This window comes from Bufo bufo, chromosome 5 (genome assembly GCF_905171765.1).
Source record: "Bufo bufo chromosome 5, aBufBuf1.1, whole genome shotgun sequence".
NCBI classification, from domain to species: domain Eukaryota; kingdom Metazoa; phylum Chordata; class Amphibia; order Anura; family Bufonidae; genus Bufo; species Bufo bufo.
The window spans coordinates 85,636,786-85,780,964 of record NC_053393.1 but is presented as its reverse complement, the minus strand read 5'-3'; the positions used below and the strand labels follow the sequence as shown (position 1 = coordinate 85,780,964).

Here is a 144,179-nt window from a genome sequence, read left to right as displayed (position 1 = left end):
CCACTGTGATTTATCGCCCAAGGGCCCACATAAACTTGGTGCCGGCCCCGTGTAGTAACATTGGATCTCTTGAAAATAAGTAAAGCCGTGTACTTTCAAAAATACCTGTTGAATTAGCATCTCTGTAAAATGCAGTTTCCTCTTACTTTATCATGCTGATGAAATGACCATTGTTTATCAGTTTAGAAGTAGCTTCATCAATAATTTTAACTGGGTTTTCTGATCTTTAAATTGTCAATAACTTTTCAAGAAACTATTTATCTCATGTCCTTACCTTGCTGACAGGCACGCTCTGCAGCTAGCAGTGCAGCCGGTATCTGTGTTTTGACCCTACCTTTGCCAGCAGGCACACTCTCCAGCAAGCAGCGCTGCCAGCCTCGGGTTACCAGAGTAACCAAGCCGTGGATCACGTTTGTAGCTGGCTGGCGGGCGTTCTCCACAGCAGGCAGCGCCACGGGGTCTTGTTGCTAAGTAACCTGGCCAGCGTTCCAGCACATGAAAGGAATCCACCAGGAGTGACATCCTGGCACCATGTGACTCGGACATCCCATATGTTCAGTGGGGAGCCCTATTTCAACAGGCAACTGCTGGCCACAGTTGCCTGAGATTAAGGTGTCTTTTCCACAAATCCCCTGCTATTTTTGTATTGACCTCTGGATGTTTGGACCTTGGCTTGTTTCTGTCTCTTACCATTCTGCCTGACGATTTGACGAGACTTTTCTGGCTTGGTATGTTTCTGATTTCTAGTTTCTGATTTAGCATAGTTTGGATTCTCCTGCTAGTCTTCATTTTTAGTACAGTTCTGGTTCTGTCCAACCCAACTAGTCCATTAACTTATCTGTGTATCTGTAATTACATTTATTATTTTGGTCCTTTGTACTGTTCCTTGCAGGCCCCAGCACCTAGTGAGGAAGGGACCACCGACCAGTTGTGGGCCGTCACCTAGGGCAGATTGTGCACGTAGGTAGGGACCGTGGGGTGGGTGAAGTTCAGGGCCTCAGTAATCCCTATTGTGACATATCAAAAGTTTAGATTGGTGGGGGTCTGAGTGCTGAGATGCTATCACACTCTCTCTACTCTGCAGAGGATGGACTCGAGACGGCCCATAGACATCTGTGGAACCCTTCTCGTGGTTCTCTCCTCTCATTCTAGAGATTGGTGGGGGTCTCAGTGCTCAGACCCTGTATTATTGTGAGTAGAGATGAGCGAATCGACTTCCAATGAAACATTCAAAGTCGATTCGCATAAAACTTTGTTAGATGCACAAGATGCTGCCTGAGGCGAGATTCTCATCTCGCCTTATGCCAAAAGTGGGCCCGATGGAGCGGGATCTCTGTACAGTATTAGAATGTATTGGCTCCAATGAGCCGAAAACTTTGGGTAATAACTTAAAGAATTAATTTCTACTGTAAAAAAACTTTTACCGAACTTGGGTTCGGTTCCAAGGTACCACTAAGATGCAGTGCATCTTATAAAGGGAATAATAGTCAGCGCTTCCATTATGGAAGTGTAGCGGTCAGGGGAGGAAGAGATCGCAGGGCAGGGTTCAAATACAGTACAGCAGACTAGGAGGCTAAAGCAGATACCGGCTTTATTAAATAAGATATAACGGCCGGAAAATCGGTTTAACATTATTGTGCCGATGCACCAGGGGCGCAATCGACAAATGACAGGAACAGTGTTAGCAAGTTTACACAGATTTAAAGGAAAGGTAACTGATCCGTGATATACTAAATGCGCTCCAACCAGCAAACACATGAAAATACAGGCTACTCTCCTCTGATATTTTCTTGTCTGACCCCTGCTAACCAGGGCACGTTTCTACAACGCTCTGACTAAAGAATCCTGCTGTATGCCCTATAGCAGATTAGCAACGGTGCACACTCTCAGTTCTGTAGGTAGCTGGCCAGAGATCAGTCATGTCGCATTCTCCCACGAGGTGGCTGCTTGTCTTGGTCTGGTACGTGGTGGCAGGTGTTGTCTGGCTCCTGATACGGTCGCTTGCTTGTCCCAGCTCGTGGTCTTTTCTTCTCTCTCTAGATTGTAGGTGCAGGCATCTCCTCCCCAGTTCAGCACTGCCAGAAGTCCCCGTCCTGTCACTAGTCTTTGAATTGGACGATATCACTCCTCTCAGACACACTTTACAGTCTTTGTTGCTCTGTCCAACAGCAGTCAGTGTTCCAGCTCACATCAACCAGGAAGACACACACCAGCCCAAGCCCGGGAACTTGAAACCCCTCCTACATCCCCTGGGACAAACAACTTAATTTCTTTCTTACTCAAAGACACAGCGGCCTCTTGTGGCTAAAAGAAGTCATCACAGTCTGTGTAAAACATTATCACTAGCAATGCAATGTAGTTTGGTCATTCTAGTATGCAGGAGAGGGGGGGGGTGGAACGCTGTGATCGCTGTACATACCCCTTCTCCTGCTCGCTCTTCTCAGGTCTCACGCCGCTTGTCCTGGCTGCCTGCAGCGTCGGGACGTACAGCGCGCACTCTGACCTGACGCGGCAGGAAGTCAGGTGACTACAGCGCAGGCCCTGAGAAGAAGAGAGAACGGGAGACTGCCGGACCTGGAGAGGAGCAGCGGAGCAGGAAAGGTACAATAATTAGTTTATTTTTAAGTCTGATCTGAGGTCTGATATTGGGGGTCTGAGGCCTGATATTGGGGGTCTGAGGCCTGATATTGGGGGTCTGAGGTCTGATATTGAGGGTCTGATGCCTGATATGGGGGTCTGGAGGTCTGATGATGGGTCTGGACGTCTGATATGGGGGTCTGGAGGTCTGATATAGGGGGGTCTGAAGGTCTGATTAGGGGTCTGAGGTCTGATATGGGGTGTCTGAGGTCTAATATGGGGTGTCTGGTGGTCTGATTGGGGGTCTGAGGCCTGATATGGGGGGTCTGGAGGTCTGATTGGGGGTCTGAGGCCTGATATGGGGGGTCTGGAGGTCTGATTGGGGGTCTGAGGTCTGATTGGGGGTCTGGAGATCTAACTGGGGTCTGATATTAAGCTCTGGAGGTCCTGTCTAAGGTCTGATATGAGGGTCTGGAATTCTAATGGGGGTCTGATATAGGGGTATGGGAGTTTGGAGGTCTGGTCTGAGGTCTGATATGGGGCTCTGGAGTTCTAATGGGGGTCTGGAGGTCTGATATGGGGGACTGGAAGTCTAATGGGGTCTGAAGTCTGATATGGGAGTCTCAGAGGTCTAATGGGGGTCTGATGGGGTCTGGTCTGAGGTCTGATACATTAGGGGGTTTGGTCTGAGATGGGGGGTTTCTGACATGGAGGTATGATCTGAGGTCTGATATTGGGGTCAGACATAGACATCTAAAGATCTAATCTGAGATGGGGGGTCTGATCTGAAAGGAAAGAGGATATTTTTTCTACTGGCGCACTATATGTATGGTACTAGTATTTTCAGGGGAACTGTTTTTGCAGTATAGTATTGGGGAGCCCAGCGGGCACAGTATTAGAGGTGGCAGGATGGGGTGTTCAGAAAGTGAGGAGGATGACGGAAAAGTTGGAAACTAAGATGTCTGTTTGTCAAACTCTGCAGAGAGACGAGATACGATAGCTGAAAGAAATCAGCATAGTGGTCTATTCTGACAGGAGATGATGAGGAAAGAGAATATCTACATCAGAGAGACGACGTCACTGGATGTAAGAGGTACATATCTGGAGCTGTATTACCCTGTATGTTCTGTAGGGCTGTATGTAATGTTTTCTAAGTATGTCTTTAAAGGGGTTGTCTGTAGTGTTGAGCGAACTTGTGTTTTAAGTTCGGCGTCTAAAGTTCGGGTTCGGATTATCGAAGTATCCCGTTATGGATTCCGCTACCATGGACCATAACGGAATTTAGAATCCATAATGGGATACTTTGATAACCTGAACTCGAACTTTAGACGCCGAACTTAAAACACGAGTTCGCTCAACACTAGTTGTCTGCTTTTATTTTCGTACGACCGCTGCTTCTCTGCTCTGTTTACCTGCTCATCACTGCAAATGCTGCAGGTGCAGGTGAACAGAGCAGATAAAGCAGCTTTTATAGCACTGCCTTCTCGTCAAACAACTGATCTGGAGGGAATGGGTTGGGTTGAGAATTTGGCATGTGGGTGACGTTTCAATTTTTACCTCAGACAGCAGAAAGGCTAGGTGCCCCCTGCCCCTGGCCTCAAGGAACTGAGGAAGAGGGAAGGGGGGGAAGCGCCATTTCATTTTTCGCCTCAGGCAGCAGAAAAGCTAGAATCGGCCCTGCGCTATGTACAGTATTCTAACAAAGTATTCTAATTGTGAGATCAGAAGTTCGGGAAAAAAAAAACTTAATACTGTCACAGTGTAGTTCACTTGGTCACGGGTTGCCATATGTACTCGCTTTAGTAGAGCTGGCGTACTGGCTACAGTGGATTCCGTGAATGTTGGTTGCCTTGAGCTAAGTGTAGTTGCGACTTCCTGTGTGTGAACTGTGGCTTGTATCTGTCTCCCTGTGTCCATCACTAGGTAGTACCTTTCACATAGTTGTGCAGGCTGCCTGCATGCACTCTGTGTTCTGGCTATGGCATTTCCCTCTGGCTGGTTGTGTAATGCGTGCTGGCTGCAGAGTATGTGTGACCGTGGGCCTGTGTTTGGATACTGTCTGTCTGTTAACCCATGGACTAACTCTGCATGGTGAACAGGCATCTGCTAATCTGGTTCTATGTCTTGTGATGCAGCTCTGTCTGTTTGCCCATAGACTAACTGTTATTGTTTTTTTGTGTTTGGTTCACGTGGGGTTACTTTCCCTGGTCTCACCCTGTGTGTGGTTTATCAGGTGATCTCATTAACCTGCTATATAATACTGTGAGCTGTGTGTTTGAGGGTAAGTTTGTCTCCCGCCTTGCTGGGTGCAGGATCTATGCACCTGACTTGGAGTTTTGCCATCTGCCCTGTCTGTGTGGTCGCCTAGTGAAACATCAAGGTCATCTTGTCGTTGTCTCCTGCTTGGTCCCTGCTTGATGTTTCCCTCGTATTCGAGTTTTAGTCTGTAGTACTTTGTGTTTGCTTGGCCTTCGTTGAGAGGGCTCCTGGGTTCTCCGGAGTCTAGGCATCTGCCTGTCTTGTTTTTGCAGCTCTGTCTGTGACCGTCATACATCCGTTCCACATGGGGTCCAGGCATCTGCCTGTCTTGTCTTAGCATCTCTGTCTGTGACTGCCATACATCCATTTTGTATGGGGTCCAGGCATCTGTCTTGTTTTTTGGTTCCCGTATGTCCTGTATGAACAGTGTCCTGTGTTTATGTTTGAGTTCCTTTTCATGTGCCTGGGTTCCAGTTTGTCTCATGTTTGTCTGGACCACTGGTGCTTGTACCAATGTCTTTCTTGGCAGGTAAGTGTCCAAGTGCACCAGGACCATCCTGGAGGTGCGACCAGTAAGCCCTCGGCTAAGTTCATCCCCACCATCAGAGGCTCTATGAAAAACGGGGCTCATTGAGTCTGTGCCCTCTGGGTTTGGCCCTAAGTCAAACCGGTGCACTTGGTCCAGTGGTACTACCTGCCACTAGTCCCTTACCTATTAGTCCAGCTTTCCGTCATGTCTGGTTCTCTGTTAATAAAGTACTTTTTGTTCCTTGCCTTGTCTGATTGCTTGCATTGGTGCTGTTTTGCCTGTAAGATGTTCTAGGGGTCCATTTGACCCCCGCTAGAACATGACAAATACAACTTAGATGCATAAAGAATTTACAAAACCACAATAAAATATATTCAATGCAAAGATGTAAGCAGCACAGCATAAATAATAATGTTGGGGTGCCAGCAGTAGTGGAAACGATTCAGCCTCCAAAAATATAAAATAAAAAATTCCACAGCACTTCCCAATTTGTATCAAAAAGTATATTTTATATCACCAGACAGCAACGTTTCGGTCCACTCACTGGGATCTGCTCACTTACTCACTGCTTGAAAAAGGTGCCAGTGAGTGGACCGAAATGTTGCTGTCTGGTCATTTAAAATATACTTTTTGATACACATTGGGAAGTGCTATGATTTTATATATATATAAAGACAAGTAACCGTCACCAAGTGTCATGCGAACAAATGAGTGAGCTCCTATCGACCAGCACCCAACATGGCACTCGACCGATGCCCATACAAAGAAAGTTGATGGTAGGAAGACATTTTACCCTGATGATGTCTTCAATGGAGTTGAGATCTCTGTTCCAAAACTAAGTGTTTTCAACTCTCCTGGCCCCTCCTAGTGCAGTGTCATTTTATGCCGTTTTCTATTTCCTCTGTAATAGCTGCAAACTCCTCACAACAGGCTGGTAACAGCATTACACACAGTCACCACTAGGTGGTGCTATCACATCATTTATATAGAACAGGTCAGTCACAGTAAGTTAGATGAAAGATTGGTGAAGGAGAGGAGAGCATGTAGCTTCTGCTCTGTTCCCCTGGGCACATCCCAGTTGGGCGATATAAGAATGGAGCAGATGAGTAATGCCTGCCGCTAGGGAGACCGCCCTGTTGGTTGCCAAATTCTAGTTCAGAAGATCCAAGTACTGAAATGCTAGGTTATCAGAGCAAGACCAGAACCAAGGAAGGTATCACTCTCTCACTTAAGTCAAGTTGGACCCTGCCTAAAACTGCCTCACCGAGCCTGTTGTCTGGAGTTGCAGCTCATCCTTATTCTGTGAACCAAGTCATTATTTGTGTGGATGCTAACTACCTCAAGGCAAATACTTCAAGTAAAGTTCTAGTTTGTTTAATTCCTGACTCTCTCTTTATTCGGCACTATCTCTCATTGCACCTAACAGTGCTGGTGTCACGAACACCAGGGATCTGGCCTCCAAGGCACCTTAAACACCCACACCACCAAGGTCACCGCACAACAGAGAATGCCCCGAAGGATTTAGTGCTGTCCTTCCAATCACTGCACGCCGGCCCAGTGAGCACTGCTAACCATGAGTAAAACTGCTACTACCCCCATCGGCCCACCATAACACTCACACATATTGCCCCTGCAGCCCGGGGCGCTGCATTAGTCCCACCTAAAGGTTAGTATGCATGTAGAGCTACCTCATACTGCAGAAATGCGGCCAGGTATAGACATCACTAAATAACTGCATGAAATTAAATGGGAAGAACCAATTAAAACCCTCACTTTACAGACCCCCACTGATCTAAACTTTAATATGTCTCTATGACATATCAATTTTTATTTTTTTAAGTGACCCTTTAAAATCGCATGTGAATAGTTAAACTACAGTAAGATTAGTTGCTTACTAAAGTAGTGTCTGTACTGCAGCAGAAAAGCCTCGGTAAGCCAATCTCATGTGCAGTCACATGCCCGGTATCTATCTCCTGTCTGTGTGACCTCTATATCCTGAACATGTGGTTATCTCCCCTTCCCTGAAATATTGGACCTCACACATCCTGTCCTCTTTTCTGCCTGCTATTTCCACACCTGTCACCTGCTGTCCCTGCTCCCTGTCTCTGGAGGGGACAAGTTTCACTTGCTGGGTAGCAGATTATGCCGGGTTTCAGTAGCAGAGAGTGAATTTTCTGTGAACAATGGGAGTAGTTACCACACTATTTCATTTTTTATTTTTTAAAGGAATGTTTATTCAAAGAAAAAGTATGAAAAACATACAGTATACAGGACATGCATAAAGCATAGTCAAGTCAAATATACAATCACAGATAGTGTGACATTTTGCTATCAAAAATATACACACTATGGGGGTCATTTATCAAACTGGTGTAAAGTAGAACTGGCTTAGTTGCCCATAGCAACCAATCAGATTCCACCTTTCATTTTGGACAGCTCCTTTGGAAAATGAAAGGAGCAATCTGATTGGTTGCTATGGGCAACTAAGCCAAATCTACTTTACATCAGTTTGATAAATGACCTCCTATTTCTTTTAATCTGTTTCTCAGCCCAAACATAAATAAATCAACCAACCAACAGTAGCATAAAAAGAAATTCAACAATGAAAATAATATAAAGATAAAACGGGGAGGGGAAGGGGAAGGGGAAGGGGGATGGTTAGCGTGAGCATCTAAAAGGAGGAAGGCTAAGGAGCCAAAGTTCCCAAACCAGTGGGAGAGATCTTAACCAAGGCCCCAAACCTTGTCAAATTAATCAAGGCAACCTCAGGACAAATAGGTAAGCTTATATAGTGGAAGTCCTATATTCATCTCTCCAAGCCAAGCAGTTTTTGTAGGTCTCTTCGGATACGTCTAATTATACAGGATATACACTCACCTAAAGAATTATTAGGAAAACCTGTTCTATTTCAGATTAATGCAATTATTTAGTCAACCAATCACATGGCAGTTGCTTCAATGCATTTAGTCGGTGTGGTCCTGGTCAAGACAATCTCCTGAACTCCAAACTGAATGTCAGAATGGGAAAGAAAGGTGATTTAAGCAATTTTGAGCGTGGCATGGTTGTTGGTGCCAGACGGGTCGGTCTGAGTATTTCACAATCTGCTCAGTTACTGGGATTTTCACGCACAACCATTTCTAGGGTTTACAAAGAATGGTGTGAAAAGGGAAAAACATCCAGTATGCGGCAGTCCTGTGGGCAAAAATGCCTTGTGGATGCTAGAGGTCAGAGGAGAATGGGCCGACTGATTCAAGCTGATAGAAGAGCAACGTTGACTGAAATAACCACTCGTTACAACCGAGGTATGCAGCAAAGCATTTGTGAAGCCACAACACGCACAACCTTGAGGCGGATGGGCTACAACACCAGAAGAACCCGCCAGGTACCACTCATCTCCACTACAAATAGGAAAAAGAGGCTACAATTTGCACAAGCTCACCAAAATTGGACTGTTGAAGACTGGAAAAATGTTGCCTGGTCTGATGATTCTCGATTTCTGTTAAGACATTCAAATGGTAGAGTCCGAATTTGGCGTAAACAGAATGAGAACATGTATCCATCCTCTGATGGCTACTTCCAGCAGGATAATGCACCATGTCACAAAGCTCGAATCATTTCAAATTGGTTTCTTGAACATGACAATGAGTTCACTGTACTAAAATGGCCCCCACAGTCACCAGATCTCAACCCAATAGAGCATCTTTGGGATGTGGTGGAACGGGAGCTTCATGCCCTGGATGTGCATCCCTCAAATCTCCATCAACTGCAAGATGCTATCCTATCAATATGGGCCAACATTTCTAAAGAATGCTATCAGCACCTTGTTGAATCAATGCCACGTAGAATTAAGGCAGTTCTGAAGGCAAAAGGGGGTCCAACACCGTATTAGTATGGTGTTCCTAATAATTCTTTAGGTGAGTGTATATTTTTTGGCATAATAGAGTAATAGTTTAAATAAAATGCGCAAAGCTTCAGTAAGAGGAAGGTCATCAATTAGGAAAATCAAATTTGAGATATAGCTAGATATACAATGAATCACGTAGAAATTCAAGAGTAGAAGTAATCAAAGCTAACATGAAAAAACTAATTATAAAATACCTTTAATATATCACATAATTGGGTAAGGGAACAAATGTGCCCATATTAAAATAGCTGTATACCTGATGTCAAACTCCTACACACAAAAGAAAAACAAAACATGGAAAAAGCGGTTTCTATGAAAAAAAATTATAATAACAAATATGCAAGAGGGAGATAGGCGAATGAGGTTTTTGCAGACCTTTCCCTATGTCACCCTAGATATCCCTCAGCCCAGGGGGACCCCCTGATGGTGGAGGCTCCCTGTCCCTGTTCCCAGGGCCGGACTGGCCTACCGGGAAAATTCCAGTTAGGCCGGTAGCCTTCACTGCCGCACGGCCGGCTGTGCCGACAGCAAGGAGGCTCCTGCCACAAACAATACTGTAACAAGGAGAGAGGCACTTGATACTGGCACATTGGGGGGGAGATGGCACTATGATACTGGCACATGGGGTGGGTTGGAAGGAGATAGGCACTTGACACTGGCACTTTGGGGGGGAGGTGGCACTATGATACTGGCACATGGGGGGAGGAGAGAGGCACTTGATACTGGCACTTTGGGGGGGGGCGAGATGGCACTATGATACTGGGACATGGGGGGGGAGAGAGGCACTTGATACTGGCACATGGGGGGGGTTGGCACTATGATACTGGCACATGGGGGGGGGGTGGGAAGGAGAGAGGCACTTGATACTGGCACATTGGGGGGGGGGGAAGATGTCACCATGATACTGGCACATTGGGGGAGAGATGGCACTATGATACTGGCACTTTCGGGGGGCGAGATGGCACTATGATACTGGGACATGGGGGGAGGAGAGAGGCACTTGATACTGGCACATGATGGGGGGGGGGCATCTATGGGGACACTTACTGGCACATTATTAGGGGGCGTTATGGGGGTCCCTTTTTACTGGTACATTATTGGGAGGCACTATGGGGGCATCTACTGAGGCCACAAAGAAGGGGTATTTTATATGGGGGGCTCTGTGTGGTACTAATATTATCAGGGGGTTTACCTGTTTCTGCAGTACAGTTGGGGAGCACAACGGCACAGTATTGGGGGTGGTAGGATGATTTGTCCAGAAGATGGGAGGATGATGGAAAAGTAGTAAACTAAGATTTTGTTTGTCAAACTGCAGAGACGAAAAATGGTGGTCTGGTCTGAAGGTCTGAAAGGAGAAGATGAGGAAAGAGAACATCTACATCAAAGAGATGTCACTGGATGTAAGAGGTATGTACGCTGTATTAAGGGGAACCTGTCACCAGGATTTTGTGCATAGAGCTGGGGACATGGGCTGCTAAATGGCCGCTAGCACATCTGCAATACCCAGTCCCCACAGCTCTCTGCTCTTTTATTGTGTTAAAAAACCTTTTTGATCAATATGCAAATGACCTAATATAAGTCCTGTGTCCGGAGATGAGTCAAGCGGAAAGGAGCCAGCACAGGGAATGAACATGATGCCGACACTGCGCATGCGCTAGCTCGCGCATCACGAGATTTCGGCGCTACAGCTCTGTGACCGTCGCATGGAACTTCCGGACGCTAAGCAAGTTGCTTCCGGTGGGTGGAACGCAACAGGTTATTTCCAGTGGTTGAGACGCATAATGGAACGCATCCAACCCACAGGAGCACCGAACATGCCGCAATGGCACTAGAGATGAAGCGTCTATTGCGAAGCCATCAGTGCATGCATTTCTTTTATGGAGAAGGTCACATTGGTAATCAGATAGGAATAATAATAAACAAATCATCCCTATTGTGTTATAGTTTATTTTCGTCTATCACCCCCTGATGAACCTCTAGTCAAAGGGGAAACGCATCGGGGTTTACTACACCAGCTTTATTTATATTTGTATAGGAGCACACGCTGCTCTATTATTTTGTAGGGTTGCAACAGGGCTATATCAGTTTTAGGAACAGAGACAGGGAGCCTCCACCATCAGGGGGTCCCCCTGGTCTGAGGGATATCTAGGGTGACACAGGGATAGGTCCCAAAAAACCTCATTCCCCTACCTCCCTCTTGCATATTTGTTTATTATAATTTTTTTTATATAAACCGTTTTTCCATGTTTTGTTTTTCTTTTGTGTGTGGGAGTTTGACATCAGCTATACAGCTATTTTAATATGGGCACATTTGTTCCCTTACCCAATTATGTGATATATTAAAGGTATTTTATAATTCGTATTTTTCACGTTAGCTTTGATTACTTCTATTTGAAGGTCATCAATTAGCCCAAAGAGACAAACTTCAGGGTGTAATATATTCAGCATGCTCAGATTAATCTCCATAAACAAGAAAACTTTTCTCCAAGACTCGACTAGAGGGACGGCCATACTGGACTTAATATTAACCAATAGACCTGACAGAACAACAGATGTGCAGGTTGGGGGACACCTGGGAAATAGTGACCATAAAGTAATAACCTTCTAATTATCATTAAAAACAGTGTTTCTTCAGAGAGGAACAAAAATACCAAAATTCAAAAAAGCGAAATTTAGCCAACTAAGAGAGGCCATAGGACTAACTAACTGGGACAAAGTCCTCAAAAATAAAAATACAGTCACAAAATGGGATATTTTTCAAAGCGTCCTAAAATCTAATTGTGAGAGGTACATAACTTATGGGAATAAAAGGTTAAGGAACAAGAAGAAACCAATGTGGATAAATAGAACTGTAAAGAAAGCAATAAATGACAAAAAGAAAGCATTTAAATCACTAAAACAGGAGAGTAGCAAGGAAGCACTGAAAAAAATAGAATATGTAAAAAACAAATAAAAGCAGCCAAACTAGAGACCGAGAGATTAATTGCCAAAGAGAGTAAAACTAACCCTAAACTGTTCTTCAAATATATAAATGGTAAAAAGTATAAATCTGAAGATGTCGGCCCTCTACAGAGTAATGAGGGGGGAGTTGCAAAGAGCGATGAGGAGAAAGCAAAGCTATTAAATATTTTTTCTCCACTGTTTTCACTGAGGAAAATAAACTGACTCAGATGAAATGCAGAATGTAAAAGTTAATTCCCCAATAAAAGTGCCCTGTCTGACCCAGGAAGAAGTACAGCGGCGTCTTAAAAGATTAAAATAGACAAAACGCCAGGACCAGATGGTTTACACCCCCGTATCCTAAGAGAATTAAGTAAGGTCATAGCCAGACCCTTATTTCTGATATTTAAGGACTCTATACTGACAGGGAGTGTTCCACAGGATTGGCGCATTGTTGAGAGGGTACAGAGGAGAGCAACTAAAGTAATAACTGGAATGGGTGGACTACAGTACTCTGAAAGATTATTGAAATTAGGGTTATTCACTTTAGAAAAAAGATGACTGAGGGGAGATCTAATTACTATGTATAAATATATAAGGGGTCAGTACAACGATCTCTCCCATCCTCTATTTATTCCCAGGACTGTGACTGTGACGAGGGGACATCCTCTGCGTCTGGAGGAAAGAAGGTTTGTACACAAACATAGAAGAGGATTCTTTAACTCCTTAACGCCCCAGGACGAGCATTCTCGTCCTGCGTTCCTTCCTCCCCCCCATGTGCGCTGCTGCGATCAGCAGCACGGATCCGGCTGTTACTGACCCCCACTCATTTTCCTCCTCGTCAATGAAGTCAGAATTGGATATGAATTTTTATCATTCATTCTACAGGGTGGGCCATTTATATGGATACACCTTATGAAATGGGAATGGTTGGTGATATTAACTTCCTCTTTGTGGCACATTAGTATATGTGAGGGGGGAAACTTTTCAGGATGGGTGGTGACCATGGTGGCCATTTTGAAGTCGGCCATTTTGAATCCAACTTTAGTTTTTTCAATAGGAAGAGGGTCATGTGACACATCAAACTTATTGGGAATTTTTTTACAAGAAAAACAATGGTGTGCTTGGTTTTAACGTAACTTTATTCTTTCATGAGTTATTTACAAGTTTCTGACCACTTATAAAATGTGTTCAATGTGCTGCCCATTGTGTTGGATTGTCAATGCAACCCTTTTCTCCCACTCTTCACACACTGATAGCAACACCGCAGGAGAAATGCTAGCACAGGCTTCCAGTATCCGTAGTTTCAGGTGCTGCACATCTCGTATCTTCGCAGCATAGACAATTGCCTTCAGATGACCCCAAAGATAAAAGTCTAAGGGGGTCAGATCGGGAGACCTTGGGGGCCATTCAACTGGCCCACGATGACCAATCCACTTTCCAGGAAACTGTTCATCTAGCTGGCACGTTCCCTGAGTTTTTCCAGCAAGATGGTGCACCACCACATTATGGGTGTCAAGTGCGAAGATACGAGATGTGCAGCACCTGAAACTACGGATACTGGAAGCCTGTGCTAGCATTTCTCCTGCAGTGTTGCTATCAGTGTGTGAAGAGTGGGAGAAGAGGGTTGCATTGACAATCCAACACAATGGGGAGCACATTGAACACATTTTATAAGTGGTCAGAAACTTGTAAATAACTCATGAAAGAATAAAGTTACATTAAAACCAAGCACATCATTGTTTTTCTTGTGAAATTCCCAATAAGTTTGATGTGTCACATGAACCTCTTCCTATTGAAAAAACAAAAGTTGGATTCAAAATGGCTGACTTCAAAATGGCCGCCATGGTCACCACCCATCTTGAAAAGTTTCCCCCCTCACATATACTAATGTGCCACAAACAGGAAGTTAATATCACCAACCATTCCCATTTTATTAAGGTGTATCCATATAAATGGCCCACCCTGTACATCAGTTCTTAATATATGTTTTATCATACATGTTTTATACGTTTTATAATAAATACCAATTGCAAAAGTTATTTTGGAGTTACATTATAAATTTGTGTTATTTATGACTAGATTATTTATGACTAGATTATATAAATTATATAAATATATAAGGCGAATATTGAGGGTATATAGGACTCCAGAAGCTTTCAAAATGCGAAATACATCCATTGATATAAGATGTACATCAGCGTTTTGAAATCTACAATATGTTATCCATATATTTTCTATCTAGAGCAGTGGGGGAAAATAAAACGCATCTTTAGAAAAAAACGCACCTATGGTAGGGAAAAAATCGCATCAATATCGCATATGAAAATTCGTGCAGATTAATGATAGAATTCAACAGTAAATGTTAAAACAATAATGATAAGAATATTGCTGTAGATTACTATATACTATATTATATAATTACAGGTTCTGAATGTCCTCTTTCTTTTACATGTTCTCTATCTTGAAAAATCCATGCCTGATTTTATATTCCACTTGAATCTACTCCGCATTTTATGTTTTATTGGATTGTAAAGGATGCTGGGTATAAAAAGGGACAGATATCTTTTGCGGGTCACCACTGAGGAAGGGGCTAGGAAAAGACCCCGAAACACGTCTGGTTGTTTCAAGACCCGCACATCAGCTGATGGACATACACTTTGGAATTGGATACTTATCCTTGTGGAGCCCTCGACTATACAAGTTTGATTCTCTGGCATAGACTGGACGCCTCGATTTAAATATTCGGTCCTAACAACTGTGAGATCCCACCTGAATAACCTCCATAATTGGAGTAAGTTCGGAAGACCATTGGAGAATGGACTCATGAATATCAGTGACCGCAGAATCATTCAAGCCGTTCCAGCTGACGAATTGTAATCAGGTACCGCCATATCCGACATTGCCAGCCACGTGGGACGCCACTGTGTGCGCAAGTCGTACGGCAATTGAACTATACCATCAGGAGGTGTAATCACAGCATCTCAGTCAGCGAATATATGCCGAATCTGTTATAATATCGAACACAGACTATCGACTGTGACTCTTGTTTAGACAGTCATCCGAAAACTTATTGGGCATTCTATCAGCGAAAATGTATCGAATTTTAAACTATCGATATTATTTAATCGCAAGGGTTTTATATGCCATATACTATGTTATATATTTGAATGATGTTTTTTTCACCCCAGCAATCACTTTTATCTTCTTAAACATATTATAGTGTATTTTATATTAGTCATTATTGTTATCCATTATTTTATTGTCAGTTAGATTGTAATATTATTGGTTTTTTATCATTGTATATTTTAGTTGTCAAATCTGCATTAGGTGTAATAATAAATATTTAATTGACACCACTAACCATACTTGTACTTATCTCTGTTTGGCCCAGGGGGTGAGTGCTCAGCCTTCCAATTATTTATTTCTAACTTAAAATTATACCTGTGAAATCTGCCTTCCAAAAACCATATGGCGTTCCTTTCCTTCTGCGCCCTTCCGTGTGCCCGTACAGCAGTTTACGACCACATATGGGGTGTTTCTGTAAACTACAGAATCAGGAAAATAAATATTGAGTTTAGCTTGGCTGCTAACCCTTGCTTTGTTAGTGGAAAAAATTTATTTAAATGGAAAATCTGCCAAAAAAGTGAAATTCTAAAATTTCATCTCCATTTTCCTTTAATTCTTGAGGAACACGTAAAGGGTTAACAAAGTAAAATCAGTTTTGAGTAACTTGAGAGGTGTAATTTCTAAAATGGGGTCATTTTGGGTGGTTTCTATTATGTAAGCCTCACAAAGTGACTTCAGACCTGAATTGATCCTTAAAAAGTAGGTTTTGGAATTTTTTGGAAACATGTCAAGATTTGCTTCTAAACTTCTAAGCCTTCTAACGTCCCCAAAAAATAAAATGGCATTCACAAAATTTTTGTAAATTTGGTATTTTTTTTTATAAATAAAAATGAAATTTTTTGACTCAGTTTTACCACTGTCATGAAGTACAATATGTGACGAGAAAGCAGTCTCAGAGTGGCCTGGATAAGTAAAAGCATTTTAAAGTTATCACCACATAAAATTACGTGTCAGATTTGCTAAAAAATAGCCTGGTCCTTAAGGTGAAAAATGGCTGGGTCCTTAAGGTGTTAAGGTAATAGCAGTGAGACTATGGAACTCTCTGCCTGAGGAAGTGGTGATGGTGAGTTCACTAAAAAAGTTCAAGAGGGGCCTGGATTTATTTCTGGAGGGTAATAATATTACAGGCTATAGCTACTAGAGATGGGTCGTTGATCCAGGGAGTTACTCTGGTTGTCTGATTGAAGTCGGGAAGGAATTTCTTCCCCATTAAGTGGGGAAAATTTGCTTCTACCGCACAGGTTTTTTGCCTTCCTCTGGATCAACTTGCAGGATAACAGGCCGAACTGGATGGACAAATGTCTTTTTTTGGCCTTATATACAGTCCTGATCAAAAGTTTAAGACCACTTGAAAAATGGCAAAAAAATCATATTTAGCACGAATAAACTGAAACAGGCTGTTTTTCAGCTGATCAAAAGTTTAGGACCACACCTCCAAAAAAAAACTAAACCCCCCCAAAAAAGAAATCCAACTTCCAAACAAGAACTCTGAAAAATTTGTTTCGTCATGCTTGATGCAAGCGTTTCCATGAGGTGAGTGGGAACATTTCTCCAAGTGGTGAAGACGGCCGCACGAAGGCCATCTACTGTCTGGTCTATTTTTGTAAACTTCCCTTGCCATCCATCCCCAAAGGTTCTCAATTGGATTTAGATCAGGGTAACACGCAGGATGGGCCAAAAGAGTGATGTTATTCTCCTGGAAGAAGTCCCTTGTCCTGTGGTCATTGTGTACTGTAGCGTTGTCCTGTTGAAAAACCCAGTCGTTACCACACAGACGAGGGCCCTCAGTCATGAGGAATGCTTTCTGCAACATCTGGACATAGCCAGCGGCCGTTTGATGCCCCTGCACTTCCTGAAGCTCCATTGTTCCACTGAAGGAAAAAGCACTCCAGACCATTATGGCGCCCCCTGCACTGTGGCGCGTAGAAAACATCTCAGGTGGGATCTGCTTGTCATGCCAGTAACGTTGGAAACCATCAGGACCATCAAGGTTAAATTTTTTCTCATCAGAGAATAAAACTTTCTTTCACCTTTGAATGCTCTCTTGCGAAGTCTAAACGAGCAGTTCTGTGGCGTTCAAGGAGACGAGGTCTTTGAAGACGTTTTTAGTTTTTGAAGCCCTTCAGTCTCAGATGCCGTCTGATGGTTATGGGGCTGCAGTCAACACCAGTAAGGGCCTTAATTTGGGTCGAGGATCGTCAAGTGTCTTGACGGACAGCCAATTGGATCCTCTGGATCAGTGCTGATGAAATTTTTTGGGGTCTTCCACTTGACTTTTTTGTTCCATAACCCCCAGGATCATTTAAGAAATTACAAATGACTGTCTTACTGCGTCCCACCTCAGCAGCGATGGCGTGCTGTGAGAGACCCTGCTTATGCAGTTTAACAACCCGACCACGTTCAAAAAGGGAGAGTTTTTTTGCCTTTGCCATCACAAAGTGTGACTACCTGACAGAAAATGACAATGAATCCACATCTTTGCACAGATTTGGCCTTTTAAAGGCATGTGGTCCTAAAATTTGGGTCAGCTGAAAAACAGCCTGTTTCAGTTTAATCGTTATTTTCAATTAATTGAATGCTCAAAAAATGTTTTGTCTCACTCTCATTTCTTCTTGTTGCATGTTGAAGCTCTACTTGGAACCTTGTTAAGATCCAACAATGTAAAATGATTTTTTGCGATTTTTCAAGTGGTCTTAAACTTTTGATTAGGACTGTACTATGTTACTATGTAATATGCCTGCAAGACTCTACACTCCCAGAACATGCACAGTATTGTGCCATCTACCATGAGGCACCTGGGGCGCTCAGCTGAGGGCAACACGCCTATAACATAAAGTCTATGAGGGGTAGCTTGCATGGGATAGGCATAAGGCCATCCTTCATATAAGATAGGGCCAAGGGCTATTCATAGTATTCAGTATATTGGGCAGACTAGATGGGCCAAATGGTTCTTATTTGCCCACACATTCTATATTTCTATGTTTCTATGTTTCTATAATAGATCCTATATGTGAATTTAACTGGTATTAATTTGTCTCTAGCACTAATCAGTGGAGAACCTGAAGCAGTCAAGAGAGCTTTACAATCATCATCATCCAGATCCACGATGTTCCCTCGCCCTTTCTGTAGTATTTTGTCTCTCATGGGTGTAAAACTCAGAGCTATGTATCCGTAAAAGGCAGACAATGGTTTCCTTAGGTCTTTCTTACTCACCATACCCTCTATAAGTGGAGAGATGAGAAACAAATCAAGACACCCAAACTGCGCTTGGGAAGCATGCTTCAATTGATAGGAGTTATAGAGTACATTACTGGGGAAATTATAAGTAGTCTGTAAGTATTGAAAGGAACAAAGGGAGGTTGCTGATCCATGTTCTATAGCAATTGCAAAAAGTGCTGAGGACAGGGGACAACCTTGCCTCATGTGTCTATTCAAAGTAAATGTACCAGATACAGTATATGAGTGCTACTGGAGTAGAATAGAGGCATTGAACCCACATAAGGAATGTCTGACCAAACCAAAAGTTTACCACGCTACTTTTTACTTTGTAATAGAGGGGCATGCATTCAGCTGTAAATAGAGCTAATGTCTCTGAGAAGAGGGAACTATAGTCCTTTACATTGGTAATCCTACCCACAGCAAACCCTGGTAACATGATAACAACTGTGCTGTACAGAGCTGGGCAACATCATAAAATGAAAATAAAATACTTTAGTACTATGGTGGCCATGGTTAACCCACAACTCATGATGTGTGCTTCACCAACTACTTCATCTGGGGTGGTAGGTGAATCATACTGACAGGTATTTAAACACATGCACCAATGAGAAATAGATCTTAAAAGAAACAACCAAATAAAAATGTATAATTGTACTGGAGCTGGGACGGGGATCCAGTTTCCAAAGTATATAGATCAGGGGTCAGCAACCTCCACCACTCCAGCTGTGGTGAAACTACATGTCCCAGCATGCACACATGCTTGGCCGCTCTCTAAACTCCCACACAGGTGGAAAGAGCACGCTGGGAGTTGTAGTTGCACAGCAGCTGGAGTGCCGAAGGTTGCTGATCCCTGATATAGATGATCCGGAAAAAACGGCCCGCAAAACACTGAAAAAGCCATACGGTCGTGTGAAAGAGGCCTAAATGGAACAGATTTTCAGTCGCAGAAGCTTTTCTGCAACAAAGAGGTCTGCACCTCTTAATAAATTATGCACATCTTATTCCAAGCTGACTTCTTATTATGACGGGTGTATGAAACGCCAGTCTTATTTAAAAGGACACTTCTATTAGAAAAGGGTATTTTTCTAAACTTAATCTTAGAAAACTATTTTTATAGAATTAGATGTTTTTTAAATACAAAATACTTTATTTCTACAGCATTCAGCACAATGAGACAAAACTCCAATATAAAATGGGAATCCATTGTCAGCTTACTGCTGCTGTGAGAGTAATACATGTATGTTACCTGAAGGGTAGTCCTCATGATAATGGTATTTGTAAAATTAGGATGACAGTATAAGGCTGGTTTCACACGGGCGTTGCGGGAAAAGGTGCTGGTGCGTTGCGGGAACATGCGCGATTTTTCCGCGCGAGTGCAAAACATTGTAATGCGTTTTGCAATTGCGTGAGAAAAATCGCGCATGTTTGGTACCCAAACCCGAACTTCCTTACAGAAGTTCGGGCTTGGGATCGGTGTTCTGTAGATTGTATTATTTCCCCTTATAACATGGTTATAAGGGGAAATAATAGCATCCTGAATACAGAATGCATAGTACAATAGGGCTGGAGGGGTTAAAAAAAAAAAAAAAAAATGTAACTCGCCTTAATCCATTTGTTCGCGCAGCCGGCATCTCTTCTGTCTTTAACTGTGAGTAATAGGACCTTTGATGACGTCACTACGCTCATCACATGATCCATCACCATGGTGATGGATCATGTGATGAGCGTAGTGACGTCATCAAAGGTCCTATTGCTCACAGTTAAAGACAGAAGAGATGCCTGATGGATCATGTGATGAGCGTAGTGACGTCATCAAAGGTCCTATTACTCACAGTTAAAGACAGAAGAGATGCCGGCTGCGCGAACAAGTGAATTAAGGTGAGTTACATTTTTTTTTTAACCCCTCCAGCCCTATTTTACTTAGCATTCTGTATTCAGAATGCTATTATTTTCCCTTATAACGATGTTATAAGGGGAAATATTAATGATCGGGTCTCCATCCCGATCGTCACCTAGCAACCGTGCAAGAAAATCGCACCGCATCCGCACTTCTATGGGGCCTGCGTTGCGTGAAAAACGCAGAATATAGAACATGCTGCGATTTTCATGCAACGCACAAGTGATGCGTGAAAATCACCACTCGTGTACACAGCCCCATAGAAATGAATAGGTCATGATTCAGTGCGGGTGCAATGCGTTCAACTCACGCATCGCATCCGCGCGAAATAATCGCCCGTGTGAAAGGGGCCTAACAGTTCTATTGTTTTCACGATAGGCCTAGATAAAGATACCCACGGAAGAGCACTGCACTTATCAGTGTATTGTGTGATGCTCTAATTGATACGCTATAGGGGGCTCACCCTGGGGACAGTGAATAATTCACTGAGATAGTTAAAGAGGACCTGTCACCTTTTCTGTAATAACAATTCTGGAGCACCTATTCTTGAGACTCTATGTGCCATTCCTGTATTATTCCTGCTGGAAGTTTACTAATAAATTGCCAGCAGTCTGCAGTAAAGGTGCTGCTGGGTGTTACCAGTAGTGGATATGTCTGACTCTGTCCAATCAGTACTGTTGGAGTCAGACTGTGCAGGGACACCCCCCCAAGTGGTAACACCCATCTGTATCTTTACTGCAAGTGCAATGAGCCGGACCGTGGTACGGTTACACGGATGCCAAATTATGCAGTTGGTCAGGATATGGGTATAAAAGTCTATAGTTTGTTCGTGACGCCAATTGCAGCGTGCGCAGTGTACTAACATAGAGCCCTTTAAGGTGTTGTAACTCACGTACCAGGTTAGGAATGCCAGAGTGGGGTAATGTCTCTGTATGGTAGTGGGTATAGTGTCAACGGTGTCTCCTACCTGGGTACTGCTGGACTCCCGGATCCTGGCTCACTTGCAATAAAATGAGTGTAGTGCTAGTAGGAGTAATAGAGGAATTTGCAGCAGTAATTGAGATCCAGACCTTTGGTAAAGTTCAAACTTGTCTTTACTGGTTGTAGCTTTCATCCAAGCAAGGTACAGCATTAGTCTTTGGTCCCAGCAGGTATTGGCAATGGTTGGCAGGAAATTATCTTCTGCTCTCTCATGTACCTGGAGCTTTTGCAGGAAAGGACTTCTGCTTGTTAGCTCTAAACTGTGGCAGGAATTTGGCTTCTGCGCTTTCTATCTTCTGCTGTCTGGGGACTGACAAGCTGAGGAGGAATATGGCTTCTCCTGGGTCTCTGGACGGTACTTACAGCTATTGTCTCAGGGTATGGTTCTTACTGGAATACTGGAGTGGTCTGCTTGCTTCTACAAGCTGAGGCTGCAAGGCTCAGGCTGGGGATGATGATCAATGTCTCAGCCGAGACAAGATCCTGGCTTTGGGTCCCTATATCTGGGAGCTCCTTCACGCACACCCTACCCCTAGCAGGGGGTGGGTTACAATGACCTCTAACTTCCTTCTCTCCCCATGAGGCAGGATGTGGGAACAAATCACTTTTGCTCACAGAGGGGGGAGCTAAACTGGAATGAACTATTCCAGTCTAGAAACACTAAGCTGAAGCTTAGCTCCATGCTAACACATTGCTGCCACCTGCTGGTGAACATGAAAATGACATGGACTCCCAGGCTATGAGCTGTGCGCTACGATTGGCCAGCGCTGCAGCAAGGGACAACCCTAATACAAAAACTCTGCCCAGTACAACAGAGGGAGCTGCAGACACCGGAGCCTATACCGGGCGAACGGAGCGGCGCCCAGACATACTAGTAAGTGCAGGGGGACCCCTGGGCGCCACTCTGCCCACTGATATAGTTCGTTTTTAGTTTTTAAACTAGTGAAAGGTCCTCTTTAAGGAGGCATTGAGGCAAAGAGCAAGCAGCAAAGCAAGCAAGAGGCATTGGCATTTGGCAGCCAGCCAGCCACAGCCCACAGCCCAGAGCCCAGTCTGACTCTGCCAGCAGCGCCAGGGAAGGCCCGCCGCCCACAGACAGAAGGCAGCCAGAGCCAGCCCACAGCCAAGTTCCAAACTTCCACTGACTGTCTGGTAGGTTCATAATTCATTGGTTTGGTTATATTGTTTTGTTTAAACTGGATCAGATCCATGATCCATCCATCCATTCCCAGTGTTTCCCACTCACTGACTTACTGACTTACTTAGTCCGGCACCATCTCACCCGTCCGGGCCATCCCAGTGTACTACTAGCCCACCCTGCGGGCTGCGGCCCTGGTTCTGTTTGTGTTTGGAGTCAGTTGGACTGGAGAAATGTGCATTTGGGGGAGGGGGCAGTTACTGGTACTACCAGTAAGTGCCCCCCCCCCCCCCCCCAAATGCACATTTTTCCAGTCCAACTGTCCAAACAGAACAAGGGCGGGCTAGTATACTGGCACTGGGACGGGTGAGATGGTGCCTGGGATGGATCCGACCCAGTTTAATCAACCAACCTACCAGTAACTGGCCCCCTCACACCCCCCAAATGCACATTTCTCCAGTCTAACTGTCCAAACAGAACCAGGGCGGGCTAGTAGACTGGCACTGGGACGGATAAGATGGTGCCTGGGATGGATCCGATCCAGTTTAATCAACCAACCTACCAGTAACAATCTCACCCATCCCAGTGCCAGTATACTAGCCCGCCCTGGTTCTGTTTGGACAGTTGGACTGGAGAAATGTGCATTTGGGGGGGGTGATGGGGCCAGTTACTGGTAGGTTGGTTGATTAACCACCTCAGCCCCCAGTGCTTAAACACCCTGAAAGACCAGGCCACTTTTTACACTTCTGACCTACACTACTTTCACCGTTTATTGCTCGGTCATGCAACTTACCACCCAAATGAATTTTACCTCCTTTCCTTCTCACTAATAGAGCTTTCATTTGGTGGTATTTCATTGCTGCTGACATTTTTACTTTTTTTGTTATTAATCGAAATTTAACGATTTTTTTGCAAAAAAATGACATTTTTCACTTTCAGTTGTAAAATTTTGCAAAAAAAACGAGATCCATATATAAATTTTGCTCTAAATTCATTGTTCTACATGTCTTTGATAAAAAAAAAATGTTTGAGTAAAAAAAAAAAATGCTTTGGGTAAAAGTTATAGCGTTTACAAACTATGGTACAAAAATGTGAATTTCCGCTTTTTGAAGCAGCTCTGACTTTCTGAGCACCTGTCATGTTTCCTGAGGTTCTACAATGCCCAGACAGTACAAACACCCCACAAATGACCCCATTTCGGAAAGTACACACCCTAAGGTATTCGCTGATGGGCATAGTGAGTTCATAGAACTTTTTATTTTTTGTCACAAGTTAGCGGAAAATGATGATTTTTTTTTTTTTTTTTTTCTTACAAAGTCTCATATTCCACTAACTTGTGACAAAAAATAAAAACTTCTATGAACTCACTATGCCCATCAGCGAATACCTTAGGGTGTGTACTTTCCGAAATGGGGTCATTTGTGGGGTGTTTATACTGCCCTGGCATTCTAGGGGCCCTAAAGCGTGAGAAGAAGTCTGGAATATAAATGTCTAAAAAATTTTACGCATTTGGATTCCGTGAGGGGTATGGTGAGTTCATGTGAGATTTTATTTTTTGACACAAGTTAGTGGAATATGAGACTTTGTAAGAAAAAAAAATAATAATTCCGCTAACTTGGGCCAAAAAAATGTCTGAATGGAGCCTTACAGAGGGGTGATCAATGACAGGGGGGTGATCAATGACAGCGGGGTGATCAATGACAGGGGGGTGATCAGGGAGTCTATATGGGGTGATCACCACAGTCATTGATCACCCCCCCTGGAAGGCTCCAGGGAGACGCCTGTATGTGTTTTGCGGATCCGATCCATCTATCAGTGGATCCGTAAAAATCATGCGGACATCTGAATGGAGCTTTACAGGGGGTTGATCAATGACAGGGGTGTAATCAATGACAGGGGGGTGATCAGGGAGTCTATATGGGGTGATAACCACAGTCATTGATCACGCCCCTGTAAGGCTTCATTCAGACGTCCGTATGCGTTTTGCGGATCCGATCCATCTATCAGTGGATCCGTAAAAATCATGCGGACATCTGAATGGAGCTTTACAGGGGGTTGATCAATGACAGGGGTGTAATCAATGACAGGGGGGTGATCAGGGAGTCTATATGGGGTTATCAGGGGTGATCAGGGGCTAATAAGGGGTTAATAAGTGACGGGGGGGGGTGTAGTGTAGTGTAGTGTAGTGGTGCTTGGTGCTACTTTACTGAGCTACCTGTGTCCTCTGGTGGTCGATCCAAACAAAGGGGACCACCAGAGGACCAGGTAGCAGGTATATTAGACGCTGGCAGGCTGGAGATCAACTCTCTTACCTTCCGTTCCTGTGAGCGCGCGCGCCTGTGTGCACGCGTTCACAGGAAGTCTCGCGTCTCGCGAGATGACGCATATATGCGTGACTGTGCGCAGCGCTGCCACCTCCGGAACGCGATCCTGCGTTAGGCGGTCCGGAGGTGGTTAAACTGGATCGGATCCATCCCAGGCACCATCTCACCTGTGCCAGTGTACTAGCCCTCCCTGGTTCTGTTTGGAGTCAGTTGGACTGGAGAAATGTGCATGTGGGTGTGGGTGTGGGTGTGGGGGGGGGGGGGGGCGCCTTATTGTTTTCCACCCCAGGGCCCCATTTCACCTAGAACCGGCCCTGCTTATAGGTGGTGACAGAATCCCTTTAATCATATACATAAATATGATAATTTGGGGCAGGGTAATGAGCCCAGTCCTCCACACCATAGAGCAGTGTGCAGATACTGCATATGTTTGGAAAATGTAATAAAAAGTTTGTGAAACAAAAAAAAATTAAAACCTCCCTGAAATGAGTTTTTGCAGGTTGGGATGTCTGATAAAGGAATAGCAAAAGATAGAGTCGTAAGAATAGATGTTCCAGAATTGTTCTTACATGGGGAATGCAAGTAGCTACTAAAACAGACATGTCAGGAGTGGTGAAAATTCCTCTTTAAATTTGTTGTTCTGTGAATCCCAGAGCAGCTGTGCTCATCCAGCAGGCAATGTCTGTGTGTTAGCAAAAGGGAGGTGGAACCAAAGTTCAGAAGATAGTTAGGGAAGGTTTTTCAGCTAACAAAGGAAAAGGTCCTACATTGTAGGAGACGGTCTGTTTTCTGTCCTGGACAGGAAAATAGCAGAAACAGAGGTGTCTACAGACCCGGGTGGCGAAAGCTAACCACTAAGTGTGTCCTGCTCAATTCACATAGAACTGTGCAGAGTGTGAGAACTGTGCAAAAGGCTGCAAGCTGAAGTCCCATTACAGAGCCAGACCACCACCAGTGTACCAGCACCATAACAAGGGAGGAGATCAATGTGATATAAGTGGAAGTACTGGATTGAAACCCAGAGTGAGTCCAAGTCATCAAGCTAAAAGGGCACCTGGTGTGAAGAACTGTCAAACTGTATCCTATAGAAGACGTGTCCCTGACAACTAAATATGGTTTCTAGAGACTGTTCACATATAGAAGTTTAAGAGACATTCAAGTTGTGTGCTGGTTGCTGCTACAAGATGTGTTGAATAATACTGTTATTCAGTAAAGAATTGCAAATTGCATCACCTGCCTTACTGTTGTTGTCACCATCCACCTACAGTGTTACAGCTCTGCAAAAATATTCTATATTTTTCAAACAGTGTCTGGATCTGACTACTTTTGTAATTGTATGTAATTAAAAATGTTATTTAGCCACTGACATATTAAATAAAATCCATCTGTATAGCGCCACCTGCTGTTTGTTATGTTCTTTATTTCTCTGTCCACCTCAGTGACATCGCTGAGTTGCTCAGTTCCATCCTTCAGCTCATTAGACTGCTTTCACACAGTATTTGATCAGTGTTTTATCAGTGATTTCCATCAGGGATAGTGAGCCAAAACCAGGTAGAACTCATAGAAGAAGTGCAAATCTTTCCATTTTACCTTATCTCTGTGTAGCCTCCTCTCCTGGTTTTGGTTTACAATCTCTGATGGAAATCACTGATCAAACACTGACCAAGCAATGACTATGTTAGGCGGCCTTACAGGGAGAGCTGCAACAGAAAGTTGCATATATAATGACCCTGGCAAATGTGAGGTATTCACTGTGCAATTATTTAATATTAGCCATTGGCTACTAATTACCTCGCTTGACATTTGTCATCTCTATTTCATATTCTAAAACTTCACTTTTATTTATTACTTGAAAGGAAAAAGAAGAAAATTGTTTTAAATCCCAGCTTCCTATCACTATAATTGCTTATATAGTTTGCAAAGTAGTGGTGGAGCACACTACCATCTCCTTTTGTATTGCACTTATAATTGCAGTGGTTAGGTTTGGGTAACCCCACCGCTTCACTGGGTCCCCTGACACCATTGAGGTGTCACCATGTGTTGCTGCTCTCCAGATGGGATGGTAAAGTGTGGTGCACCCAAATGGGAAATAAGTCCAGAGAGTAATGGTCTGCAGTAAACCAATGTGCTTCTTTTCTGGAGGAACTCAAGTGCAGAACAATACAGGCAAGGCACTGGGCTGGCTCCTCCAGGCAGAAGAAGGGTTTGGTGCTGAGGAAAGGCCTGAGTTAGCTTTCCTTCTGTCTCTCTCTCTCTCTCTCTCTCTCTCTCTCTCTCTCTCTCTCAGAAGGCTGGTACCCTGGCTAAAGACTGGTGATCCAAGGTCTGTGGCAGAGTATTCCTGTCTTAGCGTTTTCTTCGGGTAGTCTGGCAGAATCTCTTCTTCTATGCTCTAATCCTAACTGCAGAACACTAGGGGCTCTGACTGCGCTCCTTATATACCGTTCCTGGCTGAATTAGGACCTTCTAGTGGGAGGAGTGGAGAAACACAACCCAAACAAATACAATGTTACAATTCTGGTCTCTCATAGACTTGCATTAGAATACTCAATGGCAATGACACAGCAGTTTTTCAAAACAAAAACAAGTCTTCAGACATAATAACAGACATCCAAAAGGTCAGTCTGTCTGATTTTGGTCGTAAACAATTCTGGCTTTTTCCCTTCAAAACAGTAGTCTTCTTTAAACCTTCTGGTAACTGTGAAAAATTACTAGCTTCTCATTATTAACTAGAAAGTTCCAAGTTCGAAAGCTGGTAAGACTGTGTCAATATCCACAGTGAAACGAGTACTGTATCAACATGGGCTGAAAGGCCACTCTGCCAGGGAGAAGCCATTATTCCAAAAGAAACATAAAAAAAGCCAGATTAATGTTTGCAAATGCACACAGGATCAAAGACCTACATTTTTGGAGATATGTCCTGTGGTCTGACGAAACTAAAATTGAACTCTTTGGCTATAATGACTATCGTTACGTTTGGAGGAAAAAGGGAGAAGCTTGGAAGCCTAGGAACACTATCCCAACTGTGAAACACGGGGGTGGCAGCATCATGTTGTGGGGTTGTTTTGCTGCAGGAGGGACTGGTGCACTTCACAAAATAGATGGCATCATGAGGAAAGAAGATTATGCGGAAATACTGAAGCAACATCTCAAGACATCAGCCAGGAAGTTAAAGCTTGGGCGGAAATGGGTCTTCCAAATGGACAATGACCCGAAGCATACTACCAAACTGGTTACACAGTGGCTTAAGGATAACAAAGTCAATGTTTTAGAATGGCCATCACAAAGCCCTGATCTCAGTCCTATTGAAGATTTATGGGCAAAGCTGAAAAGGCAGGTGCGAGCAAGGCGACCAACAAACATGGCTCAGTTACACCAGTTTTGTCAGGAGGATTGGGCCCAAATTCTGACCAACTATTGTGAGAAACTTGTGGAAGGATATCCAAAACGTTTGACCCAAGTCAGTTTAAGGGCAATGGTACCAAATATTAATGAGATGTATGTAAACTTTTGACTTTGCAGAAAGTAATAAAAATGCCTTAAAACATTCTCTCTCACATTTTTCTGGCATTTGTCAAATAATAATAATAATAATTATGGTAATCCTAATTGACCAAAAACAGGAAAGGTTTATTTTGATTTCATGTCAGATATTGAGAAAAGCATGCAAATGTGTCTTTTTATATAGTGTATGTAAACTTCTGGTTTCAACTGTCTATATATATATATATATATATATATATATATATATATATATATATATATATATATAGTTTTATATGGTTGCTATGATATATATATATATATATATATATATATACCTATATATATAGTCCAGAAAAATGAACAGCACTCCAATGTATAGTGAAAAAGTAAGAACTCCTTTAATCACCCATAGCAACCATATAAAATTCAGTTAACCAGCATTAAACAGTATAAGTCAGTGCAAGTTAATCCTACAAAGTAGAATAAAGTGAGGAGTTGATAATTTTGCATAGGGGAAACAGGGGCAAATATCCACAAATGACTTTAAAGTATGCCTGCTTCAAGGCACTACATAATCAGCCCTCTGATAAATGGTAAACTGTCACCGGCTGAAATAGTGAGCTATTAAAAGAATCAACTGTTCACACACTGCCCCCTGACATGTTTTGCCAGATCTCTGGCATCTTCAGGGGTATTAGGCCAGTGAACCGTTTACTTCATTAAATTGAAATGGTTTAGAGCAGTGATCCCCAACCCGTGGCTCGCGAGCCCGTGATGTGTGGCTCCCGACTTACTGCATCCTCCTGCAGCAATCAACTGCAGCGGGACATGGGGCTGATGGCGTTTACTCTCATAGCCTGAAGCCACTAGGCCTGAGGCCTATGAGATGGTAGGCTGACACTGGTGGTTCGCAAGATCATGACATCATCACAACCACCTGCGCCGGATCTCAGGCGGCATTGGGGATGCCATCTTGCACCTGCGCCAAAATATACCTGAGTGCAAAAGGCCAGCAACAATACACAGGCTGGAAGAGGCCTGTGTCTTATATCACAGAACGCTGTGGGGAGTCAGGTGAATACTAGTGATGGGCGGCATAGGCAATATTTGTTTTCGTGATATTTTGTGAATTTTTCGCATAATATTCGCAATAAATTCACGAATTCTAGGATTCGTGATCTCGTCATTATTTTCGCGATTGCGCAAATCGGCACTAATGATGCGCATATTTTTTGCGCAATATATGCAACTTCACATTTTATCAGGTCTGAGTAGATATTACTGATTGGTGCACTAAGTGTTGTTGTGACATCACAGCACTATGTCTGCAGCATGTATGTATGGACAGCAGAGAAACAGTAATTCCTATCACACTACCTAACACCCTGCACTGGAACCTATCAGCTACACTATATCAGGATATAACCTACACTGACTATCTCCCACTAACTATCTGTATTAGGCTACTTTCACACTTGCGGCAGACTGATCCGTCAAACAGTTCCGGCGCCGGAATTGGCCACCGGATCCGACAAAACGCATACCGCCGCACAGTTTTACTGCAACGGATCCGTCCTTCCGTCGACTGTTCGAAAAGCCGGATCCGTCGTTCAGTTTCCTTCAGTCGTCAATTTTGGACGGATCCGTCCGTCGGATCCGTCTAAAAAGCTGATCCGTCTATTCCGTTTGCTTCCGTTTTTAGACGGAAAGACGGATCCGGCGTTTAAATTTAGAGATTAAGGATGCTATCTTTTTAAGCAAATATTAAAACTGTCTATAAAAGATAAGAGAAGGTCACAAAAAGATGCAATCTGTTAAAGCAAATACCACAACTGGCTATAAAAGACCAGCGAAGTTCACTTACCACTCAGAAGTTCCTTCAGCAGAGTGCAAAGATGATGCCGGACCATATTCGTTTTGGATTTCAGGCTTTAATTCTGGTTTCACGATGGAGAAGACGTCTTCAAGCCAGGCGACGTAAAACGCGTCGCTATTGGGTGCATCCAATAACCTCTGCAAGAGTAAGAAGGGGAGTTTTTGAAACTCTATTTCCTGAATTGAGGGATTATCCAGAAAAATTCTTTACCTATTTACGGATGACGGTAGAAAGTTTCGATGATCTTCTACAACGTGTGTCACCTCACATTCAAAGGCAAGACACCACTTTCCGTCGCTGTGTTTCCCCAGCAGAACCCCTATTGTTGACGATAAGGTAAAGTAATACTTTATTACATATTATACCAATATTTGGTCTAAATTTTCAAAAGCTGCTGTTTGGTAGTGTGAAGCCATACATTTTTTAATCCAAATTTACTTTTTCTGGGATCACTGTACTTTCTGGGATCACTGTACAAAGTGTTTTGGGCCCAATTGATGCTCATCTATTTTTTTTGTAATTATACATCTTGTTTTGGAAAAGTTTGAATCAATATACTCGTCATTGAAGATTTATGAACTGTGATGAATATTGTTCGCCATGGAGAACAAACATTTATTGTTGAATTTTTTTTAAAATTACATTGGCCACATAAAAAATCTTGACCAAACTAATATATGTAGGGGTGCAATAAAATTGGGTCCAATTGATATACCTTGTATATTATCTTGTTTATTAATAATTTTTAGACACTTATTTTTTTCTTTTATATTTTAGGTTTTTGGCAAGTGGAGAAAGTTTCAGCTCACTCCATTTTCAATTTCGCCTTGGGATATCAACTGTTTCAATAATTGTAAAGGAGACATGCCGTGTTTTGTGGGAACAACTGCATGATGAATTCATCCCACATCCAACTCGACAGCATTGGAAAGAAATATCTGAAAGATTTTGGGATGTTTGTCAGTTTCCCAACTGCATAGGGGCTGTAGACGGTAAACATATTCGTATTATCAAGCCTCACGGAACCGGATCCGAGTTTTTCAATTATAAGAAATATTTTTCTATAATACTGATGGCCATCGCAGATGCTCAATATCGTTTTGTTGCAGTGGACGTAGGGGCCTATGGACGCGCAAACGATTCAATGGTGTTTAAAAATTCAAATATGGGCCGTAGTCTATATAATGGACAATTCGATTTTCCTCTCCCTCAACCACTGCCAGGTACTGATGGCCCACCCATGCCGTTTGTATTGGTTGGTGATGAGGCATTTCAAATGTGTGGAAATCTAATTAAACCATATTCCAGCCGCGGATTAGATTTAAAAAAACGCACATACAACTACCGCTTGACCAGGGCTCGAAGAATGGTAGAATCCACTTTTGGAATTTTGGTCGCAAAATGGAGGATTTTCACTAAACCAATTCACCTGAAGGTTGAATCAGTAGACGAGGTTGTCAAGTGTGCTGTGGTGTTACATAACTACCTCCTTCATAAAGAACCACTCAATTTGGAACAGGTGCCCGAGGACAGCGAGATCGCGAGCATTCAAAGTTGTCGACATCGGTCAACTGTAGCGGTTGCACGGATGAGAGACTCGTTTGCAGATTATTTTTGTACTGAAGCTGGAAGGGTGGACTGGCAGGACCAATTTTTATAAACTATTTGGGATTAATTTTCAAATAACCGTTAATTTATGTTTGTTGTCCCGTTGGTTGATGGTTACAGTGTGTTGTATTTGATTTCAATAGCATTTTGGGTTAAATAAATATTTTTTATACGTAATTGTGATTTTATTTTAATATATTGATGTGCTCACGCTGGAGTAGCGACACATACTTGTGTCGCTCCAATCAGTCCTGTTAGGAGACTGTCTGCCCACGCTGGAGGAGCGACAATCTGTTTTGTCGCTACGCCAGTGCTGGGAGATTTTAATTGTCTGGCCTATAAGACACCTAGCTTTACAATCTACCAACGCTGGAGGAGCGACAATCTGTTATGTCGCTCAGCCAGTGCTGGAAGATAATGTCTGGCCTATAAGACACCTAGCTTTCTTACAATCTACCAACGCTGGAGGAGCGACAATCTGTTGTGTCGCTCCGCCAGTGCTGGGAGATTATGTCTGGTCTATAAGACACCTAACTTTCTTACAATCTACCAACGCTGGAGGAGCGACAATCTGTTGTGTCGCTCCGCCAGTGCTGGGAGATAATGTCTGGCCTATAAGACACCTAGCTTTCTTACAATCTACCAACGCTGGAGGAGCGACAATCTGTTGTGTCGCTCCGCCAGTGCTGGGAGATTATGTCTGGCCTATAAGACACCTAGCTTTCTTACCAATCTACCAACGCTGGAGGAGCGACAATCTGTTGTGTCGCTCCGCCAGTGCTGGGAGATTATGTCTGGCCTATAAGACACCTAGCTTTCTTACCAATCTACCAACGCTGGTGGAGCGACAATCTGTTGTGTCGCTACACCAGTGCTGGGAGATTTTAATTGTCAAAACATTTAAAATATCTATCTTCGTTTAAAAAAAAAACAAAAACAGTTCTTGGATTTTTTAAACCAAAAAATAACATTTATTATAAATAACAATAAAATAAATAAAAAACAAAGTTACAAATTGAGGAAATGGTGGGGGGTGGAGGGAAGTGATTGGTTTGGGTCCACTCTCTCCTGTTGTTCTTCTGCCACTGTGGACAACAAAGTGCGTGTTGATGCAAGTGGCACAGAGGGAGTGTGAAGACTGGATTGGGCAGGAGAAGGAGTTTCCCGAGCAAGAGTAGAGGGAGTGGTGAAAGAGGAAGGAGCATAGTAAGAAGGAGGAGAAGAAAAGCTTTGAGAAAAGAGCTCGGGGGTTTGGGATGGGGGTGGGTTGTGGGGAGGGGGAGGGGGAGGGTGGGAATGCTGAGCCTGGTGGGGCTGTAAAGTTGGATAGGTGTGGGATGGGGGATAGGTGAAGGATGGGGGATAGGAGTAGGATGGGGGATAGGGCTGGGGTGGGGGAATGGTTGTGGGGCGGTGTGCCAGTTGCCACAAAACGCTGTCCATCTGTCTTCTGGCCTCATACTGCTGGTCGGGTGATAAGCGTTCCAGCGCAGGTAACAACGACACAAGATAGTGATGCATCGGACTCATTTGTGTCGTCAACACCGCCCCCTCCTGAAGACGACGCGAATGATCCTCCACAGATGCAACCCTATTTGTGATCCCCGCCAAGGACTCATACATGAGCCTTGTGAGGTCTTCGTAGTTAGCCTGGCGGCTCCTACCTGACCTCTGGCGACGCATGAGGGCCTCAAAAAGTGGTGCCATGGTTGCCATCGTTACGTCGCCAGAGGGCACAAGTAGGGGAACATGGTGTTCCTGACAAGCAGTAGGAGCAGGGCGAGAGGGACCCGCGGCGGCTTGCTCTTCAGGGACCGCCTCCTGAGGAACTTCGGGCGCAAGAGTGCTGCTTGATGTTCTGTGAAGCAAAGAAAAAAATAAATTTAGAATTTTTAATGGATGGGAGAAACAGTCGGATAGAGGTTTAGCAAAGAGACTTCTGAAACGACATAGGAGGTTACATTCCAAAAAATAGAGAAACATACTGTACATAAATAGAGGCCATGAATTAAATGATTTTTCAAGGAAGTGTCTATGTACAGTATAGCCTTTTTTTTGGAAAACAACTTCTAATGAAAAAATCGGAAGCACACATTGCTACTCTCTACTACACTAAATACAATGTGAATGTCGAAGACAAAGTGCCAAATGACAGTCTGTCTGGGCCATACACCTAGTTTGAAATTTTTTTTTTTTAGAGACACCAAATACCTTACCTTCGCATCTCAAGGGTCCTTCGTAGGAACCCCAAGGCGGCAGAATAGCGGTATACGTGTCTTGAGGCTCCTCCTGACCCACTCGGGCGCCGAAGTTCCTCATTAAAGGCCTTCTTGTAGCGGTCCCTGATTGAGCGCCACCGAACCATGATCGTGTCTCCTAGAAAGAAATAAATCAAATTAGGATGTATAATTAAAATAAGTGATTTAATCAAAGTTGGTTTACAATTGTAAACAGCCACAATAAGAAAACAAATTTTTTTTTAAAAAATTAAGTGGCGCTTATAATAAAATTATACTGTAAACCACTTTTGATAAAAAAAATTTTTTACGTGTATGTCTGCTATCTACAAATATATTTATACTTACGGCATTGGCCCTGTTGCCTTTCTCGGAGGTCATCCCAGTTGGGGACAATGGCCGCACAGATCTCGTTCCAGAGGAGCCGTGTAAGATGATGGTCTGCATGGCGGCGGTCGGTGTGGTCCCACAACGGTGTACGTTCCTCCACCATATGGATGAGGAGGTCATTGTCAATATAAAATCTTTCAACGTCCTCCTCATGCCTTCTGGTGGAGGTTTGGGATCCCTAAAAGAAGAAAAAAAAATAGAATAATTTTTTTTTGGAATATTTGAAAAAAAAAAAATAGAAAAATTAAAATAATTTACAATACTCACACGACCACGACCGCCACGTGCTCCACGGCGTCCTCTGGAAGATCTTTGATGACCTCTCTCACTGGCAACAGGACGAGATGGCTAAAAAAAAATAATAAAAAATAAATAAATAAATATATAAATATATATATATATATATATATATATATATATATACTCAACAAATGACGAGGCAGCAATTCCATCTTTTGTTGCCAGGGTGACGAGCCCAAAACTTTTTTCCCAGCAACGTATCGGCCAACTCAATGAGGCCTTTGTCAAGCTTGACAAAGGCCTCATTGAGTAGGCCGAAACATTGCTGCAAAAATTTTTTTGGGGTCATCAACCTGTCACCAAAAGCTGGAAGTGCTGCCTCGTCATTTGTTGAGTACGTATCGTGGGGGAGAAGCCTACCTCTGTGAGGAATTTCAGCCAGTGCACGTGGTCTGATTGTGCTGCTGCGGTATTTGTGATTATATATATATATAATATACCAGAGTCCACAGAAAATCTACTACTAAACGAGATAGACAAGGCGGCAAATCATAATGAGGTGGTTATTATGGGGGACTTCAACTACCCAGATATAGACTGGGAAACTGAAACTTGTATATCTCATAAAGGAAACAGATTCTTGGCAATAACCAAAGACCATTATCTCTCCCAACTGGTTCAGGACCCGACTAGAGGGACGGCCATACTGGACTTAATATTAACCAATAGACCTGACAGAACAACAGACGTGCAGGTTGGGGGACACCTGGGAAATAGTGACCATAAAGTAATAACCTTCCAATTATCATTCAAAAGAGCGTTTCTACAGGGAGAAACAAAAATACCAAACTTCAAAAAAGCTAAATTTAGCCAACTAAGAGAGGCCATAGGCCTAACTAACTGGGACAAAGTCCTCAAAAATAAAAATACAGCCAAAAAATGGGATATCTTTAAAAACATCCTAAAATCTCATTGTGAGAGGTACATACCGTATGGGAATAAAAGGTTAAGGAACAAAAAGAAACCAATGTGGATAAACAGAACTGTAAAGAAAGCAATAAATGACAAAAAGAAAGCATATAAAACCCTAAAACAGGAGGGTAGCACGGAAGCACTGAAAAACTATAAGGAAAAAAACAGAACATGTAAAAAACAAATAAAATCGGCCAAACTAGAGACCGAGAGATTAATTGCCAAACAGAGTAAAACTAACCCTAAAATGTTCTTCAATTATATAAATGTTAAAAAGTATAAATCTGAAGGTGTCGGCCCTTTAAAGAGTAATGAGGGGGGAGTCGCAGAGAGCGACGAGGAGAAAGCAAAGCTGTTAAATATTTTTTTCTCCAGTGTATTCACTGAGGAAAATAAACTGTCAGATGAAATGCTGAATGCTGAAATTAATTCGCCATTAAAAGTGTCCTGTCTGACCCAGGAAGAAGTACAACAGCGACTTAAAAAAATCAAAATAGACAAATCGCCAGGACCGGATGGCATACACCCCCGTATCCTAAGGGAATTAAGTAATGTCATAGCCAGACCCTTATTTCTGATATTTGCGGACTCTGTACTGACAGGGAATGTCCCACAGGATTGGCGCATGGCAAATGTGGTGCCAATATTCAAAAAGGGTCCAAAAACAGAGCCTGGAAACTATAGGCCGGTAAGTTTAACATCTGTTGTGGGTAAACTGTTTGAAGGTTTTCTGAGAGATGCTATGTTAGAGCATCTTATGGGAAATAAGCAAATAACGCCATATCAGCATGGCTTCGTGAGGGATCGGTCATGTCAAACTAATTTAATCAGTTTCTATGAGGAGGTAAGTACTAGACTTGACAGCGGCGAATCAATGGATGTCGTGTATCTGGACTTCTCCAAAGCATTTGACACTGTACCTCATAAAAGGTTAGTATATAAAATGAGAATGCTCGGACTCGGAGAAAACGTCTGTAAGTGGGTAAGTAACTGGCTCAATGATAGAAAACAGAGGGTGGTTATTAACGGTACACACTCAGATTGGGTCACTGTCACTAGTGGGGTACCTCAGGGGTCAGTATTGGGCCCTATTCTCTTCAATATATTTATTAATGATCTTGTAGAAGGCTTGCATAGTAAAATATCAATTTTCGCAGATGACACTAAACTGTGTAAAGTAATTAACACTGAAGAGGACAGTATACTACTACAGAGGGATCTGGATAGATTGGAGGCTTGGGCAGATAAGTGGCAGATGAGGTTTAACACTGAGAAATGTAAAGTTATGCACATGGGAAGGAATAATGCAAGTCACCCGTACATACTAAATGGTAAAACACTCGGTAACACTGACATGGAAAAGGATCTAGGAATTTTAATAAACAGCAAACTAAGCTGCAAAAAACAGTGTCAGGCAGCGGCTGCCAAGGCCAATAAGATAATGGGTTGCATCAAAAGGGGCATAGATGCCCGTGATGAGAACATATTCCTACTACTTTACAAATCACTGGTCAGACCACACATGGAGTACTGTGTACAGTTCTGGGCTCCTGTAAACAAGGCAGACATAGCAGAGCTGGAGAGGGTCCAGAGGAGGGCAACTAAAGTAATAACTGGAATGGGGCAACTACAGTACCCTGAAAGATTATCAAAATTAGGGTTATTCACGTTAGAAAAAAGACGACTGAGGGGAGATCTAATTACTATGTATAAATATATCAGGGGGCAGTACAGAGATCTATCCCATCATCTATTTATCCCCAGGACTGTGACTGTGACGAGGGGACATCCTCTGCGTTTGGAGGAAAGAAGGTTTGTACACAAACATAGAAAAGGGTTCTTTACGGTAAGAGCAGTGAGACTATGGAACTCTCTGCCTGAGGAGGTGGTGATGGTGAGTACAATAAAGGAATTCAAGAGGGGCCTGGATGTATTTCTGGAGTGTAATAATATTACAGGCTATAGCTACTAGAGAGGGGTCGTTGATCCAGGGAGTTATTCTGATTGCCTGATTGGAGTCGGGAAGGAATTTTTTATTCCCCTAAAGTGAGGAAAATTGGCTTCTACCTCACAGGGTTTTTTTGCCTTCCTCTGGATCAACTTGTAGGATGACAGGCCGAACTGGATGGACAAATGTCTTTTTTCGGCCTTATGTACTATGTTACTATGTTATATATATTTAAAAAAAATACAGGCATAAAAAATTTTGAAAAATATAAACCAAAAATTAACAAACCGTTTCTCCTCCACCCCCAACTTCCTCCTCCCCTCTTCCTCTGGTTCTGGCTTGAGCAGGAGAACTCTCCTCCATAGAGTCTGACTGATAAACAAAGAAAAAAATAATTAATTTAATAATAAAAGAAATATACAGTTTGGAATGCTAAGGAACTTTACATACCACATCCTGGAGGTGTCGTGATCGTGGAGGAGAGCTCCCGGCCTCGCTCGCAGAAGAAGATGTGCCTTTAAAATAAAAAAAAAAAAGGTCAATATTCGAACTTTAATAAACAGACATACCGACGAAAAAAATACTTACTGGTCATATTTTTTTGCTGGCTGGCTATCTGGCTGGCTGGCTGGCAGGCTGCTGGCTGGCTGGCTATCTGGCTGGCTGTCTGGCTGGCTGGCTAATTTTTTTTTTTGATCAGTCAAAAAAAAATATTTGACAGGTTGTCATATTGTTGAACGAAAAAATACTACTCCTATTATATTACCTGCAACCCCTATGCCACAGTACATAGGGGTATGCAGTTAATATAAGTACACAGTGGATGCTAGGAGTAGCAGTAGACAGGACTACTACTCCTAACATGCACTGGGTAGTTATATTACCTGCAACCCCTATGCTACAGTACATAGGGGTATGCAGTTAATATAAGTACACAGTGGATGCTAGGAGTAGCAGCAGACAGGACTACTACTCCTAACATGCACTGGGTAGTTATATTACCTGCAACCCCTATGCCACAGTACATAGGGGTATACAGTTAATATAAGTACACAGTGGATGCTAGGAGTAGCAGTAGACAGGACTACTACTCCTAACATGCACTGGGTAGTTATATTACCTGCAACCCCTATGCTACAGTACATAGGGGTATGCAGTTAATATAAGTACACAGTGGATGCTAGGAGTAGCAGTAGACAGGACTACTACTCCTAACATGCACTGGGTACTGACAGCTCCTATGTACTTATAGCTCCTATGAATAAGTACATAGGAGCTGTTTATATGAGTTATTTCAGTCATAATACAAGATATACTCACCTTCTATGGCTTGCACCCGACTCCCTCGCAGGCTGGATCCAGACAGGATGGCGCGAAACTTGCTCCTCCTCTATCCGACGCAGGCGCAGACAGGATATCCGGATCAGTCGATGCGTCATTCTCCGGAAGATTTAAAGTCGGATCCGTCCTTAATACAAATCAATGGGACTTAAGGACGGATCCGGCGTTGCGGCTAATGATACGGCTTTTGAGACGGAGAAGAAAATTATGCATGCTACGGTTTTTCATTTCGACGGAAACGTCGAAAAGACTGAAGCGGAGCCATCCTGATGCATCCTGAAGGACGGACTCTCCATTCAGAATGCATGGGGATAAAACTGATCAGTTCTTTTCCGGATTTGAGCCCCTAGGACGGAACTCAACGCCGGAAAAGAAAAACGCAAGTGTGAAAGTAGCCTTATATATATGAGCTAACTAACTATCTAATGTAATTGGATAAGGAATAGGATCCAGATGAAAGCACAGAGCACAACAATGGCACTGCTCTCTCAGAACTGTAAAAAAAAAACTGCAGAAAATGGCTGCTGGGGAGGTTCTTATATAGTAAGGGGTAGGCAACTTTCCTATTGGTTGCTAGGGATGTTGCTAAGCTCTGACAAAGGTATTGCAGCCTTCTCATTGGACCACAAGCAAGAAGGGAGGTTACTGATGAAAAAAAATCTTGAATATTTGCGATTACAAATATATAGCACTATATTCTACATCTTCACGAATTCTTGAAGTGCCGATATTCGCGATAAAAATTTGCAATTCGAATATTCACAATGAACACTGAGTGAGTACTGTTTTTGGATATTTTTTCAACTCACATTGAGGGGAAAGTGGTACTGTGGCATTATGTGCTGGGCATTATAACTACTGGGGGCTGTCTAAGTGTACTAGGGGCATTATAAGTACTGGGGCCACTACAGAGGGCTTATTATACCTATTGGAGGTGCTTAAGATGGGCATTAAACCTATTGGGGGTTCTTAAAGAGGGCATTATAGCTACTGGGGGCACTTTAGTGGGGCATTATATATACAAGGGGCACTTAAGGGGAACATTGTTTCTACTGTGAGTACCAAAGGGGGCATTATATCTACTGAGGGCAATTCAGAGGGGTGCATTATACCTACTGGTGACACTTAAGGGGGACATTATATCTACTGAGGGCACTACAGAGGGCATTCTATCTACTAAGGGCACTACAGGGGGCCATTATAACTACTAGGGGCACTACCAGGGGAATCTGGATTTTCAGCCATGAAAATATTGAAGTCCAAATATAGAATCTGCTTCCTTGACAGATGCACACCTTGGTGGCTGCATGCGTATGACTGTCACTAACTATAATCCAGAAAGATTAGCAGAAAGCATGAAGTGCCAGGTCTCTCACTGAACTGATTCATTAATATTTGGAACCGTTCCAAATATGGATTCTACAATTATTTTATCAAGTGTAGCTGGTGACCATCTCTCAGTGTTAAACGTGACTCTCAAGATAAGAAAGGTTGGGGACCACTGGTTCAAAAGATTTGTGAGGTAAATATGGAATAGGCACATTAGCAGGCTTAAAGGGAACCTGTCACATTGTACATGACCTTTGATCTGCAGGCAGCATGTTATAGAGCAAAAGGATCTGAGCAGTTGATATGTAGTTTTATCGGAAAAGATTCAGTATAACTTTTATTTCATTCATTTAACTTCCTGCTCATTCTGGGCTTTGAAGTCAAGATGGCAGTCCTATCAGTGATTGACAACTATCTTTAGATGGGGCTGGGGTCAGCCTCTATATAAATAGAAGGAGGAAGGAACATTCTAATCAGTCTAAACTAGTTAGTCTAATCAGCTAGTCTAGCCAGCTAGGGCCAGGGAGAGGAAGCAGACCCAATGTAAAAGGCGGTGTAGAGGAAGACCAGTAGAGATAACATGTCTAAAAAGGACTTAGGCTCTATGGCACTTGTGTACAGGAGAAGCCTCTGGTGCGTAGATACATCAGTAATAATCTTCACATACCAAGGTGGATATCGTGGACGTGTATAGCAACCTGTTTAAAAAATGAAGCAGAAGAGTTTGCCTGCTATGAGGGAGAACTGCCCTTTTAGTTGCATTATATTACCTAAAATATATACTCTACGTCTGAATGCTTATGACAGTCAGCGAGTGAAGTGCAGATTGAGGAACTACTTTAACCAGACACCCCTTGGCCTATTATCTACCTGTGCAACTCTGAGACCTGTAATATTTTGTGAACCACTGCCAGTCCATGCATAATAAAGAATGATCCTGATCTGTTTGCATATGAATTCTTCAGTAAAGAACTGTTGTGCTGCACTACTGCCTCCTCATTTCTTCCTATTCTACTGCTACACAGAAAAGTGTTGGCGTCACAATAACCAAATTCCTGCCTTGCATCTCAAAACCTTCACCATCAAGGGCAATCAATCATCCATTATCAGTAGACCCCCAGAACCAAAGTGTGAAGGGAAGAAAAGGTGTGCTATTCCCACCACCGCACGCTGGCTTCAGAACCATGACTACAACTACTACTGCACCCATCCGGCCGCCCACACTCATGCACACCCCTGTGGCCTGGTTGCTGCATGAGGAAGAATTTTAATAAATAAATTAAAATTTTTACAGAATATTTTCCCATAAAACTATAATCAATCTTCTTAGCTCCTCCTGAATCTATAACATGCTGCCTGCGGCTTATTTCACATTTTCATGGTGACAGGTTCCCTTTAAATGTGCTATCACACATAGTCGCGAGTACCACAGTTTCCGCAGATTGCTGGGTTCCACCTAAAGATATTATTGGAAGTGGCCTTTTTAGGTGGAGCTTCGCTGTCATGACTCAGGCAAACACATATTATGCGGTAAGTTTCCTATATGCTAATATACAGTATATGTGAAATAGGTAAATGCTGACATTCCTGACGTACTGTATATTAAATATACCCATTGGTCCTGACTTAGCAGGAAAATACAGCAGGTTTTGCTTTGTACTATCTGCAGTAGTGAGGCTTCCACAACCTTTAAGTGTGACTAACCTTTTAATACTGAAAAAACTCAGTCTCTCCTCAATTTGCTGTGCTATTGTATCAGTGAGGCCAATGTAGCAATGTTCTTCAATGTCAGCTGTTTCATCAAGTCAGTAACATTAATCACATAGTTGACTCAGAGGTTAAGAACACTCCCTGCAAAACAATGACGCTGAGATTTATTTTCAGCCAATTTTTAGATTGGACTTGTTATGTTATCTAAAATGTGCACAGTGATCTCTCTGGACATGGGTCTGTGACGTATTAGTGATAACCACCATGATGGTGATACATCTGGGAATCAATGGGTAATGACAGGAAATGACGTTTGTATGACCTCATTTACATGCACCAATCATCGGGTCTATATTGGTATGAACCATCCTTATTATAATCGTTGATACCAACTGCGGTTTTGGAAGCCAAGATCATGTGTGGATTATAAAAATAGGGAACTTATAAAGTACAGATACGACTTCTCCTCTTTTTTTAATTCACTCCTGATTCGGCTTCCAAGAAACCTGACCGTGTGCCCGTACCCATAGAGTTTCACTGTTCGGCAGCACTTGTTTAAACAGGGTGAGGTACAGTTGTTGGCAAGAGCCTAGAGCCTGGACGCAGTGGGACAAATTTACTAAGACTGGTGTTTCCTATGCCAGTGTTATGGGGAATCTATCAAAGCCCTATATCAGTTTTTTGTGCCTCCAGTAATGCCCCCTGTATTAAAAAAATGCCTCTAGTAATGGCATTCTCCCTATAGCACCCCAGTATGAAAAGTTCTGAGTAATACTCCCTACACTGTTCCCAGTATTAAAAAATCCCCCATAGTGCCCCAAGTAATGCCGCCTATGATGCCTAGTAATGCCCTCTATAGTGCTACTAGTAATGCCCCCAAATAGTGCCTCTAGTAACAGCCTCTATAGTGCCCCAGTATTAAAAAGTCCCCCACAGGGCACCCAGTAATGCGGTCTATAGTGCCCCGAGCGACTAATGGCCCTTATATTGCCGACTATATTGCCCCGAATAGTGCACAAATAAGAAAAAAATAAATTATACTCACCAGTCTCGTTGTACACTGCGTCCTCACGTGCAGGCCTCTTCTGGCCTGAGGCCAGAGATGCCTGAGTCAGGGCACAGGTGGTAACAATGTCATCACATAGTGTGCTTTCCGGCGCAGGCGGTTGCAATGACATCATGAAACTGTGTGAGGCCTATCGCAGGCAGTCATGATGATGTCATAATTTCATGACTGCCTGTGTCTTTTTACTTCCATATAAGCTTCAGGCCTAGTGGCCTGAAGCCTATGTGGCTGACTGCGGGACAGGATGTCTTTGGCTCCTGTTCCCTGCCGCAGCTTGGATGGAGATACAGTTGAATCCAGGAGCTCGGCGCTACCATGGTTAATTAATGCTAGGATCATCAGATTGTCATGTACTGAGCTGGCGGCTGTGCGGGTGTCTCAAGCAGCCCACTGGGAAATCATCCTGGTAGGGTCTAGGGCATTCTAGAGCAATACTGGCAGACCAAATAAACCAAGCAAATGCCTTGGGTTCCAGAATCAGAAAAAAAAACCCCACTAAGGGCTCATGTAGACGTCAATTATTCGGCCATGCCCGTATTGCAGCCCGCAAACAGCGGATCTGCAATATGCTGGCACCGGCCGTGTGCACCCGCATCACTGATGCGGACCCATGTACTTGAATGGGTACGCAATCCGGAAATTCGGTGCAGAACGGAAGGCACGAACCCTACAGAAGCACTATGGGGGGCTTCCATAGGGTTTCTGTCCGTGCCTCCGCACTGCAAAAAAGTAGTGCATGCACAACTTTTTTGCGGTGCGAACCATCGGATGCGGATCACGGACCCCACTCAAATGAATGGGTCCACGTCTGCATGCGCCAGCCCTAAGGTCGGTGCCCGTGCATTTCGGACGTCAATTTGCGGTCCATAGCACGGGCCAGGCCAGCACACTGTTGTGTGTATGAGGCCTAAAGGGGAGGACATTCCACCTGTGTATATGATTCAACTTTATAGGGGCCCAGGGGGAGAGTGTGCCCTTCCCATCTGTAGAGCAGTAACAGAAGTGTCCAGGATGCGCTGATAAGCTGATATTGAGGCTTAGTGAGCCAATAAGGTGGAGCTTAGTAGTACAACATGATGGAGCTTAGGGTTGTGATGGAGTGGAGCTTAGTAGTGTGATAGGGTGGAATATAGGGCTGCGATGATGGCCCTCTGACATAATATTGCTTGGGGCCCTAGAAATGCCAAATATGAATAGATATGAATCCAACTGTAAATTGAAGCACTCAAACACTTAAAAGCTAGCAGCAGTCTGTCCCTCTCCAGCTGCTCCTCTCTCCTTAGACTTTCATGTAATCTGATCCTTCAGTGAGTTGGCAGATTTGAGTGGTGAATTGAGAGTGAAAGTTGGGTGAGAGGAGAGAGGGATTATATAGGGCAGGAGAAGAGTCCAATAAGAGGAGAAAGTATTTTTATCTGATACGATATATTACAATGTTTCTTCTATTCATCTGCACTATTACATTATGGAAAAGAAAAAAAAGACAAAAATGTCAGTAAAAAATGGTTTAACTTAAATTTTTCATGGTGTTATTTTTTTTTTTTCACGGATGCCTTTTTGAAAAACGGGGGCATGTCAGGCCAAGATACAGTGGCTCTCATTAGGAACATACCCCCTGATCTAAAGTTACATAATCATGTGAGATAATGCGTTTCATCTTGTACCTTTCAGGCACCTAGTATAAATAGAAATATATTTACATTACGCCAAATTGACGGGTAACACTAGTGCTCCCAAGTGCAGGGCTGTATCTGGGGCTTACACTGGGGAGAGAAACGGCAGGTATGTAGAGGTCGAGAGAATATACCCTGACTGAATATACACTTTACATTCCACATAGACTGGGAACATTTTGAAGATGCGCTGTAGTGCATAGAATTGTACAAAAAAAACATAAAATTATTAAGTGCAATGCTGTGTAATTGGACATAATGTGTGAGGCCTCTGGGAATAACACCTTAAGATTTGTAAATCAGAGTCTTGCAGGTGAACAACTTAATTTAGAATGATCTTTTACACAACAATTGTTTTACTAATTAAATAAAAGGTGCAGATTATTAGTTTAGGGGACTCTCCAGGGGTGTGTAAAACATGGCCCTGTTTCTTCTATGACATGGTAGACTTATGCGGTATTAATTCATTTTAGAGAGATTGCAAGCTTTGAAACCAGGACAAGCACCACGTTATAACATCTATCTTTTATCTGTCTATAATACATGACTTATCTTGCACTCGTCCTCAAAGCTGCATTCTCAATTTTGGAGAAACAGTTGCAACGTGCCGCCCCACAGGGCCGAGCATGTCCCAGGTTTATAGGAATGCCGAGTGGTGTGGTGCAGTACAATAATTTTCTGTGCGTGTCACGGTGCTCCTACCTGGATACCGTCGCTCCCACTTCCCTTTTGAGACTTCTGCTGCAGGAGGCGGAACTTCCCCTTTACTGCTACATCTTTCATGTCTTCTCAGCTCCACTGTCTATACTAGACTGCCCTGAACTAGAACTCCCTTTGGTAGGAAACAGAACTAGCCCACTTCTGCCCAAAAAGGGGGAGAATGGAGTGGTAAGTTCCATTCTATGTAAATATCTCTCTCTGCCAGATATACACCGCCATCTGCTGGAGAACCAGGCACATTACCTGAACATAACAGTTTAAGAGCAATATTATCAATGCACAGTGACAAAAGACCTGGAATAAGTACACAGATGACATTGTGATTAGCAGTTAAAGACAGTAGCAGGGTGAAGAAATGGTAATACCACTCTGGAGTATTACACAGTCAACAAGTGTCGCCAGACAATCTTTAAAGGGGTTGTCCGAGTTATGAGCCTAACCAGTTTAATCTCACACCACTTCCAGTACCACCATTCCAGGGCTCCTAGATGCAGTGATGACATATTCCTCAGCCAATCACTGGCCCCAGCACTATGCTGCAGAAGACCATGAACAGACCTATGGATTCGAAAGGACCTATGGACAGACCTATAGACTATAGATCTATGGATTTACCTATGGTTGGACCTATGATTAAAACTATAGCTAGGTTTATGGATGTATCTATGGATAGACCTATAAATGGGAATAGACCTATGGACGGACCTATGTGTAGACGTATGAATGGTTCTATGAAAGGATCTGTGGTGTATAAAAAAAACTTGCTCTCCCAAGTTTACTATTCAGTGTAGGCAGCTAGAAAGGGAGTCTTTAAATGCACCTGAATTATCACAGGCTGTATGATAAATCTGCCTGTCTGAAAGTTTAAGACATCTTTAATTGTCTTAATTTCTTTCACATTTTTAAGACAAAAATTTGGATGTATTTTGGTGCAAAAAGTCACATTTTAGATCACATCTTTTCTTGTTGAACCAAACCCTTTTCCAACAAAGGCACCACCTTTGTTAAGAGTGCCAAAAAAACACAAGATGCGACATTTTGTGCAAACTGCACAGGAATTTTTGAGAAAATACTGGTACAACACAGATAGTGATCCAGTACAAAAATACCTTTATATATTGTGTGCCAGTACAAAAAAATACCCCCTTACCTTTTAGATCAGACCCCATATAAAACCCCAGATGAGACCCCCCATCTCAGACCAGACCCCATATCAGACCCCAGTTTTAGACCTCAGACCAGACCTTCTTCACAGACCCCTCCCCAATATCAGATCTCAGATAAGTCCCCCCCATTAGACCTCCAGACCCCCATTAGACCACTCAGACCTGACCTTTATTAGACCTCCAGACCCCCATATAAGACCTCCAGACCCCCATATCAGACCACAGATCAGATCTCCAGACTCCATTAGACCTCAGACCAGACCTCCAGACCACCATATCAGACCTCTGACCAGACCTCCAGAACCATATTAGACCTCAGACCAGACCTCCAGACCCCCAATCAGACCCCTATTAGACCTCCAGACCCCAATCAGACCCCCAGGCCCCCGATCAGACCCCCATTAGACCTACATACCCCCACTAGACCTCCAAACCCCCATATGTGTCCCCCATTAGACCTCCAGACCCCCATCAGACTTCCAGACCCCAATCAAACCCTCATTAGACTTCCAGACCCCCATTAGACTTCCAGACCCCCAATCAGACCCTCATTAGACCTCCAGACTCCCAATCAGTCCTCATTCTCTTCTCAAAGCCCATGCTGCACAGTAATCTGACTGCCTGCAGCATCAGGTCACAGTGCTCTCTGTACATCCTGACGCTGCAGGCAGCCAGGACACAGCAGAGCGGGACCCGAGAAGAGCGAGCAGGGAGGTAAGTACAGTGCTCACAGCGCTTTACTCCCCCGCCTCCTGCATACTAGTGAGCGCTTCCATTATGGAAGCACTCACTAGTATTCCCTTTATAAGATGCACTGCATCTTAAAAAAGGAAAAATACAGCACCCCTGGCAAGCTTAGGGGCCCCGCTGCGACCGCTATAGCTACGCCAGTGATTCAGTATATGTATGACAGATAGTTTTTAAACACTAAAGCTGGCCTTGTTACCAATAGCAACCAATCACAGCGCAGCATTCATTTTTTACAGATACAAGCTGAGCTATGGACAAAAGGGACTGTTTTTCAGTTTAACAGGGTTGCTAAATAAAGCCTGAAACTAGGCCTGAGGCCTGTGCAAAATCAGTGGAGTGGAAAGTACTGTAAACCATACTGGGCCCTGTAGTCCATGTGGAGAAAATGGTGACCTGTGGGTTTCCTTGTTTCTAGGCCCGCAAATGCTGTTCAGTAACCTAACACTGTCTGCTCCTGAAACAACGATGGTTGACAGTCCACAGTATATCATGGCATCCAAAAGAAGTATACAATGAGCTCTGATTCTACAGTCATAGGAGAGGCGAAGGTTAAAAAGGCTAAATTGTATTAATATGACGGTGACACACATTTTCCTGCGCTGTACTTCTGACACCTCGGTGTCTACGGTCAGGGATCTATCCTTTATCTCAAAGTTGACAGGTCGCGCAGCACTGCGTGCAGAAAGTGACACACACCTGCCAAGGTGCTGTCAACCTGTCATCCCTCCTTATGGACTTCCCCTAGATTTTGGACAGTGTCTACATCCTAATAAAGCTCAGTTAGGAAAATTGTCCCTCAATAGTAAAAGAAATGTACAACACCTTGGGCTCTGACCAACTTGACCTTTTTGTTAAAAATTTCTGATATTATTTCAAGTAAGCTGAAATTCTCTAAGTATGACAGAGAGCTGCACTATTGAATGTACCCGAAGTCACACTTTGCACTTAGTAAAAAAGTGTGTTCTGTGTTTATGTCTGACCTCATTCTTCAGCACTGCACCAACAGCTTGAGGGGGTACACCATGGCACAACACTTCATCAGGGCCGCTACTAGAGATGAGCGAATTTCATATTTTGAAATTCGTTCACACTTCGTTTGGTGGTAAAAGGTGAATTGCGTTATGGATTCCGCTACCACGGACCAGATCACAATTCTATGACGGAATGCATAACGGAATGCCTTTAGAGGCCTTCCGTTATTCATTCTGTAATAATAGAAGTCTATGGGCTGCAAAACGGATCCGTTCCATTTCTGTTATGCAGGGGAGTCCTCTCCTGCATAACGGAAACGGGACAGATCTGTTATGCAGCCCATAGACTTCTTTTATGACGGAATGAATGTATCGGAAACAGCAGGGGCATAGCTAAAGGCTCATGGGCCCTGGTGCAAGAGTTCAGCTTGGGCCCCCTTTCTCTCAGTGCTTTGTGGCCAGGGGCAGGGAAGCACATAGCCTTTGTGCTGCCTGATGAAAAAATTGAAACGGCATTCCCCCCCCCCCCCCCCATGGCAAATTCTTGACCTAACCCCTTACCTCTAGCCAGAGGTGTAACTTGTATAGCATGCACTTTCTATAATACCATTGTCTTCACATGCGGGTCTTTGGGCCCCCCTCAAGCTCCTGGGCCCGGTAGCGACTGCTACCTCTGCACCCCCTATAGCTACGCCCCCGGGGAAACCGCTAACTCAGGTCAGCTCAGGTCAGTATGACTGGACAGTAAGTATTGAAGGAGCCACGCGGCCATTAACAATACAATACCGCTGTGACCGGCTCTAATTCATCTAATGAGACCATACTGTTTAATTGGTCTACATGGTTAAGGGCCACTCAGTATTGCAGGTGCCGCACAATCTTTAACCATACAGACCGAGAACACAGTGCAGTCTCATTAATTTACCTAGGGCCAGCTGCGGACCGTACACGCTGTGACTGGTCTAAAGACCACTTGGGTAATGAGACCAACTGTATTTTCTTCAAATCCCACCCAAATATTCACAGTCAATGAACTCATGCTTGAAAGATAACAGACGACATGCTTTCCAGTAAATTGTTTAATTATGCAAGTTCTTAGTTGACTTCAAAAGAAAAGACCAAGGCAGCTTGCAGCTTAAATCTGTACAGTTTTTTATATTGTTCTCATCCTCACCGGTCACAAGTGTATGTTTATTAGAAGATACAATCTTGAGTACATTTCTTAAAGGGTCTCTACAGTACTAAGACATAGCATTTAGTGGACTGGATACTACACATTATGCTATTGTGGAGCTAAACTGAAAATGAAAGTAGAACTCCCACAAACATTTTTATGACCAGTTAGAAAGGTGCATGGTGTAAACTGCAGCAAAGGAAATCTTCTTAACAGAGTTATAACCTCCCTTCTGGTCCTCAGCTGTCATGTGACCAACACTCTGATCTCCAACTGACACAGGACAGGAAGTCAGTTACTTCTCTGTTCATTCCTATGAGACTGACATTGAGGCTGCCATAGGAATACATACAGAACCAGACTTCCTGTCCACACATAAGATGCTGTGTAATTTAGAAAGTCTGATTGCTGGTCACATGACACAGCTGAGGATCGGAAGGAAGGGAATAGCTCACAAATACAGCCACTGATAAGAAGATTATATTCACTACAGTTTACATCATGTACCTTTCTAACAGGTCAGAGAATAAACATTTTTGTGGGAGTTCGTCTTTAAGTCCCAAGGTTGTGATATCAAGGGATGTGGTTGTATGTGATTATTTACACACCAAATTCCATATGGCAGATCCCATGGACTCCCTGTATTATATCAGTAACAGATTTTTATTTTCAGATACCTTGCAAAAACATAGGGATAAAATGATAATTCTGGTTTCCTGCTGCCACCACTAGAGGAATCTTAAGAGCTTATACCATACTGGTTTTTAAGTAGTTCAGACTAGACGATTCTACCCATTTCATGACCAGACATATTTTCAGTTTTCTAAGTAAGTGATTGGTAGCATTCTCTGTTTAAGGCCTTGTTCACATTTCCATGCCTGTTTGACATCCATGGATAGTCCATCTGTGCTTCATCTGTGAAGATGTCTGTGAAGGATCAGTGTTTGGTCCGTGTGTCCGTTTTTTGCACTCTGTGTGCCATCTGTATTCCACGGACACTGCTCAGCTGAAAATTGATTTCCAGAGCATCTCCTACCAGTGGTCAGTGAAAACCACTGTGTCAGTGACCTAAACTTCAATGGGCATGTTTGGTGTGTATCAAGGACCAAAGTAGTGTATGTTCTTTATTTTTTCACTGACACATGGCCAGTGAAAAACTACTGTTGTGTGAACAGATACATTAATGGGTACGTGTGCCATCTGCAGAAAAGCTGCCGATAGCTGTACACGAGGAGGTGTTATAAGTGATTGATAGCATTTTCTGTGTAAGTGTGTATACATAGATATCTGTCAGTCACTGATAGCTGTACACGGGGAGATGTTATCAGTGATTGATAGTATTCTCTGTGTAAGTGTGTATACAGAGATAGCTGTCAGTCACTGATAGCTGTACACAGGATGATGTTATCAGTGATTGATAGTATTCTCTGTGTAAGTGTGTATACAGAGATAGCTGTCAGTCACTGATAGCTGTACACGGGGAGGTGTTATCAGTCATTGATAGCATTCTCTGTGTAAGTGTGTATACATAGATAGCTGTCAGTCACTTATAGCTGTACACAAGGAGATGTTATCAGTGATTGATTGTATTCTCTGTGTAAGTGTGTATACAGAGATAGCTGTCAGTAGTCACTGATAGTTGTACACGGGGAGGTGTTATCAGTGATTGTATTCTCTGTATAAGTGTGTATACAGAGATAGCTGTCAGTCACTGATAGCTGTACACAGGGAGGTGTAATCAGTGATTGATTGCATTCTCTGTGTAAGTGTGTATACAGAGAAAGCTGTCAGTCACTGATAGCTGTACACAGGGAGGTATTATCAGTGATTGATAGTTTTCTCTGTGTGTGTATACAGAGACATAAAGTTTTACTGAATCTTTTCCCACAAAAAAAAAATATCAATCTGCTCAGCTGCTTCTGCCTGCAGACTGCATTGCATTATGTGGTGTCAGTTCCTCTTTATAGGAAACCTGTCACGTTGAACATGGTGTCTTATCTGCAGGCAACATGTTATAGAGCAAGAGGAGCTGAGCAGATTGATATGATATATTTTTTTTTAGGGAAAAGATTCAGTAAAACGTGTATTTTATTCAATTAAATTCCTGCTCATTCTGGGCTTTGAAGTCAAGGAGGCGGTCCTATCAGTGATTTATGTCATGGAGGCGGTCCTATCAGTGATTGACAGCTATCTCTGTATACACATTCATAAAGGGAAGGCTGTCAATCACTGATTGATCCGCCTCCTGGACTTCAAAACCCAGAATGAGCAGGAATTTAAATGAATAAAATACAAGTCATATTAAATCTTTTAATATAAAACTATATGTCAATCTGCTCTGCTGATCCTGCTCTATAACCTGCTGCCTGCAGATAGGACACCATGTTCAACAGTTTAAAGTTCAACAGTGTGTAATAAAGCTCCTAAGCTCCCTCTGGTGGTAGCAGCAGGCAATATAAATTCCATCTTTTAAAAGGACCTGTCACCTCTCCTGACGTGTCCGATTTTGTAACTGCTTGCATTCCTCATGCAAAATATTGTTCTGTTCCTCAGTTTTTGCTACTAGAAGTGTATGACTTTATTGCTCAATGGGTGTTGCTATTTCCCTTGTCAAAGGGGTATGTCCCTGCACAGTCTGTCACTAGTAGTAATAATTGCACAGTGTCAGGCGGTGCAGGGACATCCCCACTCATAAAATTCAGTTGTACCTTATAAACGTCTAGCAGGAATAAAAGAGGAATGGGACAACATAATCGTAAGAATAAATGCTTCAGAATAGTTATGTCATGTGGAATACATTTACTAAACAGACATGTCAGAAGGGGTGACAGGTCCTCTTTAGCTCTATGTCAATTCAGAGAGTTTGTATTTGTGTCTCACAGCACCGATCCCTATAAAGATATCGTCAGCAAGAATTCTAGATGTGTGCAGGTAAGTCGTCCCAGTGTGTCTATGCAACCACATTCCCTGGGATCAAATTATAAAGTAGTCCCCAGATTACTGAGCTCCACCTCTAAATACTGTAGAGCCCCTTCAACATTCTCCAGGGGGCACTTAGGTAGGCTGTTGTCTATTTAAGTACCGAATGTCTAGAACTGAAAAGAAAACAAAAAGGCGGCTATGCACCAAAGCCATACAAGAAAGGAAAGTTCTACTGTTCCAAGATCATGCGCTAGTTAATGACCCTGCCATAAATTGTGCGTCAACGCCTCAGTTTAGCCTTCAATAACTTGTGCGGCAGCTTCCCTGAGGCCATCAGAGGCAGGGCTTGCTGGGGTTTGCAGTTCCACGGGAGTGAGAGAGCTATGGGTTTGATTTTATCGGCGTTTTCAGGGATTTCTAACGCTTGCAACATGCGAAGAAAGCCTATTCTGCACATAGCCCCCGCTACTTCTCTTCTCAAACATTCATTCTGTCTCTCGCAAAGACATCCTTATGTTTCTCCCCTTGTAGTTACAAAAACTGTACATTACAAACAGTATAGAAACAAATTAAAAAGGAAAAAAAAAATAACAGAATCATTTGCAGCACATTCTGGCTAATTCTCTCTATGCAGTTAGATTTACAGATATAAAAGAAGTTTGATGTCGGAGCCTATTTCTCCTGGAGCCTGTGGGATACAGTGAGCAGAAGACAAGTCGCTAGTTTTCGTCAGCACAAAGGACTAGAGCCAGCTCCGTTCTGTACAGCTTCCCTCCGTCTGATAAGGCCATGATGCTTTTTTTGTAGGTTGAAATGTTGTTAATGTCTAGTTCCTATTTAAAGAAGAGATAATACCTTGTAATCCAATTTTGAAAGCCATGTCCTCCCCCCCCCCCACAATTTATACAACGCTCCACTTAAAACATTGTCTCATTGTGAAATCACTTGTTACTTTATGTTACATCACTCAATTGATTTTTATAGGTTTTGTTATATTGTCCCCGACTCCCCATGGCTAGACTTCAATTCTTAGGACTTTGCTTCAAGAATCGCAGTTCTTTCCATTACCCCACCCCCTCCCCCATTCTAAATTAGCCAGTTTTTTTTTTTTTTAAATCTAATTTAAAACCAAATTATCCCTTCCAAAAATAAAGTCAGAGATTTACCTTTTTATCCTTCTCGCAGAGATCTTTCAGTAAGGCGTCCAATTCATTTTCATCTATATAGCCGCTGCCATCCTGCATGATAAACGGAAAGTCGTCAAGAGAAGGACGTGCATTTAATGTGCTGGGCCGCTGCCTTCAAGAATACGCTTCATGCAAATGAGCCATGAATAATTTTTACAGTCTTTTTTTTTTTTGTAATGAATTCTAAACTTTGATGGGGTTTTTTAGTTTCATATAGTCTGGGAGTTGCGGCCATCAGTGAGATGTAACGAGTATAAAGGTCCCTCTACATGGGAAGACGATCTAGCAGATTGTTGGGGAGGAAGCGTTCCTTCCCGACGATCTGGTGATCTCTAGCAGAGGAGACCGGAGCATTTACATGCAGCGATCTCCTCCAACTCTTCCAGAGCATGGGGAGGAGCGATCGCTAATGGCATCGCTCTTCCCTATAGTGTCTCGTTGTTTTCCGACAGCAGATCGTGTTCACACTGGGAAATGATGATCTTCTGTTCTGCACAAAAGTTAAGGGCCCTTTACACGGGCCAACAATTGAAATGATCATCGCTAACCAGTATTACTAGTAACACTTGTTAGAGATGATCTGAAGTGTGAAAATGCTCTGCCGATTACCCAATGAGCGAGCAAAACACTCGTTCATTGGGTAATTGGATCATTTGTGCAGCACAAAAGATCATCGTTTCCCAATGTAAACACGATTTTCTGCCGAGAAACAACAAGACAGTATAGGGAAGAGTGATGGCATTAGCGATTGCTCCTCCTCGTACTCTGGAGGAGATCGGTGCATGTAAATGCCCTGGTCTCCTCCACTAGCAAGCAGCAGATTGCCAGGAAGGAACGCTTACTTCCCGACAATCTGTTAGATCGTCGTCCCGTGTAAAGGGACCTATACAATTAACTGATGAACGAGCGTTTTGCGCGTTCCTCGGGTCATCATCGGTGCAGTTACACCGCACCATCATCGCTAACGAGAGTTACTAGTAATGCTGGCTGGCGATGATCGCTTCAATCGTCAGCTGGTGTAAAGGGCCCATAAGGCAGCAATGGACACAGGGAAACAATAGGGACCAATAGAAATCCATGAAAGGGATACTAAACCTAGAAATGAATGCTACAAGTAAGCAAGAAATACAGTTGTCCTCACTGTTTGACAGCCGGCACCACATGGGGGCAAAGTGCTGTCATTTTCATACTGCAATTTTGCCATTTCTGCTTTAACAAAAAGATTAGACTGTGGGAAATGTCATGCAGCGTCCTTTATATTTGGGCAGCCAGCCTTTCTGTGAAATGCTTTTTTAGTAATATACTGTATGTTCATTATATAAATATCACAGAAAAGGTTTATATATAAAAAAAAATAGAAACGTACCTTGTCATATAATTCAAAGGCTTTGTTAAATTCTTTACCACACATCTTAACACCCTATAAAATAATAATAATAATAATAATAATACTGTGATCTATATGATTCACAGCAATAGCACAAGTTCAAGTAGAAGAAAAGTAAAGAAAAACCACCAGGTATAAAAACAGATGTCAGATACAAGTTTCTAATCAAATATTTCAAACTTTTTTTTATCCTAAGAGGTTTATGGTGTTGCCGGTGCTTAACAATATTCTTTATGAATTATAAAGTACAGAGGGGGAAGCGTTATGACAACTGTTTTGAACACAATTCTTATTCATAGAATTGGTTGTCACTTTTCAACTTTATTCCGTTATTAGTCAGACTGTGTTTCATATCTTTTCCAGCACTGACTTAACGGGTGTACCTTTAAGACTACTTTCACACTGGCGTTTTGAATTCCGCTTGTGAGATCCGTTTCAGGGATCTCACAAACGGTTCAAAACGGATCAGTTCAGCCCCAATGCATTCTGAATGGATAAGGATCCGATCAGAATACATCAGTTTGCCTCCGTTCAGTCTCCATTCCGCTCTGGATGCGGACACCAAAACGCTGCTTGCAGCGTTTTGGTGTCCGCCTGCCGATGCGGAGCCAAAGGGATCCGTCCTGACTTACAATGTAAGTCAATGGAGGCGGATCCATTTTCACTGACACAATATGGTGCAATTGAAAACGGATCTGTCCCCCATTGACTTTCAATGTAAGTCAGGACAGATTCGTTTTGACTTAGACTTTTTTTTTAAAGAATAATGCAAACGGATCCGTTCTGAACGGATACAAGCGTTTACATTATAGGTGCGGATCCGTCTGTGCAGATATAAGACGGATCCGCACCTAACGCAGGTGTGAAAGTAGCCTAAGCTTCTGATATGAAATTTGTAACTGGCCCCTCGCCTACCATATTCTGTTTATTATGCTAGTGTCCTCTTAGGCGGCAGAGGGTCCTGTGGCTAGGGGCAGACTGGGAACTTAAAGTGGCCTTGGAAAAAAACGAAAAGTGGCCCCATTTTGTAGTCAGGTCCAAGTTGGCAGAAGAAAGGGCCCCCACAAGCAGGCAGGGCCAGCAATACCATATTGCAGCACATTATACTACCCCAGCAGGGGTAAAACTGCCCCTCTGTGGTGGCCAGCACCAGCTGCCACGTTCTGTCCTCCTACTCCAGTTGCCTCAGGATGGCAATACAGTTGAATTTAGGAGTCAAGAGGTGAGCGTCAGATCATTACTTACCCAGCTGGTGTCCATGATGAGCTCCCCTGGGCATCGGCCCACCAGGAAGTTTCCCTATGGTCAGTCTGCCCCTGTCTGTGGCACCAAGGCCTGATGGTGACTGCTATCTCTGTATAGGATCTCTACAGGATCAGCAACCTTCGGCACTCCAGCTGCTGTGAAACTACAACTCCCAGCATGCACACTTGCTCGGCAATTCTTCTAACTACCATAGCAGTGAAAGGAGGATTCTGGGAGTTGTAGTTTTAGAACAGCAGAAGGTTACCGATCCCTTCCCTATAGCTATGCCACCGCACACTGCACTAATATAACAACATTACTATGGACTTACAAGTTGGATCTTAAAGACAAGGAGATTTTCATATCTAATTGGTCAGATTTTTATGAGAATTTATTCCATACCTGAAATTTTAGAAGGAAGTTTTCTTGGACTGGCAGCAATCTTAAAGAGAAAACAAAGTTTTAAATATTAAAGATTAAAGCAGTGTTATAAAATAATCTGAAAAGGTAGATGAAAAACCTTCTGATATTAAAACAATGTAATAATAGTAGCAGCTCCCTACAGACTGTGCTCTGGCCAAGCTCCTGCCTCAAGACCCGATACTAATAAAATGTATTATTTAAAACACAAATTCTAGTATTTACCTAGAGTGCTGACCTCGTTCTCTGAAAGCTCCAAGAAAGAACAAGATTCGGACATTTCCCCCATGTACCTATTACTACAGCTGTATAAGGGCTCATGCACATGAACGTATTTTCTTTCTGTGTCAGCTTTTTTTTGGGGACCATATGGGGAACCATTCATTTCAAAGGGTCCGCAAAAAAAAAAAACAGAAGTTACTCCTTGTGCATTCCATTTCCGTATGTCCGTTCCGCAAAAAAATAGAACTTGACCTATTATTGTCCGCATTACGGACGAGGATAGGACTGTTCTATTAGGGGCCAGCTGTTCCGTTCCGCAAAATGCGGAATGCACAAGGACGTCACCCGTATTTTTTGTTGATGCGTTTTTTGCGGGCCGAAAAATACATACGGTGGTGTGCCTGAGCCCTAAGATATATATGGAGCCCAGTTGTTGTACCAGAATCTAAGGGACCAGCAACATTTCACGGGGAGGGAATTAGAGTGTTTTTCATATTTCCTTTCCTTACAGGTGGAGGGTGAAATTGTGTGAATCGTGGACAGTTATGACCAATGATTCTTTAGCTCTTGGAGAACTACAAGCCCCAGCATGTCTTTACAGTCACAAGAGAGGGAGTGGCACAACTTGAAAATCACTGATATGAAGCATGTTGCCCATGTTTTTGAGCCCTTGGCATATTAGTCTGGGCGTTGCAGTTAATAGCTTCTCTCTATGACTGAATGTACGGAGAATGAACAGAGAAAGGATCTTAGATTGACTCTTTCAGGCAGACTGCAGAAGAGGAAATGCTTTTTGCTGCTAATGCCTGACATGTCGTAGCTTAAACCGTGGCAGATTTTCCGACCATAACCTCAGCTAATGCCTATGATAAGTACAGTTCTCACCTTACATTTACCCTGTGGCCACTTCTTAACCTCCTTCGTAACCTCACTATAACCTGCCGCCCAAACCAGAAATGCTCTGTGTCATGTCTGACTCTGACCGCACGCTCCAGGGTTCCTGTAGATGATCACTCATGTGGCTTGTTCAATCCTCACATACTGATATCTAATAAAGAGTTCTACGTCCTCACATCCACAGGTATCGGCTCCATTCACACTTGTCTTCAGGGATTCTAGAAGGCTTTTTTGGACTACATAAATGTAAACTCTTGATGGACTTCATTAAAGGGAATCTGTCAGCAGTTTTGTACCTATGACACTGGCTGACCTGTTACATGTGCGCTTGGCAGCTGAAGACATCTGTGTTGGTCCCATGTTCATATGTGTCCGCATTGCTGAGAAAAATTATGTTTTATTATATGAAAATGAGCCTCTAGGAGCAACGGGGGCGTTACCATTACACCTAGAGGCTCTGCTCTCTCTGTAACTGCCGCTCCCTCTGCACTGTAATTGACTTTAGAAGAAGTTAGGGCCAGGTGTGATCAGGTTTACACTGCCTGGTCCTTTCAATCAAAGCGCAGAGGAAAAGGCAGTTGCAGAGAGAGCAGAGCCTCTAGGTGTACCGGTAACACCCCCGTTGCTCCTAGAGGCTCATTTGCATATATTAAAACATCATTTTTCTCACTAATGCGGGCACATGTGAACATGGGACCAACACAGATGCCTTCAGCTGCCAAGCGCACATGTAACAGGTCAGCCAGTTTCATAGGTACAAAACTGCTGACAGATGCCCTTTAAAGTCATTGGGCTCCATGAGGACCTCCTGGTATCCAACATTTATTTATTTAAACACAGTTATTCTGTGCCGATATCTGTTACACAGGATGCAACATTGTTGCACTTCAAGACAGAGGTATGGCAGAAAGGGGGCTGGAGCTTTATATACCCTGGGTACTTTTTGGGGTTGCAAAAAATCCAGTATGCTTTGGTCGGGGTATTCTTATACAGGGCAGATACAGCAAACTGAATCTTTCCCCCAGACGACAGAAAGCCTAGTTACAAATATGTTACAAGAGCCTATTCACACCTCAACTTGCCCTGACATTAGTTTTAAGGCTGGGTTCACACCAGTGTTAGCAATCCGTTAAAGGGGCTGTCTCACTTCAGCAAAGGACATTTAGGATGCAGACAAAGTTAATACAAGGCACTTACTAATGTATTGTGATTGTCCATATTACCTCCTTTGCTGGCTAGATACATTTTTTCCATCACATTATACGCTGCTTGTCTCCAGGGGTTACAACCATTGCTGCAGCATAGATATGAGGTGTCCAGGATGGGAGCTGCTGCGCATGCGTGTCTATACGCGCTCCATGGGCCCGGCCACCAGAGAGACAGGCACTTTTCCTATAGTGTGCAAGCACGACCACCACTGCTGGATTACGGGGTGGTCATAACTCCTGTAAACAAGCAGTGTATAATGTGATGGAAAAATGAATCCAGCCAGCAAAGGAGGCAATATGGACAATCACAATACATTAGTAAATCCCCTGTATTACCTATTGACCTCAAAGAAAAAAATGTCCACGTTTGTACGTTGGCTGGTAGTCAATTGTGGGACCACTGGAGGAGCCTTTAATGTTGCACAATATGTATTTCATCCTCCACTATGCAGTTATATAAGTGCACGATACATTTCGTGAATGGCTTACTTACCTTGCCATTTCCGTAAGCCCCAGCTTCCCATCATTGTTTGAATCAAACATTCTAAGCTGCAGAAAGGAGAGAAAGCCGGTTGGATAATTTTGTTCTGAACCGTACGACATGCAATATTAACAGTTCTGGTCCACATTTACTAACAGCAGTCACGAGATGCGCCAGTTTCATCCGAGTGACCCATGCTAACGGATAGTTTGGGGGCAGATTTATCATTCCACCACGCCATTTTTAAAGTGTAAAAAAGTAGCAAAACTCATATTTGAGACTTTTAAAACACTAATGGGACAAAATTTTGTTGCATGTGGCAATGCCACCGTCGCCACTTTCCAAAAAGCGAGAGCGTTGAGGGCGGTGAAGGACCAGCAGGCCTGGCGCATGTATCTTCTTTAACACCAGTTTTCTGACGAAAAAGAAGACGGGTATCTACAGCAGCTCCGAGTTTAGGCCGATGGACTGCCGGAGGATGCTCCTAATTTATGACGAGGGCTGTGTCTCGCCATTTTGAGACGGAACAAACCCACGTCCCAGTTTCTAGACACTTTCGCAATGTGCAAACATCTGTTCCTTTTGGAGCAAGTCAACAATAAATTAGTCAGAACTGACTTGTGCCCAAAAGAAGGTGCAACTTACTCCAAAATTTTGGTACAGGGGCTTTAGTAAACATGCACCATGCTATGCAGATTTTACAATGTAAAAAATTTAATCTGTCAAATTATATTTACAAAATCAGCACATGATACCCAGTAAGTCATAGGCTGTAATGTCATGAACCTAAGTTTAACCTTCAGAATTATGGGCAATTTTGGGATTCTGAGACATGCTCTAATGGACGTGTCTACATACCGTACAGTAATAAATAAGTCCGACATACAGTAACCAAGTAACAGTGCTATGCATAATCTGATATCAGTGCTATACCATTGAACGGGTTTTCCAGGAGTAAAATATCGATGACCCATCCTCAGGATAGATCATCAATATCTGACTAGTAGGGGTCTAGCACCTGGTCCCCCTATAGATCTGCTGTTTGAAGAGGCCGCAGAGCTTCTGTGAGTATTGCGTCCTCCTCCCAGCATACCAAGCAGAGTGCTGTACATTGTTTAGTGGCCTTGCTTGGTATTGCAGAACATTTACTTGAATGGGACTTAGCTGCACATAGGTCATGTGATCTATGAACGTGAGGTCACTGGCCTAGAAAGAGGCCATAGGACTCATTGGGGTGCTCCGGCCTCTTCAAACAGTGATCTGCGGAGGTGCTGGGAGTTGGTCCACCACCAGGGCCATAGCTATAGGGGGTGTAGACGTAGCATTTGCTACCGGGCCCAGGAGCCTGAGGGGGCCCAAAGACCCTTGTGGTACTTAAGAAGACACCAGTATTGGTCAAGTTACACCTCTGGCTGGAAGGAATGGGTTCGGTCAAGAATTTGGCATGGGGGAGGTGTGCTTCCCTGCCCCTGTCCACAAAGCACTGAGGGAAGGGGGGTCCAAGCTTAACTCTTGCACCGCCCTGGCCCATCAACTTTAGCTAAGCCTCTGTCCACCACCAATCAGATATTGATGACCTATCCTGAGAATAGGTCATCAATATTCTACTTCCGGAACACCACTTTAATATTAACACATCGTGCTGGACCGTCGCACCCCTGAGGCAGCCACTTCAGCAGGGAGTGACTGATGCGCTCTTTGCATAGGTCGCATACCGCTAAGCCTGACAGTGATTTGCGCCATTCATATGTCTCTATTCTAGAAACTAAACTTCCAGATGAAGAAGAACAAAGACGTGATATTCTTCTGAACTTGTTCTCTTTGTGTTACTTTTGCTGGTATTCACTGAGCACATCCCGCTCATCATCAAGATCGTGATTTCAATGTGAATAGATGCATTGTGGAGAGGCGACGCTGGCACTTGGCGAGATTCCGACAAGCTACGTCTTTGAAGAACGGTGCTTTTTAGTGCACATCACTTGCCACCAAGAGGATGGACCACATCTGAATAGTCCTTAAAATAAAAACTTCATAATATCAATAAAAGAAAGAGATGGGAGCCACCTCGCAGTAAAGCCCCATTGTATTCTCCAGCCACAGGCTGCTCATGTTTATGCAAGGAGCCCGTCTGGCTGCTAAGTAGCTGATAAAGCTCCTCATTATTACAACAGTTGGGGTGGGATTGAGTGTACCGCACAGGAGAACCACCATCGTACCGAACACCTTTATACTGGAATGGGATTTTTCTTCACATGTAAATAAGTCAGAACGTTCCTAATGAAATTTATTGCAACAAAAAAAAAGTATTATGTGTCAGGAAACCGGGTCCAAAAACTGAATTAGTATTATTCTGGAAATGGAGCTGCTTTACTGAATGCACCTAGACCGGCAGGTTCTCGGGTGAACCTTTCTTTCCAAATTACATGCATTTTACTTATTAAGAATTAGGACACAATAATAGCCGAGTGCGCCTTTCAGAGAGCAATATGACAGTCTGTAATGACTTTTGGAGTACAAAGCTTAAATAAAAAATGACGTCTCTCCCTCTCCACCTATTAAGTGCAGCACTTGGCTACTTAGTGCACTTCACAATCACAACCTATACGTGCCATGCTATAATTAAACCCGCTATCGCATAATACATCATGTCCGCAGGATGATGAAGGCCATTTTATGAACAGCTGAAATGAAAGTCTTAGCATCGCCATATTACACGGGGGTCCGTCAGCAGGATCAACTGTATGAAACCAAACATTCTGCTTTGTAGGGTTGACCTTGGTGATTAAAATAATATCTTTATAACCCACATCCGTAGTGCCGTTGCAGAGATATCTCAGTTTCAATTAATATGATACTTAGGGCTTCAGTGCACCGAGGGTGGGTCATAGCCTCTCAGTGCACCGCAGCGCCTCCACTTTGCACTCATTTACACATAGCTCATGTGCCGATTACATAATCTACGGTGCATGCACCAGATTACAAGGCCAGGCAAGGGCACAATGAAGATGGCTAGCCTTGTCAGTCAAGGAAACGAGAGTGTGGCTACTAGTGATGAGCGGCAGGGGCAATATTCAAATTTGCGATATTTCGCGAATATTTGGGCGAATATTCATCATAAATTTGCGAATTCAAGAATTCGCTATTATTTTCTTGATTGCGAAAATCTGCAATGTAATATGCGCATATTGCACGCGCAATACAGGCGTGGGTCACTTTTGCTACATTTTTCAAGCTGCTAGAAGTTTCCTGAGACTTGAGAAAATGGTTGGCACGGCAGAACATTACAATAGCTTTTTATGCAGATAGAGTGCTCCAATATATTCGCGATTGCGCTAATCGGCAATTAATGATGTGCATATTTTGGCACAATACGTGCAACTTGTGACATCACAGCACTATGTCTGTAGCATGTATGTATGGACAGCAGAACCTATCGCACTACCTAACACCCTGCACTGCAACAGCTACACTATATCAGGATATAACCTACACTGACTATCTCCCACTAACTATCTGTATTATATATATAAGCTAACTAACTAATATAATTGCACAGCAAAGCAGAGAGCACAGCAATCACACTGCTGTCTCTCTCAGATCTGCAAATTACTGCATACAAGGGCTGCTGGGCAGGTTCTTATACAGTAAGGGGTAGGCAATTTTCCTATTGGTTGCTAGGGATGTTGCTAAGCTCAGACAGATATTGCAGCCTTCTCATTGGCCCACAAGCAAAAAGCAGGGAGGGATCATGGGTTCAGATGAAAAAAAAATCTAGAATATTCGCAAATACAAATATTAAAATTTGCGATTTGATTATTCGCGCCCAACACTAGTGGCTACATGGAGAAAGCAGAGATGCTGTGGTGCAGCAAGGGGCTAGTCTCCACCCTTCAGTGCACTGAATTGGCATATCAGTTACAACTAAGATATCTCTGCAGTGACAGTATGTATTTGGGTAGCGGTATCGTTTTAATCAGCAGTATCACTATGAGACAGTATGCTTGGTTTAATGGGGTTGATCCCGCTGACAGGTCCCCTTTAACATCAGTAAGCTATAGTTATTCCGTATAAGCATTGCCATTATTCATTGCTTAAACTTTGCAATTCCACAATCTACAGGAGTAGCATTCTTTACCTTGGCACTTAACACACTTTAAAGTGTACCTAAGTTTTCAAAAATACAATCATAACTGTGAAGGAGCAGGTCTTTTCTGGGCTTCCCTAATGTCTTCCTCAGACATGTTATTCCCCTCTTCAGCTGCACAGCTAGATGCATTTCTCTCACAAGAAGTGGGTGTCTCCCTTCTGTGCAATCTGCCAGTACTGTATACAGTGACCTCACTTTCCTTACTTCCCACCATGTTTTTTCTTCTAAGGAGCTCAGAAAGCTGATAAGGAGGGGGAGATCAGATTTACAGACACACAGGCAGGCTGGGACTGGCCCACAGGGGAACAGAGGAATGTGCACAGTGGATCCCCAGGCCCCCACCCTTTGCATAATCAGCACATGGCACAACAGAGTGACTGCATTACATACAGTGTACAGCATCTCAACCAGCCTAGGTGTCCATATAAAAAACAGGGTAGATTATTTAAGAAACTAACCAGTTCTAATTCTAAACACATCAGGAGGCTCAGATGACTTGTGGGTATAGAGGCAGGCCACAAAGTACCCTCTTTACCGAGGGACCCGCCTTCTCAAAATCATGCAGGGACCCCTATAATCAATCATCTTGAGTGTTTTGCTGCTGCCTGCGTCAGTGCGAGCAGGTAGCATTTGCATGCAGTTATATAGTGGGCACCTAGAATGAATTTTACTGGTTGGCCATAGGAATCCCAGTCTGACACTGCACACAGGAGCTTCTCTGCTCTTCAGCAACAGTGTAGAAGCAGTTCTTTAATCGGGCTCATGATCTCAGCTAGCTCTGACATGCCCCCATTTTCTGTGAGCCCTCTGTTACCAGGGACGGATCTTGCCTGACAGGCAGTGGACTGCAAATTAGATGGAAGTGAGACCCCTAGTGGCCATGACTTTACAGCTTTTTTTTTCAGGTGGGTGGAGGCAGATTTTTAAATAAAGTGATTTAGAACTTTGCTAGTTATATCATCCTCTAATAAATAAAATGTTTAGGGAATAAGATCAATGAACTTGAGGCTATAATAGCATCTGAGAATATAGATTTAGTGGCTGTTACTGAGACGTGGTTCAATGGGAGTAATGACTGGGATATAACAATACCAGGGTTCTCTCTATACAGGAAAGACAGAGAAGGCAAGAAGGGGGAGAGGTGGCCCTGTATGTGAAAGATAGCATGAAATCTAATTTGATACAAGTTAGCGAGACCAATTTAGAGTCAGTTTGGGTTACCTTGCAGCTTGATAATCATAAGGTAACTCGTATAGGTGTGATATATAGACCACCTAGCCAAGTCAAAGAATTAGATGATCTACTAGTTGAGGAAATAGCTAAAATGACATTGAAGGGGGAAGGTATCATTATGGGAGACTTTAATCTTCCTGATGTAAACTGGAAAACCAAAATAGCTAGTTCTGCCAGGAGAACATATATTCTACATTCCCTACTGGGATTATCCCTACCGCAAGTAGTTGAGGAGCCAACCCGGAAGAAGGCCATTTTAGATTTAGTATTCACAAATGGGAATTTGGTATCTGTTATTACTGTAGGGGAAAGCTTGGAATCTAGTGATCACCAGTCAGTGTGGTTTACTATAAGTACAGTCACACCACACAAAAACAAAAGTTTTGGATTTTAGAAAAACTGACTTTTCTAAAATTAGATTAGTGGTATACGAGTCCCTACCAGATTGGAACAGTTTCAATGGAGTCCAGGAGAAATGGGACTACTTAAAAGTGGCACTATTGAAGGCAACAGAAAATTGCATTAGGCTTGTCAGTAAAAGCAAAAAATGGAAGAGACCACTGTGATACTCAGCAGAAGTGGCCAAAATCATTAAAAACAAAAAGATAGCATTTAGTAATTATAAAAAATTAAAAAAAACGAGGATGACAGGCAAATTTATAAGATTAGGCAGAGAGAGGCCAAACAAGTTATAGGAGCTTCTAAAGCACAGGCAGAAGAGAAATTAGCTCAGTCAGGGAAAAAAGGTGATAAGGCATTCTTCAGATACATAAATGAAAAAAGGAAAACTAAAACAAGGAAATACCAAATTAAAAACAAAAGAAGGAAGGTATATGGAAGAAGATAAAGAACTAGCTGACTGCCTCAATGAATACTTCTGTTCAGTTTTTACAAAGGAAAATGAAGGAAAAGGACCTCAGTTAGGAAAGAAGACTAATGAATCTTTTGATGCATGTGTCTTTACAGAGGAAGAGGTTCTAAGTCAGCTGTCTAAAATTAATACAAATAAGTCACAGGGGCCTGATGGGATACACCCAAAGCTATTAAAAGAGCTCAGCGGCGAACTAGCAAAACCATTAACAGATTTATTTAACCAATCACTGGCAACAGGAGTCGTCCCAGAAGATTGGAAATTGGCAAATGTTGTGCCCATTCACGAAAGGTAGTAGGGAGGAATCGTGCAAATAAAGGCCAGTAAGCCTGACATCAATAGTGGGGAAATTAATGGAAACCATACTTAAGGAGAGGATTGTGGAACATCTAAAATCCCATGGATTGAAAGATGAAAAACTAATCTTATAGATTTTTTTGATTGGATAACTAAAATAATAGATGGCGGAGGTGCAGTAGACAACGCTTATCTAGACTTTAGTAAGGCTTTTGATACTGTCCCACATAGAAGGCTTATCAATAAATTGCAGTCTTTGTGCGTGGACTCCCATATTGTTGAATGGATTAGGCAGTGGCTGAGGGACAGACAACAGAGGGTTGTAGTCAATGGAGTATATTCAGACCATGGTCTTGTTACCAGTGGGGTACCTCAGGGATCTGCTCTGGGACCCATATTTAATATCTTTATCAGCGAAATTGCAGAAGGCCTCGATGGTAAGGTGTGTCTTTTTGCTGATGACACAAAGATTTGTAACAGGGTTGATGTTCCTGGAGGGACACACCAAATGGAAAAGGATTTAGGAAAACTAGAGGAATGGTCAAAAATCTGGCAACTAAAATTTTATGTTGATAAGTGCAAGATAATGCACCTGGGGCGTAAAAACCCAATAGCAGAATATAAAATCAGTAATACAGTCCTAACCTCAGTATGTGAGGAAAGGGATTTAGGGGTTATTATTTCAGAAGACTTAAAGGTAGGCAGACAATGTCATAGAGCAGCAGGAAATGCTAGCAGAATGCTTGGGTGTATAGGGAGAGGCATTACCAGTAGAAAGAGGGAGGTGCTCATGCCGCTCTACAGAGCACTAGTGAGACCTCATTTGGAGTATTGTGCGCAGTACTGGAGACCATATCTCCAGAAGGAACAAAACTGAAGAAAGTTCAGGCGGCACTACACCCACACAAATCGCTGATTGGATACTTAACAAGTCCTCTGTGTATACCGGGTATATGGTATGCAAACTAAACGGTGATGCCTGCTTAGGTAAGTTTACAATAGAATACGATCCACCTCAAGAGAAGTAAGGAAATCAGCAGCACTCACCAGTTGCAGGATGTCATCATTCCATTATTTATTGCAGTTTGCAAGAAATGCATACAAGCATCGTAGGGCTGAGGCGGACAAGCCTTCACATAGAACAAAAGCCGCCTGAGCGGCGAGGGGCAGCAACGGCCGTTTCGCACGAATGTGCTTCTTCCGGCTACCTGTGTGACGCAGACAGGTGTGCCAGCCTACTTAAGGAGGAGCGTGAGATTAACCCCATGGGGGGGGGGGGTGTAATTCTCAAGGGCAAAAGGGCATCACCTGTGTGCGTGTTACAAAAAAATCATCCACAGCAATCAAATAACATTTCAGACAAATACACTAAGATCATTTCGATCATTAAGACCTAAGGGTCCCATGGCATCCGTGCGGATTATCCATCGCGCTTCTTTTTGCAATAAGAGGCGATGCCTATCACCTCCTTGTGTCATAAATGGGATCACCTCAACTCCAGCAAAACCCAAGCACTTTTTGTCTCCCCGTGTTTCTGCCATACATGATCTATAAGACGTGCAAACTGCAATAAATAATGGAATGATGACATCCTGCAACTGGTGAGTGCCGCTGATTTCCTTACTTCTCTTGTGGTGGACCATATCTCCAGAAGAATATTGATACTTTGGAGAGAGTTCAGAGAAGAGCTACTAAACTGGTACATGGATTGCAGGATAAAACTTACCAGGAAAGATTAAAGGACCTTAACATGTATAGCTTGGAAGAAAGACGAGACGGAGGGGGTATGATAGAAACTTTTAAATACATAAAGGGAATCAACAAGGTAAAAGAGGAGAGAATATTTAAAAGAATAAAAACTGCTACAAGAGGACATCGTTTTAAATTAGAGGGGCAAAGGTTTAAAAGTAATATAAGGAAGTATTACTTTACTGAGAGAGTAGTGGATGCATGGAATAGCCTTTCTGCAGAAGTGGTAGCTGCAAATACAGTGGAGGAGTTTAAGCAGCATGGGATAGGCATATGGCTATCCTTCATATAAGATAGGGCCGGGGGCTATCCATAGTATTCAGTATATTGGGCAGACTAGATGGGCCAAATGGTTCTTATCTGCCGACACATTCTATGTTTCTATGTGTGAAAGTACTGTGGGGGAGATTTATCAAACTGGTGTAAAGTAGAACTGGCTTAGTTGCTCATTGCAACCAATCAGATTCCACCTTTCATTTTCCAATGGAGCTATGAAGAATGTAAAGTGGAATCTGATTGGTTGCTAGGGGCCACTAAGTCAGTTCTACTTTACACCAGTTTGATAAATCTCCCCCAGTTACTCTTTAAATAGACATTTAACACACAAAAAAAGCATTGAAAGTCAAGATAACGTTTGCTGCAGCAGTTTCACATGATGGAGCCATAGGCAGGAACCTGTATGAAGGCACACAGAGTCTCTGCAGCTCCATACAATGGAGCTATAGGCCCTCCATGAGCCACCCAATGATGTCCCCATCCATCAACAGATTACATAGATATTATCTCCTCTAGAAGCAATTCTACTGGTATAATATAGCTGTGTAATATCGGTTCTGATGGAACATAGCAGACAGTGTCAGATTCATGTGAAAACTAGCAAAAATGAATTTCTCTGTATGCCTACATATGCAATTAGAAGCACAAGGCGGTAGAGAAAGACACCAATAGGCACCATATTATTTCAGCTTGTAGGTCTTAAGGAACCACTATATGTTCATGTGCCTAGGACCGTAGGGTATCTTAAGTTTAGTATGAAGTTACCACTGAGCGCCGGCAACGCAAAGACTTAGGAATCCTCTCAATTAGATGGTAATGAAGTAAAATGAAATACACTGAATTGTAGTTAATAAGGAGCCAGCTAGTGCTTTGAACAATAGCCTTGGGAAATGTTGAAAATGATGGCCTCGATTAGACAGATTTTTTCTTGTTATATACTGTACAAAGGGACTTGTAGTGTAAATCAAAGTGTTATCATTAGTTTTAACCCTCTATTCCCAAAATGTTTGCAGTGCAACTGTTAACTTGCCCAAATAATTTGTAATATCCTCCCAGCATGTGGTTGCATCCAGGAACGAAGAATGGAAAGGTGTTTGTGTATCCCAGTGGTGGCTAAAATCTACCAGTAGATCTCACAGAGGGGACCAGTAGACCTTAAAGCGAACCTTTCACCTCATTTTCACTTTATAAACTAGCCACAGTACCTTATAGATTATCTTGAGTGTGTTATTATCCATGTTAGTGCCGCTTTCCTGCGCTTTTTATTCATAAAAAAACCGTCTTATAAAGTTCTGATTTCTGCTCCAACAGTCAGGCAACAAGTCAAGGGGGTATCCCTTCCCTCTCCTCTGGCCGTACCTCCCCTGCCCTAACGCCGCCTCTATGCTTTGTGATTGACAGCCGGCTCAGTCGCCGGGACGGCGCTTCTGAATCCTGCGCATGCGCCGTCCTCCTCATTCGCCGCGCGATCCCGTCTTTCTGGCGGACAGAAGCTCGACCATGTAACAGGATCGCGCATGCGCCGTACGCGATGCCTGCCTGTCTGCTCTCCCTCCCGTACGCGCGCTCCACTATCTTCAGGCTCCAAGTGCCCCACGTGATCACTGTAGACTTGCCGCAGATTGCAAGCCAGTGATCATCGTGAGCGCCAGAAAGACGGGATCGCGAAGCGAATGAGGAGGACGGCGCATGCGCAGGATTCAGAAGCGCCGTCCCGGCGACTGAGCCGGCTGTCAATCACAAAGCATAGAGGCGGGGTTAGGGCAGGGGAGGTACGGCCAGAGGAGAGGGAAGGGCTACCCCCTTGACTTGTTGCCTGACTGTTGGAGCAGAAATCAGAACTTTATAAGACGGTTTTTTTATGAATAAAAAGCGCAGGAAAGCGGCACTAACATGGATAACAACACATTCAAGATAATCTATAAGGTACTGTGGCTAGTTTAAAAAGTGAAAATTAGGTGAAAGGTTCGCTTTAAAGAGTCACTGTACGTATAGAGAATGGTGTAACTTGCAAATTTCTAAATCAGTTCACTTAAAAAAATATGTCTGCAGCCACCTGAAAAAAAGCTGTAAAGTTATAGCCAATAGGAGTCTCACTTCCACCTAAGATCTGTCCCTGGTAAAGAGGACAGCTAAGAGGAAATGGCGGCATGTCAGAGCATGCTGAGATCCTGATCCTAATAAAAGAAATGCTTCTACACTGCTTCTGAAGGTCACAGGAACCTCTTGTCTGTCAGTAAGCGTGATTTGTCCATCCTTATCTATTCTGTGAGCTCTGGAGCTGAAAACAAACAGTGGAAAGTAAGGGAAAGGATGTCATAGCAGTACAGTGCTGGCAGAAGGAAGACGCTTACTGCTTCTGAGTGAAATGCATCTAGCTGTGCAACTGAAAAAGGGAATAATATGGCTTAAAAAAAAAAATAGGTAAGCCCCAACATAACTGTTCCTTCACAATTATGTACAATTTGTACAAAGAAGCACAGCAATTATGCAAACTTTTTTAAAAAAACTGATGTACAGTTTAGAGAGGACTTGTAATCTCTCCTGATATGTATGTCTAATTGACTACTTGCATCCCCACGTACTTGCATCTAGTTACACTGCACACCACCCATTCGCTTAATTACCTCAGTCGCCTTCCTTTGCACCCATAACCAAGAAATATATCTGCAAAGATGCATGGATATTGAAGCTGACTGTATTAGTACGAGTTTTCTCCATAATAGATAGGAATTGCAGACAGTGACATGCTGTATAAACGCCGGGAAGATCCTAAGCAGCTGGACATGGTATAATTTAAGGAAATGTGTCATCGCAAAATGACCTATCGTTTAAATCATGTTTGTATATTAAAGATATTTTTTCGAATTTTTTTATACATTTACATTTTTCATGCAGTTTTTGCATTGACCAGTAGGCCTAAAATACGTCATCAGTTTCTGATGGCACATTACCTTTAAGTGACCTGTATCCCTAGAGCAGAGAGGATAATGGCTTGTGTTAGGATCTTATCTGTGTGTCATTTATCTCAGAAGATGCTCAGTTTTGCTTTGTTTCTAAGAAAAGTGTGAAATAACAGAAACAGAATATGTAGAGAGTAGGAAAATAAGGAATAGAGTCAATATGATGTCTAGACAGTAAGCAGTAAGTTGTGGCTCTACCGCACTGTAGAAGTAATGGACACTTACCAATAAAGAAGTAATTCTACATGTGTTACACAGAACACAGCAACTAGAATATATCATGTCTGATATGTGACCTAGCACTTTTAAAACTATTTGCCGTACATGGTATTTTACATTAAAGGGGTTCTATCATCAAGACAACGCCTAAACAAATGCCCTATTAGGGCAAATGGACATCATAGAAGGGGATTCCCCACTAAGAGCCAGAACACAGAGAGGCTCTGTAGGATCAGCTCTCATTCCAATGGACTTGAGATGTCCTTCTATTACAAGGACAGTCAGGCATTACTAAATTGCCCCTTCAGGTGGAATACCTTGCTGGCTGTAGCTTATCATCCTGGGAAAAGCATTTTAAAAAGGGGTTGTCTGGCTTAAAAAGTCCAGTTTCAAGTATCCTAATAAAGAACTGGACTGCTGAGAGCATCTCTTGCTCTGGAGGACCCAGCACGTTTGTATATCTCATAGGCTTCCCATTGCTTTTAATGGACACGGTGTAATGCTTAGTTTGCCCTGTGGTGGTGCTGTGGGAGAACTGAACACTGCTGGATTCTTGAACAAATTTTAGTTGATCGCTGGCGATCCTATCAGTGGACAGTATTGTTTCAGCTTATTGTTGGATCTTTTTAATAAAAGTGGATAGTCCAAAGCGAATAACACCAACCACACATCTTTTATGATCTACATGTTTCAGACCTCAGGCGTTCCACTGAAGTTCTTACTTTAAGATCTTCTTCTACAGATTGTAATTACCTTCGCCCAAAACTAATATCTATTAAATAGGGAAATCTCATTATTAAAAAAAAACTATATTCATTAGATTGTTATATGGATATTTGGAGAAACAGCAGATAACTGAAGAATACCTGTCCTATAAGTCATTTCTATATGGACCATATATTTCATTTATGTTGCTGACGAGGTCGGATCATTGGCTCATCTGGATACATAATTCATTATTGCGGATTTTTTTTTTCTAACTTCAAAGCAGAACAACCAGACACAGAAAATATCTGCAAATCTATCCGCTGCCAAGTCCTCCCTGATCAAATTCCTGTATGACCTTGACAATGACCAAGCTTTGCCCTGTAGCAGAGGAGAGAGTATTCTCTATTCTGCATCATGGAAATCACTAAAATCTACAATTAAATACGGTAAGTTTCTTTCATGGAGGTAAAACTTGTTGCCCTGACATGATTCACTGTAGACTAGTTACCATCTGATATCCTACAGTAAAGACTCTCGACCACCTGCCCAAATCTTTAGGCCAGTGCTCTGACTTAATGATAGGCTCTTAGGTTAAAAAGCCCATATAAAGCTTTTTAAAGGGAACCTGTGACCGCCAAAAAATGCTCCCTAAACTGCCCGCAGCACCTCACTGCGGAAGTCATCTTTTTTCCAATGATGTCCTTGGCTAATTCGTCCAATGGGCAAAATTGCCGGAAAACAACTTTTACTCCGCTGAGCGCTGTATGCAAATGAGGAGCTTGAAGTCAAGTGGTTAGCGGTCTTGACACTTGAAGTCAAGCTCGCTGCGCCCCCTTCTTGTCCGTTCTTGTTTGATTGATGCCCTTGTTGTTTAATCCATGCGCGATTCCCTAAGAGATCCCACGTCTGCGCTGTACAATCTTTTTTTTTTCTGAGCCTGCGCAGTGAGCCCCACTGTAGTGTACTCGGCTTGGCTCATGCCTGTGAGTCAGTGCCTGTGCAATGAACCTCTGAGGCCAAGTACACTACAGAGGGGCCCACGGCGCAAGCGCAGAAAAGATGATCATTCAGCGCAGGCACAGGATCTCCTGGGCAATTATGCATAAAGAAAAAAAAGCTAGACTTCAACTGTTACGGCCTCTGCCCCCTTGACTTCAAGCTCCTCATCTGCATACACTGCGCGGCGGAATATAAGTGGCAAATCAGCCAAGAACATCATTAGAAATCAGATGACTGCGGGAGGTTTAGGGGACATTTTGGCGGTGATAGGTTCCCTTGAATGAAAACATTCACTATTTACATGCATTAAACCCATATACATTTCCATCCTGCACAGCTAATAGTTCGTCATTTCCTCTTAAAAGTAAAGTAGATATGGGTATGATTGATGTCTCAGGTTTTTTTAAGAGCCAGTTAAAGGGGTTCTCTGGGATAGGTCATAAATATAAGATTAATGGGGATCTGACACCCGGTAACCCCTCCAATCAGCTGTTTCAAGCAGTCATGGCACTGGAAGCTATACAGTGTATGGAAGCAGAAGGCTCTCTCTTTTCTATGTAGTGGCCGTGCCGGAGTACAGCAGCTTACTGTAGTTCCTATCCAAGTGAAGGGAAGCTGCGCTGCAGTGTGCCAGCACCGGAGACCTCACAGCACAGAGCCTTCTGCTTCCACTGTCAACAATGTAGAGTTTCCGCCACTGGTGGCTGCACGAAACAACTGATCAATGAGTGTGTCGGGTGTCAGACCCTACTGATGTCCTATCCTCAGGATCTGTAGCCCAGAGAACATCTTTAATATACATATGATAAAACACTAGTTAAAAAGCCTCAAGCCACAAATGCTTTGTTAACTGTGTGTGCACGAAGTCTCAACCATGACGAAGTCTCAACACTTGTCATAACTATAGCTGTATGTACATGACTAGAGTATAGCTGGTATTTTAGGAAGCACTTGACACATCCACAACCATAAACAAGCATAGACTTACAGAATGAACATGTCCGATATTTTAGCATCAGTCAATCATTGCAATAAGAACCCATAAAGTGCAATGCACCTGGTCACAAACATGAAGTTTATAATGTCAGTCTGCCATTCCACCATTCATAACAGCCCTCTCCTAATACATACAGATAGGCTAACATTTGGGTTGAACCAATATTCATACAATATTCAGTGCAACATCTGTTGTCCCATGAAAAATATTCTTCAGTTTTCAAACCAGCACCTGGATCTGAATACTTTTGTAATTGCATGTAATTAAAAATGTAGCATAGCCACTGAGTTATTCAATGAAATGTATCTGTATAGCGCCACCTGCTGATTGTTTTTTTCTTATTTCTTTGACCTGCTCACTGAGATGGCCGCACATGCTCAATTTCATCCTTCAACTGCCTCCTGAGCTGTGATAGGGCGAGCTCAGACACACCTCCTGAGCTGTGATAGGGAGAGCTGAGACACGCCCCCTTAGCTGCAGCAGAAAAGACACTCCCCTGAGCTGTCAGCTTGATATAAATCTAGCAGAGCAATGAATGGGGAGATCTCTGGATCCATTTGAGGTTCTAGCTTTGTTAGAAAAGGTATTGTCATGTACTATATGATTTCCGATTTTCATTTTTTACATTAGTCATGGGATAACCCCTTTCATAAGGTAATTTCCTGAAGGTAAAAGGGATACATGCACTGTATTTGGTAAATGGAATGTGTCGCCAGAAAAGGGCCTATTGTTTAAATCAAGTTTTTATGTTAAACATATTTTAAAAATTATTGGTGATTTTTTTTAAAAATATTCCATGTCAGTATTTATAAGTAAAAAATCCACCAAAAAGTGAAGTTTTTCCACTAGCCACTAAGCCTCATTACAGGCTGACACTTTCTTCTCCAGACAGATCGGTTCTTAGCAGTCATCTCATTATCATCACAGGCAGGATTACAATGACAGATAATGCCTCTGTATAAATAACTCTGGTTCCCCCATTCACAATAGCAATGGTCACAGCTTAATTACTCCCCCTCCCTGCACAATAACCTCTGCACAATCCACAGGGCATGTCTAGGAAACTCTCCCATAGAAGTTAGTGAGCCCCCTCCTGTCCATTATGTCTATGGCCTATGTGGCTGTCGTGTCGTAAATCAATTTTCTAAATACTGTTAAGAACAGCTCAGGCAAGATGGCTGCCCCCATAATCATGTTCAGGAAATAAAATCCACAATCAGACGATTCATTCCCTTTAATGCCTCCAAGGCAGAGGATCCTCACCGTGGTCTGTGTATATTCCTCCAGCTTTGAATCTTCGTATGGTTTGTTTGCCTTCTTTAACAAGTCTTTAAGGAAATTCTGTCAGGACAAACAACAAGAGGTACATTTCAGAGGGATAAGCGTTTTCTGGGAAGGAGCAGAAAATACACCACCGATCAATTCCCCATAGGTGGTTAAGGTCACATTTTGCATTGGAGATCGGCCAGTACGAGAGACCAAGAAATATTACAGCAGTTTGGCTGGAATCGGGCTGCTCAAGCAGCTTTCTCTGCAATACCTGTGAATTATTATATCCGACTGATTATATTAAACATGAATAATCCAATCCTGCATATTCACTACCAGATATATGGGCCCTGCTGGAAAAATCTGCATATGATATGAGACCATTTACCTACAGGAGGTGAAGGCTAATAATAAGATTTTATGGTATTATAGATCAAACAAGAACGCGGCTCTTTTTTTTCTACGTTCATCTAACTCTTTTAGGATGTAGAAACTTTAGTTTTAGGTCATTAATAAAACTTTTTTTTTTTTTTTTGCTGTACCCATTAGGATAATCTAATCCCACGCTTATTCCGTCTCTAATTAAGTCAATAAACTGTGTCCAGTATTGCAGTTTAGTTCCATTCAGGTTAATAGGTCTGAGCTGTAATACCAGACACAGCCTGTGAAAAAGAGTGGCGCTGTCTCTTTTAAAGGATCAGACGCTTCTTCTATAAATGTGACCTGTTATGCTTGACTGCCTGAGTATGGTATAATTGTCCCATAACTAAAGGCAAAAAAAGATTACTATGTCACCAAGACCACGACGTATATGTCCCCATTGTATATAGTCACATTACCTTCAGTTCATCTGTTTCTATGTAGCCGCTGTGATCAGTATCATATCTCCGCCATGTCTGAAAGAATAGATATGTCTGTGAATGGAGTGCTGTACAATAATAATAAGTTGCAACCTGTCCTCGGTAGGCCATGAGGGTCCGACACCCTGCACCCCACCGTGCTGGCAGAAGTCCGCTCAGGCCCCATTCACTATAATAGGGCCGGAGGTCTGGCCGCAACATGCCGAGAGGCGGCCGGACAAAAAGCTCAGTAGCACGGACCGGCAGAAGCAATATAGCACAACCACCGCATCCAGGTTGGGAATGGAATGGGGCTAGGGGGAGCCTATGTTAGGGGCATGTCCCTGTGGTAGGACCCGTATCTATTAGACATTTGTGTCATAGCTTGTGCTTCAAAGGTTTCAGTTGGGAATAATCCTTTATCAATGACAATAATTCTTCTTCTCTTTTTACATATTTTTAACCCTTTAATTCTCTTTATCAATATTTAATCCAAAAACCACACTATACATTTAATTACTTATTAATATCGAAATATCTGACCTCAGATGTGATTATGAAAGCAAAAAAAAAAATCTTTCATGTCACCGCTTGCAATGCAATTCCTCTTGGAAAATGTAGTATATTATGAACAGAACATCAATTAAGGGTCCATTCACACGTCCGTAGTGCATTGCGGATCCGCAATACACCTGGCCGGCACCCCCCCATAGAAATGCCTATTCTTGAATAGGACATGCTCTATTTTTACCCGGAGCTGCGGACCGGAAGATCGGGGCCGCGCTCTGGAAATGCTCTCCGCATCCATTCAGTCCCCATAGAGAATGAATGGGTCCGCACCCGTTCCGCACAATTGCGGAACGGGTGCGGACAACACCTGCGGATGTGTGAATGGAGCCTTATGGATACAGTCTGGGTGCCACGTCTCAGAAGGTTTCTGACAAATGTTTCATTTCAAAATCTGAATCCACATGTTTTATTGAACCAGACGATGTTCGCTAACGATACGCCAATGACACGTCCCACAGGCCTTTATAGAGAAGTCAATAAGAAAAGCAATGTAAAAGGATCCTGAAGGATGGATGGCAGGAAATTGGTAGGTGTGAAGGTGTCCTGCTCCCAATGGAAATGCTTTGTCAAGTACTGCAACCAAAAAGTCAGTCGTTTTTCTCTACATGTGCCGCTTGGGCACATCAAAGACATTTGCTAGTAGATAACAGATAAAATCAGGTTGTTTTTGGCTGACTACCTACAAAACACTTTTCATCAGTTGTCCTAGTTATATTAGTTTATCTAATTCCCCTCTAATGAAAATGAGATGATTCTCTACATTCAGCCCCAGTATGTACAGTAAAGCTGACCAGTGAGCAACAGAAACCGATTGATGAGCCAACTGTGACTGCTCTAGTAGCCAGTGTGAAAGCTGGAATATTTCTAGACAGGATAGTAATAAAAAATAGATGAAAAAATAGTTCTATCACTAAATGAATTTTGATGGCAAATGCTTAAAAATCTAGAAACATTTCAGAAGTACCGTACATCGGAGAACATTCTCAAAATATTCCTACTAATCTATTATCATGGAAACTGACAAAAGTGGCACATGTTTTTTTTCAGGTCTCCTCTGGCTTAGGGCTCATGCATATGTCTGTATTTTTGGTCCACATCAGATCCACATTTTTTTGCTCATTGGGTGCGGACCCATTCATTTCAATGAGGCCGCAAAAGATGCAGACAGCAAACTGTGTGCCATCCGCATCCATATGTCTGTTCTGTGCCCCGCCCGCTCCGTTTTGCAGACAAGGATAGGACCTTTCTACACAAGTAAAAAAAAAAATGTCGGCATGCACATGGCTGGGATATATGTTTTACATACCTGCGATTTGGGGACAGCAAAACGGATATGATTGTGTGCATGAGCCCTTACAGGGAGAACTTAAAGAAAGTCTGCAAGCAGTTTCGTAGTTGCAGAACTGCTGACAGACCTAAGTATGGACAGGGGACATGAGGGACTACATATCTCCGCCCCTTCTTTTAATCAACACAATGGGTGATAAAATAAACCTTGAATGCCACAGGCTCCTCTACTGGAAGTGCACCAGTGACGGGCACACTGGCTGCAGTGCTTCAGGCTCAGTGTATGAGCTGCTCCACAGACCCTTCCTTCTGCTGTGACTGATGGCTGTAGCTGTCATTCACATGCAGTGTCATATAGTGTCATATGTACTGTATGGTGTCACCCAGGGGCGTAGCTATAGGGGGCGCAGAGGTAGTAGTTCCTACCAGGCCCAGGAGCCTGAGGGGGCCCAAAGACCCTTGTGCCGTATAAGAAGACACTAGTATTATAGAAAGTTCACGCTGGGAGGCCTCTGTCATAGATTTTGCATCGGGGCCCTGATTGTTTCAGTTACACTTCTGGCCGGAGGGAAGGGTTTAGGTCAGGAGTTTGGCATGAGGGGGGGGGGGGGGGGGGTACCGTTTTAATTTTTGCCTCAGGCAGCATGAAGGCTATGTGGTCCCCTGCCCCTCACCACAAAGCACTGAGGGAAGGAGGCCCAAGCTAAACTCTTGCACGAGGGCCCAATAGCCTTTAGCTACACCCCTGATGGCACCCTAAAATAATAAATTCTATGGTGCATGAAAACATTTCATAGGAGAATATAAGGGCAGTTGTCCATGACCCCAAGCTGAAGAGATGTTGGGTGATGTAACAAGACAATGATTCAAGGCATTGTCCCTGCGCTTCAATAAATCCACGTAGTAATGTTTCCCTTTATTGAGGGAAGGAGGCCTCCTGCCTCTTTCCGTTTACATTCCGTTTTTGCGTTCATTCATTTTAACGGGTCCGCAAAAAAACTCAATGTACTCCGTATGCATTCCATTTCCGTGTTTCCGTTTTTCTGTTCCGTTCAAAGATAGAACATGTCCTATTATTGCCCGCAAATCACGTTCCGTGGCCCCATTCAAGTCAATGGGTCCGCAAAAAAAAGGGAACACATATATACGGAATGTACTCTGTATGTCTTCCATATCCGCTCCGTTTCTGCGGAACCATCTATTGAAAATTTTTTCTATGTAATTACTGTGTACTATATATGCCATACAAAAAAACGGAACGGAACCGGAAACACTACTGAAAAAAAAAAAAGAAAAACGGATCTGGGAAAAATGGACAGCAAAACACTGAAAAAGCCATACGGTCGTATGCAAGAGGCCTAAATCAACTAAAGAGTGGTTGAAAAATAAGGGTTGAGTTCTAGAATGGCCAAAGTCCTGACCTTAACTGTATTAAGATGCTGTGTGATGGCTTGAGGAGGGCTTTGCATGCAAGGCATCCAGAAATATTGGTGAACTGAAACACATTTACAGGGAGGAATGGTCCAAAATTCCTCCTCAGTGTTGTTCAAATCCTATTTTCAGCTACAGGAAATGTCTGGTGGAGGTGATTGCTGCCAAAGGGAGATCTATAGGTTCTTAATTTCAGGTGTTCACTTACTTTTTCTCTCTGCACTTGAATGTTTACTCAAAAAAGACATAAACTGTCCAACTGTTTGTGTGCTATTAGTTTAGTTAGGCTATATTGGTCTATAATCGTGACTTAGATAACAGTCAGATGAAATGTTAACAGCAGTCAACAAGGAAATCCAGGTCATTACAGGGTTCATTTACTTTTCTTGTAACTGTAATACAAATAAAACTTTGAGAACATGATCCTAAAATATTACATAATACAAACATCGTGGTACAAACACATGACTAAAGACGGCATGTTTTTCTTTTATAATGTATAACCTGCATAGCCTATAGGTTCATCACATTCTGGAGGTCTACATGTTCTTTTCAAAGCGAACACTTCTCAGTTACCTGCATGAACTCCTCGCTTGACTTCAGCTGTTGTCTGAAGAACAGCAAGAAATTCTCCTCGGTCGGCAGGATCTGGGCGAGCTAAAAAAGGGCAGATAATGGAAATGAGATGCATTTATTACCAGAGAGCTTTCACTCTGCAGTTATACATTGTGCAAGATATTTCCAGAGCGAGACCGGGACACATAAATCTTCTCTGCTTTGGATGAATGTGTCTTCCTAGCCACTGCTCCTCACCATTAACTCGAGAAGCTCCAGAATAGAAAACTCTACCTACACATATCGCTATCATATACTTCAGGTCATAACGCTCGTGAAAGAGGGAACTTCATCTAAACGGATTATTGGCTTTCCTTTCTCAGCTTTCTGCAGCAGCAGCGAGAGACAGCGCATAGAAATGTAACATCAGCCAAATATGAACTAGCTTTACGAAGGTGCCAAGTGTCCAGTGGGACTTCTGAGGAACTGGACAATGAGTGGTGCCGGAATACCTTCTCTGAATGGAGCGGTAGTCCACATGTTGCACTTCTATGGGGTTGACAAAAAGGGCCCACAGTAATGAATGAAGCGGTGGACCGACATGAGCCTTACTGCTCCATTTAAAGAGGGGAGTCAGGGATCCCTTGTTGTCTGGATCCAAGGGTGTCCCAACATTTGGATCCTCAGTTCTTTGATGTTTATCACCTATCCTTCACATAAGTAATAGATACAGATCATGGGATAACCCCTTTAGGAATTCAGTTCAACTACAGTTCTTCATGGTTTTGTCTGTTTCTGAGAAAGCAAGTGCAGTGACCCGGTTGTTCGCTGCTTATAAGGGTTTCATGTCACTGCAATGCAATTAAATTCCCAAAGGCTGTATATGGGGGTAATGAGTTCACTTGACAGCCCTAGATTCAGTTGCTAGGTGGGGGCTGGTCTCACCCTTCGTAGCTGTGTGTAGTGTGTAAATAGCAGCTGGTGAGCAAGAAAGTAGAAAGAAGCAAGCTAAAGAGATAGCAGCAGTGTTTAAGCAAATATGAGCCAGGAAACTGGATGAAAGAGACAGAGACAAGTGCCAGCCTCTGAAGGAGAGAAGAATTGAGCCTCATCGGCTTCATCATCGCACTGCGCCATCACCTATATCATACTGCATCACAAAGGATCCTTGCCTTGCACCCCAAAACATATCAATACCAAGGGCACCCCAACCACCACCAGACAGGAGAACCCAAACCAAGTGTGCCTCGGGGGGGGGGGGGGGATTAAAAAGGGGTAAAAAGGGTGTCCCCCTCCATCCACTGCATGGCCCAGGGAGCACCAATATAAGGACTGCCACCATGAGTACTACTGATCCCATCATGGCAACCACCACCACTCTTGTCCTCTCCCCTCCCGTGCTGCTGCAAGAGGGGACAGTAAATATAGCTGTCCTTGTGGCGCCCACAGAGATAGTCCAGTTCTGCTCAGGGCACATCTGCCCCCCTTGTGCAGTAATCTATGAATGAAAAACTAACCAAACTTTCCACACAGACCATCTCCTGCAGGAGCTGACCTGGTAGCCATACTGGTGGCTGTCACCGAAGAACTGGCTGAATAGAAACAGAAACTTTAGAGAAGAGGACAACTCAAGGTCCTACGTGACTTTATAACAGTGGGAGTCTGCCTTGTCACATGAGATGTCAGAGAGTAGAAAAATACCGCCCATGTGTGCCAGTGTATGATACACTTTGGGACTTATAAAGAAAATGACAACACATGGTTTGGGCAATAAAGGGAAACATTACTACGTGGATTTATTGAAGCGCAGGGACAATGCAAGTAATGAGTCCTTGCAGAGAAGGAAATGACATCTGTTCTCCTCTGCGGCTGGAAGATTGCTCCACTACCTGTGCATCGCTTATGTGAAATACAAAAAGCCGTTCACAGTTCACACCACTCCGAAAGACAGTAAAGTCCTGGCAGCAGAACATCTGGGAAGCTTTCCTAAGACTGCCGTTATGCTTTCTATTGCTCAGGGTTTGCCAATAAAACATCAGCTGCATGCCAGTCCCTAGACATCTATCTGAGCAGCTCCTTGCGCTTTCATCTCCTTCCCAAGTCACTGATCTTTTGCATCCAAATTTTGCCAGACGCAGCAACTACTCATTCTGCACCTGTGTATTGCAATAGGTAATGTGGGGACTGTCTTCACAGTATGTACTGCGCATGTGACAGTGTAACACCCCAGAGTGGTGTTACCACTTCTGCACCTTGCTACTGTCTTTATTGGTCTAACCTCATGTCATCTTGTGTATTTATTCCAGGTCCTCCACTATGTGCATTCCTATTTTGTTATGCAACTATGTTCACATGTAATGTGCCTGGTTCACCAGCAGGTGGCAGCAAACACAGCAGAGCTGTAAGTAGATAGAATGGAACTTACCTGTCACTACCAGAGCTTTGGGACGTTCTCACAGCTCTGTTTCTCCACCCCTGTGATGATGTCACTACTAGAGCTGGGAGGAGTTCTCACTACTCTGTTTACTTTTGGTTTCCTTCACCACAGCTGTTCTTCATGTGTTTGATTTCCCTCTCCTTATATCACCCCTCCTCCTATGATAGGATGTGGATTATAGTTCTCACTTCAGTTGTAGCTCTTGCTTTAGTTTCTTCACTTGTAGCTATCAGTTCACTGGACCTGTGTTCTGCTGCAGCTAGCACTCCGGATATTGCCAGCCTGTCCTTGGATCCGTCATCTCTGCGGCTGCAACACCGTCAGCTAAGTGTGCAGACATTGTTGTATTCCTGTTTGTTTTCTGACTGGATCTGAGGTGGCCACGGTTCCCTCCATATACTGAGTAGGGCACTGGTGGCCGTGCCCCTTCCACTATTGTAGGGGTTACAGTGGTCATTAGTCTTAGGCACGTGGGCATGCCTCGTTCCGCCATTTGGATCCGGGCATGTGCTTTAGCAGAATAGGGAAAGCGTTGAGGGTCGGACAGGGGTCACCCTTTATCCTCCCTAGTTCTGGGTCCAGTCAGTTGCTCTGTACTGTGAATTACTATTGTTGCTCACATACAGCCGTGACATTACCATTCCATTCTAACCCCCCTCTGTGGAGGAGTGGGCGAGTACCACTTCCTGCAGGAAGGGTTGGGATCAGTTTTAGTTAGTCTAGCTTACCCCCTGCTGGACGTGCCCAGGCCAAGCCAAGCCAGCCAGAGCACCTTCAGCTCTGCTCGATGTGGAGGCCACAGCTTAGAGCCTTAGGAGCCAGGAGGAGAGTTCCCTGACATAATTAAGAGACAGACTACAAAGAGAGAAGTTGCAGCATAAAGAAGAAGCTAAGTTATACAGCAGTCCTGTCAGCACAGCAGCGCCAGAGAGCAACAGATGTAGCAGAGTTGAGTTTGCCTGCCAGAGTTTTAATGCCAAAGCCTACTGGGACCAAGACAAAGTTTGAAGATTGTGAAAGTTTACCAAAGTAAAGCTGCTATTCAACTTCATCACAAGGTCTGGACTCAATTATTTCTTCAAATTCCTCAAATATTCCCCCCTATATGACTGCTTCAGAGCCAAAGCCTGGGGTCCAGCCGTATCCAGGTAGAAGCACCATGACACTCACTTACACACATAAAGGGACATTTTAGGCCACCCTATACCACTCGGCCAATCCTACACCTGGGTACCACCACCAATTAGAAAAGGGGCCCTGACCGTTGCCGCTCAATTGCACATGTGCTGTAGGGCTCCTGTACTGCTCTTCCAGTGTCCCTGTATTGCGCAGGTCAGCAGCGCATGCGCAGTACAAACCATGATGCTGATCCCCACAGTAGGTATTGTAATGCACAGGCGCAGGCTGACTGGTACTCTGCACCTGCATGGGATTTGCATGTAGGAAATCAGTGATGTCACTGGGAGAAGGGAAGAGCGCAAGGACCTAACACATATCCTTTTCTTCTAATCTATTTTTATTTTCTGATTGCAGATTTTTTATTCTATTTCCTGAACATGATTCTGGGGGCGGCCATCTTGGCTGAGCCGTTCTTAGCATTTAGAAAGCATAAAAAAAAAATTGCTTTACGGCAGCCCCATGGGCCATAGACACAATGGTCAGGAGGGGACCTTATTGACTTCTATGGGAGAGTTTTCTAGGCGTGTTCTGTGACCTGTGCAGAGGTCATTGTACAAAGAAAGATTAGATAAGCTCTAACAATCACCTATTGTGAATGGAGGATCCTGTCTTATCTATACACAGAGGTGATATCATTACAGGCAGGATTAGAATGACAGATAAGCAGGTAACTGCAGTAAAGTGATCTGTACAGACCAAGAAGTAACATCTATTATTAGGTTTAGTGACCAGTGCGAAAGCTGCAGGATTTTATGTTTTTTTTGTTTAAATGTAGATATTGACATGGGAAATTAAAAATAACATAATCAAAAATTCTTTAAAAAATATGTTAAACATAAAAACATGATTTAAACAATAGATCATTTTCTGATGACACAGTCCCTTTAAGGGTGCCTACACACAATGCTGAATATCTGCGGTTTTTCAGCAAGGACTTTTGTGCGGAAAAACTGAAGTGTAATACAGTGGCAGCAAAGTGTGTGAGATTAGGCAAATCTCATGTACACTTTTCTTTTTTCTTTTCTGTAAATTGACCTTGTGTGCGGATTTTGAAATCTGGAGTATGTCAATTGTTGTTGCGTTTTCCAAATCCGCACCAAAAACCACATAAAAAATGTACAAAAAATATGATAAATAGTGTGTTTTTTGTGCAGTTTTGGTGCGGATTTTCTATGTATTTTCTGCACATACTGTAAATGTGCCCCATATGCAGGCACCCTCCGGCCACCTGCAAACGTTGCGGAATAGGTGTGGTTTTTTTTCCGTGCGGATTCCTGTGAGGAAAAACTACAGAGTAATACAGTACACAAATCTCATGGACACTTTGCAGATTTTTTTCTGTGCGGAAATTGACCTGCTGTGCAGATTTACAAATAAAAACCGCATCAAATCCAAATCAAATTTTTAGTTTTTCCCATTGTTTTGCAAAAAATAAAAATAGTGGTTCAGTATTGTTATGTCCTGTACAGTATATATTTTATTCCATCTGCGCATCTCGGAGACGTCAAGTGTGAAAGCAGATACGTAACTCTGGGAGTACTAGAGATGGAGTGGAAATCCCTAGAATGTAATCACGGCTTCGAGGACTGACGCTACGGGTTTTGCAAATACCTTATTTGAATGTAATAGTACTAGGACTGAAGAAGATAATCCGCTCTGACAAAGCTCATTTCCAAAACATTTGTATAGACTGAATGAACTGATGTGAGACATTTGCATACATTACAGCCGTACACTGGATTATGGGCAGTAAAGCTCTACACAACTAGGACATCTTAGAATCCAACAAAACTGCAAACAGAACAGTAGAGCAACTGCGGCCGAACAACAGCCCTAAATATAATAGAGGCAACAATTCAATTAGTCATGTCCTCCTTCCACCCTGCCAGCATCCTCCTCTGCCTTCAATAGCTGTCGGGCGAATGCTTTTTTGGCTGACAGCTCTTCTTCCCGACTACCTTCACCTCCTGTGCCGGTCTCATGTTGTCTATAGTAGTTGCTTGTTCCTAGCATATACTAGTACATAGCCTGTCCCAAGACGTGGACCATGAAGGGTGGAAGATGATTGGCAGGAGAAACTACTTCTGAATTTCTAATTTACTAGTTTCAGGTCAGTTTTAGGTTTTTCGGTGGAAACTAAACTAGCATCTCCATCTAAATACTTTTGTAATTGCATGTAAATTAAAATTTAGTATAGCCAGTGAGTTATTCAATAATATCCATCTGTATAGCGCCACCTGCTGTTTGCTCTTTTCCGTATTTCTCTGTCCACCTCAGTAACATCTCTGTCCCATGCTCAGTCCCAAGGAGCCCAGCACCGCCTGCATCCAAGAATCTCCTCCTTGCTCACGAAGTTACAGTGCCGTAATATCGCGATGCGCAAGCTGGCGCATGCGCAGTTCCGGCAAAGTGTTCGTTGCCTTTGCTGGCATCAGCTTCAGTGAATGAACTGCGCAGGCGCTAGCTCGCGCATCGCGAGATTACGGCACTGTAACTTCGTGCGCAAGGAGGAGATTCCTGGATGCAGGCGGTGCTGGGCTCCTTCACAGGGGGCAGTGCTGGGCTCCTTCACAGGGGGCGGCGCTGGGCTCCTTAACCGTAAGTAACCACGCCTTGGGCTAATATACATATCAATAAAAACATTTTATAACCAAAATAATACCACACAGCCCTATGGGACAGGTATATTGCGGACATGCTAGCGGAGATGTATCCGTGCATGTCCGCAGCTCTATAGGGTAAAACTAGGTGACAGATCCCCTTTAATCACAGGATAACCTATTTAAGTAAAAATGCATCTGGCACAGTTATCACAGCTCCGTTATAGAACAGAAGACAAGACGTAATGTAAATGGAGCTGAACCTTCTGTACTTGCTATGACCAACCCTTTGAATTAGGGGGATAGATACACAAAGGGGGGATTTTTTTTATCAAAGGAATATTTGAAGTCACTTTTGCTTGAGTCTGTATGGAGTACTTTATGTCCCATTTATCAAATGTCTCAAGTTGTTTCATAAATTTGTCTCAAATCGAACACTTTTGTCTAGAAAAGCTCCTCCAGCTTTCCTACTCCACCCTCCTCCTGGAGTGAGACTGTGACTTTTTTGTGACTTTTTAATAACCTCTCCCACTTTCACACCCATATTTCTAAACTGCAGTGCAAAAAGTTACTAACTTCTTGTGCAAGTGACAATAGCCCCATTTTGCGACTTTTTGAAACTAGAATTTTGGAGTGAAGGCATGATAAATCTGGGCCAAAAAGTGCAAATATGTGCGCCGTCAGCGCATCCTATCCGATAATGAGGGCAATCAACCGACTGCCAATTGCTTTTCATATCTGTATCTTCTATCATGGCCCCCCCCCCCCCCCCAGCTCATTCTTTTCGCCTCCATTTAATGCATTTGCAGAAGGAACATCATGAAATGAGTTTGGGAAGGATCACATTGTGCAACCTCCAAGTAGTTTCTGAAGCATTTGCATCATTGTATTTATCTGTGAATATAGCCTCTGATTTATTGGCATGAAGCAATTTGCATGTTAAGCTCGGAGGCCTTTCCTCCAGCTGCCGATGTGTAAGGCCGGGGTCATACACAATGGTTTCATTATTTGTTCCCCTATCTGGTATTAGTCCTAATAACCATCTGGAACACCTCTCATACTCCAGGGTGAATGGCAGATTTATTGACTTCATTTCATTATTCTGTACTTCTGCTGTCCCTAGCTTCTAGTCATTAATGGCCACATCTCTGCTCTTCTTCCAGCACAATGGAAGGTTAGATTCTGTTTGGCCTGGAGTGTAACACAAACCCCCCGGGGCTATCTAACAAGTCACGATTCCGGCGCGCCAAGATTTTTTTTAAGGCACCGCATCTAATGTTAGAAAGATTTTAATGAAATCAACAGGCTGATGTAAGACCCATTATACAGGTGAAACTCGAAAAATTAGAATATCGTGCAAAGTTCATTTATTTCAGTAATGCAAATTAAAAGGTGAAACTAATATATGAGATAGACTCATTACATGCAAAGTGAGATATTTCAAGCCTTTATTTGTTATAATTTGGATGATTATGGCTTACAGCTTATGAAACCTCAAAGTCTCAATTTTGAGGTCCCCTTTGCTCAGGGGGATGGATTCATTAGCTGACTAGAGTGTGACAATTTGAGCCTAGAATATTCAACCTTTTCACAAAATTCTAATTTTAAGCTGCATTAATGCAATTCCTTTTCATTTGCATTACTGAAATAAATGGACTTTTGCACGATATTAAAAATTTTCATGTTTCACGTGTATTTTCTGAACGCATCCATGAATCTGTAATGGGCTATAAAATACGTTAAAGATAGAATATGTGATGGAGAATCCACTGTAACTATAATATAATGTATCTGCATGGAGAAGGTACTGGAGAAAAGGGCAGAAAGTCAGACACAGGAGTATAGAAAGGAGAATTAAACTATCCAAGAAAGGCAGAGATATCGTTAACACGTGGAAGGAAAATGCAATTAGGCAAATTTCACATCTGCGCTTTCCCTTTTCCGCTATTGAGATCCGCCATTCCTTTATCTTATAACAACTCGTATGCATTCTGTTAGAACTGAAGCTGAATTCAGAGCAGTGCTTGAATTATAGCTGTGTCCATGTAATATGTGCCCGGTCGTTCACACGAATAGCTACCATGTCTACACTTCCCAGCTTGCTGTCAATAGAGAGAGCCAGACCTACGATGAGTAACTGATATCTATGATGGCTGCAATCCAAGTCTGGAAAAACCAGGCAAGACCAAAGTGTTTTAAAAGATTGCAGTGAGTCTGAGGGAATTAGGTTTTTGCTTGTGGAGACTGCCCCATTGGTGCAGGGAGTCTTATAGGTCAGGTAATGGTCCCTGGGAAACAGAAAATGTAAATAAGCTCTTATCCAGGAGGTCAAAAGCCAGTTCTCCTACACCAACCAGGTGGTCTCCATAGTCCTCTCACTCAGCCAACTAGTACCCTGCTCTGCACTGGCAAGGGGCACAAACCCAAAGACAGCAGTCCGCTCATACACATGGCGGCACGGCTGAGCAAGCATGTGTTCTCTGTAGGAAGAGGGGAGGATGCTGCTGGCAGACATCTCAGGCAGCAGCTTATCTCCCTAAGAACAAAAGGTCTGGGCAGTTGAAATCCAACTTGCTTGATCCAGATCCTTGACATCTGCCATCAGGGGAGAGCAGGGGCGTAGCTATAGGGGGTGCAGAGGTAGCAGTCGCTACCGGGCCCAGGAGCCTGAAGGGGCCCAAAGACCCTTGTGGTGCATAAGAAGACACCAGTATTATAGAAAATGCATGCTGGTCAAGTTACACCTCTGGCTCAAGGGGGTGCCGTTTCAATTTTTGCCTCGGGCAGCACGAAGGCCTTGTGCTTCCTGCCCCTGGCCACAAAGCACTGAGGGAAGGGGGGGGCCCAAGCTGAACTCTTGCACCAGGGCCCATGAACCATTAGCTACGCCCCTGGGGGAGAGTCAGGAGGGCCCATACATATTAGAGGGTCATTTGTTCCCACTCAAATCAATGCGTTTCGACTGGCATATATCTGTGTTTGGACAGCTTACATCACTTTCCAAAGAAAAGGTCCATTTCAATTCAGACCTTTCCAACCCAAATGTCTCCTGGATCTAAACTGGTGGATGGGTTTGTCTTGTCTACAAGGAGAATGGATAAACATATCCCGTTCTAAACACACACAGGTCTGGGTAAAAGGCTCTTTAAAAGGGGTTTTCTAGGATTTTGATATTGATGGTCTATCCTCAGGATAGATCCTCAATATTTAATCTGTGAGGGTCCAACTCCTAACATCCTCATTCACAGTTTAGGCGTGTTTCACACTTGCATTGTGGCTTTCCGGTTTTGAGATCCAGCAGAGGATCTGAAAACTGGGAATAAATCAATCCGTGCCATTTTATACACCCGGATGCATCCATTTCGGCCGGATCCGGTTGTATTAGATCTAAAGGGAACAAACCCTCGCTTTCCAAAAAAAAAAAAAAAGGATCTGGCACCATTGACTTACATTGATTTTCATGCCGGATACGGTTTGTGAAACAGGCCTTACCAAGCACAGCGCCGTACGCTCCATGGTGGCTGTGCTTGGTATTGCAGTTGGGGCCCATTCACTTGACCAAGTGATCGATGAATGTGACCTCACTGGCCGAGGAAGAGGCTGCAGCACCGCAACCACTGCAAACAGCTAATCAGCGGGGATGTTGGGAGTTTATCGCCCACTGATACTATAATGATGACCTATTCTGAGGAGAGGCCATCAATATCAAAATCTTGGATAACCCCTTTAAGTCACCCAACCTTCCTGGACTCCAGCAGTGCCGTCAGAGCTTCTCCATAGATCACAGTAGCATAGCACCCATATACTCAAAATGTTCTATACCAGGGGTCAGCAACCTTTGGCACTCCATCTGTTGTGAAACTGCAATTCCCAGCATGCTCCATTCATTTCTACGGGAGTCCTGAGAAAAACAAAGCAACTATGCATGCTGGGAGTTGTAGTTTCACAACAACTGGAGTGCCAGAGATTGCCTATCCCTGTTCTATACAATTTAATACTTTATATATTTTTACTTTGATTCATTTAGACCTTCATCAATTCCAAACATCTGTAGCATTGTGTGTGAAACATAGATATAGTAAAGGGAGGCAAAGGTTATATTGAAAAATCGAATATAGTACTTTAAAAGCAGATCTGTTATGCACTATGCAGCACGCACAATGGGCTCTGCTACATGTACAGCACCAAGTACAGTCCAGTGACCCATATACAGCACATGGCACATTCTCCTGACCCATATGTAATAGACTGAGAACCTGAGTGACCTATATAAAATGCAGAGCGATGGCCAAAAGATGCTGCTGTTTGCTGAAATCTAAACGCCCTCAGGATCTTTCAAAGGGTTAAGACGAATTGACTCTCAAGGGTGAGGTATCAACCATTCCAGCTCCAGGGTTCTAGCCCGGACTTGACCCTTAGGCCCCTTTCACACGGACGAGTATTCCGCGCGGATGCGATGCGTGAGGTGAACGCATTGCACCCGCACTGAATCCGGACCCATTCACTTCAATAGGGCTGTGCAGATGAGCGGTGATTTTCACGCATCACTTGTGCGTAGCGTGAAAATCGCAGCATGCTCTATATTGTGCGTTTTTCACGCAACGCAGGCCCCATAGAAGTGAATGGGGCTGCGTGAAAATCGCAAGCATCCGCAAGCAAGTGCGGATGCGGTGCGATTTTCACGCATGGTTGCTAAGGAGACGATCGGGATGGAGACCCGATCTTTATTAATTTCACATATAACATGGTTATAAGGGAAAATAACATTCTTAATACAGAATGCTAAGTAAATTAAGGATGGAGGGGTTAAAAAATAATAAACTAATTTAACTCACCCCATCCACTTGGTCGCGTAGCGGATCTCCTCTTCTTTCTTCAGGACCTGGGTAAAGGACCTTTGATGACATCACTGCGCTCATCACATGGTCCATCACATGATCCATCACATGGACCATCACCATGGTGATGGACCATGTGATGAGCGCAGTGACATCATCAAAGGTCCTTTACCCAGGTCCTGAAGAAAGAAGAAAGAAGAGGAGATCCGCTACGTGACAAAGTGGATGGGGTGAGTTAAATTTGTTTATTATTTTTTAACCCCTCCATCTTTAATTTACTATCAGTGTATGCACACTCACTGAGTAGGACCGCCCACATGACTCCTTGGCTCAGTATGAGTAGAGACTTAGATGAGTGAAATACAAGTTATACTGAATCTTTTCCCCAGAACTATATATCAATCTGCTCAGCTCCTCCTGGTCTATAACCTGCTGCCTGCAGATTGGACTGCATTTTCATGGTGACAGGTTCCCGTTAATCGTGGCTTCCTGCCCCTTTAAGACTAAATGTCAGGGACTGCGGTAATGAATTTTGATCACAATTACTTCGATATTGCAATCCACAAAACATATGATAAAATGATCATTTTAAAGGATGTTGATGCAAACTAGAGACGGTGTGATCCATTTAATGGTGTTGTCTGTGATCAGGATAGGTCTTCAATATCTGATCAGTGGGGGTATGACAACTGGCATCAAAACCTACCAACTATTTGAAGAGGCTGCAGCGCTCCTGTGACTGCTCCGGCCTCCTCGCAGCTCACCCAGCACAGCGCCGTACACTGTATAGTGGCTTTGCTAGGTATTGCAGCTCAGCCCTTTCACTTGAATGGGACTGAGCAGCGCCTAGTTCATGTGACATCAGTGGCCTTGGAAGAGGCGACGGACTGCTGCAGCCTCTTCAAATGAGCTGATTGACTGTGGTGCCAGGAGTTGTCCTGAGGATCGGCCATCAACGGTAAAATCTCAACCCTCTAACAAAAAATCTGCTGCAGAACCGTTCCCCCCAATCCCAGGTATAAAACATATTTTTACAAGCAGAACAGAGTAAACAAAGCGTGATTTCTGGTGGAAGGCCTCCAGGCAGTGTCCCAAAAAGCTTATTCCCGACAACACAATCTACTCCCCCAAAATCCGTTCTATTTAATGCCTCAATAACTAAGGTCTGTGAGGAAAGAGTGGAATTTTGCGTAGACTTTACCGTTCACCACTTGGTCATTTAATCTTCTTAATCTAAGCAGAGTGCATTTCCAATAACCTTCCAGGCATGGCCTATTATTCTGACCTTTAACAAATCATTTCTAGCACACTGACTGCCTGGCCTTTTATTTCTGACGGGCACATATACCGCCTCATGTAGGCAGCACAGGGGGGAAAAAGAAATAACTTGACGTTGATTTTGAAACTTTGTCACGATTTGTGCAATGTCAGATTTTTTTTTAATGTTGTAAGAATATTAAATATTATTTTTGAAATAGTTTCCACTCCTATCCTCCAAACAGCTGATGGGGGTCCCATAGATTATATAAAAATGAGGCCCCTTTTAGGCACTGTTGGACTGTAGGGAGGGTCACCCAACCTAGCAGAGGTATCACCGTAGACAGTTTATGTGTTTAATGTGTGTTATCTCTCTACAGGAGATGGACATTGGTTTTGTTTGAGTTGACATATTTTGTGCCTAAATTTCTTTCCTTCTCAGGGGGACTCATTGGGGTGGGAAAGGGTTAATGTGAGCTGTTTGTGCATTTAGACTGTTTCACGACAATGTGCCTGTACCTTTAAAATAGGTGCTTAGTAATGCTTGTGGGTTCAGGTGGCGGCTTTCCACATGCAATTCAGCATAGTCCATGGCCAAGGGGAGTGGGGGACTCCGAGTGGCTAAAGAATGTAGTAGTGACGTCACTAGGAGGTGGAGCTGTTATAAGGGGTACAATTGATGATCTGGTTGCAGGCTGTATGCCGGGTTGTGCCTCAGTCCCAGAGTGTGAGTCGGCTGAGGGGATGATAATTAGGCCTCAGTGATGGTGGTGAGGAAAAGTATCATCAGGAAAGAAGTTCTACTAGAAGAAGCACGGCAGGGTCTTAGTACCTCTCTCTCCCACAAAGCAGCCCTCCGTGTACTGCCTGTATGCAGGGTGGGAAAGCATAGTGTACTACATTTTTACAAACTGCAGAGTCCAGCAAAAAAAAAGTCTACATTAATGTATACGTTTGATTTTTACCATGGAACTCTATGTATGTATGGCATCTAACTGAGGCATCCATTAACGTATACGTTTTTTGTGTAAATTAAACGTATGACAAAACCTTTCTGTGAACGCAGTCTAAATGACTTCATTGAGATGAGCTGCAATATTGGGCGCTACTTCAAAATTTAAGGAGCTGTGCCTCATGAACAATGAAGGGTACACAGAACTTGCTGGAGCGGTGTAGCCCCTTTAATCAGCTGATGAGTGGAGATGCCTGGAGTCGGCCCCAACTGATCTGATATTGATGGCCTAACCTAAAGAAAAAACACGTCGAGGGGAACCTAAGAGTACTTCAAAGTTTTACAAGGACCTGCAGTAAACCACCCAGGTATGTAAGCATATAATGATAATGTTGGTGGGTGGGCTTTGGATGGAAGCAGCAGGCAGGAAAGACCCTGGTTGTCTAAATAACCTGAACATCTTCCAGGCAAGTCTGTAAAATAATGGGGATTTTTGAGGCTCGCCTAAGGTATTGCCTTTTCCTCAAGGTTTGCTGCATGGCTCTGCTTCATTAGGACAGAGCTGTGATCTGTGACTACAACTTAAGGTCCCTTTACACAGGACTATAATTGGACAGATTATCGGAAAAGAAGAATGTTTCTAGAAACGTTCATTCCCAATAATCAACCCGTGTAAAGGTGCCGCCGTCCACCCCATGAATGAGAAAAGGCTTGTTTATCAGCTGAAATCATTGTTTATGCAGACGTCTAAATTATCGTTTCCGGACAGAAGATGGTCCTCTGTAAACAGCGACCTGCTGCCAAGAAAAAAGGCACTCTGTATGGGGACCAGCAGCTGCAGTAGCTATCGTTCTTCCCCATACAGCAGAGATGATTACTGCATGTAAATGCGGCTTTCACCTTCTCTGATGAGCAGGCAATTATCGTGAAGGAATGGTTCCTTCCCGATAATTGCCTGCTCTGTCTGTGCGTGTAAATGCACCATTAACCACAGTGCCTACAGAGAATCTGAGGTGGTCTCAGACTCACCCCAGCCTCCTGATTGGTCCAGGCTGCTGCTCTCTCCATTACCATGAAGATCTGTCTGGTCTGCTCTGTATAGACACAAGTCTATTACAAGCATAGCAGAGCATGGAGAGCAGATTTCTATTACAGCGGCTATAATCTACTACACCAGAAGACTATGAGGCAAATGAGCGTTAGTAAATGAGAGCCTAAAATGCTTTAAACTTGTCTCGATGTTTTAGTTTTGGGGGATGAGACTGCACCAGAGTTTAATAAAAAGACCTTATAAAATATATTTTATTTTGAGGGCTATTTCTAACACAGTCAATCTTTTCTTCACTCAAGTGGACAAAAATAAAGACGACATAATAAAGGAAACAAGGATTTTGACCTTGTAGAAAACAAAGGAGAACTGCAGACCTGACTGGAAACAAGCGATGTTAGAAGAGCGAAGACTAAAAACGTTCCAGATCACAGAATGTCCTAAGAAGACTTCATGACAACAATTCTGGCTCTCTCCACATCTGCATCATGGTAAAAATGGGAACCATGATGAAGTACGGATCTGTCACAAGACCCTAACAGCGCCTGACAGACCCCACTGACTTATAATAGGGTTTGTTGGGGTTCCACCGTTTTACCCCTGATCGCTTGGCACATCAGACAAGTAGCTGGATCATATATATGAATGTGATATTCAGACCTCCAAATGCTTCTGTCCGTGTTATCCACTGTATGTGTTGCATTTAATTTGAAAAAAATAAAATCTGAGTGCTATTTGCTTTTGTACCATTTTTTTTAGTGGAAGGTGTAATGCATCTTTCTTAGTATGAGATTCATAGACCAGAGATAACGTAGACTGCTAAGCCTCCGTCACGCTCACCGCAGCAGTCCAATTATAGTCTCCTCAATGCCAATCAATAGTAAAGTTGCTGTGTTAAAAAGATTTATTGTATGATAAATCTGCACAATAAAAGGAGATTGAGTACAAAATTCAAATGCTAAAACCTATTATGAGACATTTTACAATAAGCTTGCAGTACCCCAGAATAGGGGTTCTTGTGGGGTAATGTTATTTAAAGTTATTTGATATGTAAATGCCATGTAATGTCCCAGGATATTTCTGTATGGCTCAGTCGGGGTTAACAATCCTGACTCAGCCCCTGCAGGAAGTTAGAGGAGGGCGTTAGGTCTGCCCCTAGCTCAGTCAGTAGTTTGTAGTGTGATAGCTGAGGAAGTACAGGAGCTACATGTGCTCACTCTCCAGAAAACTAGGCATTGTTTCCAGAGAATCATCAGTTCTGAACACCTCTATCCAAAAGTACTTCAGAGTGAGAGAGAGCAAAGAAAGAATTGAGAAAGTCCAGAATTGGCATGGCTGAGCTTAGGAGTCAGTCAGTAAGGTATTTGCTGTTTAAGCTTCATAAAGACTTTACTGCAGTAGAAGAGACATTGCTAAGACACCCTTCACACTTGGAGATGTTTTGGCCCACTGTATCTTAATCCTGTACCCCTCAGCTGGAATTATTAGAGTAATATTGCCAGCCTTAGATTCTGCAGAGAGAAACTTCACTATATTCTTCACTGTGGCTAATCTTACTCTGGGTCTCCCATAGGCTGCAGTTGATTGAGGGGTGCACGCTTTGTTCCCTTCAGCACACACCCTTGGCTTGGGGTTCCTGCCTGGTGGTGGCTTGGGTGCCCTTGATAGTGGATGGTTGGCAGAATGTAAGGCAGGTGGACAGGTGCAGAGGTCAGTGGATGATGAAGGCAGTAACCAGAACCAGGCCAGAACTGGATTATGGTAAATGACAGCCTCTTTTCTGAGGGTGATGGGTGGCACAGTACAAATATCAGTGCAAGGCATAGTTCTGAGGTATATAAGGTATATGACAAGGATGTTTATAGAGCCAGGCAGTATGATAACCTCTTCTAAGTCTCTCTTTCTAGTCTAGATACAGAAGGCAATCTTCGAGATTAACCACATGTGTGCATGCACTTTTTCCATATATCTGCAAAGTCCAAACTGAGGGGTGGGGCTCTAGATCAGATGACCAATCCATCTCAGTAGTGTGGTGGGCGCCAGAAGCAATTAACTCAAACCACGAGCAGCAAAGTCCAAAGCTGTATAAGTGCATTACCTTTACTGACTCCAAACATGGCCTCCATGGTCCTCAACCATCTGCAAAATGTAATGCTTCTTTCCCTCAGAGGTTAAACCTTAGCAACGTTGCTTTTTATGGCAGCTTTCACTCACAGGAATAGTGTTTTCCTGGAGCAGGATCTATTTAGGCCTATTTGGCAGACAACATACAGTACAGGTGTTCACTCTAGCTCAACTTGCTAGGAACTCAAGGCTGCCAACTTAACTATTTTCTACCTACACATAGCTTTTTTGGGGTTACCTAGTGCATACGGGTAGATCATAGTCAGTATCACAGTGAACACTAACAATTTTAGTAATGAACTTGCATTAACCTTTTAGCAGTGAACCAGACATTAACCCTTTAGCAGTAAACCAGCCGGTCACTGCCAGTAGCTTCATATACTTTCACCACTTTCACCAGAGCATAGACGTCATGTGTTATACACAGTGCATGAGTTCTGCATGAGTTATACAGTCTATTAGTAATATTGGGCGCGAATATTCGAATTGCGAATTTTAATCGTGAATATCGCCACTTCGAGAATTCGCAAAGATTTAAATTATAGCGCTATATATTTGTATTCTCAAATATTCTAGATTTTTTTTTCATCAGTATCCTCCCTTGTTGCTTGTGGGCCAATGAGAAGGCTGCAATATCTGTCTGAGCTTAGCAACATCCCTAGCAACCAATAGGAAAGTTGCCTACCCCTTACTATATAAGAACCTCCCCAGCAGCCATTTTCTGCAGTTTTTTGCAGTTCTGAGAGAGACAGCAGTGACATTGCTGTGCTCTGTGCTTTCCACACTACATTAGATAGTTAGTTAGCTCATACAGTATATATAATACAGATAGTTAGTGGGAGATAGTCAGTGTAGGTTATATCCTGATATATTGTAGCTGTTGCAGAGCAGGGTGTTAGGTAGTGTGATAGGTTCTGCTGTCCATACATACATGCTACAGACATAGTGCTGTGATGTCACAACAATACATAGTGCACCAATCAGTAATATGCAGTCAGACCTGCTAAAATGTGAAGTTGCACGTATTGCGCAAAAATATGCGCATCATTAATTGCCGATTTGCGCAATCGCTAATATATTGGAGCACTCTATCTGCATGTAAAACTATTGTAATGTTCTGCCGTGCCGACAGTTTTCTCCAGTCTCAGGAAACTTCTAGCAGCTCGAAAAATGTAGCAACAGTGACCCACGCCTGTATTGCGCGCGCTTTATGAAAATATTACATTGCCGATTTTCGCAATCAAGAAAATATTCTATTACTATAAAATTTATGACCAATATTCGCCCAAATATTCGCGAAATATCACGAATTTGAATATTTATAAGTAACACTCATCTCTATGGGGGTAGATTCAGGCATGGGATTCAGACAGTTCCCTCAGGTTCTCCAGATCCGGTTGTTAAAATTACAGCGGCAGCGCTTCCATTCCATAGTTTAGCTCCTTAGGCTTTTTAAAAGTTGGGTGGTATGTGTGTAGTATATATATGGTGTATTTATGTGTATGTGTGTTGCATATACTGTATATGGTGCAGCAGCGTTACGGCTGTGCTTCATTTTGGGCGCAGATAAAAACCGCATTAAAAACACATGTGGTTTCCCAAAAAACGCATGCTGCTTTTGCAAAAACATCCCTGCGGTTATGGTGTTTTTCTTTCCAGTATAAGGAAAAATGCAAATCACATGGAAAAACTGAATTACATTAATTACAAAATAGAGTTAAAGTAATTGTAGTCTGCTGTCTGCTCTCCCTTTGCTGGGACAAAACGCACCTTAACCGTTTTTTCTTATGCATTTTTTTTGCAGCATCCAAAACAGCACAGCCGCAACATGTGGCAGCACCCTAACAGCAATGTGTGGCTGGCTCTCAGCAGAGCTACAGGAAGGACATGTGTGTGAGAGTTTCAGCAGACCATGCCCAAGTCCAGAGAACCTCTGTCTCTGTGATTACAGCTGCCAAAGGAGCAACTCTACTAACTGTGTACCCCTGAAGGTAAGAGACCATACTTGTTTAGACCACACTATAGAAGGTCCAGAACCATTCAAGCTATGCAAGATAACGTCAGTAAGGTATTCGCTCATTTATAGCTTAAGAGACTTTACTGCTGTGGGAAGCACTATTGCTTCCAGCTCCTACCACACCTTGAGAAGGACTGGTCATCCATGTCTAAGATCTGTACCTCAGAATTGCAGAAGGTGTTAATAAGAACCTAATTACATGCCTGTGATTTAGAGAGAGTGAGTCAGGGAGTACTACAACTACCATTATTGTAGCTGCCTATACACTGTGATATACCTTGGAACCATGCCTTTATCTATCATCAGTTTAGTAAAGATAGATTTTATTCATTACATCCAACTAGCCTGGATACTGACTCCACCGTCCATCCACTAGCCACTGCATCTGCACTTCTGCCTTGCATCCTGCCAACTGCTCATCATCAAGGGACCCCAACTACCACCAGACAGGAGCCCCAGTACCAGGGTGTGCCCTGAGGGAAGAAAGTGTGCACCCTCCAGTCACTGCACAGCCCTAGGGAGCACCAGAGTGGGGATTGCCACTAGAAACTACTACTACCTCCCTCAGGGCCACAATCACTACCCCTACCATCCTCGCTAATGCCATCGCTTGTCCCCTACAGAATCACTGTTTGCCAGCAGCAGAGGCTGTTTAGACACCACGATCTGCTGCCTGCAAACAATCATTTAGGTGACTGCATGATCAATACTATTACCCGATGAACGAGAGTTTCGCTTGTTCATCGGGTGATCGTAGGCACTTATCGTAGGCAGATTATTGCTAACGAGCGCCTGCATGAACGCTTATTAGCGATAATCTGCCCGAACATTGCGCAGTTTAAATGGCCCATAAGGGATTGTCTACACTTGTGCCACAAAATATATTCTACATTTTCAGCACCTGGATCCGAATACTTTTGTAATTGCATGAAATAAAAAAAAATTGTATAGCCATTGAACTATTTAATAAAATGTATCTGTATAGCGCCACCTGCAGTTTGTTCTTTTTCTTATTTCTTGTCCACCTCATTGAGGTGGTCGCACATACTCAGTTTAAATCTTCAACTGCCATCAGCCATATCTTCTGTTAGAAGCTATGGCAGTTACAGGGAAAGATCTACGGCAGAAAGGGCACTTCCCCTGATAAAGGGCACAGCCCCTGATAAAGGGCACAGCCCCTGATAAAGGGCACAGCCCCTGAGCTGCCAGCCTAAAATAAATCTAGCAGAACAATTAGAGCAATGGATGGGGAGATCTATGGATCCATGTGAGGTACAGGGCTGGTTCTAGCTTTGTTAGAAAGGTATCGTCATGTTCTATATGATGTCTGATTTTCATTTTTCACATCAATCATGGCATAACCCCTTTAACTACTCGTAAGGGAACCATCAATCTGAATGACAGTTTTTGTTATATTTTAAAATATCCCTTTTTTCTATTTCTCATATTTATGTTAGATGTGAGGCAGTTTTATGTGATCCAGAGGAAACCTCATAATAGCTTGCAGGCATAACATTATATGGTACACAAGTAATGTTTTTCAGGAGGGACAGATATCATATAAATACATTGCTATAATATGAGCTTATACATTATACATGAAACTCGCAATAAACATATACAGTATATATGTATTCAATATGCAGTATGTATGCACCCTGTTAGTTACAGAGCAGGTTATCGTATAGTACGTATAGCATTTGGTAATGACTTGTAGGGCTGTTGTTTGGTAAGTGATTAAAGGCTATGTACACCTTTGGGGGAATTTTTTATGATTGCATTTTACTCATTTTGGGCTAAAAATTATTTTTCCAATTGGTCTTTATTAAAAATGTCCAGCCGCTTCTAAGATACAAGTTAAAAAGCAGTCTGTTTGTAAGCTGTCAGATTGTGTTTTCTTTGAATCCCGTCACCTGATGGCTCATGTGTAGCTCTTATACCTGATTTTCTGACCTCATAAATACTTATTTAAGCCATATTGTTATCAGTTTGATAATTTGACATTTTTAATAAAGACCAGTTGAAAAAAAAAAGATTTTTTAGCCCAAATGGAGTAAAATGCAATCATACTAAAATTGCCCCCAAAGGTGTCCATAGCCTTTAAATACTACAGTGTCGGTGTACATTACAGAATACGAGTGGCAATGCATCTGTGAGCACTGCTTTTATATTCCTATACCATTCTTAGAATAGTTTAGTGATCGTGATTGTAAAATCCACTCCATGCCCCTCATTGAGTCCTTTTATTTATCGCAGTGCTGCGCTTAGCCGCAAGCCCCGCTCATTTACAGAATATTGACGGGTTTCAAGAAGATTTGTGCTGGAGCATTACACACACACATCATTGGGAAAATCAGACAGGTCTTAAATGGGGAGAAGTTTTCATAAATCAAAGCTAATTAATGGACAACACAAAAACTGCATTCTCTGTATACAAAAAGCTGCAACCACCAAAACCAATCCCCTTAGCGGAGTTATTCAGCTTTCAGATATTGATGACCTACCCTGAGGATGGGAGCTGAGATGCAGCCCACAGGCATGGCCACTACGCAGTGGACGGAGGTTTCTTCATCTGGTTCCATCCACTATGTTTCTGCAAATGACTGCTTGTGTGAGTCCTGGGTGTCGGAGCCCCACCAATCTGATACTGGTGACCTATCCTGAGGACAGGTCATCAATATGTAAAAGCTGAACAACCACTTTAAGTTTTTCTTCCATGCCTTAAAAAGCATCTTATTTATTAATTGTAATGCCAGTGGTCTGTTCCCGCGTACTTACCCCTCCCACACTACTGTGTGGCAGGCGGCCTATTCTGTCCCCAGCCAATGTAGGCCTGTCCTGGGTTTTTTAAGGCACCTTCCCCTTGGTTTGTCTAGTCCTGTGAAGGTGAACTATTGTATTATCCTGACTTCCTCTGCCCAATGTCTGCCTGTTTACCGGTTAGACCCAGTGCTACATGCCCTGACTCTTGCCTTACTTCTGTATTAACCCTGTGCCCCTGCCCTGACCTTCTGTTTATTTACTGGATTGAATGGACCATGCCTGCTCCGACCTTGGCTTGTCCTTTGACCTTGCTCTTGTCTGTCCCCGTGGTGCCACGCATCAGTGTCTCTAGGCCCTCCTGGGTCTGCTGTCACTGAACAGAGAGTTCTTCAAGAGGTAACAGCCTGGTGTTTCCCCTGCAGTGGAGTCCAGATCCACATACAGGGGTTCAAGGGTGAAGACTAAGGGAAACACTTCGACAACTCCCTTAGAAGTAGCCCTAAGTCAAATCTGTTCAGTAGCCCAGTGGATCCACACCCGCTGTGTTCCATTATTCCTCCTGGAAATGTACGAATAAATTGACTACTGGGTTTTACCACCTCTTTGTCAATAAGGTCCCTATCCCTGGCCACACTGACACTGTCCAATTAGTGCTTAACATCTCAGACTCTGTATGGATATGCTCCTATCATGTCGTACTTTTATTCCGGCTGCCGGAACTCCAGCCCACCCCCATTATAGTCAATGGGGCTGGAGTGGTAGTCCGGGGGCACGCGTGCACTAGCGGCAGCACGGATCCGACAGGCTGTTCACCCACCGGAACAGCCTGCCGGAGTTCCTTGACACTAGTGTAAAAAGTACCCTTACATTTAGACTGGCGCTGTATTTGCCGAAGTTATGTAGAGGCTGGCACCTCTTAATAACTTCAGCGGATCTACCGTCAGATATAGGACTTATTAAGACCCGCGTCTAAAACAACGCAGACATATCATAAGAGCTGACAAGGGGACTATAAACAACACAATAAGCCGCTTAATGATAAGTGTTTATTACAGCTTCAGCCCCCGATGTACCCCACTATTACAGGCAGGTCAATGGTCTTCACTGCAGACATGGTCATTCTGGAGGTTGGCTGCATGAACTACAGCCCAGAAACAAAGACTGCAGAGGGCCGCACTTTGACGTAAATGTATATTTAGCAATTAATCTAAGGGCCTTAATCATTTAAAGGAAAATGCTGGTTAAAACCTATATACTGTGTTATGCTCAGTGTAGGGCCCGAGGGGTGAGATGTGACCCAGGTAAGTAAAAAACAGGAAAGGAAGAACCCCTCAGACCTTACTCTAGGCCTAACACAGTGTGCCAGTCTTGCCTGGACCTTTAATTAGCATTGCACTGTACAGAGGTAATATGAAGCACCAGAAGAGCAACCTATTTCTAACCCTTAGACATTATGTCCCCGTGAAGAGGCTGGCCCCAGCTACATCTTCGAAATTTTCCTATGGTTTTTTACGATCCCATTCCTGGATTTTGGCCTGGATGTTTGCTGACACAGACCAACCACCTGCAGAACCCTCTTGCTCTTTGGGTCATTGAGTGGCCACAATCAATGATGACCTTCTTTTTCATATTACATCCTTAGAAACCACAGAAACCTAAGACTTCATTGAGATGTATCTACAGAACACTCATTATTAGCAGGTGCAATAACAGAGGGGGAAAGTGTCTCTCATCAGGTTCTAGATGTAATGACTTCTGGATCATAGATCTTTACATCCTCGTTATACAGTGCAATGACATATGTTACTATATCAATGTATTTCAAGCCTCACAAGTCACTAACAAGCACAACAAATAGTAGAGGCGCTTGTATTCATCCACAGGTTGGGTCAATGAGATAGGGCATGTGATGGACTCAATTCGAGAGGGGGATAAGCAAAATATGTTTATGGCACTTGTTACCCAACCTCACCCGCTGGGTTCGCGTAAATAATATAGATCCCTCCATGATCCAAGGATGTACTCAGGACTTTTCCATCCGGGGCAAACAGGATTTTACAACGGGTTTTAGGGTTATCGGAGAAGCCCTTTATCAGGAGTAAAAAGCTAACGTATTGAACACAAATGCACTTACTTATATACAAAAAGATATCGCAGTAATGTCACCATTAGGGACCCAGGTCCACCAAAATCAGAAGCTCCTCCACGGGATGTCAGTTATGGTCACCCGACTGGATGTTCGTCATAGAGCTCCATTGTGGAATGCAGCAGGACTCATATCTAAAGTGTCAATTCCAGTCACCGGATGTGCGTGATAGCATCCCAATGTGGAACGCAAAATAGACCGAAAAAACACAAAAAGGATTTGTCATGTGTTCCAGCTTGGAACGTATAACTACATTAATGGACTTGCTTCCAAATCGTTAGTTCCAGTCCCCTGACCGTGTGTGCCTGATAACGTTCCCATACGCCAGGGGTGGCCAACCTTACAGACACAAAGAGCCAGAGAAAAAAAAACGTATGACTGCCAGGAGCCACAAGCTATACATTTACACAAACATGCGTGCACACGACAGGATTACTGCAACTGAGTTTTCAAACATTTTAAAGTGTATTTAAACCACCTTTCCTACCTGTAGTGTAGACAGCTTTAGTGAGACTTCTGGCAATCTTTGTTTTTCACAATGTGTTTCAATTCAGTCATTGCTACTCGAGGCAATTCACACTAGCGTTAATGTTTTTCGGTATTGATTTCCTTCATAGGTTCTCAATACCGGAAACAAAAGCTTCAGTCTTGTCACCATTCATTGTCAATAGGGACAAAACAGAACGGAATGCTCCAAAATACATTCCGTTCCGTTCAGTGGGTTTCCCAGACCGGAGAGAAAATCGCAGCATGCTGCGGTTTTCTTTCCGTCCTGGGATGCGCCGCAAGACGGATCCGTCATGACCCCCAATGCAAGTCAATGGGGACGTTTTCTCTGGCACAGTAGAAAATGGATCTGTCCCCCATTGACTTTCAGTGGAGTTAATGATGGAGCCGTGCTTGCTATGTTAAAAATATGTTAAAGATAATACAACCGGATCCGTTCAAACGGAAGCGTTTTTGCTAGACCCTACCGGATCCAGCAAAAAACGCTAGTGTGAAAGTATCCTAACGTGTGTCAGTAAGAATCATCAGTAAGTCAGTAAGTAATCATCTCAATTTGAGTTGTTGCTTTATCTGTCACCAGCGGGGGTTTGAAACCAATTATGTGAGATGGTACTTTGGGGGTCACTTACTATTAATGTGAGGCACATGGGGTCCAGTCCAAAAGCATGTGCCCAGCCTGACATTAAAAATAAATGACCCCCATCATGTTTAAAACATTGCAATCGCAAGATTGGGGCTAATGAGTCACATTAACCCCAATCTTACTGGCTGCCTGATACATATGTTTTTTGCCTGCCTCTATTTTGAGGCAGGCTACTCTTGCACTGTGTGGGGGTGGGGTACCTGCTATGCTGGCTGCTCAGTGCACTAATGCATACTGACTCCGGGGGCGGAGGACCGGACACTCAGGGGGAGGAGGAGGTTGCTGCTGTTCACCGATCTCACTAGCTCAGACGGCGCAGCAGTTTATTCCCTCCCCCATCCCTCCTCCTGCTTTAATCAGCCGCCCATTCATTGGTGGCAGTGGTGCGGGCAGCTTCAGAGCCCGCTCTTTTCTTTGGGCTCAGTGGCGGCCGCGTCATAGGAGGGAGGGACTCCCTCCCTCCATCCCTCCCTCCCTCCATCTCCACTGTCTGGCCGGAGAGAACAGAGCGCGCGCCGAGCGCGGAACACGCCATGTTCTCTTATAAGAAGAGATACTAGGCTGTGCAGCAGCGCAGCCTAGATAGTAAGAGCTGGCCGGAGCGCTCCCCTGCGAGCCGCAAATGAAGGCGCAAGGAGCCGCATGCCATACGCCATAAGCCCGAGGTTATTAACCAGTGATTACAAGCCTCCCGTCACTATCTGCATGCTGCACTCTATTTTCTTCTCATAGAATACATGTACTGTAATACATCTAAAGTGTAAGACCGGGGCTCCTTAAATTTGGCCCACCTAAGGATATCAGTATCCACCTTTTTTCTATGGGCTCGTTCAGATCAGCTAAAAAAATGTTCTCCCAAATGGAAAATGAACGGATTCCATTATAGTCAATGGGATCTGTTCCGTTCCGTTAATTTGGCACTAAAATAATGTGAACGAGCCCTATGCAGAGGTTCCATAGAAAACTTAGTATGGGCCCCCCGTCGCATCCAGCTTCCCAGTACGTGTGCTTCAATCATTTCTACGCAATGCAGAACTCAAAGCGCAACATCCCACCCCACATTTCTGATGATTTTTTTTTATTATTAAGCAGAAGAAACTTTAATTAAAAAAAAAATTATGTAAAAAAAAGTTGCCCTTGGCCTTAACCACTTTATTCGAAATCTATGTTGGAAAAAGTGGGACAGGTGTTTCAGAAATATGGAGCTTATTCTGAACATTTAGACAACTGGCAAGAATACATTGATACATCTCTCCATAAAGCTCTAACTCACCGCTTCCCTTCAGATTATATATATATATTATAAAAATGCCCGCCTGCAGCCACCACTAGTAGGAGCTCAGTGCAAAGGAATTTATACAGTTACCATTGACTGCAATAAATGCAGAAATAATATTTTTGCACTGAATTCCTCTAGTGCATGAAAATGACCCATGGGCCCTGTATAAGTCACGTGGTCTACCTCCATGGAAGGTAAGCCATTGTGTACATGTCCGCTTGTAAGTGCATCATAATCTATGTTGTTGAACATGCCATCAATAAGTTCTAATGGGTTAATTATGAGTCAACTCCAGTGACAAGCGATAAGCTACAAGTCGCCCAAATGAGGTTGTCTTCTGCTGGACTTTTGGGTGCCTATTGTATTTGTATTATATCGTGCTAGAGCCTGGGACCACCAAAGGATTCTCTGGTACTGTGGTGGGACAGTGTGACCTTTTATATCAACATAATGAGCGCTGGATGGAGGTTCTCTAGCATCAGTATCATTTTCCTGTAAGTAAAGCTCCACCTTGTCATGTGCCAGAGGCCCAAGGCAGACCTCCAGGACGTCATGCAAACAGGACACAGGCAAAACAGACCAAGGACCCACAGAGAACTTTATTACAAGTGTAATAAAAGCATATGACAATAAGCAGGTTAGGCAATAGTGGTAGCACTACCACAGAACCAAGTGCACCGACAGACCAGAGGCAAAACCCAGAGAGTGGAGAGCCAGTGAGCCCCGTTCTTCACAGAGCCCCTGGTGGTGGGGATGAACTGGGCCGAAGGCTCACTGGTCGCACCTCCAGGAAGGTCCCGGTACACTTGGCCCCTACCTGCAGAGAACCAGAGGCTGGTGAAACCACCAGCGGAAAAACAACAAAACTGGAACCCAAGCAACCACAGAAAATGGAACAGACAAGACGAACAGGAAACAGCACAGAAGCAGATGCCTGGACCCCAAGCGGAATAGAAGCATGGCGGTCTCAGGCAGAGCTGCACACAGACTAGAGATCCTCCCTCCGGAGAACCCAGGGGCCCTCTCACGAGGCAGGACAAACACGGGAAAGGAAGAGAAGCAGAAAGGAACTACAGGCAGACAAGAACAGACAATGATCAGAAGCAGTAGGCACTGCCAGGCAGGGCATAGGACAGGATCAGAAGCAGTTTAGCACTGCCAGGCTATCAGACGCAGTTAGAGCACTGCTAGGCTACACAAGGAACAGAGTGGATAACATAAACATCAATATCACAGAACAGGTGCAGGAGAACAGACAAGGCAAAAACAACAATGCATTACCAGGTGACACCACAAACAAGGGCAGATGGCAAAAAAAAAAACTGGGTCAGCAGCAAGGGGCTACACCCAGTAAGGCACAGGACAGAAGATAGACTGACCCCAAGCCTCACAGCTCACAGGTAGATATAGTTGGATAATGAGGGCACCTGATAAGCCACACCCAGGAACGGACCAGGGGAAGTCAACCCCATCAGAACCAAACAGGGAGGGGAGCCTGCATGAACAGGGAAGTGAACAGAGACATGAGCCACAGAGATGCAGCCACAGGAATCCACAAACACAGGCCAAAGTTCACACACTACACCGCAGCCAGCATGCAGTCCCAAGCAACCATTCATACACAGGTGTAAGCCTGCAGCCAGTACGCGAGGGAACCTGCAGCCAGCCTGCACGGCAACAGTGATAAGAACTGCACAGAGAAGCAGACACGGGGAGATCAAACATTCACAGGCAGCAGTCCCACAAAACATTGCAGCCAGCACGCAGCCCCAAGCAACCAGCATACACAGGAGACAGCCTGCAGCCAGTACATGAGAGGGCATGCTGCCAGCCAACAAGGCCAAAACTGTCACAGTGAACCACACCGTGACACACCTTTGGTGACTTAACCAGCAAATCTAGAATCTAGTATTGTTATCAGCTTAATTACCTTAAAGGGGTTTTCCGGGATAGGCCATGCCCTGCGTGGAATCCACTGCGTGAAAGAGAGCCAAGCCCCGTTCTGGACAGCAGAGACACGGAGAATTGACATGATTGATAATGCTCTCTGCCTCTCTGTGATCTTTTTACTACAAAATCACAGTGAGATAAAGTTGTCACTGTGATTTTGTAGTAAAAATGTCACAGAGAGGCACGGAGCATTATCAATCATGTTAATTCTCCGTGTCTCTGCTGTCCGGAACGGGGCTTGGCTCTCTTTTAATGCAGCAGATTACCCGCATAGCATCCGCTCGTGTGAAAGAGCCCTTACTCTGCACAATGAAAGAAAACTCTCCAGTTCCTCAACAGATAGGCTAATTGCACTTGACAAATCCTATTATGTGTCTCTATTTTGAGGTCAGGGGAATATCTCTATAGTCTGGTTAGCCTCTAACTACTACCTGCCTCAACTACTCATGTTAACAGCCCCTGCCCATGTGTTTAATCATTAGCATAAGAAAACCAGAGAGAATAGACGATGCAAAGACTCAGCTTTACCATGGAGAACTTAAAAGTGTTTTCCAGGGGAATATTGAAAAAAAAAACAGGTACAGGTACAATTTAAAATCAATACTCACCTCACAATCCACTACTGCTGTAGTTCTGATGCTGCTCCAGACCCTGTAGCTCTCTGCTTTTTGATCCCGGCCTCGATACACAACTGTTAAGGATCAGTGAATGTGGACCCACTGTGTAAACTAGCCAATTTGGCTAACATTATGGGCATTATAATGGTGCTTCCCCATTATTCACCCTTTAACTCCGGTACAGGGATCTAGACTTTGCTGCAGGTTATCAACTAGACCTCTACCTCTAAAATAACAAAAGCACACCAAAAACACAGGTATAATCTGAACAGTCACTTAAATTTGAATGCTGGTTTTGAGGTCCAGGAAGGACACCGGATGCAGACACAGGCAGGGCACACTCAGTGTTTGGCAGAAATACAGACTGGGTAAACTAAACACAAACAAAACTAAACTTGACTAGAAAGTGCAGGAGTACACAGGCAGAGCAGGGCAGGCTAGGACATCAGGAACACAGGCAGGAGATAACGCAGTATAAACGCAGATAAATCGCAGAGGCACTAGACTTCACATCACCTTTTCTGGTTACCAGGGAGCCTAAGCTCAGGCACCTTAAGCTGGAGAGGGTGCCTTAAATTCCCATGGACCCCCAGCCATTGGCCAGGGAAGGATTAGCATGGAGACTAGAAGTGAGTGTGTGCTCACTCTAAGGGTCCATTCACACGTCCGCAAGTGTTTTGCAGACAAGAATAGGACATGTTCTATTTTTTTGCGGGGCCGCGCAATGGAAGTGCGGATGCGGACAGCACACTGTGTGCTGTCCGCATCTTTTGCGGCCCCATTGAAAATGAATGGGTCCGCACCTGTTCCGCAAAATTGCGGAACGGATGCGGACAGATTTTGCGGACGTGTGAATGGACCCTAAGGTGACTGAGGCTGGAGCACAAGGCAGCACAAGGCAGAAGCATGGAGGCAGCAGCATAGTGAGTAGCGCAGGTATCATGACCAGCGGGTGGGGCAGGGCAGTGGCAGGCTTAGACAGCTGACCTACCTACAGCAAATGGCATGGACTACCCACTCAGACAATTATTGGCTGCAATGGTGACCCTCCTCAACCAGTGACTATCTGAGCCAGCAGAGCACTAGGGACTAGCGCAGTGTCAGGGGTGATACATTGGAGAAGGTGATTAATATATTTTTTTACATTATTTTATATTTTTTTGCTTTTAGCCTATCCCTACCCTGTTAACCTTTTTGAGGTCATGTTTGGTCTCCGAGTCATTTGAATCCGAACCAATTAATGCCACATTTTTTCTGTGCTGGTACCATACAGAAAATCTAAGATTTAGGTTCATCTGTGTTTGTTACCTTGGGGTGATTCTTGTGCTCAAATGCACCACTGCCATTTGCTCCTAAACTGGTACTCATATGGCGATGCGTAACATGTTCACATCACACTATGATACTCTTGGCTATTCATAGGGGCGAGCAACTTCATGAGGAGCCCTGGCACAGGTTCCCTCGAAGTGCAGAATCCCAAAGCAAGAGTCGACCTTCTTCTGCTCCATAATTTACAATACAAAACCTATCTGGAGTGGGGATTTGGGGAATTTTATAAATGTTACTCTAGGGCTGTTTTTTCTCAATGTATATATATATATTTTTAACTTTTATAATATACTTAAATGAGTTTCCATTGAGAGCAAATAAGATCAAAATTGAATTAAAATTCTCTCAGATAAGAAATATTGTTCAGCATCCGATTGTTTGGACTTGGGCCTCCATTCAGAGTCAGGTTACTATGCTCTAAGTTAAGTCGTCTTTCCATATGGAGAAGCACAAAAGCTTTTCCTCAGAGAACTCACACAAAGCAAGATAATGACTAGGCTTCTTTATACTGCTCCTTGCTAATTTTCTTGAGCACTGTTCATTTTCTTCACAAATGGAGTCACTATTTCATACCATACAATTTCTCCTGCACCTTTGCAGCTGCTTAGCCGAAGATATGTGAGCAAGTCATTAACTGCATAGGACATCAGTGAAAGAGACGGGATCTTACCTCTACTATGCCAATCTTTGCATCACTGTTCTGTCCATATTCCTCCACAAAGGCTTTCATTTTATCCGATAATTCCTATAAAACAAGAAATGATTGTGAATTTCTCTGGAGTGCATAAGATGTAGCTTATATGAGTCCATGTTATTACTCACACCAGGCCAATGAGGTTTTCACATGGCTTAATGGAGGTCCACGACAAGCTCATAGCCTACTCCTAGAGAACTATTTTCCCAAACCCCTCAATGCAATAGACATCAATACAAGTCATCTACAGTATACACATCCATCCTCTTGGTGACTGATGAGCATATTGTGGGGTACTATGTTATTAATGAGGGTGTTTTTTATTTAGCCACCAGACAATTCAGGATTAATTTACTGTAGGTTTATTAGCGGTACCATGCTATATGAGTAAACCTGACACGTTTCAATATAATATATAGAGCTGATTGTATGTGTGTATGTATGTGTGTGTGTGTATGTATGTATGTCCGCTAAAGGAATCCGCACCGTCGCATTTACAATCACGAAATTTGGCACACAGGTACATCAGGTGTGCGGGAAGGTTTTAGACCGGGTCTCGTCTCTCTAGCACGTACCGTTCCTGAGATATTCCCAAAAAATGCATTAGCCAATAGAAGCCTGGTCACATGACCCTTATCAGCCAATAGAAACTTGCAGGCCCTTAGTCTCCACATACACACAGTTTTAAACCTGGTTTCTATAACAACCGAGCCATTTTTCTTAACTGCTGTAGGTCAGTTTTAAAGGGGCAGGGCACTGTGGATGACACTGTTAAGGGAGCGGAGTGCTGTGGAGGTCACAGTTCAGGGGGCAGGTAGGGTGGCCATTCAGGCCACCCTCAAAAGAAGGACTTAAACCCCCCCCAGGTCTCACTAAGCCACGCCCCCTCCCACTCCGCAGCCGACAGGGATTTAAAAAATTATGGTAAAAATAAACTTTTCAGCAGCATGACTTTCTCCCTGCAGCTCATGCTCAGACAACACAGTGCTGCTGTCTGAGAGTGAGCTGTTCAAAAGGACATCCCTGTGTCCGTCCAGCCCCTGCGCCGGATGGAGGACAGGGAGTCTGAAATCTGGACTGTCTGTCCTAAAACTGGACCTCTGGTCACCCTAGGGGCAGGCTGCTGTGGAGGTCACAGTTAAGGGGACAGTGTGTTGTGGAAATCACTGTTAAGGAGATAGGGTACTGTGGAGGTCCCTAATAAAGGGCCGGCCACTGTGGAGGTCACTGTTAAAGGTTCGGGCGCTGTGGAAGTCTCTGTTAAGGGGGCACGGAACGGTAGAGGTCACAGTTAAGGGGAGGGTCCGCTATGAAGGCCAGTGTTAAGGGAACGGAGCTCTGTGGAGGTCACTGTTAAGGGGGCGGGTTATTGTGGAAATCACTGTTAACAAGACGGGGTACTGTCGAGGTCATTAATAAAGGGGCGGCCGCTGTGGAAGTCACTGTTAAAGGGGAGGGCATTGTGGATGTTACTGTTAAGGGGGCAGGCCGCTGTGGAGGTCACTGTTAAAAGGGCAGGGTGCTGTAGATGTCACTGTTATAGAGGATACTGTCGATATCTTTTAACGACACACACAAACATGAAATGAAATAGATGAAATATACCCGTTCCAAGCCGGGTCCTTCTGCTAGTATCAAATATTGTAGGAACTGGTCCAAGCTTAGGAATGCTGAATTAACCTGTTATTATCGCACTGTGGCCATTATTTAGTTTTTAGGTTGTAAATCATCAAACTTCATAATATACCTTTACAAGAGTAAGAGCACAGTGCATCTGTTACACAGCTCCAAATCCACTGACTCGCATTATAAAGAGTGGAAAGATACAATTCTGAAGTGACTACTAGGGGGAGCTTTCTGCATACACATTTCAAACGGAATACAATGGGAGCTTTATAAATCTCTCCATACAAAGAGCTGTAAGTCCTATTTAGTAACACTTGGAAATTTTAAAGGGGTTTTCTGGACTATTAGTATTGATGACTTATGCTCAGAATAGGTAATTTATCCTCAGAATAGGTCATCAATATAGGTTTGACAGCTGGCACCCTCACTGATCATCTATTTGCTACCAGCACTAGGACTAGATTTATGAAAGGAGCTGGAAGCACAGCTCCATTCGAAGTGTAGGGGCCATGTTGGGTTACCCACTGAAGTTAACTGGAGTTGAGCTGCGCTTCCGACTCCATTTAAAGTGCTAGCTACAGCGCTGGTGGCAGTAGGGAACAGTCCGTGATGCTGGGTGTTGGACTCTCACCCATCAGATAATCATGACCTATCCTGATGATAGGTCATGAGTATTAGGAACCTGGAAAGCTCCTTCAAAATGTACATTATAAACTGGCAGTGGCAACTATTAGGGCAAAGCTCAAGGCCCCATGACCAGATGGGGCTCCTAGCTCCTTCATCATTTAGCTCTTGAATATAGAATACATTTTATTGACTGAAGTCGAGTATCATGGTGGTTAATATAGGACCCAGATCACTCTCAGTCCACCCATGGCTTAATCCGTACACCACATTTCAGGGGAGTGACTGTCCTTTGGTATTTTTCATCTGATAAGAGAAATTGCTGATGAAGTTTTGTTCTGAAAGGTCAAGAAATTGTCACAGCCAATCGTGAGTATAAAGGATAAAACACCAATAATTAATGGCTACCTGAAGACTCCTTCCTAAGAGCCGATGTTCTGAAGAAATTGTAAGTGCAGCAACCATACTATAAGTGGTGCTTGTGTCAAGTCCCCAAGTACAGCACGACACCGAGATTTTTATAGGAATGATTGATATAATAATGTGTTTTCATTGCAAGAAGATGGAAACTTATCCTTAAATGCTGCATTTTTTGCACTGCTGATTTAACATGTATTTTGTCTTGGACTGTCTGTCCTTAGTCCTATGGTGACTAGAGTGCATAGTCAAAAGGTCTCCAAAAATAAAGACAATTTCTAGTCATCATATTTATATTGAACAACCTTTTGTATTCAGTATGTGAAGACAATTGGATAAAAGATAAGCGGAAAGGGGAGAAGTGATTGGGAGAAGGAAGGGGAAGCATAGGGGACTGAATGGGAGGAAGGAAGAGCAGGAAAAAAAGGAGAGCAAGCACAGGAAGAGAAGACGATGAAGTAAAAGATGGAAGTAAAAGAGAAGAGTGGAAAAGAGAATGAGGGAAGAAGAGGGGGAGGACATAAAAAGATAGGAAGGCAAATTGAAGGAGAAAAAAAGAAGAGAGGCTGGCAGAAGAAGAGGCTGATAGAAATCGAGATGGGGATGGAAATTAAAGGGGACAGGAAAGAGGAAAGTCTGGCAGAAGAAAAGAGGGAAGAAGTGAATATAGAAATGAAATGGAAAAAGGGGGAACGGAGAGAGAGGGGATTAAAGAAAGGAGGAGGGAAAGAGAAGAGAATAGAATTAAAAGAAGGAGGGTTTAAAATAAAAAGGGGATGGTAAGGATAGAGGTGATCAGTGATTGGAATGGAAGGAAGGATGAAAAGAGGTAGGATGGAAGACGAAAAGAGGCATGCATTGGGTAAAATGAGTGGGAGGAAGAGGGGAAGAGATGGGAAGAGATGGGAAAAGAGTAAATACAAGGGGAGAAGAGGAGGAAGGACACCCATGGTAAAGGAAGGTAGGACCAGGGCGAGAAAGGTTGTGGAGACCAAGAAGACAAGAAGTGGAGAGTATATAAGGGAAGGGTAAGGAAGGTGGAGAATCGAGAAGATTATGGAAAACAGAAGGAAAAGAGGGGAGGATGCAAGAAGATGGGATAGGAGGGAACACGGGGAGAAAGAAATGTAAGAAAATGGAAAGGTAGAGAAATTATGAGGAAAAACAATGACAAAATATGTCTACACAACAGACACCAATGAACTACAAGAAAAAGATGAGTGAAAAAGACTTTATGGCAAAGGTTAATAGATCATGCCAGGTGAAATAAGAACAAGTGATGGGATCGGGAGATTACTAATTTTATCATGATGACAGATGAGGGCTGTTAGTTTTATTCCATTATGTGTGGAATAAACACACTAGACAACTTCAATATACTTCCACCACCTCTGCTGGGTACAAAAGCAATGCAGGTGGCTGAGACATGACGGAGAGAGTGAGGAGGAGATGGAGGACACTTGGTGACCTCCATGGGGCTACTGAGCACATTGTGCTATGACCGATCTGATCTAAAAACAACAAATAAAGAATTGGAGGAGCTGTTTGTACCCTACAGATGGGGAGCAATCATCATTTGGCTCATTACACCATGTTACGGTCGCTTTTGATAGAATATTTCATCTACAATGGATCCACTACAGGAGCAGAGCAATAAACCATGCTAATAAGAGAGAATGAGGGCCGTACATCCTGGACACCAAGGTCACCCGCCTATCTGCCTGACATCTGAATAGATGTGATCTGTAATATGCATCAGTGAATCACGCCGCTAGGACCTAAATGAACATAATTGCCATCTAGTTCAATAAACATGTCCATAAGTCGGACTCAATGACTTTGTAGGAGTTTTTGGAAGTCACTTATATTCCCTGATCAGTGTGTTATTTGGTGAACAGAAGGAGCCGAGGCAAATACTGGAAAGTAAAAAGAATACTTACATATGGTTACCTGTCAGAGTACTGTCTGCATGCTGTATTACAGGGCAACAAATAATTCAGCATTTCTAATTGTTACAATATAGTGTGTGCCGCAATACCCCCCAGCGACATGGCCGCAGACGGACGGACGGGGGGTTGTTTATACTTTCACAGAAGCATGGATAGGGAGGCCAGGATATATGAATTGTTCTAAATATCTAAATAAATATCGTCTCCCCCCACCCCTAGACCTTCCCAAAATCAGTACTGGAGAAACTAATATCATACATAATGTAATAGAACTTTACTGACTGAAGGGAAATCTTTACAAAACTCCTGGTGTTAACCTTGTATGCACCAAGAAGCTATCTATCTATCTATCTATCTATCTATCTATCTATCTATCTATCTATCTATCTATCTATCTATCTATCTAGTACGTATGTATCTATCTATCTGTCTGTCTATTTACTGTCTATCTATCTAGTATGTATATTTACTATCTATCTATCTATCTATCTATCATGTATATGTCTGTCTATCTACTTTCTATCTAATATCTATGGTTTATCTATTTATCTATCTAATATCTATCTATCTTTTATCTATCTATCTATTCTAGATCTTTCTATCAACTATCTTTCTTATATAAAATTCCAAAGAAATGACATAAATACCAGCCAGCAATAAACAACACAAAGTAGATTTTTTTTTTTACTAAATAAAGTATATTAGCAACTAGGCAAATAAAATATCCTGTAACTAGAAACGAACCCTGCAGTTCCAATCCTCCCTGACGAGTAATGAATCAATAAGTCCTAATTAATTTAAGGTAATTTCAGTGCAAACCTTTCCTGTTCTCCACAGAGGTACAGGTGACACCAGTCCACACCGCCGTCACTGGAAGTCACGCTAATGCTCTCTGCAGATTTACACTGCATCAGAAGCCACAGCTATAAATACTGTGTCACAGGGATCACCCCCCCCCCCCCCTTCCCCCAGCCCTCCTGGTCATTCTAGAATCTGTATTGTCTACATCCGGTAACCAACAGAATTATTATTTTTTTTTAAGAAATCTTTTGTCCTTTAGTCGGACGTCTACTAGTAATGAGTTCAGAGCTCAAGGCTTCTCTTAGGTTTCCCGGCGGCGGGCTCTAGAGGATGGATGCCAGTGACAAGTGATACTTTAAGTAGATGCCGCAGTTCAACTTAAATCGATTTCGAGTTGGAGGCTGACAATAGGCATCGATGCGTTTTGCAGCTTCTGTCAGATCAGACTAAAATACATTCAGAATCAGTGACAGAGACGGCATTATCGGAAGGAAAGGGGCACATACCAGTCCAGCTTTCTTCCTGGCTTGCTGGAGCTCCTGTATAAAGTTCTGCAGCTCTTTCCCTTCAATGAACCCATTGCCTGCAAACAAGAGACCAACACACAATGAGATCGGCTCCAGCGCACTGCAAGAGACAACTAAACTTGGGAGAGGTCACCAGGAAGGGGGTCAGCCTGCAAAAGGAGAGCTTTAACCCTTTCTGTGCCAGGGCATTGCTCTTCCCTCTGGCAGTGAAATGGTTACAGCGTAAAGAGTAGAGGATATTCACCATCTGTATCATAATGACGCCAGATTTCCAGGAACTGTGTGGCTGAGATTTCCACTCCTTGAAGGTGAGTCTCTGCCATGGTGTCTGTGCTGCTGAGGAGGAGGAAGAGGAAGATGCTGTCCTTGGTGCTGAAAGTAGCAGCTGACTGACTTGAAGTTGGAAGCAGCAGCAGCAGTGTATATATGGCAGTGAGTGTGACAGCAGCCCTCCTCCTGCACCGCCCAGGACACTCCTTTCATGCCCTCTCTCAGTCACTTTTATGTCTGCGGTGCTTCACCTTTCCTGCCGACCTTAAAGGGAAGGTTCACCTAACAGCAGCATCATGGAAAAAAATAATAAAAAATGACAAAACAAGCAACATTGTAATTTTAGCTGGACATACATGTACCCAGATACCCCCCCCCCCCCAAAAAAAATAATTAATTAATAAATAAGTAAAGGGGGGAAAAAATAAAAATAATTGCTCTATCTGACCAAATAAATGCCGCCTCTGGTATGAATGATGCCCAGTAAAATTCTGTAAGATGTATTGGTTTGTTTGGTGGAAACCCTCAGCAAGCAGGGTTTTACCTAGTATTGGGTAAGGTCCTTTTGCCTGTCCTCAAGCAGGGGTATTGACTATATAGCACTGACCCACACTGGGAATAGGGATAAGGGCATGTTACATGAAGTTCATAGGATGCTGGGAGTGCTAGTACTTGTGCAGCTTTTAACAGGAGCACTTATTAGGAGGGCATTTTAAATCTGCACTTGCGCAGACCTAAGGATATGTGCGTGTCCCAAAGGTGGGACCCGAACCTATCAGACATTGGGGGCATGTCCTAGCGATATGCCCATAGTGTCCAAGATGGGAATACCTCTTTAAGTCGATGAAACTTAATAGGCGCCAGATTATCAGATATTCTGGATTGTTGGCTGGTTCTAGTAACATATATACTCCCTTGTGAGCTCTGAGAACAAGGAGGAAAACCTAACTAGTATTTCTGCTTTACAGGGGTGTAACTAGAAATGACCGTCCGTCCCCCACCCACCCTTCCCCTTTAACTTCCCTGCAACCCTCTCCTGTGCAGCATGACCGCTGGGGCCAGTCATTGACTGCAGCAGTCATATGCCCTATGTCAAAATGGATGTTGATGCAGGGGGTCCTGGAACCAGCAGAGCAGGGATTGGAGTGATGGGGCAAAAACCAAGCGGCAGCGATCAGCTAAGTATGATTACCTCCGTAAGTCCAGCCGCGCTGGAAAAAGGTGGACAACCCCTTTATTAAAAGAATCTCTTAATAGGTCCCATACAGCAGTGACAACACTTCAAAACTCAGTCAGAGACAACTACAACTCCCAGCATGTCTGGGCCATTGTTTTGTGATGGCAGAGGACATTACAGGGGTGAGGTATAACAGGAGAGGACTACAATTCCCAGTATGTCCAGACTGTTATTATATGATATCAGAGGACATTACAGAGAGGAGGTATAAGAAGAGAGAATTACAACTTCCATCATGGTCAGGCTTTTATTATGTGACATCAGAGGACAGGACATTACAGGGAGTAGGTATAGGAGGAGAGAACTACTTGTCCAAGCCATTAATATATGATATCAGAGGACATTACAGGGAGGAGTTACTGTAAAGGAAGAGAGAACTACAACTCCCAGTATGGCCAGGCTGTTATATGATATACGAGGACATTACTGGGAGGAGGTATAAGAGAAGAGAACTACAACTCCCAGCATGTCCAAGGCATTATTTTGTGATGGCAAAGGACATTACAAGGGTGATGTATACAGTAAGAGGAGGGGACTACAACTCCAGCATGATCAGGCTGTTATTATATGATATCAGAGGATATTACAAGGAGGAGGTATAAGAGGAGAGAGCTACAATCCTCGCATTTCTCTGACTCACACTGAACACATGGCTTCTCCACAGAAAGCTCCCCTTGATGTCTCATGATGTCATCACAGGTCCTTAACCGCCATTTCTTCTCCGGACTGCTGAGCTAGCTCTATCCCTTCTTTCACTGATCACACAACAGTGACATCATCACATGTCCTTCACCACCACTTCTCCCTACCACTGCTGAGCTCCGCCCCATCCTGCACTGATCACACAACAGTGACATCATCACATGCCCTTCACCACCACTTCTCCCTACCACTGCTGAGCTCCGCCCCATCCTGCACTGATCACACAACAGTGACATCATCACATGTCCTTCAGCTCTTACCGTGTAGTAGAAACAGTGCGGGTCCTGATCGTAGTCACTGCTGTTGTGTCTGGCACCCTGGCCAATCAGCTGTTGCTGTTCCCAGTGACATCACATTTGTTGGTCACATGACCTATGTACAGCTTAATCCCATTCAAGTGAATAGGGCTGAGCTGCATTACCAAGCACAGCCACTATACAATGGACAGCGCTGTGCTTGGTCTCTTCAAACAGCTGATCAGAGGGGGTGTCCAGTGTTGGACCCTGCAGATCAGATACTGATGACCTATCTTATTAAACACTCAGAAAATCATTTAAACAATTTAATCATTAAAGGGCTTGTCCGGGTTCAGAGCTGAACCCAGACATACCCATAATTTCACTTAGGCAGCCTCCCCCTGACTTGAGCATCGGAGCAGTTCATTCTCCGATGCTCTTACTTGCCCTGTGCTGGATCTCACAGGGCAAGGGCTCTATTATTTACTATAACACACTGCCGGGCGGAGGCTTCCGCCCAGCAGTGTGTTCGGTGACATCACCGGCTCTGATGGGCGGGCTTTAGCGCTGCACTAGCCGTTTTACAGGCTAGGGCAGCACTAAAGCCCACCCATCAGTGCCAGTGACGTCACCGGGCTCACTGCTGGGAGGAAGCCTCCGCCTGGCAGCCTGAAGGAGAGCCCGGTACGTCACCGTAACTTCACAAAATGCCTTTGCCCTGCGCGATTCAGAGCAGGGCAAAGGAGAGCATCGGAGCATGAACTTCTCCGATGCTCTTGTCAGGGGGGCTGCCGGGGTGAAAATCTGGGTATGTCCGGGTTCAGCTCTGAACCCGGACAACCCCTTTAATATGAATTATTCATATAGTTGGCTTTATATATTGGTATTTTAATCAATATGAAGACATTTTATACTCAAATGTAACTAACATAAGCCTGGAGACAAAAGCCAGCAGAAGCCTTCTACTTGATATGGAACATAAAGCTATGATATGGAATTATTTCTACAGTGAAGCTCATATCTTATCAGCCAGTTCCATGCGGACACATAGACTGTGCCGGGACTGGAAAAACTGGTTCTTCAACTTACAAGTGTAGAGTTATGAATGAGTGACCCTGTACACGGCAGGTTGGGTTGCTCTTATTTTCCTGAATGGGTGACATCAAGTCATGTGAAGGTTGCTGAGTGTCTGGAAAAAAGTAATTAGACCACAAACTTTACCTCCTCATTTTATTGTTTTTCCATGCAGATATGAAAAGCGACTTTATATGACTGTGAAATTAATCTTTACAGCAGAACACACTAAATCTACCTCTGATGATTGCTGCCAAATCGGTAAATTGCACTGAAATACACATAACACAAAGTCATCATTTTTAGACGTGGCCATGTGTTATCTGCACTAGAGGACATGGGATAGACTTCCCATCACATCTAGACGAGCTTTTGAGCTGAGATCATCACTGAGGCCAGGATGCAATGCGTCCTATGTAGGTGCCTAATTTGTCTAACAAAGTGACAGTCTCATTAGGTCTGCAGCGGCTCTCTCAGGTATTAGTCTATCACGTTTGACATGGCTTCCTCTCCTCATTACCATCTCACAGAATCCTGATGCTACTGTAATGGAATTACTTTGTCTAGCACCATGACTTGGGCTATACTTAGAAATCCAGCAAGGGGTCTCCACGCTACAATACCATGACATTACTGACTCACTGGACAATATTTTGCCGGGCACTGCCGTCCTTTGACTGGCACTGTTAACATGACATTTCCAATGGTTACTATTGTAGTTTGGAGCTTTCTATGACATTAGGCGGCATATCCACTACTCAACATTGAAATTACAACACCAAGAAAGACAAGCCTTAAGATTATGTAAATCAAAGAAGTGGCAGGTGTCACTGAAATCTGCAATCAATTTTCAAGCACCTAGCTCCAAACTGTGGCATGAGGGAGGGGCATAAAAGGCAGATTAAAAGAATTTAGAGACGAAACCTCAAAAATCGGATCAAGTAGTATGAGAAGATGGTGCGATGCCTTCTGTTCACTGCGCGTCAATTATTGCCACCTGGGACGAACAGAATCCTTGAACTGAGAGGCCTTGGTTTATCACTTCAGCAGATCACTACATACCTAGGCCGAGATGTCAGCACTGTTCAACGCTGAGTGTCCCAGTAGTTGGGAAAACGAGGACAAACTAGAATAACAGCAAGAGGTGAAGAGAGACCAACTTCTGCACGGATGGTTTGTCTGATTAGAAGAATGGCACTTAAAGGGGCTATTCAACCCCTATAATGCCCCCCAAAATGCCAGGCACCTCATACAGGTTATACCTACCTCGCTCCCTGACACCCGTGTCTCTCCTTATGCCTGCATGGGCGACATTGCATCTCCCTATCGCGCGGATCAAAGCATCCGGCGAAGGGGGGGGGGGTAGCCAATAGCAGGCCGCCTCCCTAGCATTGCAGGGAGATGCAGTGGCAGCCATGTGGGCATCAGGAGCGACACAGGTGCCAGGGAGCAGGTAAGGATAACCTGTATAAGGTACCAGGGCATTTCGGGGGGCATTGTAGGGGTTGGATAACCCCTTTAATGATCCATTCTGTACTGCAAGTGAAATTGGATGTCAAATCCAAAGTCTAGGGTGGCAAACAGTGTCTACACAAACCATCAGAAGGTTTCTGCATGACATTAGTATATGAGCGAGACGTCCAGCTACGGGTGCTCCATCAACCTCATGCCACTGCTGTCAAAAGCTATCATGGTGCACAGCAAAATGGCAATAAAGGCTTAAATGGAGGTCCACCCTCTTCAGAGAGTCCTACTTTTGTCTAAATGATAGCCAGATGCAATGATAGCCAGAGTTTGGTCTGGAGACGATGTTGGCAATGCCATGAAGAGGCCTTCACAAGGGAATGTCAAACAGATCCAACTCCTGGGATTATGTTGTGGGGTGGCATTATGTATAGTAGCCAGACCCCTCTATTCTTCATTTCAGGTACTTACAGCTCGGCAATACATTAGTTTGGTCATGGAACCAGTGGTACGGTTATTTCTCATGAGCCGTTTTTCAATTGCATGCCAATCCGCATGTTGCTCGTGCTACTGTGACCATCCTTCATGGTGTAAACATGCTACCATGGCCTGAAGCGTAATCAGACTTGTGCCCCATCTAGCACATCTGTGACTTCATTAGTCGGCAATCACAAAGGGAGCTGCCAACAACTGATCTTGATGATTTGCATGCGCAAGTGCATTCAGCATGGCAGAACAACCATTAATGACCTCATTCATAGCATGCCAAGGTGTGTAAATGTGTGTATTTCTGCATGTGGCACTCATGTTCGTTACTGAATAAATTGAGATGCTTTGAATATTTTGTTTTCATTTTTTTATCATTTGCATATCATTACTATGTTTAGGTAGTACTATGTGAGCACAATTGCATTGCAGGGACTGCTATTGCTGGCAGTACTGTATGGGTACTAGTAGTATCATGCTGTCACTATGGTTTGGGTGCTGCTATTACTGTGCTGCTTTTTGTTTCAGCACTACTGTATGGTCACTACAGTGTTAACATTTTTGCATGGGAATCAGTGTGAGAAAACCCTGCCAGAGGAACAATTGTGTGGGGACCATAGCTTACCATCTATAGTTTACCATCTACATCAGGGATCAGCAACCTTCGGGACTCCAGCTGCTGTGAAACTACAATTCCCAGCATGCAAACATGCTTGGCTGCTCTTCTAACTCCCATAGAAGTGAATAAAGCATTCTGGGAGTTTCTGAACAGCTGGAATGCCGAAGATTGCTGATCCCTGATCTGGATGATTGCTCAATAGTGTCGAGCGAACCCGAACTGTAAAGTTCGGGTCCGTACCGAACTTTGCGAGTTCAGGTACCCGGACCCGAACTTTTCAGGAAAATTTCGGGTTTGAGTTTGGTGTTCGGGCATTTAATCAAGATAATTGAAAGGCTGCAGGGCAGTCAATCAACAAGCTTTTAAGCTGTGGGCACTTAGAAGCCATCACAGCCATGCCTAGTAATGGCATGGCTGTGATTGGCCGGTGCATCATGTGACCCAGCTTCTATACAAGCTGGATCACGTGTAGCACCCATCAGCTCTGAGTAGTGCAGGGACAGGAAGCAGGCAGCTGAAGAGAGGGAAAGTGTTATTTATACGGTGGGTGACCTATAGTGATTTTTGTGTGGGTGCAATACACCAGCTTGGCACCCCTGACACAGAAATATATTAAATAATCTGGCTGTTAATTCTGTGGGTGACCTATAGCAATTTTTTTGTGGGTGCAATGCACCATCTTTGTACCCCTGACACAAAAATATAATAGTTAATCCATCTGTTAGTTCGGTAGGTGACATATACCAATTGTTTGTGTGAGGTACACCTGCATTTCATACGTAACACGAAAATAAATCTAGTTTAAGGGAACCTGTCACCTGGAAAACACATATTAAACCAACCACAGTACCTTAAAGTATCCCCCAGTGTGTTGCTAATCATGATTTTCTTTCCTCATTCTGTCTCCGCATATTTGTTAAAATCGCAGTTTTAATGTCTGTTGGCGCCTTCTCCAAGTCAGGCTTGAAGTCAAGGGGGCAGTGGCCTCCTTGCTTCAAGGCACGATAAGCCCGCCCCTTACCCCTCCTCTCTACATTGTAATGGACATCTTGCCGTGATGCCGGGACCGTGCTCTTCTCGCGCATGCGCTGTGCACTGCCTGTTACAGCACAATTCCGGCTCCCTCACTCACCGCCTTCATTTTGCAGACTGCGCTCGCGCCCGGCCATTGCTTCAGGCACTGGAGAACGCAAGCCAGTGATCACGCTCACGCTAAAGATGAGAAGCGACGGCCGGGCGAAAGCGAGATGGAACTTAACGGCGCATGCGTAGTCTGAAAAATTAAGGCGATGAGTGAAGGAGCCAAAGCCCGGATCGCGCTGTAACAGGCAGTGCACGGCGCATGCGCGAGAAGAGCGCGGTCCCGGCATCACGGCAAGATGTCCATCACAAAGTAGAGAGGAGGGGTAAGGGGCGGGGTTATCATGCCTTGAAGCAAGGTTTTCATGTGTTTTCCAGGTGACAGGTTCCCTTTAATCCATCTGTTAGTTCGGTGGGTGACCTCAAAGAATGAGGAGAGCATGAAATAAGGGACGTGGCCCTGGTCGTGGTGCTGCTGGTGTTGGTGGAGCTCCTGTTGCAGGGAGAGGACATGGACGTGGTCGATCTTTGCCAGCTACACGCCCAAATGAAACACCTCAGGTGCACATAGGCGACAGAACGTTCAGCGTTATTTTGTAGGCCTGAATACCGGTGTACGAATGGTGAGGCCAGAACAAGTAGAGGCGGTAGTAGATTGGGTTGCTGACAGTGGATCCAGTTCCTTCACATTGTCTCCCACCCGGTCCCTGAAAGCGCATAGTTGGCACCTGCAGCCCATGGACATCTGTCTTTCACCTCACCCCCTTGCAAATCAGCCAAGCAGTCTGAGCCCCAAGTCATGCAGCAGTCTCTTATGCTTTTTGATAACTCTGCTGGCGGGGTTTCCCAGGGCCATCCACCTAGCCCTGCCCCAGAAGTGGAAGAGATTGAGTGCACTGATGCCCAACCACTTATATTTCAGGATGTGGACATGGGAGGACCACAGCGAGGACCAGTTCTTCTCTGATGATGATGAAACACAGGTGCCAACTATACTGTCCTCATAGCACAGTGTGCAATCTGACATGTAGCTAAACCTTTTTAGTCTTGATAAGAAGAGAAAACTGTACTGCTTTAACTTTCTCTTTATTGATAGTAGATTGACAGGAAAGGTGAAACTACAGAATAAAACAGTAGTATTTTAGAACATATATATCAATAGTACATTGTATAGGATACAGAATAATCTTCTATACATAAAGTACATGAGGTAATGCAATGACAATGCTATCAAATGCAACAACATAATAAACTGCAATATAATGACACATACAGTCAGGTCCATAAATATTGGGACATGGACACAATTCTAACATTTTTGGCTCTATACACCACCACAATGGATTTGAAACGAAACAAACAAGATGTGCTTTATCTGCAGACTGTCAGCTTTAATTTGAGGGTATTTACATCCAAATCAGGTTAACGGTGCAGGAATTACAACAGTTTGCATATGTGCCTCCCACTTGTTAAGGGACCAAAAGTAATGGGACAGAATAATAATCATAAATCAAACTTTCACTTTTCATTACTTGGTTGCAAATCCTTTGCAGTCAATTACAGCCTGAAGTCTGGAACGCATAGATATCACCAGACGCTGGGTTTAATCCCTGGTGAGGCTCTGCCAGGCCTCTACTGCAACTGTCTTCAGTTCCTGCTTGTTCTTGGGGCATTTTCCCTTCAGCTTTGTCTTCAGCAAGTGAAATGCATGCTCAAATCGGATTCAGGTCCGGTGATTGACTTGGCCATTGCAGAACATTCCACTTCTTTCACTTAAAAAACTCTTTGGTTGCTTTTGCAGTATGCTTTGGGTCATTGCCCAATTAGTTGAAGCGCTGTCCAATGAGTTCTGAGGCATTTGGCTGAATGTGAGCAGATAATATTGCCCGAAACACTTCAGAATTCATCCTGCTGCTTTTGTCAGCAGTCACATCATCAATAAATACAAGAGAAGCAGTTCCATTGGCAGCCATACTTGCCCACGCCATGACACTACCACCACCATGCTTCACTGATGAGGTGGTATGCTTAGGATCATGAGCAGTTCCTTTCCTTCTCCATACTCTTCTCTTCCCATCACTCTGGTACAAGTTGATCTTGGTCTCATCTGTCCATAGGATGTTGTTCCAGAACTGTGAAGGCTTTTTTAGATGTCGTTTGGCAAACTCTAATCTGGCCTTCCTGTTTTTGAGGCTCACCAATGGTTTCCATCTTGTGGTGAACCCTCTGTAATCACTCTGGTGAAGTCTTCTCCTGATTGTTGACTTTGACACACATACACCTACCTCCTGGAGAGTGTTCTTGATCTGGCCAACTGTTGTGAAGGGTGTTTTCTTAACCAGGGAAAGAATTCTTTGGTCATCAACCACAGTTGTTTTCCCTGGTCTTCCGGGTCTTTTGGTGTTGCTGAGCTCACAGGTGCGTTCCTTCTTTTTAAGAATGTTCCAAACAGTTGTTTTGGCCGCGCCTGATGTTTTTGCTATCTCTCTGATGGGTTTGTTGTGTTTTTTCAGCCTAATTATGGCTTGCTTCACTGATAGTGACAGCTCTTTGGATCTCATCTTGAGAGTTGACAGCAATAGATTCCAAATGCAAATAGCAGACTGGAAATGAACTCTGGACCTTTTATCTGCTCATTGTAATTGGCATAAGAAAACACATACACCTACCTCCTGGAGAGTGTTCTTGATCTGGCCAACTGTTGTGAAGGGTGTTTTCTTAACCAGGGAAAGAATTCTTTGGTCATCAACCACAGTTGTTTTCCCTGGTCTTCCGGGTCTTTTGGTGTTGCTGAGCTCACAGGTGCGTTCCTTCTTTTTAAGAATGTTCCAAACAGTTGTTTTGGCCGCGCCTGATGTTTTTGCTATCTCTCTGATGGGTTTGTTGTGTTTTTTCAGCCTAATTATGGCTTGCTTCACTGATAGTGACAGCTCTTTGGATCTCATCTTGAGAGTTGACAGCAATAGATTCCAAATGCAAATAGCAGACTGGAAATGAACTCTGGACCTTTTATCTGCTCATTGTAATTGGCATAATGAGGGAATAACACACATCTGGCCATGGAACAGCTGAGAAGACAATTGTCCCATTACTTTTGGTCCCTTAACAAGTGGGAGGCACATATGCAAACTGTTGTATCAAATCCATTGTGGTGGTGTATAGAGCGAAAAATTTTAGAATTGTGTCCATGTCCCAATATTTATGGACCTGACTGTAGATAGTGCCCTTACCGACTATGCTTAAAAACAGGCTGAATAACAGATGAATGTGGCAGGAAAACCAGTGAGAGTGTGTGGCTCCTGAGACATAAGATGGTGGCTGCTTGCTGTACCAGCACAAGACTAGCAAGAACCAGGAACTACCCACAATGCCTTGGGACTCCCATAATGCATAAGGAAAAAACAGGCTGGATGAAATACATGACACAGGTAAAGCAATGTCAAACTGATAAACACACAGAAACAACTGGAGCTGTATCTGGGGACAGAACACCAACTGCTGCGGCTTTCTGCAGAGTGCAGATCGGCGAGGAGGGATGATGAGGTCCTAGACCCCACATGGAATAAAGGTCATGCGAGTGACATGTGCAGTTCGGAGGAAGAGGTGTTGGTCACACAGCACCAGCCACACAGCAAAAGAGCGAGCAGGGTGCAAAAGCAGAGTGGCCGTCCCCTAGCCAGTATGCCTGCTACTGCCCACCACACCTAGGGACTGAGCACACCAAAGCCAGCTTCAAGGAGTTCCCTGGCGTGGCAGTTCTTTAGACAGTGTACTGATGACAAGACGCGAGTGGTTTGCACGCTGTGCAATGAGAGCCTGAAGCGAGGCATAAATATTCTAAATCTGAGCACAACCTACATGACCAGGCATCTAAGTGCAAAGCACGAGCTGCAGTGGAGTAGACACCTCAAAAATCACAAAAGGTCTCAGGTAAACAGAGGATGTGGCAGCAACACCACCACCTCCACCACTGTCACCCAGCATTTCCACAATGTCCCATGGAAGCGTTCAGCTGTCCATCCCCAAAAAACTGGAGAGAAAGAGGAAGTACACCCCTACCCACAAGCGATCCCTGGCTCTGAATGCCAGCATTTCAAAATTCCTGGCCTTTGAAATGCTGTCATTCCGTCTGGTGGAGACGGAGACTTTTAAAAACCTTATGGCGGTGGCTGTCCCACAGTACGTGGTTCCCAGCCACCACTACTTTTCCAGGCGAGCCATCCCTGCCTTGCACAACCAAGTGGCAGACAAAATCAGGTGTGCACTGCGCAAAGCCATCTGTGGCAAGGTGCACCTGACTACGAATACGTGAATCAGTAAGCATGGGCAGGGACATTATATCTCCCTAACTGCACACTGGGTAAATGCAGTGGCGGCTGGGCCTGAGGCGGATAGCAGTTTGGCGCATGTCCTTCCGCCACTGAGAATTGCAGGACATTTCTCGTTGCCTCCTGTTGCCTCCTCCTCCTACTTCCCGCTCACCGCCTCATATGCAACGTAATCACAAGGTGGAACTCCACCTTGCACATGCTGGAGAGACTGTGCGAGCAGCAGCAGGCAATAGTGGAGTTTCAGCTGCAGCACGCACGGGTGAGTCGCTCTGCGGAACAGCACCACTTCACCACCAACGAGTGGGCCTCCATGCGGGACGTGTGTGCCGTGTTGCGCTGTTTCGAGTACTCCACCAACATGGCCAGTGCCGATGATGCCATCCTCAGCTTTACTATCCCACTTCTATGTCTCCTTGAAAAAACGCTTCGGGCGATGATGGAAGAGGATGCGGCACAGGAGGAAGAGGGGTCATTTCCATGGTTATCAGGCCAGTCATTCACAAGTGGTTCGGAGGGTGGGTTCCTGCACCATCAGAGGCCAGGCACACAACTGTCCAGCCAGGACACAGTTCTGGAGAATGAGGAGAAGGATGAAGAGGAACTGTGTTCACAGCAGGATGGCACCCAAAGCAGCTCATTGGCATCACTGGTGCGTGGATGGGGGGATACAGAGGACACAGACGATACACCTCCCACAGAGGACAGCTTTTCGTTGCCTCTGGGCAGCCTGGCACACATGAGCGACCACATGCTGCAGTGCCTGCGCAACAACCGCCAAGTTGCCCCCATTCTAACCAGTGCTGATTACTGGGTGGCCACCCTGCTGGATCCCCGCTACAAGGACAACGTACCGTCCTTACTTCTGTCACTGGAGCGTGATCGTAACATGCGCGAGTACAAGCGCACGCTGGTAGACGTGCTGCTGATGGCATTCCCACCTGACAGCGGGGGCTCAGTGGAAGCCCAAGGCAAAGGCAGAGGAGGAGGAAGAAGTCGCCAACGCAGCTGGGGCACTGCCAGCACCTCAGAAGGGAGGGTTAGCATGGCCGAAATGTGGAAAAGCTTTGTCAGCATGCCACAACAACCAGCACCACCAGTTGTTACCCCCATTTTGCTTCCTTTTGCAGCCCTCTAGCCCTCACTATGACTATTTAACAGCCATTTTAGTGCACCAAAGTTCAGGTCCCCATTGTTTTCAATGGGGTTCGAGTTCGGGTCAAGTTCGGGTCCCGAAACCTGAACTTTTACCCGAAGTTTGGCCGAACCCGGCGAACCCGAAGATCCACGGGTCCGGTCAACCCTATTGCTCAACTATTTGGCCTCTTTACCTTTCCAGAGATCTCAGAACCACACTGATCAAAGTTTTAGGGTATATCCCTACGATACTTAATAATGGTGACACCCATTTAAAGGGGTTCTGCCATGATTGATGTAAAGAATGAAAATCAGACATCATATAGTACATGACAATCTCTTTCTAACAAAGCTAGAACCAGCCGTGTACCTCACATGGATCCAGAGATCTCCCCATTCATTTCTGCTCTGCCTGGCGGCTTATGGGGCAGAGCAGTCCTTTCTGCTGTAGCTCTCTCCCTTCTATCATAACATATGGCTGGTGGCAGTTGAGGATTTAAACTGAGCACGCCCGACCAGCTCAGTGAGACAGACAGAAAAATAAGATAAAGAACAAACAGCAGGTGGCGCTGTACAGTTACATTTTATTAAATAACTCAGTGGCTATGGTAAATTTTTATTTACATGCAATTACAAAAATATTCATATCCAGGAGCTGGTTTGAAAACCAGCACCTTTAAGTGCATGCTAGAATATATCCAGTTATACGGCGACTTATGTTGCAAATTGATTACACACTAATTGAAGGGCAAATCTCATGATCTGGCTTGCACATACCTTGTGTGTTCTTAATTATCAGAGTCGGAACCTGAAACTACCTGCGATTCACATTCAGGTGGGAACTGTAATGAAGATATAAAACAGCAAGTCACCGGCTACCTTCAGCTAGGTCGCTGCCTTTGTCTTGAAGAGCACTAATTAGTAAAATGACAGTCGTGACAAATTCCAACATAGCATGCAAAGCAAGGCAGGTCCAGTTTCTCCAGGTTTAGATTGCTTTGCATTTTTTGCCATGTTTACTTTGCTGTACATTCCGTGTTGTTAGCATGTTTGATGACGGAGATTTATCAGGCGTACATCAGGAACCAGGGAGAAATAATAGCCATATTTGCTGCATAAGCATAAACATTGTGAGCTCTGTCTTTTTGAGGGCGTCTTTCTGGTTTAGAAAACCCATTTTCAAATACCATATTACAGCATGCTCGATTCATAGAATTAACCAAGACCCTCATTTTGTCAACCAGAGGGACTACAAAGACAGTGGGGCAGATTTATCATTAGCTCAAGTCAGAATAATGGAGTGAAAAAGTCGCAAATTTTTGCGCAATTGCTTAAACTGCGCAAAAATTTTAGACTTTTATTGGCTCTGCACTATGCTCGCCAGTTTTCTGAAAGTGGGCGTGTTTTCTTATGTAAATTAATCTCTAGACAGAATTACTATTGCGACTATTTAAAAAGTCGTGAAAAAAGTCGCAAAAAAATTCACAATTTCACTCCAGTGAGGACCATGCTTATCTTATGCGACTTTTTAATAGAGCATGCGACTTTTTCGTAATGACGTGCGACTTTTGTAAAGCTGCTTACTGACGGATAAACTGCTACCGTCAAACCACATTTATTACATATCTGTAAAGAATAAATCAAGGCAACTGGACTTACTGTAGATTTCTTGAAAACGTTTCACTCGTTCTTCCAACGAGCTTTCTCAATTCTGAGTGACTGTACAAGAATTCTCTGGGAATAAATATGTAACTGAATCAACATCTGATAATTATACCCAGCATGGGGTCAGAGGTCATTATACCCAGCATGGGGTCAAAGGTGTTGATTCCATTATCCTATTTGGAGTCTAACCCCCCCCCCCCCCCCCCGCCTCTATTCAAGCCTGGCTTCTCCATTTTTACGTAGATGGCCTCCTTCACACCTCGTTTGTACCAATCGGCCTCCTTATCCAAAGCACGTACTTGACTGTCTTCAAAGGTGTGACCTGTTTCTTTTAGATGTAAGTACATGGCTGAATCTTGACCAGAGGTTTTGGCTCTTCTATTCTGAGCCATACGCTGATGTAATTCTTGTACAGTCACTCAGAATTGAGAAAGCTCGTTGGAAGAACGAGTGAAACGTTTTCAAGAAATCTACAGTAAGTCCAGTTGCTTTGATTTATTCTTTACAGATATACCATGACCTGGATAAATGAGAACCTTCACAGACACATTTATTACAGTCTTAAAGGGGCGATCATAAATCTGACTTGGCTAAAACTGACTTCAGCCATATGTGAAAGTGGAGTGAGCTGTCAGAGTAATGATAAATATGGCCCAGTGTCTTGTCCTGCAGGACCCAAACAAATGCATTACACAGACAGCCCATTCATGAATGCCCACCATGTAATGCTTCCTTTCCCATGTGGTGGCGCTGTGGAGGAATTGAACACTTCCTTACGGGTTCTGCACAGATTACAGCTGAGAGGTCTCAGCAGCAGGACACCGTCAATTTATTCAGCTTATTTATAGGACCAGACTATTTAAAAGTGATTGGCAAAGCAGACAGTCCATTCATGTGTCCACTAACTCAATTGTCTATGAATGGGTCCATTCACAGGGGCAGATTATATGCCCGTAATGAATGCCTTTAACCAAATAGCAAGTTAAATGGCTCTTGCTTAGTTACATATAAACGTATCAGTCATTAGGCGTATGTTCAGACAGCGGATTGTTCGTACAATCCTCATGCACTTTGCATTACCGTAGAAGGCACATCCCCTGTTTACATTTCGGAGGGTCCTGCCAACAACTGAGTTTTAGAGGACCTGTAAGCACAAAATCTAATGCAATCTGTTATAGAGCAGGAGGAACTGAGCAGATTGATATATATATATTTTTGTGGGAAAAGATTCAGTAGAACCTGTAATTTATACATTTATATCTTTGCTGTTTATACCTCCTGTGAATAGCTATTGGTACAGGAAGGAGGTGTGATCAGTGACTGATAGCATGGTGTGTATAAGTGCGTATACAGTCACATAATTAAATAAATAAATAATATTGGGGCACTCCCTGTAGTATTTGGGACTTTATTAAATATGAGATAAAATTCGGATGATAAATAATACAATTGGTGGTATAGATAGGTCAATAAAACAAATACTTATCCAGGGGGGCTAAATGCCGAATTGGAAATATTCGGGTTCTTATAATGGGGTGGATGCCTTCGGCTCACGAGGGGTCCTAGTCAGGCTGTTTACCAGCACTATGACCCCCCCTGGCCTGGTGGCCTCCTCCCCCATTCCATCTATCCCACCTACTCTCTTGATGCCACCTGTTAGCAATTCTGAGGGATATGCACACGACACTTCATGGAACCAATAAATAATATGTGAATGACATATACCAGGGGTGGCCAACCTTACAGACACAAAGAGCCAGAAAAAAAAATTGTATGACTGCCAAGAGCCACAAGCTATCCGTTTACACAAATATGCGTGCACACGACAGGATTACTGCAATTGAGTTATCAAACATTTAAAAGTGCATTTAAACCACCTTTCCTACCTGTAGTGTAGACAGCTTTAGTGAGACTTCTGGCAATCTTTGTTTTTCACAATGTGTTTCAAGATTTCTCAGATGACCGCCCCATGCTCAGATGACCGCTCTATGCTCAGATGACCGCCCCATGCTCAGATGACCGCTCTATGCTCAGATGACCGCCCCATGCTCAGATGACACCCTCATGCTCAGATGACCGCCCCATGCTCAGATGACTGTCCATGCTCAGATGACCGCCCATGCTCAGATGACATCCTTATGCACAGATGACCGCCCCATGCTCAGATGACCGCCTTATTATCAGATGACGCCCCATGCTTAGATGACGCCCCATGCTCAGATGACGCCCCATGCTCAGATGACGCCCCATGCTCAGATGATCAGCTTATTATCAGATGACGCCCCATGCTCAGATGACACCCCATGCTCAGATGACCGCCCTATGCTCAGATGACCGCCTTATTATCAGATGATGCCCCATGCTCAGATGACCGCCTTATTATCAGATGATGCCCCATGCTCAGATGACCGCCCTATGCTCAGATGACCGCCTTATTATCAGATGACGCTCCATGCTCAGATGACGCCCCATGCTCAGATGACGCCCCATGCTCAGATGACCGCCTTATTATCAGATGACGCCCCATGCTCAGATGACCGCCCTATGCTCAGATGACCGCCTTATTATCAGATGACGCCCCATGCTCAGATGACGCCCCATGCTCAGATGACCGCCCTATGTTAAGATGACCGCCTTATTATCAGATGACACCCCATGCTCAGATGACACCCCATGCTCAGATGACGCCCCATGTTCAGATGACACCCCATGTTCAGATGACCGCCTTATTATGAGATGACACCGCATGCTCAGATGACACCGCATGCTCAGATGACACCCCATGTTCAGATGACACCCCATGCTCAGATGACCGCCCTATGCTCAGATGACCGCCTTATTATCAGATGACACCCCATGCTCAGATGACGCCCCATGCTCAGATGACGCCCCATGCTCAGATGATGCCCCATGCTCAGATGACGCCCCATGCTCAGATGACGCCCCATGCTCAGATGACGCCCCATGCTCAGATGACGCCCCATGCTCAGATGACGCCCCATGCTCAGATGACGCCCCATGCTCAGATGACGCCCCATGCTCAGATGACGCCCCATGCTCAGATGACACCCCATGCTCAGATGACACCCCATGCTCAGATGACGCCCCATGCTCAGATGACGCCCCATGCTCAGATGACGCCCCATGCTCAGATGACGCCCCATGCTCAGATGACGCCCCATGCTCAGATGACACCCCATGCTCAGATGACACCCCATGCTCAGATGCTCAGGGGCTATTTGACATAGGGGAGATGTGAGCATGGGGTGTCTGATTTTTTGTGTCTTATGTGAGCACTGGGGAGACTTATTTTGTGGGTTTGATGAGGATTTGGGGGTCTTATCTGAGCTCATACTACCCCCATGTCAGATAAGACCCCCAGATCAGTACTTTAATAATATAAAACTGTGTAGGAGGCTTATCCTTCCTCTGCTGCCGCTGCTCTGAAGACTGGCGACCTCTCCACAGTGACCTGACGTGCACAGCGTCAGGTCAGAGCGCGGGCCTGCATGTATTAAGGGGGGGGGGGGGGGTGCACTGCGCCACCAATGACAACCTTTAATACAGATACAGGAGGCGGGTGCCGGCAGAATTACATAGCCGACACCTGGCCTCTATGCTGCGTTCCCCGACACTTAACCCCTCAGGTGCGGGCTATATGATTCTGCAGCCAGAACCCGCCTCCTGTATTTGAATAAATGAGTGAGTTAACTTCATTGGTGGCAGTGGAAACAGCCCCTCCCCTCCTCTTCCCCTCTGCACTCTCATTGGTGGCAGCGGCAGCGGCAGCAGCACAGGGGGGAGGAGGGGACTGCTTTCTTCTTCCTTCTCCCCTGTGCTGCGACATCCCTGGCCCGCTCCTCTGCGAGCCGCATATGTAAAGGAGACCGCGCTCCTCTGAGAGCCGCAAGTGAAGGTCCGAGGAGCCGCATGCGGCTTGCGAGCCGCGGGTTGGCCACCCCTGACATATACTATAGAAAATAGCTTTTAAAACATCTACAAAGAAGATATATGCCATTCTATATATGACAGTGGAAAGCAGCTATGACGAGATAATTATGAGCTATGAGAAATAATATAGCCATGACCCTGCAAACTGATAGAAAGACATCCTCTCTTTATATATTGCCTCTTATATTGCGGTGACATTGGTGTCCCAAATCGATATATTTCACTAACTGGACATATTCTATTTTTAGTCATATTTATTTTTGATATATTTTTTGTATATTTGTGATACACCTTGTACAATTGCTCACACCGAACGACAGTGCAATGAGCTGCATCCAAAATAATCCATAGAAAGCGTCCGACAAAAGCTAGAGATGCCTATTAACAGAAAACGCACCAATGCCGAAAAGACGCATGAAAAACGCAACAGAATCGCAACTTAGAGAGAATCCTATTTAACAGCACCAGATCCACTCCAGATTTACTGCAGAGCCCTTCTGGAAGATAGAAAGATAAAAGCCGGTCAGCCAGACAGATCAAATATAGCCACTGAGGAAGGAGGCAGCATAGCCTTCGAAACGCGTCTGGCGTGGAAGATAAGATATTTGTATCTGATTACAACTGGCAAATGGAAAACTAACATCACTCTCCCAGTTGATGTTAAAGAAAGCGCTTTCATCCAAAAAATCGAGATATCACGGCAGCGTCCGGCGTGCTACAGGAAGTAGCAGGAAGCCAGCGAAGCCCTATTACCTGTACAGGTATTGCCGGAGACACGAGGGACGCCCGAGACATACAGAGAACCATACTATAAGCTGACTCTGGGACAACTAGAGAAGCACCTCTGATTTACAGCAGGATTCGTCCACCAGTCACAACAGACTGCATCAATGAGGGATTACTGAAACCCTCTATCCATAACAGATACAAGCCAGAGGTAAGCTTACCCCTCACTTACTCCACGTGGGACGCCACGAACCGGACACCATTTCCATATATGTGAGTACCGGACTATTTTCTGATAAACAACACTGTTCAATACGGAACCTTTTTGATCACATTGTGAATTGAATGTCCCAGACTGCAACATTGTATACGAATATGAAGTAACAACAACAAGCTACATCTGGCTATTACTATTGCAGAGTTCCCTCCGACTGTGGGCAATATATGATCGATCACTTTGACCCAACATTTTTCCTTTACATTTTTCTTTGCAAGAACGTCTGCACTTTAAATTATACAACCTTCATTTGAGTTGCACGTCCACCATTTGCATATTGTTTCACAGTTTATATAGACTCCACACAAATTTGGACTTCTTTACCTACAATTCATCGTTTTGAATTTGCATTTGATTATTTTTTTTTTTTTGGATACACTTATTTGCAATATAGGATGACTTATTTATTTGCTTCCGCCTGATATTGGAATGAACTCTGCATGGACTCCAAAACTTGTTTCCCAGCAGCTACTTTATAAGTTTTAAACCTATACATATATTTTATATTTTTTGAGTATTCGCAGTACTGCTAATTTTATATATAGTTTATATATGATGTCTTGTCCTTGAGATATTGTTTTATCACATTTGAAGATATCTGTTTGGATATCTATCCATATTATACAGTCAGGTCCATAAATATTGGGACATGGACACAATTCTAACATTTTTGGCTCTATACACCACCACAATGGATTTGAAATAAAACAAACAAGATGTGCTTTACCTGCAGACTGTCAGCTTTAATTTGAGGGTATTTACATCCAAATCAGGTGAACGGTGTAGGAATTACAACAGTTTGCATATGTGCCTCCCACTTGTTAAGGGACCAAAAGTAATGGGACAATTGTCTTCTCAGCTGTTCCATGGCCAGGTGTGTGTTATTCCCTCATTATCCCAATTACAATGAGCAGATAAAAGGTCCAGAGTTCATTTCCAGTGTGCTATTTGCATTTGAAATCTGTTGCTGTCAACGCTCAAGATGAGATCCAAAGAGCTGTCACTATCAGTGAAGCAAGCCATCATTAGGCTGAAAAAACACAACAAACCCATCAGAGAGATAGCAAAAACATTAGGCGTGGCCAAAACAACTGTTTGGAACATTCTTAAAAAGAAGGAACGCATCGGTGAGCTCAGCAATACCAAAAGACCCGGAAGACCAGGGAAAACAACTGTGGTTGATGACCAAAGAATTATTTCCCTGGTGAAGAAAACACCCTTCACAACAGTTGGCCAGATCAAGAACACTCTCCAGGAGGTAGGTGTATGTGTGTCAAAGTCAACAATCAGGAGAAGACTTCACCAGAGTGAATACAGAGGGTTCACCACAAGATGTAAACCATTGGTGAGCCTCAAAAACAGGAAGGCCAGATTAGAGTTTGCCAAACGACATCTAAAAAAGCCTTCACAGTTCTGGAACAACATCCTATGGACAGATGAGACCAAGATCAACTTGTACCAGAGTGATAGGAAGAGAAGAGTATGGAGAAGGAAAGGAACTGCTCATAATCCTCAGTGAGGCGTGGTGGTGGTAGTGTCATGGCGTGGGAATGTATGGCTGCCAATGGAACTGCTTCTCTTGTATTTATTGATGATATGATGAATTCTGATGAATTCTGAAGTGTTTCGGGCAATATTATCTGCTCATATTCAGCCAAATGCCTCAGAACTCATTGGACAGCGCTTCAACTCATTGGACAATGACCCAAAGCATACTGCAAAAGCAACCAAAGAGTTTTTTAAGGGAAAGAAGTGGAATGTTCTGCAATGGCAAAGTCAATCACCTGACCTGAATCCGATTGAGCATGCATTTCACTTGCTGAAGACAAAACTGAAGGGAAAGTGCCCCAAGAACAATCAGGAACTGAAGACAGTTGCAGTAGAGGCCTGGCCCAGCATCACCAGGGATGAAACCCAGCGTCTGGTGATGTCTATGCGTTCCAGACTTCAGGCTGTAATTGACTGCAAAGGATTTGCAAGTATTGAAAAGTGAAAGTTTGATTTATGATTATTATTCTGTCCTATTACTTTTGGTCCCTTAACAAGTGGGAAGCACATATGCAAACTGTTGTAATTCCTACACCGTTCACCTGATTTGGATGTAAATACCCTCAAATTAAAGCTGACAGTCTGCAGGTAAAGCACATCTTGTTTGTTTTGTTTCAAATCCATTGTGGTGGTGTATAGAGCCAAAAATGTTAGAATTGTGTCGATGTCCCAATATTTATGGACCTGACTGTATATAATTTACATTTCCAGCTATCTTTGATACATGCATCTACATAATAAATTAATTTAGGGATGCAATATTGAGTCTATGTGTGTCCAGGTATAAGAGTGCCCATTCATTTCCTTTTTGATTATCTTTTTGGTGAATAGAGTGCGACATCAGTTTGGAGCACCTTCTCATCCCCAACTAGAGGGAGAGCCGCCCTATATATCATTTATCTAGATCCATATTTTATTAAATAGCTGTCACCTCCCTAGTTGGTTAGTCAATATTTCACAAGGGCAACTACGTAGGATTAAACATAATTGCACACTGGAGACTGAATTTGAAAAGGAAGCGAAAGTTATGACGGACCAATTTCTTGAAAAGGAATACCCTATGGAAGTTTTAGACATAGCTCTAAATAGGGTGAAAGAAATGGATAGGAGGGATTTCTTCATTGAAAAAACAAAAAGAGATCTAGAGATAGGAGATTCCAACTTACGTTTAGTCCTACCCTTTAATGGAGATTTTAAGAAGATCCAATTTATCATTAATAAACATTGGCAACTATTGAAAAAAGATAAAACATTGGGCACTCTGATATCTCCAAACCCCAAAATTACGTTTCCAAAAGCTCCTAATTTGAATATCAAAATAGCGCCTACCGTACAAAGGAGAAAGACCAATGCCTCTTCTGTGCAAGCTTGGGCAGGCATTCAGGGCTTCTGCAACAATTGTAAAATGACGTCTTTTTCTAAAAGAACAACAGAGTTAGTATCAACTACCAATAAACATTGTCATAAAATTAGAGAATTTCTTACCTGCAGTTCGTGAGACGTTATATACGTAATTGAGTGCTCATGCAAATACCAATATGTAGGTAGAACTAAAAGATCGCTTAAGAAACGTATCTCAGAACATGTTGCAAACATTAGGAAGGGCTTTGACAATCACTCATTGTCAAGGCACTTCAAAATGGTACATAATCAAGATCCATCAAGTTTAAGATTTACAGCCATCTATAGAGTACATAGGGATTGGAGAGGTGGTAATCATATAGAAAAAATGTTGCGATTAGAAGCAAAGTGTATTTTTGAATTGAACACACTCCAGCCGCTAGGCTTAAATGCAGAGTTTGAACTCTTTGGCTTTTTGTAGATGGGTGCCGTCTGTCGACGACTAACTGGGCGTTTTTTTTTATTCCGTCCAGTTTCCCCTCGACACTCGGTCCCCATCTACTTTCCTCATCTGTTATCAAACATACATTTGAAGATCTCCGCTTAGAGAAGTTTTATTTTAGGACCTTTTGATACAGCGAGACTACCCCATCAGAAGTTTGAAAGAACCGATCAAATTCTTTTGAACAAATAGTTTGTGGACAATTATTGTGACCTTTGTAACTTTTATCTTCTTTTTTACATTATTTTTACAGTTTTAGATATAATTTATATTCTAGACTGTTTTCCAGTACTTTTTTGAAGAAACGCACTGGAACTGCACTAAAACCGCAAGTGATGCCGGTGCGTTTTTTTACAAGACATGATTCTGGAACCAATATAGAATATTTGTATGAAAGGTTTTTAGTCTAGGAAATTGCTAACAGCTTGATTTTACTTTATATTTAAAGAATGTGTTATGAACTATTTAGTTTATCGGATGTCCTCTCCTTGGTATAATCGACTGTCTATTTAACTTCGATGATGTGAAATTGTGGATATATATTTATATATATGTGTGGACTCTTAGGAAAATTTGAAGGACCTATTCCAAGCCAGGTTTTCTTGCGAACTTTGACCCCTATAAAGAAGGGGCATTAACAGGGGGATGTTAGCCACTGATGAAGGGGTCATTTCTTGAAATCCCGAAACGCGTTTAGTATTACCCCTTATCTTCAAATAAAGAAAAAACGCACATCGACCGGCTGAGGAGGCGTGGATGTTATTACTGGAAATATCAAACTGCTCAGACAACTTTTGCTGCACGGAGGAAACCCTGACTCATCGCGGGGTCACGTGTACCTTAAGGATTGATGTGGAATTCAAACACACGTAATAGCCCTTGAGACCGGAACCCCGATTTCCATAGGAGGCATACCGTGACAGTTTGTTTCAAAAAAGCGATCGCATCTTGTGGATTATACAGCGGGACACCACTGTTTGTGTTAAGTGAGCGGGACGCCGCTCTGCATGTTATCAGCACTTACCTGCGCTTGAGCTCAACAACTACCTGGTATACTGCTTTGGCCTTTGGAGGACTTTTTGGTCACCATTGTATTGCGAACATTTCATATCATCAGAGGTCTGCTTGACTGCTGTTTTCCAGAGATTGAGATCTCTGGACGAGCTGATCAATTGGATATATTTTTAACAGTATTGTGAACACGTGTATATTATACATATTCACCTTCTATGACCGCTGCTATCAATTTTAACATTAAGTATTTGTTTTATTGACCTATCTATACCACCAATTGTATTATTTATCATCCGAATTTTATCTCATATTTAATAAAATCCCAAATACTACAGCGAGTGCCCCACTATTATTTATTTATTTACTTATTTCTTTATTTGTCAGACTGGGTGTTGTCTGCCGGTGGGAGCACCTGTAAGTGATTCCCTATCACCCGTGTGCGACATAATTCCGAATTTACACAGTCACATAATTGTTATCAGAATGTTTCTGTATCAGTGCTATACTTCCATATACAGTCCTAATCAAAAGTTTAAGACCACTTGAAAAATGGCAAAAAATCCTATTTAGCATGGCAGGATCTTAACAAGGTTCCAAGTAGAGTTTCAACATGCAACAAGAAGAAATGGGAGTGAGACAAAACATTTTTTGAGCATTCAATTTAATGAAAACAACGAATAAACTGAAACAGGCTGTTTTTCAGCTGATCAAAAGTTTAGGACCACACCTCCAAAAAAAAACTAAACCCCCCCTAAACTCAGTAATGAGTAGCTGCGCCGTTATTGTTTATCACTTCCAAAATTCGTTTCGGCATGCTTGATGCAAGAGTTTCCATGAGGTGAGTGGGAACATTTCTCCAAGTGGTGAAGATGGCCGCACGAAGGCCATCTACTGTCTGGAACTGTTGTCCATTTTTGTAAACTTCCCTTGCCATCCATCCCCAAAGGTTTTTAATTGGATTTAGATCAGGGGAACACGCAGGATGGGCCAAAAGAGTGATGTTATTCTCCTGGAAGAAGTCCCTTGTCCTGCGGGCATTGTGTACTGTATGTAGCGTTGTCCGGTTGAAAAACCCAGTCGTTACCACACAGACGAGGGCCCTCAGTCATGAGGAATGCTCTCTGCAACATCTGGACATCGCCAGCGGCCGTTTGACGCCCCTGCACTTCCTGAAGCTGCATTGTTCCACTGAAGGAAAAAGCACCCCAGACCATTATGGCGTCCCCTCCACTGTGGCGCGTATAAAACATCTCAGGTGGGATCTGCTTGTCATGCCAGTAACGTTAGAAACCATCAGGACCATCAAGGTTAAATTTTTTCTCATCAGAGAATAAAACTTTCTTCCACCTCTGAATGTCCCATGTTTGGTGCTCTCTTGCAAAGTCCAAACGAGCAGTTCTGTGGCGTTCAAGGAGACGAGGTCTTTGAAGACGTTTTTTGTTTTTGAAGCCCTTCAGTCTCAGATGCCGTCTGATGGTTATGGGGCTGCAGTCAGCACCAGTAAGGGCCTTAATTTGGGTCGAGGATCGTCCAGTGTCTTGACGGACAGCCATCTGGATCCTCCGGCTCAGTGCTGATGACATTTTTTTGGGTCTTCCACTTGACTTTTTTGTTCCATAACCCTCAGGATCATTTAAGAAATTCCAAATGACTGTCTTACTGCGTCCCACCTCAGCAGCGATGGCGCGCTGTGAGAGACCCTGCTTATGCAGTTCAACAACCTGACCACGTTCAAAAAGTGAGAGGTTTTTTTGCCTTTGCCATCACAACGTGTGACTACCTGACAGAAAATGACAATGAATCCACATCTTCCCACAGATTTGGCCTTTTAAAGGCATGTGGTCCTAAAATTTGGATCAGCTGAAAAACAGCCTGTTTCAGTTTAATCGTTATTTTCAATTAATTGAATGCTCAAAAATTTTTTTGTCTCACTCTCATTTCTTCTTGTTGCATGTTGAAGCTCTACTTGGAACCTTGTTAAGATCCAACGATGTAAAATAAGATTTTTTGCCATTTTTTAAGTGGTGTTAAACTTTTGATCAGGACTGTATTATGGACCTAATATTATATATTCATAGGTAGACAGGTTGGAAGGGGATATGTTGTCTGCTAATGCCATTGACTAGACTATAGTTATTAGTAAGTGCATCCCTAGCAGCCATACTGTCAGACATACCTTCTTAATGACACCAATCATAATGTGATATCGCCCATCTTGCTATGTGTTATACATCAGGTTTCTGAAAACATTCAGTTCATCGTAAAGAACAGGGGCAGATTGGCCATAGACCCTACAGGGAAATTTCCCAGTGGGCCGATGCCCAGAGGTCCGCCTGAGCCCTCCTCACCGCCGTCCTGTGGAAGTTGTTGGGATGTATTTTGTGCTGCTGGGTCAGTATTTTGTGATCGACGGTGGTATTTGGCTAGGTTGGGGTGGTATAATGTGCCACCATACGGTATTGCTGGCCCTGCCTTCTATCAATTTGAACCCGACTACATAACGGGGCGACTTTTAGTATTTTTTCCAGGGCCACTTTAACTTCCTAGTCCGCTCCTGTAAATAATCATTTTTGTTTCAGTTTTTTTCCAGAATTGAAAAGAACAGTCAATTATATGAAACTTTGTAAAATGACTTATCAGAGAAAGATGCTTTCTTGTCCTCTTTGTCCTGTCCTGCTCCCTTCCTGCTTATCAACTATCAATTTTCAAAGATTTATATTAGATAAAATATGAGATATAAATAGCCCCATGCAAGGAACATAAAAAAGAAAAAAAAACAATATACAGAGAAAAGAAATGTCATATTTTTGGGTAAATGTACAGAGGTTGTCATTTAATTATCATTACCATGCCTAAAGGAAACTGGCGGAGTTATACTATGGATATGCCATGTCCCCAGTCTGACTTGTAGCATCTCATTTAAAGGAGCATTCAACATGAAAAATGTACAAAATAACCCAATGACATTCTCCCTTCATCTCCTATCTTCCCGTGGTCCAATTTTTGTCTTTTATTTCAGTAAAAACTGAGAAATTAAAGGTTCCTTTACACCAGTTTATCATTGGGCAGATTGTCAGGGACGAACGTTAGTACAAACGCTCATTCTTGATAAAATGGTCCATGTAAAGGTGCCACCGATCACCCAATGAACAAGCAAATAATGGTTTAGGCTGCTCTCACCTCTACTGACGATCAGGCATTTATCAGGATGGATCATTGCCTGTTCAGTCTGTGCACTTATATGCACCATTACCTATGTGCTCTCTGCAGGATTTCTAGAAGACTGTGCCAGGATCAAATGCTGCAGACTGTCAAACAGTGAGGGCAAGTATAGTTCTTTCTATCTTTTACCATTCATCTCTAGATCTAGTGTTCTTTTAAAGAGCTTTTCCAAGACTTTTATGCAGAAGAACTGTCCTCTATCGGTGAGGGTCCAACATCCAGGACCCACGACAATCAGCTGTTTGAGAAGGCACCGGCGCTTTCACTTCAATGGCGCTGAGCCGCATCTAGGCCAAGTCCCCTATGAACATGACGTCACATGGCCTAGGCTAAGCTGCGAGAAGGCCGCAGTACTCCTGTGAGTAGTACTGTGGCCTTCTCGCAGCTCATCGGCGGGGGACCCCCAATGATCAGATACTGATGACTTATCCAGGGTATAGGTCATCAGTATAACACTCTCGGAAAACCCCTTTAAGGAGAGAGAAGAATACAGCCATGGTCCCTAGTTACATTGCCAAATCTTTCTAGTAACAGCTCATATTGCATCAATATGTTTCTATAATCTGGCTTATGCACTTCAAGAACACCGGAAATCTACAATAATTACTAGCAACAGGGCAAGATCAGTCAGGGTATATGGCACATAGAGCCTATAGGCTCACATCCTCTGATTTTCATTACTAGATGAGTTAAATCTGTACGTTGAACGCCCTGAACATTTCTCTTCACCTGGATTTATTGTTGCTGCTATCTCACTGAACACCACCAGAAAGGGCTGGATGACTTATGTTTGGGGTCATGTGTAGGAGCAGTGCCGACTGTTTCTTGTTACCAGGATCTTTAGACTGCATTTTACAACCCTGGTGATATTACTGAAGTCAGGGGCGTAGCTAGAAATGACTGGGCCCCATAGCAAAAAAAATGTATGGCCCCCCCTCCCGGATCTCCCACCCCCACATACCTCTCAGACCTCCCACCCCTTCCAGAGCTCCCACCCAAACACCCCTCCAGGACCTCCCACCCCAACATCCCCACAACCCTCC

General features: G+C 43.6%; 1 protein-coding gene across 1 annotated transcript; it reads right to left on the bottom strand.

The window, feature by feature from the left end:
* Window positions 1-51,742: 51,742 nt before the first annotated feature.
* On the bottom strand, window positions 51,743-116,639 carry CALB1 (calbindin 1). Its single transcript, XM_040433301.1, has 11 exons — window positions 116,502-116,639; window positions 116,237-116,313; window positions 110,290-110,364; window positions 79,955-80,035; window positions 76,091-76,147; window positions 75,246-75,323; window positions 59,536-59,591; window positions 56,698-56,737; window positions 55,030-55,083; window positions 53,643-53,714; window positions 51,743-53,309 (listed from the first exon to the last, which is right to left on the bottom strand). Exons 1-11 carry the CDS (start codon window positions 116,578-116,580, stop codon window positions 53,196-53,198), a joined length of 783 nt encoding a protein of 260 aa, XP_040289235.1. The 5' UTR covers window positions 116,581-116,639; the 3' UTR covers window positions 51,743-53,195.
* Window positions 116,640-144,179: the final 27,540 nt, after the last annotated feature.

Bases quoted from the DNA above. Each gene is read 5' to 3' on its own strand.
- CALB1 (XM_040433301.1), bottom strand. From the start codon at position 116,580: ATGGCAGAGACTCACCTTCAAGGAGTGGAAATCTCAGCCACACAGTTC. The intron at 116,314-116,501 runs GTGAATATCCTC...TCTTGTTTGCAG, and splicing joins GCGTCATTATGATACAGATG to GCAATGGGTTCATTGAAGGG. The intron at 76,148-79,954 runs GTAACTGAGAAG...CTATTCTTTCAG, and splicing joins CAAGCGAGGAGTTCATGCAG to ACATGGCGGAGATATGATAC.